Source organism: Alosa sapidissima, chromosome 24, assembly GCF_018492685.1.
Source record: "Alosa sapidissima isolate fAloSap1 chromosome 24, fAloSap1.pri, whole genome shotgun sequence".
Taxonomy (NCBI): domain Eukaryota; kingdom Metazoa; phylum Chordata; class Actinopteri; order Clupeiformes; family Clupeidae; genus Alosa; species Alosa sapidissima.
The window spans coordinates 15,301,163-15,433,897 of record NC_055980.1 but is presented as its reverse complement, the minus strand read 5'-3'; the positions used below and the strand labels follow the sequence as shown (position 1 = coordinate 15,433,897).

At 44.3% G+C, this 132,735-nt stretch overlaps 11 protein-coding genes, 1 long non-coding RNA gene and 1 other non-coding gene across 16 annotated transcripts in view; 5 read left to right on the top strand and 8 right to left on the bottom strand.

Moving 5' to 3' along the window:
• Positions 1-6,993, top strand: part of adkb (adenosine kinase b) — a 134,719-nt gene extending 127,726 nt beyond the window's left edge. The window contains exons 8-9 of the mRNA XM_042083925.1: positions 4,816-4,984; positions 6,038-6,993. Coding sequence (XP_041939859.1) covers positions 4,816-4,984; positions 6,038-6,162 — 294 coding nt within the window. The 3' untranslated portion in view covers positions 6,163-6,993. The remainder of the gene's footprint in view (positions 1-4,815; positions 4,985-6,037) is intronic.
• Positions 6,994-11,089: 4,096 nt separating this feature from the next.
• Positions 11,090-41,965, top strand: LOC121699784 (histone acetyltransferase KAT6B-like). The gene is given in 25 exon segments (XM_042082202.1): positions 11,090-11,233; positions 12,676-13,578; positions 19,769-19,877; positions 22,616-22,731; positions 23,307-23,388; positions 23,828-23,957; positions 24,259-24,304; positions 24,306-24,368; positions 24,370-24,492; positions 24,679-24,775; positions 24,841-24,851; positions 24,915-25,130; positions 25,133-25,384; positions 25,386-25,436; positions 25,438-25,511; positions 27,249-27,360; positions 28,755-28,870; positions 29,048-29,189; positions 29,673-29,834; positions 30,325-30,418; positions 32,548-32,779; positions 33,099-33,258; positions 34,465-34,752; positions 36,221-36,536; positions 36,941-41,965. Coding segments are annotated over 24 exon segments (7,188 nt in total). The 5' UTR covers positions 11,090-11,233; positions 12,676-12,936; the 3' UTR covers positions 40,495-41,965.
• A 94-nt stretch (positions 41,966-42,059) lies between these two features.
• On the bottom strand, positions 42,060-44,654 carry LOC121699777 (dual specificity phosphatase 29-like). Its single transcript, XM_042082195.1, has 4 exons — positions 44,455-44,654; positions 43,788-43,958; positions 43,146-43,369; positions 42,060-42,930 (listed from the first exon to the last, which is right to left on the bottom strand). Exons 2-4 carry the CDS (start codon positions 43,952-43,954, stop codon positions 42,665-42,667), a joined length of 657 nt encoding a protein of 218 aa, XP_041938129.1. The 5' UTR covers positions 43,955-43,958; positions 44,455-44,654; the 3' UTR covers positions 42,060-42,664.
• A 2,131-nt stretch (positions 44,655-46,785) lies between these two features.
• On the bottom strand, positions 46,786-48,589 carry LOC121699781 (dual specificity protein phosphatase 13-like). The gene is made up of 3 exons (XM_042082200.1): positions 48,343-48,589; positions 47,185-47,402; positions 46,786-47,007 (listed from the first exon to the last, which is right to left on the bottom strand). Exons 1-3 carry the CDS (start codon positions 48,483-48,485, stop codon positions 46,802-46,804), a joined length of 567 nt encoding a protein of 188 aa, XP_041938134.1. The 5' UTR covers positions 48,486-48,589; the 3' UTR covers positions 46,786-46,801.
• Positions 47,321-51,213, bottom strand: LOC121699778 (dual specificity phosphatase 29-like). 2 transcript variants are annotated; one of them, XM_042082196.1, is made up of 4 exons: positions 51,059-51,213; positions 50,389-50,609; positions 49,504-49,707; positions 47,321-47,402 (listed from the first exon to the last, which is right to left on the bottom strand). In XM_042082196.1, the coding sequence occupies exons 1-4, from the start codon at positions 51,211-51,213 to the stop codon at positions 47,359-47,361; spliced, it is 624 nt and encodes a 207-aa protein (XP_041938130.1). In that variant the 3' UTR covers positions 47,321-47,358. The 2 variants fall into 2 exon arrangements, with proteins under 2 accessions (XP_041938130.1, XP_041938131.1); XM_042082197.1 differs by lacking the exon at positions 47,321-47,402 and having other exon boundaries at positions 49,238-49,707.
• A 3,408-nt stretch (positions 51,214-54,621) lies between these two features.
• Positions 54,622-57,856, bottom strand: LOC121699783 (dual specificity protein phosphatase 13-like). Its single transcript, XM_042082201.1, has 3 exons — positions 57,165-57,856; positions 56,512-56,729; positions 54,622-55,462 (listed from the first exon to the last, which is right to left on the bottom strand). Exons 1-3 carry the CDS (start codon positions 57,290-57,292, stop codon positions 55,251-55,253), a joined length of 558 nt encoding a protein of 185 aa, XP_041938135.1. The 5' UTR covers positions 57,293-57,856; the 3' UTR covers positions 54,622-55,250.
• Positions 57,857-58,003: 147 nt separating this feature from the next.
• On the bottom strand, positions 58,004-59,682 carry LOC121699779 (dual specificity protein phosphatase 13-like). Its single transcript, XM_042082198.1, has 3 exons — positions 59,414-59,682; positions 58,915-59,132; positions 58,004-58,424 (listed from the first exon to the last, which is right to left on the bottom strand). Exons 1-3 carry the CDS (start codon positions 59,554-59,556, stop codon positions 58,198-58,200), a joined length of 588 nt encoding a protein of 195 aa, XP_041938132.1. The 5' UTR covers positions 59,557-59,682; the 3' UTR covers positions 58,004-58,197.
• A 277-nt stretch (positions 59,683-59,959) lies between these two features.
• LOC121699771 (sphingomyelin synthase-related protein 1-like) lies at positions 59,960-72,981 on the top strand. 2 transcript variants are annotated; one of them, XM_042082188.1, is made up of 6 exons: positions 59,960-60,154; positions 62,721-63,314; positions 64,167-64,262; positions 65,912-66,029; positions 67,491-67,641; positions 70,705-72,981. In XM_042082188.1, the coding sequence occupies exons 1-6, from the start codon at positions 60,144-60,146 to the stop codon at positions 71,007-71,009; spliced, it is 1,275 nt and encodes a 424-aa protein (XP_041938122.1). In that variant the 5' UTR covers positions 59,960-60,143; the 3' UTR covers positions 71,010-72,981. The 2 variants fall into 2 exon arrangements, with proteins under 2 accessions (XP_041938122.1, XP_041938123.1); XM_042082189.1 differs by lacking the exon at positions 59,960-60,154 and adding an exon at positions 61,157-61,798.
• A 942-nt stretch (positions 72,982-73,923) lies between these two features.
• On the top strand, positions 73,924-78,944 carry LOC121699774 (voltage-dependent anion-selective channel protein 2). Its single transcript, XM_042082190.1, has 9 exons — positions 73,924-74,074; positions 75,360-75,438; positions 75,813-75,862; positions 75,980-76,132; positions 76,249-76,301; positions 76,643-76,870; positions 76,971-77,121; positions 77,328-77,385; positions 77,892-78,944. The coding sequence occupies exons 2-9, from the start codon at positions 75,372-75,374 to the stop codon at positions 77,981-77,983; spliced, it is 852 nt and encodes a 283-aa protein (XP_041938124.1). The 5' UTR covers positions 73,924-74,074; positions 75,360-75,371; the 3' UTR covers positions 77,984-78,944.
• A 930-nt stretch (positions 78,945-79,874) lies between these two features.
• LOC121699775 (catechol O-methyltransferase domain-containing protein 1-like) lies at positions 79,875-84,320 on the bottom strand. Of its 2 annotated transcripts, none has more exons than XM_042082193.1 (7): positions 84,070-84,320; positions 83,062-83,192; positions 82,663-82,768; positions 82,333-82,451; positions 80,616-80,670; positions 80,399-80,532; positions 79,875-80,203 (listed from the first exon to the last, which is right to left on the bottom strand). In XM_042082193.1, the coding sequence occupies exons 2-7, from the start codon at positions 83,164-83,166 to the stop codon at positions 80,051-80,053; spliced, it is 672 nt and encodes a 223-aa protein (XP_041938127.1). In that variant the 5' UTR covers positions 83,167-83,192; positions 84,070-84,320; the 3' UTR covers positions 79,875-80,050. The 2 variants fall into 2 exon arrangements, with proteins under 2 accessions (XP_041938127.1, XP_041938125.1); XM_042082191.1 differs by lacking the exon at positions 84,070-84,320 and adding an exon at positions 83,355-83,505.
• Positions 80,882-81,072, bottom strand: LOC121700790. Its single transcript, XR_006027286.1, has one exon. It is a non-coding gene; the product is annotated as a U2 spliceosomal RNA (small nuclear RNA).
• On the top strand, positions 84,239-101,929 carry LOC121699786. Its single transcript, XR_006027030.1, has 3 exons — positions 84,239-84,325; positions 89,511-89,662; positions 101,808-101,929. It is a non-coding gene; the product is annotated as an uncharacterized LOC121699786 (long non-coding RNA).
• Positions 101,930-122,103: 20,174 nt separating this feature from the next.
• Positions 122,104-124,823, bottom strand: LOC121699768 (zinc finger protein 503-like). The gene is made up of 2 exons (XM_042082185.1): positions 124,306-124,823; positions 122,104-123,955 (listed from the first exon to the last, which is right to left on the bottom strand). The coding sequence occupies exons 1-2, from the start codon at positions 124,558-124,560 to the stop codon at positions 122,534-122,536; spliced, it is 1,677 nt and encodes a 558-aa protein (XP_041938119.1). The 5' UTR covers positions 124,561-124,823; the 3' UTR covers positions 122,104-122,533.
• Positions 124,824-132,735: the final 7,912 nt, after the last annotated feature.

Below are 132,735 nucleotides of genomic sequence, written 5' to 3'. Positions count from 1 at the left end.
CCCATGCTCTTCACCTATCAGGAATGACTATTATTAACATGATTTAGGAGTTGCCCATTTAAAGCAGTCTCCCCTCAAACATGTCATGTTCCATAATTGAGTCTATTACGAATCTATTATTGTCTCAAAGAAGCAGAAGTATTCAAATAAAACTCAACGTCATGATTGAATTAGCGCTCAATGGCAGAGTAGTGCTTGTCCGTAATTCTTTGTTTGCTGTCTTGCTTGATGACATTCCTTTGAGGCCTTTAGTCGTTTAGCGCTGTTCGAGCTAAAGCATTTAGAGTTTTAAATTATTTGATTGAATAGCTCCCACTGACACGACTGTCCCCAGATGATGCATGGCAACCGGTGGTTGCCGATTGCTCGAAACTCGGAAGCTTTGAAAAGTTCACATTTTGGGACACAAGTCTCAGACCTAATTAAATGTTAATTAATGTGAAGGTATCGTGATCCCCCACAGTGACAGCAAATTTGTTTACGCAGAATTCTTGCACCTTCGAGGCCTATGTAGCTTGACATCATTCTTACGCTTGCCTCTTCAGTGCAAGACTTGTGTTCTTCTTTTTCAAACATCATTATTTAAACAGTCAAATAATATCATCAAATGCTTCCAGTGTCACACCCTGAGGTCAACAAGAAACTGAGAATTATTTCTCATGGGACTGTCACTAATAAACCCTTTGCATAAAGTACATGTTTTGCATTAAATAGTTTTTTCTTCCCAAGTCAACTTGTTAAATGGATGAGAAGAATAAACTCGCCCAAGTCCTTCAGAGAAAATTTTTAGGAGCCTTTCCACTTGAGCGCGATGACTCAGTGTGAAAATTAACCCGACCCTGCATATAAAGTAAACCCTACCCTAATCAGCTCAGAGAGGAACAAATGGTCCTCCATAGAGGTGTTTACAGAGACGACCACAAGCCAGTAACAGTACACAGCAGCTCACACAACAGAAATCACAAATTTTCACACACACACACACACACACAGTGCTTTGGCAGTGCTCTGCTTATTGCTAGTATGCTGCTTTTAAATGCCTTTGCCAGCCGAGACTTGTGTTTCCCATTAATGCGTTACTGAAGTACTATGTTTCTATTTCTATTATTATCCTGCTCATTTTAGCCACTCTTGCTATTTTTGCCAGACTTGCTCATTACGTGAGTCTATAATGTAGACTCTACTCCCTTCCTGTAATGTGCTGTAAGTGAGTACATAAAATAATTCAGAGCTAGCAATCTCTTTGGAAGTTTTTCTCATTGATTACTACAGTGGTACCCGCCTTCGAATGTGTAGTTGCCAATTACAGCACCTAAGGGAGTCCCAGAGAAGTAGGTATCAGGTTGTCAAGAGGACATCTACTTTTATCGACTTGAAGTAGAGTAACAGTATTAGCAGCCATTTTGCACCCTGGGAACAAAACATGTTTTTTTTTTCCCCTTTACTAATGTATGAACTTTGAACTTTATGAACTTTGTGTTTTCAGTGAACTCTAACAATTTTTGTCTGTTAGTTTGTGAATGATATTAGCCAGGTCGTAGACACATAAATAAATACGTTTTTTTTTTTTTTTCGAGGAGACACGAGGACGCTGTCACCAGGCGCTGCGAGAACGCTGACTCAAACAAATCGTCAGCAAGCAAGCCGTTCTCTGTCACGCATCTCAAATTAGCGGAGCTCTCAGTAATTGCTGAGTGCAGGACTTGAATAACTAATGGCCAGTGAAACTAGCGGAGAGCACTAGGCCCGAGCGCTCGTCGTGAAAGCATGTGCTACCGGCCATCATGCCATTCTCACATGGCCAGCCCCTTAAACTGATTTCTCTCCCATTTTCTCTAAAGTACTGCTGATAAATGGCTGCATGACTCAGATCAGACGAGATATTCTACCCATAGTTCAGCCTGCCGAGCGCGGAGCTCCAGTAATGACGCCAAGGCCATGGGTTTGAAAATCACCACAAGTGAAAGCACTGATGATATGCATGCTCTTCCCTTTCTCTCGGGAAAAGAAATGAGAATAATCCCAGCTACAAAAAAAGAACCCTGGAGACCAAATGAGTAAATTCAGTGACATCTCTGAGAGGTTTTTTGTTTTTGTTTTGTTATTAGCCATTGAGGTGTGTTTTTGTTGAGTGGGTGTATCGCTGATAAGTGATGTGAGTAACTGTCTCCCTGTCATCCTCTGGAATGCTTTGTGCTGCAGTGTGTAAGTGACTCACTGGTAGCTGAAGGCCAGCCCAGGGCCTGAGAGACAGTCGCGCCCACCAGCACAGGAGGTGAGTTGTCTGAGGGAGAAGCAGCTGTTCGGAGCAGTCTTGGCCCTAAGTACCAGTGACTCTGGAAGGCAGGGGTAGATATCCAGGAATGAGTTGCCTTCCAGTTCATGTCTGGCGCTTTGGTATGATGGCAGCATCCTTTAGCAAGAAAGTTTCACAAACCACATCTCGTCCCAAAAGTCATCTCAGCTGCACCTTAATGGGGTGTCCTTCTAAGGCCCAGAGTATATTGTGTTTTGCTGTCGCTCCATTTTCTATCCATCTCTAGACCCTACCCTGTGCAGTTGGTGAATCATCTTAGCAAGCTGTGGCCAATATTTCCTTTTCGAGACATTCTATCTGCTGATAACTGTTGTGCAAGCGATGCAGTCACAGGTCTATTTTTAACATTTCTTGGTGTGCCCTTTGTCTGGTCTACATTGCACACATACCACATCTTTACGGTAAACCAATACTGTGGTATATATTCATTTAAGACAGTTTCAAAATAGGATGTCAAAAAGTCAACATAATGTGGTTGCCAGCTCCAAACTATTGTTGTCGTTTGTTGCATGTAGGATTTGCCATTAGTGACATCAACGGGGAGGTGGGTTTGAATACTTAATTTGTAGCATTAATTAAGCGAAGATGTTATGCCACTAATTAGCAGCTCCCAAAAGGAGCCAAGTCTGTTGTAATTAATTATCAACCTGACAATCAGCAGCTTTGTTAACAGGAAAATGTTCCTTTTGAGGAACTTTGCAGGGGAAAAAAAGATATCGAGAAATCGAACGCCTGTCATATAGGTTTAGGTGTGTTTGTAGACTACATGTCTTATCTGTCTGAGGTTTTGTTGGGATGTAGCCGGTTGAAAAAATGGGCTATTGTTTTTTTTGTTTGTTTTTTTTTTTTCAAATGGCCCTCAAGCACAAACCAATGTGTTCAGAAATGTGTCCCCTCTCGTTGTGTTTTTAAAGGCTAATTAAGTTAGATGTCTGTCATGGTGTTAGCACTTTGTTTTGGAGACTTGAAGCAGTCACCCCGCCTCCATCTTTCTAACCAGAACACTCATTAGCCACACGTTCCTGTTTTGTGTGACCGTCAAACAATGCGTTGATGGAAATTGTTTACAATGTTTGTTTATTATCACCCCCCTCCACCCTCACTCTTATTGTGTTTTTTTTAAGTTTCTGATTTTATCGGAATGTCGTAGTGATTTTTGTTTGTTTGTTTGTTTGTTTCAAGTGTCACTCATGTCTCGCTTTGCCCCCCCCCCCCCCCCCCCCCAAATCTCAAATGGTGTCGCCCGTCTTAAGTGAATCTGGCAGCTCCAGCCTCCGAAGCGTTTCAACATTCTCAGTGTTGTGTCTGCTTTTTTTCTCCCTCTCTCTCTCTCTTCTTCGTCTTTTTTTTCTTCTCCTCCTCCTCCTCCTCCTCCTCCTCCCCTCCTTTTCCTCTTCCTTTCTTCGAGCCATCGAGGATTAGCCCGCTCTCAAGTGCTTGTCTGTCACGAGAAGAAACAAAATCCCTTGGCAGGCTGATAAATTCCAGTCCTCTCACATCTCCTTAGATGTCTGCGTCACTGCCGCATCTGCAAACATGTCCGTTATTATTTTAAGAGGCTCTGAGAAAGGGACGTGTGGGGGGGGGGGGGGGGGGTGGGGCGAGAGGCAGAGATGGTGCGAGAAGTGGTGGGGGGGGGGTAAATGTAGCTTGCCAGATGTTTTGGGGGGGTGGTAGGATTTGTTCTCACCTCTCTTGATACAATATAAGAGTCTACACTAGAAGAGTCAAGGTTTGCTTGTGTCCACTCGAGCCTAAGTCCTGACGGCTTCTCCATGCCACTGGCGAATCATCTGCCGCTGATCTGTAGTGACATGACACGAGGCTTTATCACGTTTGCTGTTGGCTTTTCCCAGTCTTCCAAACATCCACCGACCTGTCTCTTGTCCTCTTCCCCCTCCCTCTCTCCCTCTCTCTCTCTCCCTCTCTCCCTCTCTCCCTCCCTTGCACCATCACCACCATCAAACTTGTCAACCTCTGCTCTGCTCTTTTCATCTGGGTGTCAGACTTTGTCTGGCAGGCCCCTTTCTGAAGGCTCATTGTTGCTGACAAGAGACGCGCTTGTTTGAAGATCTTGTGTGCGTTGGGGTAGTTTGATTTCAAGAAGCTTGACATTACTGTGAGATATCCTCCAGGCTCCTGGCAGAGCAAATGATTTGAGTCCAAGAGAGTGATGAAATGATCCACACCGTGTTACATTCCCCCGACGAACACATGCAACGCCGTAATGTTGCAATGCTAAACACGTTTACGTGGACCGCCATGGACCGCTGAGAGAAAATGTGCTGTTAAAGAATGTAAAAATGCAACGCCGTTTTTCGGTGCCAAATCTGTGAAGCAAAACCAACTGAAGTAAAGCTCCTGCCAGCATGTTTTTTTTTCCTTACAGGGTTTCATGCTACAGTGTGTCATGTCTGATATACTTGCCATGTTTCACTGTCTTAGCCCACTTTTACCCTAACAAGCAACATCCTCTCTCTCTCTCTCTCTCTCTCTCTCTCTCTCTCTCTCTCTCTCTCTCTTTCTCTTTCTCTCTCTCTCTATCACTTCTTCGCCTCTTCTTCATTTCTGTTCTCCCAGGTGATAATGTGACGAATTTCCCAGTGCTAGACATTGATCAGAATGACATTGTGGACACTAACGGGGCTGGAGATGCTTTTGTTGGAGGTATACGTACATGTCCGATCGGCACACATCTAATTACTTCACCACTCTCGTAAACAAATATCAAAATAAATCCTGCAAGGTATCAAACTATGTAAAAACGTAGGCAAAAAGGAAGTCACTGAAAATACTTACAAATATGTTTGTAGTAAAATGTAATGGAAATCAAGGAGTTGAAGCCACTACACTGAGTTTATCTAGATTATGAATTATATAGTGAAATAGGTAATTGTTAAGTATTTATATTATATGTTTTATTTATATATTTTACATATTTATTAAGATTTGGTTTCATTGTAGGATTTGTTGTTGTCAATTGGCTGTACATAGCCAATTTCATGGCCTCCTCTTCAACCTGACTATAAATAGTTTATAATTTGACTTTCCGCACAACCTGTGAAAGCAAGGTGGCATTCTTCCTGTTCGAAGGAAAGACAGCCAAGTGCCTCACTCGAAACAAGCATGTTATTTTACAGTTCCTTCTCACTGAATCCAGAGTAGCTGAAAGGGGTGTAGGTAGGCTCTATATATTTCACACCTACACACACCCAAAGCTACTGCGAAGACAGCTACTGTTTCCTGCTGTGAAATGTTGATCCTTGGTGCCACAGTAGAAGACACCTAGTACTGTCTTCTGTTGTCACCAGCCAACTGAATTCTGGATTTCATATGTAGCTGTACTACATATAAGTATCTAAAATGGATCTGATAAATAATATGTATATTGAATGTATACAATGTATTAGGTTGCATTAATATGAAATGTATTAGATTGTTATTGTGTTGATGTGGAATTGTTCCTTGACGATTCATTTATTACAGATTTATTACCAAAGGGATTTATGAAATTGTCCTCTTTAGACTGTAGTGTGGTTTGACAGCCTACACCTGGAGGCTCTGTTGTGGTTTGACTTAGACCATTATCACACCCTGTGACGTCCCCAACATAGAGCCATCACGCACACGGCTTCAGAGGGGAACTCCTCTCCCTGGGACATGCATGACGTGAGCTGTTTGCTGACTGGCCTTCTTCCTGCTTCCCTTTTCCCCGTCCAGGTTTCCTGTCGGAACTGGTCCTGGAGAAGCCCCTGGAGCAGTGCATCCGGGCCGGCCACTACGCCGCCAACGTCATCATCCGGCGTGCGGGGTGCACCTTCCCAGACAAGCCCGACTTCCAATAACCTCCACAACCTCACGCCTCTTCCTCCTCCTCTTCATCTTCCTCTTCCCCTAAACACTGTGTATTTCCATATCCTCTGCCTCTCTCTCTTTTTTGATCTCTGCCTGTCCACGCATTCACTATAAAGTGCACTATTAAAAACCATATAGTAGTTATTCACTATATTGTGCACTGCATGACGCTATGTGCACTCTAAAGTAAACAACTAATGAGGTTGCTATTCACTTTAAAGTGCACTATGTAGTGAGTGAGTGGATATTCTGAACATAGACTCTTTTTGTTTTGTATTTTTTCAGCCTCTGTAATGTTGCCTGCATCTCAGACTCTTAATGTGCCTCTATGTTTTTGTTTACACTTTCTATTCCTTGGCAGGGCTCCACAGATATAGCAAATGTGTATGTCTGATGCATCACACTAAAATTAATTCCTCCGTGTGTGAGAAGCAGCCTGAACTTGAACTGTAGCTGTCCAAAACAGCATCACAGTAGTCTTTTTTTTTTTACACACAAATAGCAATCTCCTTTGTATTTAATACTGAAATGAAAGAAAATATGTAAAGAAAATCCAGTATTTGGAATGCAAACATAGAATAGCAGTCAAATGTAAGTGTAATTGAGGTCATAGATTTCATATTTCAGGCTAAGGAACAAGAATAGACATATTTGGCAATTATTGTTGTGAAGCTCAGGTTGTATCTGTAAACACACAATCCAATATGTAAAAGAAAAGGTACACGCTTGTTGTTTGTTGAAGGTCAAGATCTGTCTGTATACTCTATAACACGGCCAAGCGTCAACGTAATGCAATCAGACAAGACAAATAAATAGAAGAAGAGAAAAAAATGATTGAGAATGATTTTGAATGTGAACCACATGTGCTGTTTGCTTTGTTAATCTATTTCCATTTAGTCTGGGGTATTCTAAAGGGTTGTTGGGTGCATGGCTGTGTGGGTAGGGAGGGAGGAACATGCAGGGTAACAAGCTAATCAATCCTGTGCCTGATCACACACACATAAATACACACACACACACACACAGATTGCTTAACCAGCAGAATGGAGAAAGCAGTGGAGTGGTGGGAATTGGGGACTGGAATGGGGGGGGGGGGGCTGCCAGAGGCATCTGGGGGGGGGTGTGTCTCCTCAGCCATCTCAGCTGGGCGCAGTGAGGCGCTCACTCCTGGATGTGGATTGCATGCCTGCAGGAGGTCCTTCTCTCCCCGTTATGGGATTAGTGGGCTCGCTCATATGTGGGGGACCGCTAAAAGGGACCTGAAAATGAGCCTTATCCCAGCTGTGTTATGCATGTGTGTCATGCATGGGTTTCCAAGTGTGTGTGTGTGTGTGTGTGTGTGTGTGGTTGGGCTTTGGTGGGTGGATAGGGTGTATGTCTGGGAGAGTTCAGAGGAGCCCCACCTCAGCCCATCTCAGCCCCACCTCATCTCATCCAGGGGGACTGAAGACAAGCATGTACTGTAGATCCAAACACACACACACACTACCCTTGATATTTGATGGCTAGCCTGATCGTGTGTAACATGTGCCTGCCTGGCAGTGTTGAATGTGTCGGGGCTTACATGTTGTTAGGATGATTTTGTCAGACAGGCCTTTATGTGTTGACAGAGTGTGAGGTGGAATGATTTCCTCTGATGCCAAGTATGTCATGCCCCTGCCTGTATTGCATTTACTGTTAAAAGATGGAAAAAATCAATGATTGATGACTGGTATCATAAGTGCACCAATGTAACAAATCCTCACCACATTATGTGGTGGCATTGCATAGGGTGTGTTGAGATGAGAAGGTAACACATTAAGGTTCAGCAGCTGATAGCCTACTGGCAGTGGCACTTGTTTTTGGGCAGTGTGAGAAGTTGCAGCCAAATTGTCATTCAGCAAATGGGTAGGATTTTTTTCAAAGCTTTTTTTTGTGTGTGTGGCGTCTTTTCCCCAAGTTGCACATGGCTACGTTTTGAAAGGGTGCAGATTTCTGATTGGACAAGATCACACTCGGTGGCAGCTGGTTCATTTTCTACTCAAGGTGACAGATGGCTAAACACAAACACAAAAAAAGCTGGGAGCGTGATCAGGCAATGTGAAAGTCTGCCTGTTTGCAGTCAAAAATATCCATCATCGTATTCTCTAAATGATGTTTACTCTTAATTCAAGACATTTTAAATTAATCTGTCTTTTTGCCTACAACATTCATCGTTTGTTTTGCTGTGTGTGGTGGAGGCCATTGTCAAGAACGATAGCCTAAACGTTCTAACCCTTCATGAGATGCTCGCCCTGACGGATTCATTTTGAACAGATGTGAAAGAATACAAACAACCAGTCACGACGAAGCTCTATTTTTCTCCGTGTGGCTGATGACGAGCTCCTGTTTGGACGTGGGATTTGATGTGAGAAGAGGAGACGCGGGTTGCGGTGTCGTCCCCCCCCCCCCCCGCAGATGGGCAGACGCGTTTCCGAGCACCAGTGTGGCATTTGGCAGAGAGTGAGCTGGGGGGGATGGGCGCACCATGCGATGGCACATGCTTTAGTTCAAATTATCCCCCAGACCCTCGAAGCCATGGAGGACCTGCTGGGGCCTTACTGACATTCATTATATGTGGACACAGATGTCTTTTGTCACTCCTGACATGAATCCTAACTACATCTGATCAGCCTAGGCTTATGACACTTTCTTTGTCAGTCAATCATATTGATATCATTCGTGCTTTGAGCTCATCTAAACAAATGAGCAGTGGTTTAACATAATTTATGTTAACAATCTGAAAATACAAATTATCTATGTGAGCCTAATTATAATTTAGATGTAATAATTTGTTAAAATAAGATACATGAACTCTTGAAATATATGCCAGCCTAGGCATCAATTTCCATCTCCTGTGCGCCCTAATGTAAATCCAGAATCTCGCTCTGGTTCCGCTGTATGTTTGATTAATGGATGTCACTAGGTGTCCTCATAATCTTCAAATGAAAATCTTCCATAAATGCATTTTGTCAGTGGTGTGGTGATGCATGACAATTGCTAATATTTGTTGTCATTCGCATGCCACTCAGTGCTACCATGATGGCAACATACTGTCACGGCTATAGCTGCTGTTCACATGACAACAGCGAAGTCAACAACTTCAAACAAGACACTTATATTTACTACCCTTCTGAGCTACTGATTATTTGTAATGGTGGTGTGTTACAACCTGACATAAATAGTAAACAGATCCATACGAGAAGAGCAACTCGCTTAATAAGATATCCCCTGGTGCACTATCATCCCATCCAGCTGGACGCCACACGGTGAAGATAATTGGATACATCAACAGAGGAAGTTTTTATTTCCCTGTAGAAAGACAGCGATATGGGGAATCAAACCTCGCAAGCTATGGATAATGTGGTTTATGGCCGTATTAGATGTTATTGACATGTCATTATCATGCATTACAGTTTGTCTTCTGCATGTCAATAATACCAGATCGCAACAGTAAAAAAAACAAAAAAACTGATGTAGGCTATTTTCCTGTGATCACCATATGAACGCACACAGGGCGACGATCCGCTACAATAAACCGGGGATGTCTACAGTGAGGAAGGGGGAGGGTACCACTTTGTCACAGACTGCTATGTAGATTAACCTTTCAATTAGTTATTATCAGGTCCGCTCTGCCACCGCGAGAATTGCTACGTGTGTTCAAATAGGCTAGTGTTTTGGGAACCTGTGTGGATTAATACTTTGATGCTTACATTTTGGGGTCTTTCAATCATCGTGTTAATGACGAGAGGTCTCGAGGAGAGAAAACTTGAAAAGGTAACTACCAGCAAAATGTTCGCGTTGCTTCTCCACCATTTGCAAGGTTACATTTCGCCTACACCATTGCTTGTCACTTGGGTTGTGTTTGTTCACGCAGGCTACCGGTCGCTCGGGATTCGTTCTCGTGGTACAAATGATGCCATTTATGTTGATAAATTAACCAAAGATTGAAATTAATCTGCTGATGGATAGCTAACGAGTGTATCATGCATCAGCACTCAAGGTGGAGCAATGAGATTTTAACGTAGACTGCTTGCGATATTGAATGGATAGGCTATGGATTTTCTTTTTCTCCCGAAGGTTTTATTTTCCCAGTGGACATATTTAATTTGATAAATAATAAATAACCCAAACCCATGTGGCTTATTTGCAAGACAGGCTACGAGAAAGCTCCTTACGTCAAGTGCTTGTACTTGTTTGGGGGTGAGTAGGATATTTAATCACTGTGAAAGCACAATATTGTTAAAGATCTTAAGTCGACAGCATGTCGGACGGAAAATGACTCGCTAGCACAGCTAAAAGAAACGCGCGTCTTTTAACCCGAGTGTGAATTACATTTTATGTAGGCTACAGTCAACGAGCTAATGCAGCGACAAATAGTTTCACCACGCAGGACAGTAATAACGCGTTCCTGTTATCTCACTGCTGCTACATTAGTTGACAGTGTTATAGATTTTAATGGTATCCAATTCGTCTCTAGAATGTAACAAATCACTCTCAAGTGCAACTGATTGTTTCATCCAGTGTTCGAAAGGTGGGCTTGTCTACAATTTGTTGTTTGGAAAGGAAAATTGCCATGCACTTCACCATCTTTGATTGGTATCAGTGATTAAGGTACGTTGGTTGGCCTCTAAAAGTCACCCTACGCTAGGCTTTCTTGTCCTGTCAAAATATGATTAGCGCACAAAGTAAACGAGTGTGTCATCTCCATTACATGAGTTGGCACCTTAAGAGGCGGGTCAATTGTAGGTAGTGGCAAATTATGTAGCCAACACACGCCCCTTTTGGTTACGCGTATATGTAATGATTGACATGTACTTTATCAAACCAGAAATCTGATCTTGTCTTTACAACCAATATTAAAGTTGCTAGGGAGGGCACATTAGTGTGTAGGTAAGGTTTAATGAGACTCCATTGGATTGTAATCAGTGTCATGTCGGATTCATGTAAACTACAACATTGTAACAAAATGGCGACTGTTTTAGGCAACATCAGCAGCAGGCACCAGCAGTGCTCTTCGCAACCTCACTACTAAATTTCAAGGTTGGTGTTTTGACTTTTCGTTCATCACTCTTGTACAAATATTTCAGCAGTGCATTTCCCCGTGAAATAAAGTACGTTAGCATCTCAGTCGCTGCCACTAATTCTAAGCGTCGCTTAACGTTAGCACGCAAATAGCAGCTGGCTATGTAGCCTTGTAGCTCGCTAGCTAGCTGGCTAATCTGCATTTTGACAAGTCTGGTTGGCTCTGTTGCGGCAACATTACCCGACTACATAGTTAGCAAGGTACTTTGTTTTGCAGCAAGTTGCAAACTTGTTATGGGGTTGTCAATAATAGAACTTGCACGATTGCGTTGTATGACATCAGTGTCAACTGCGTATACAACTGGTAATTTAAGATTTGTCAATTTAGCTGCTGTTGGCTACCTAGCAAGACACTTAGCCGAATATGTAGCAACATTGGCTTGGCAAATACAGGATAGCATGCAAGGCTAATATAGCTTGACATACTTTGCATGTGGATAAAAAATACTGTAAAGAACTTGAATATGTTTTACGCAAATATGACGACCTGTGCCAGTGATGTTCGTAGAAAAATAGTGATGTCACCCAATGCTTTTTCTTGGCTCCAATGGCACTTCTCCATCTGGCTAACGAATTAGCTTGTTAGCTTCCTGGGAAGCTAGGATAGCATAGAAGCATTGTCGTGTTATTTTAGCCTGCTAGTTAGCGAGATTATATGCCTTGCCAGGTCGAGAAGATAGTATGACAGTGCCTGAAACCATATTTTATTTAAACATTAACATTGTACACGTTATCTCTCAGCCGCGGTCCAACTTTGACCCTGGTACTGCAGTGACGAGTGGAGGTTGATGTCACCATTTGGTAGTTGAGGGTTCCGAGAGAAGTCACACGTATAAAATGTGTCACCTGCTGGTTGTTCCCTGCACTTCTCTGAAGAGAAAGTGAGTTGGGAATTGATTTTATTCAGGCAAAACAAACCCTATCTGGCTTTTTCAATTGTAATTAGGGCAAATAACGTTACTCGTAATATGAACGAAATCCTTTTTTATTACTAGTAGTGTTTTTTTGTTGCTGGAAAAACAATTTGACATTGGAATTGATACACTTCCTTAAGTCTACATTTCCGGATTCTAGGTGTTCTGTCAAGTTTGATGTGCATCAGAGGGTAGATAAGGTCTTAATATGTCGTTTTTGTCAACATCAGATCTTTCTCAGTTTGCAGTTAATTTTGTAGGTTGGAAATGGGCAAGTTATGTGTGCATAATGTAGGATAAAGTCTGTCCTGTATTTTATTGTTCTGTCCATATCCCCAGACTGTAATTGTTTTTTTTAATGTAGAGCTTATTAAGAACACACTGTAGTGTTTGCCATAACTGCATCTGTCTAGTGGTGTGTGTGTGCTAGTGGTGATTTTTTTTGTTTGTTTTTGTTTTGTTTTGTTTGTTTGTTTCCTCTTGTAGGTGTCCCAGTGGAATTACAAAATGTGTCTGTACACCAGCTCTTTGGTTGATGAGCATTCTGTCTATTGAGGAATTATCTCTGAATCGTTATTCGTCTCCGTCACCATACCTGGGAATTACATAAACATGTCTTGATGTTGCTCTGCATCACTCATCACTTGCATTGTCCTGAGGATGTTTTAACAGTCTCACGTCGTGGAGAAAGAGGACGGAATTAGGCCTATTTATGGATCGCTTTTTCCTACGCCATACTGCGCAACCATGGTAAAACTCGCCAACCCTCTGTACACGGAGTGGATTTTAGAGGCAATTCAGAAGATCAAACGGCAAAAGCAGCGGCCTTCCGAGGAGCGGATTTGCCACGCCGTTGCCACCTTGCACGGCTTGGACAAGAAGACCGTTCTCGAGCAGTTGGAATTAGGTGTTCACGATGGCGCCGTGCTCAAGGTTACCAACAAGGGCAGTGCCTCGTATAAAGACCCGGGTCATCCTGGACGTATGGCCTCTGTCAACCACGGGTCAGCCCAGACTGCACCCCTGCAGACCACCAACAATAAAGGATCTACCTTGAGCTCTGGAGACCTGCGGCACATCGACTGGAATAAGGTCCTTCGGCGGGCCATTGAGGGCTTGGATGACTCGCATGGCTCCTCACTGAAGAACATCGAGCGCTACCTGAGGAACCAGGAGGACTTGGTCCACGTCATCGCCAACCCTGCCTTCCAGCAGCGACTCCGACTGGCCGCCAAGCGGGCTGTGAGCAGCGGGCGCCTCCTGAAGAACGGGCCGCGTTACCGGCTCAGCAGCGCCAGTGACGCCGGGAGGGGAGCCGGCATCCGCGGGGCCTGTGCCTCTGGGTCACCCACGCCGACCATCACCCTGCTACCGCACGAGAGAGATCAGGTACATCAATCATGTGCATAGTTTTAATTTCACAACCAATGTCTTTTTGGTAGTACTTTAGCTATTCCCACCCTGTTGTCTGTTTTCATGATTTTGTGGTGTTATTATGGGACCATCTGATACTTTCTGGAACTTATGCCAAGCACACAAGGCCTACAAGGCCTAAGAGATTGCTGTGCACGAAGGCTCTTCAGTTTCCGTTGTATAGTTTTAGAGACTTAAGTCGGTACATAAAATGTGCATGAATATGAACTTGGATTGACCTCCCACAAGTAGAGCAATCCGCACACAACCCAGTCCATTTCATGCAACATCTGAGGTGGTAGCCAGCCCAGCCCAACCCTGCCACTGCCAGTTATTTGTTCTCGATTACCTAGAGACAGGGCCAACCACAAGAAATGTTGTGGTTTCTGCTTGTAAACATAGCCCAGGGCCAAGAGTTCCCTCCCTGCATGGGTTGTGTGTGAGTGTGATAAGATTCCCCCCTGAAGTCACAGTGATGCATTGTAGAGACTTGTCTGTAAACAGATGGAGATGCACTAGCTCTATTTAGACAACTACTGCTAAGTTTTGCAGTAGGCATTTAGCTGTTATGCTGCTTGTTTTTCATTGCATACGTTGATAGTTTTTGTTGTCGTTTTAAGCGTCAACAACTCCAAATGAGTGTTGCTGTTGTAAAAAGGCTGATGTTTTCTGTGATATCTGTTTTGTTGTGGTGAACTAATTGAATGGTGTGATTTTTGAGTGACCTGAATATAGACCAATCTCCATTCCCAAAATGCATGCATCTTACAAGAAGTTCTATTCCATGACATGGCCCAGTAGCCTTATGAGTCAGCAACACCACTTATCTCTGTTACATCTGCAAACTCTGCTTCATGAATATCACTTCAACCCCCAAAAAAGCCCCATGAGCTGAGCACTAGCCGAAGTGTTGTGTCTGTGGTTAGAGAAGATGTACTGTGCTTGACAGACATAACCCAACCAGCATCCTGTTGCTGAGACCAGATGAGTCAGTCTGTTTTTTTCTGCCTGTCATATTGTAGCGTGGTGCTGGTGGTATTGAGAGAATATAGTTGACCAAATGCTGTATTTGAGTGGACTTGAGCCAAAAGGCACACGATTGCATATAAAAGCCCAAGTTTTCCACCTTTTGATGTTCACTTTTGATGCTTTTACATAACTTCCACAGATATGGAGGAGTCATGTGACCGATTTTAGGCTTCTGAGGGAAAATATCCTACTCGCAGAGAATGTGGATATTTCTGTCTTCCAGCCTTGTTTATTGCATGTAACTGCCACTTTGGTTGTCTTTTCTTCCTCTGCTTTTCGTAGTTAGTCCTCCCTTCCCTTTCACAGTTATGACACACAGAGTCAGATGAGGTTAACTGCAATCTTATGGCCCAGGCCCTTTGCTTGTTTGTGAAGACTCCTGCGGTTTCATCCGAGCCAGAACTGGACTGGACTTTTTTTTTTTTTTTCTCCCTTTCTTTTGCGCCGGTGCCAGAAGTGCCACCCTGCGTCTGATAAAATGAAAAACGATCCAACCTTGAAGGAGTGAGTCTCTGGCCACAAGAAGCCTCTCCGTTCCAGGGCTCTCTCGCTTGGATGGAACAAAGGGGGAAGGAATGAGATGTTGTTCAGCAGCACTTATGTAACCCTCGGAGAGCACAGCAGAGCACAGACTCTGTGCTCAGCCCAGTCCACCTTTTTTGGATCCAGCTGCACCCACCCACCCACCCCCTCTTTCTCCTCCTCCTCCTCTTCTTTCTTCTCCTCCTCCCTCTTTCTTAAAGAAAGCAGGCCTAGTCATTAGACCACAGCATAGCCAAAAAAACATTATGTAGGACCAGGTAGGGTTTTTAAAAAAAAATGTTTTATTAGGTGTCCCTTTTCATCTTATAGGCTTCACTACAAACTGGAGGCCCTAGCCCACCCCATAAAGCCATGTGTTGGCATGGGAGAGCATACCATCAGCCAGTCCCAAGAATGTTAGTTCCCTGGCAACCAGCCAAGACATGTCCACTTGACGCAAGTCCCACCAGCTCACAAAAGTTTGGTGGCCAGTCAAGTCGGCAAGGCAAAGGAGGAGGGGGGGGGGGGGGGGGTTAGGCAACCCTAATTGCATGTTGTGTTGGCCGCCCCCCTCCCTTTCTGGCTTGCTTGGGTCACCCATTCCAGCCGTGCTGTGTCTGGGAAATCATCTGGTGTGCTTTCTTTCTTTTCTTTCTTTCTTTCTTTCTTTCTTTCCTTCCTTTCTTCTGTCTCACTGTCAAGGTACACAGGTCGTTTATCTTGTGTCATAAGAGAGATGAGAGAATGAGAAACACATGGTGTAGAGAGAGCGAGGTTTTAATGAAAGAGTGGAGGCTCCTGCAGCCCCACCAGTCTTGTCTTCAGCCCTTTACAGTAGGCCCTCTGACCTAGTTACTTTATTTGACAAAAGGGACAGCTGAGAAAAGGAGGGACCTGATTGTCTGTGTGTGTGTGAGTCTGCAGGGAAAATGAAGAGGGAAACATTTTGTTTGCGTAATGGCTCTTCGGATGGCATGTTGATTGCTCTTTTCTGACATTTTGGTGGGTTGGTTTTTTTTCTTGTTTCCTCGCTTGGAAAGCGTGCATATTTCCACGTCAGGTGTGACCGAGCCCGAAGACCATTTCTAATTTACTGCTTGGAAGAATAAGGGGGAATCTTTATTACTGGGATTAAGAGACGTAGGACAAATGAGGCCGTCTAGTTAAATATTTAGGACTAATTGGCCTTGAGGCTCATGGTGGATAAAGTGAGCCCAACAGGAAACCCTAATATCCGGGAGTCCCACCCCCGAAACACATACACACACACTCTCGCTCTCGCTCTCTCTCGCTCTCTCTCTCTCTCTCTCTCGCTCCCTCTCCCTCTCTCTCGCTCTGCTCCCTCAATCACTTGACTTTCTTAATAAAAGTAATTCTAATTGCTTGGCTAGCTTAGGTTGGATTGTGAGTGATAAGCTGATTTCAAATTGCCCCAGAGGAAACAAATGCCCTTTTAATTTATTTTCCCAATTGATCGTTGCAGTTTTTAATTGGAGAACTTAGGTAGCTAATTGTTAACCAGGCAAATCTCTAACCAGGGTGTTTTTTTGTTTTGTTTTTTGCTTTACCCCACACGTTAAGTTTTGCAACCAAGAATTTGCTCATTTGCTAAGAAAATACCAAGGTGTCTTCAGTAAGCCTACTTTTATGTCTTCAATAAGCCTACTTTTTATGTCTTATTGGGGACTATCTATACTGTCTATAAGGTCTTATAATGAGGCACAGGTAGTCTAATCTGACATGATTTTTGCACAGCCTCACCAGACTGCATATTGTATAGCGAATGACTAAATGTTCCTAATATGCTGCATCCATATATTGAAATGATCATCATGTGATGAGCTCGTCAGATGCTTTTTGAATGATCTTGTTTGACGCCACGGACATACACTTTCACAATGGCCAAGTATATAATTGGTGCCTGATATCACCCTCAAGCCTATGCCACTCTTGTGGTTACCTTGGAAACGTCCAAACAAAGGCAGGGAACATCATCTCGTTGGAGAGCGGTGTGTCCATAGAGCCCTTGAGTCGGGTGCTGTTTACTTGGTCTCGTCCGACAAAAGGGTTGTTTGGTGGCCATAATTGGTCAGAGAATGAGACGTCTGCATTGTAAAGGGCACTGAACTGAACTGATCTAACCTGGCTGAAGAACCTTTGCTGGGTGAGAATGGCACTGATTCTCTGTCCACTTAGTTGCCATGGGATCCTAAGCATGGCTTTTATTTGTAGAAACCCTTAAATGGACGCTGATAATGAACACCGATCCTGTTTTGAATTGTGTGTGATTACAAAGTGAAGCAATTGCCCAACCCTTGTAAGCTGGTTAATGGAGAGGCTCACTGAAAGCATTTTCACCATTTGCACAATGGTCTTGGTTATTCAGAAAGAGTGCTGTTTTTCCCCCGTGTCTGCTACTTGATCATGGAGAGTTCAGGTGGGCTCCTCATGGAAGCTCTTCAGACCAGTTTGTTTTTTAGGTGGGGAAAGAGTCAGTGGCGGCTCCTACTGCTTAAAACATTGTGTCATATTTTTGTCCTGCTTGTGCAGAAAAATGACCGCAGTCGGGCTACACCGGGTGGGCAATTGAAGCGCTCCGTTCGTGAAGCGTAAAACACATTTTTAGAAGACTGGTCTAATTTTTTAGAATATACGTTCCTCTGTCACGTCTGGGTAGCCAGTTCCATTGATGATGGTGGAGGCTAATTGTTGCAGCAGACGCTCCACAAATAGACACTTCAATTATGTGCCTGGTGTAGCCTGCCTGTTAAGCATGCAAACACACACATTTTAATATGAAGCACATCAAAATGCATGTATAGTATTTGCAAACCTTGAGACACACACACTGTTAGTCTGAATGCCAGGATGTCTGTCTGGCATCAGGTTCAGGCCAGCAGTAGATCATCTTTTGAAATTTCACCCTGTGTTTTGGTGCCAGTGGGGTTGTCTTTGTTGTTGTTGTTGTTATTATTATTATTATTATTATTATTATTATTATTATTATTATTATTATGGCACACTTGCTTCTGCTTTGACTTGTTTATGGCTATTGTAGCGTGAGGTGTTTATTGTTTTACCTATCCTTGCCCCCTGTCTGTGTCTTCTCAAGCCATGGTTTTGGGACGAGTCCCAGAGGTTCTGGATCACAGTCCAGAAGTGGCACCTACTTAAGCAATCCTGAATGTTTGTCCTGTGGTCTAGTTGTTTCCGAAAACCCGGTGCTGGATGGAGGTCCGACAAACTCCGCGGGTCCGTGCCGCGCCATCGTCTCGGTGTTGTGGACGTTAGAGTATCCGTGGCAGCGACGGCTATTGGCAGCTTGGCTCTTGCGCAGCGCCGAGTCCTTCTCGCGCTATTGATGAGGAGTGTTAGAAAATGGAGTGGACATTGATTGGGGGGCCCTTAACCTGCTTCCTCATGCGACGGCGATCGATCGGGCCGAGGCAATGGGCCGGGCGAAGGGAGGGGAGGAGGGCGGGCAGCGGATTCCGGCTGAATTACGGTTTAGCAATCACTTGACGCTGCGCTGACTGCCGGCCCTCTCGCTACCTTCACTGCTCTTGCTACAGCAGCAAGGCCTCTTTGGCTCTCGCCCAGAGCCGTTGGAAAGGCTAGCCAGAGTCAGTGGAGTGCTCCACCAGCTCAAGCGGTGGCAAACGCCCCTGTAAGGCCAACGCAGTGGACCGCAGCATCTACAGCGCAGCCTAGTTAGCTTCCTGAAAGGCAGAGAGTTTGAGAGAAACTGTGAGAGTGCAAGAGAAAGAGGAAGTGAGACACTGTTGGCTCCTCCTCTGACAACAGCACTGCAGACATCTCGCGTCAAGCTTTATTTGTTTATTCATTTATTTATAGAGCCTTCTGGAAAAATAATTCCTTAAAAATGTTGTTTACTCTTTTCAGTCTTTTTATTTTTTCTTTTCTTTTTTTTCCCCTCCTACGGTGAAATAGGCCAAAGACTTATTCTTGTTGGGAGATACAGGGCATGCCACTATTCTCACACGCTAATTAGGAATAGGCCTAACGTGACTTGAAACAATGGTTTGCTTGGTGAAATGTTGCTTTTATTATTATTATAAGTAATTTGATTACAGGCCTGTTAATCCCTTCAGACTGTTGTGTAAGCTGTTGAGTATTATTAAGCCCTTAAACTGTGATTATGGCATCCTTCCTCCTGATTTGCCGGATAAAATGGAGTGTTATTGTAGCGCACAGGGCATCTTTCAGACTTAATTTAATTGGTGCTTCACTGTGGAGAAATGTCTGATTGCTCTGGGTATCTTGAGGAATCTTGTCGGTTAAGTGCCTAACATATTTGCTTATTGCATGCATAAATTGTTATTGACACGGTCATGTAAGAGAATTTGGCTCGAAAGCAGGCTGACCCGAAACATTTTATTGTTGCCGGCAGTAGCAATAAGGCTGATTGCAGACAGCTCAAGGCTGTAATTTAAGGTTAATCGTGTGTGTGTGTGTGTGTGTGTGTGTGTGTGTCATTCTACCTCACATAACCCATATTGCAGTTTAAGTAACGCTTGTTCCTTGAGATTGACTGACTGTTTTTTTTTCTCTATCTCTCTCTGTCTGTCTGTCTGTCCTTCCTCTTTCTCCACAGACTCGGGCTGACCCCATTCCCATCTGCAGCTTCTGTCTGGGAACGAAGGAGACCAACCGGGACAAGCGGCCGGAGGACCTCCTGTCCTGTGCAGACTGTGGAAGCAGTGGTAAGCCTCCTCTGGGTGCAAGGTAGTGTAGGTGGTAGTGTAGTGGTTAAGGAGCTGGGCTAGCGTGCAGTAGCCTGAAAGTTGTCGGTTCAATTCCCGGCATCCACCGTTGTGCCCTTGAGCAAGGCACTTAACCCCAAGTTGCTCTGGGGACAATGTGATCCCTTGTAATATAACTGACATATGTAAGTCACTTTGGTCAAAAAGTGTCTGCTAAATGTAATGTAATGTAATGTAATGTAATGTAATGCAAGGGGGGGTGGCTGCTGGATTGATTGTGGGCGTTTCTAGGCACCTTGGGTGGTGCCAAGGACAATTAGGCTAACGATTAGCACGCTAGCAGCCTTGTGGGACAAAGAGATGCTTGGATATGGTGCACCTGAATAGATCACTAAATAGATGTGCCTGAGAGGTTCAGTGTCATCTTTCTTAAGTGTCACTCAGTCATATCCCATCTCTCTCTCTCTCTCTCTCTCTCTCTCTCTCTCTCTCTCTCCTTTTTTGTTTTTCCTGTTATGATATCTACTGGGTACCCCACGTCGGACCCATTTGAACATGGTTGGATTTGAGGTTATTGTACGGCTGACGAGCAGCTCGCCTAATGGCGGCTCTGACTACAAAACACCTTTTGCTTCTACAATGACAAACAGTGAGACAGTCCAAGGTTGGCGGCCGTGTTCAGTTTGTAGCGCAAGCGCGATACGAGAGGTCAAAGAGATCGTCCATTTGCTGAAGCGTGTTGGTGGCATTCTCTCTTCCTTCCTTTTTTTTTTTTTTTTTTTGTTCCAGACCAAATTATCCACCTCACCATAAAATCACCTCTTTTAAAGGAGTCATTTGTGTGGAACAATTATTTTAAATGTCAGGAGGAATCGTTCCTCGCGGTGACATTTTTATTGCTCGTGATTTTGACTAAGTGGCGTTCGAGTTGGTTTTCATTAGAGCAGGGTGGTGTGTACTGTGTGTGTGTGTGTGTGTGTCTGTGTGTGCTAGAACACTGTAAAACAGCTGTGGTTGTGTTACCACTCCGAGCGAGAAGGTGTGTGGGTGGGTGGGTGTGTCTGAGGGAGCTGTTACATGATTTCCATTGCTCTTCCGCCATTATACAGTTTACATTGCTACCATTTGTGCCTCATTAAGATCAAATTATCCATGATTAGTCTCAAGTGTGTGATCATACTGTGGTTTCGACATGAGTTTGAATGCACCAGAGGGTTACGCTAGACTTTCTTTTGGACGGACAACATGTAAAACGGTAATATTCCAGAATACTGGACATGCAGAAAATCAGCAGGACATATGCTTTAAACAACCATAATTGCACATAGAAAAGGCACTAAGTCACAAACTATATATTTCCACAATGCAGTTTATTAAGCATCATCAGCACCAACAGTTTGTTTAGAATTAGCTTTGCACAAGCAGCGGAGAAGCCTACTCTCATTAAGTCGCGCAAACCTCTGTGCACACATTGCAGACAGACTGTAGCCTACATAATGCTACACAAGCGCAGTAGTGGAGAGTCGCGGGAGTCAGGAGAATTCCCAGTGGATCGATTCGATAACGTTTTTCTGTCCACATAAGTGAGCTTAAAAACCGGCACAATATCAATTCGTTTGTATATGTTCATTACTGTGCAATCACAGCCCCTTTCCTCTCATTCCCAGCGGCCCCTCCCCACAGATCTAGTAGCCTAATAACGAAGCAACAGCTTAGACGAATGGACATGCAGGTTGACCTGAGAGTGGATACAGACCCTTACTGAAAGTTTTAGATGGGTGGTCGTGACATCTTTTTAGTTGCCCTGGATCCCCCCCCCCCCAAATAGGAATGGTCCCAATAAATGACTTGAAACCATGCTTAATAAATTAGCAAACACAACTGCAACTCCTGCTTACTCACCACGCGATTTCATAGAATGAAAGCCTATTCCACTTCTTGTTGTCGTGGTAGCATATTGTAGGCCTATATGTTGTGCAATATAAGCCTATTTAATGTTAGGCTATTTAATGTTAGGCTATTTAATATTAATTAATTAATAAACGGAACATTTTCCACCATACGTTCTGTCTGTTTAGATTTTTTTTCTGCCTGACAACTACATGTGAAACTGGCTAATTACTAGCTGTAGCCGGCTAATGTAAACTGTGGATGTATGTCTGTGTGTGCACGAGACCGAGAAGCACAGGGTTGGGGAGGGAGGGATGGGACTAGATCTCGTTGATTAGACTCCTGTTTAATATTTAACCTTTAGTTGGTGCATAGAGGAAGGGATATGACTTCCTCTGGGTCTGTGTTTCATGTACGCAAGGCACATTTATTTATACAGCAATTTTGTGCACAGTGGCAATTCCAGAAGTTTCTCCGTGAGAATGAAACGGCAGAGAGCAGAACGGTTGGAAAGAAGCAGAGCCATGCTGTACAACCACGAAAAAGCAAATAGTGATTTAAATGTTCAATCAACAAGAAGGAAAATTTGAGATGGAAGTTCTCAGTTTGATGTGTTGAAGTGTAACAAGCTGAAGTGTTACGACGAGAAAGCTCTGACAGGACTGCTGCAGTAGTGTACCATCAGATAATAATAGAAACCCACAGCGTGTCTGACAGGTTCTTGAGGCTAAGTTCATGCTAAATTGTTTGAGGCTAAGTGTATCAGGTTGCATCTTTTCAGTGTTGCGGTGAACTGCAATTATTAAGACACACACACCCCCCCCCCCCTCTTTTTTGTATCCTCAAAGGCCACCCTTCATGTCTGAAGTTCTCGCCTGAGCTGACGGCTAACGTGAAGGCCCTACGGTGGCAGTGTATCGAGTGCAAGACGTGCAGTTCATGTCGAATACAGGGCAAAAATGCGGTAAGTCGACACCTGTCTAGATGCTCCCCTTCTTTCCTCTCTTCCTGAAGTCTCACGTTTTTGTTTTTTTTTGTTATGTGATGAAACAAGCCCTCTCGGGAGAATCCACATAGGGCTGTCTAAAAGATTGATACCTCAAACACATCTTGGTCTTTTATAGACTTCTACTACACGCCTTTATAAGTCCAGTGCATTTACTAGTGCTTGGTGCATTATGTTGCACAAACAACATTTGTTAACGGGCTGTTTTGAGCTTGTCATGTTGTTGTCGCATCGGGAGTTTTCCAGCTGTATGGAATGTAACAGTTGTCTCACAGCTTCTCTCTCAACACCTGTTCTTTCAGGCTGCCTTATTGGAGCGATTCCTGCAAAGCCCTCTCTTTTTAAAACGGATATTCCCCACAGGATCTCTCTCTCTCTCTCTCTCTCTCTCTCTCTCTCTCTCTCTCTCTCTCTCTCTCTCTCTCTCTCTCTCTCTCTCTCGCGCTCTCGCTCTCGCTCTCTCTCGCGCGCGCACACAGGCACACAGGCACACACACACACAACCCATAACCTTTCCCCGTTTCCTTTTTCAGGACGAGATGCTCTTCTGCGATTCCTGCGATCGGGGTTTCCACATGGAGTGCTGCGACCCTCCAATCTCTAGAATGCCAAAAGGTAAGGCGGCCAGAAAGCCCTCCCCCAACCCACGAACCTTAACTCACCCTTTCATTCCCCTCGACACTTCAGTGGCTTGCATCCCTGTCATCGGTTTAAACTCTTCCCCTTTATCTTTCGCCTCCTGGGCCTGTCAGTCACCAAGACGATTCAGTGATGTCTTATTAGATGTTTTTTGTGTGTGTGTGTGTGTGTCGAATGATTCCTTTCCCCGCTTCACTCCCGCGGGACCTCCCACTATCTCCGGATTACAGCGCAGAGGCCCAGAGCGATGCTCACAATACCAATGTGTCATAAATGACGGATTCAGTAAATCCACATGCATTATGGGAACGATGTGTATTAGAGCTTTAGGGGAGAGGGTGGAGGAATCGACTGGGTTTTCTTTCTTGTTTACATGTTTTTTTTGTTTTGTTGTTTTTTGTGTGTGTGTGTCCAGGAACGTGGGTCTGTCAGGTGTGCAGGCCGAGGGGAGGCAGCAGGATGCTGCTGCACCGAAAAGCCGATCAGATCCGACGGCGGTACGCAAAGCCCGTAGGCCGGCCGCGGAAGAAATTCAAGCAAAGAATGTGAGTATGCTGCCAGCTATTTATGAAGCATGACTTCTGTAGAACAGACTTAAAAATGTCTTGTGAAACAAAACCTTTTGATTTCTTTTGAAATAAATGCTTCCTCAGTTCCAGTGAAAACTGGTGACTCAACACTAAGATAGTTGATATTGTGATGGTGTCATGGACTGAATCCGCTGAAAGACAAAATGCTAATGTAGTATTTTGAAGTCGGTTTCATCAGAGCTTGTGAAGTTGATTCATGTAGGCAGGGTAGTGCCTCCAGGTGTTTCCTTAAATGACATCCTGTCTCCCCTTGCAGGTCTGTTACCGGGGGCGATGGCTCTGAGATTGCGCTGGCAGGAAGGGGGGTCACCTGGTAGGGGTCAAAAGATCACCTTCTGTACCACACCCTCATCTGCTCATGCCGCCATCCGTGAAGGACACCCGAGGCAGACCGGCCACTGTAGACGCCCGCTGGGCAGCCACTGGCTCCCGCGTCACCTCCCCTCCTCCCCTCTCCTCCTCCTCCTCCTTCTCCTCCTCTTCCTCCTCCGCCTCTACTTCCTTTTCCTCCTCTGCCTCCTCCACCGCCCCCCTCACTTCGTCTCCGTTCACGATCACCCAGACCACCACCACCTCCTCCTCCTCCTCCTCCTCCTCCTCTTCCTCCTCCTCCTCCTCCTCCTCGTCCACCTCTGCGGCTGCCACTGCTGCTGCTGGGCATGCCCCCCTGCACAAGAGACCCCGTGGCCTCATCGACGGCCTCACCAAGTTTTTCACTCCCTCCCCCCGGGGCCGGAGGTCGCGGTCCGACCTGGACGGTCCTGCGCACCACAGTCACGCGGGGCGACCGCGTAAGAGCGTCCCATCCTCCCACCCCCATCATAGCCCTTACTCCGAGTCCCTTCTCGAGTTCGGCGCTCTGTCGTCCCAAGCTGCGGCGGCGGCGACGGCAGCAGACGGCACTCGCTGCAGGACGACTGGCTTCCCCGGCGCCCCCGAGTGCCAGAGCCCGACTCCATTGCTGCCCGCAGCTGCCACCGCTGCCTCTTCTTGCCCCCCGTCTCAGCCCCCCGACCCCGCACCCGGGCCCCCGGCTCCCCGCAGAGCTCGTCCAGCCAGTCGAGCGCCCCGTCCATGGGCAGCCTCTCGGGCAGCAGTCAGCTCAAGGGCCTGTTTGACGGACTCTCCCCCACATCTTCACCGCTCAGGGACAATCGCGCAAAAAGGGACTCCCGTGCTACGCCGAGCCCCGGCGCGCGCACCGTAAGGCCCAGACCAACTCTGTGTCCCGCCCCCCACTCCCACTCCCACTCCCAGAACCCCAACCCCCCCAGGCTCTAGGACCGAGGCCAAGCACCGTAAAGAGCAGACCTGCCTCCCACCCCTTGCCCCGTGTCCGGCCCTTTAAGGTGGTCAGCCATTTTCGACGTAGCGCCTTCCTGAAAAAAACACCGTTTGCTAGGCAGGTTAAAATATAAAGTGTCCGCTCTGAAGGGGGGGCCCCTCGCCGGCAAAGGGCAGCATGACCAGCGGACGAGTTAAACCCGAGAGCCTCGATGGTAAGCAACGGCCCGCCAAAAATCCCCACCCCACCCCCCACCCCCCACCTTCTCCCTCCTCCCCAGCTATACTGCCCAGAACTGCTGCGTGGCGTCCAGCAAAGAATAACAACATAACCCCTCTTCGGCTTGTCGCTGGCTTGCGCTCGCTCTCTCTCTCTCACTCACTCACTCACTCACACACGCGCTCGCTCGCTCGCTCTCATAACCCTCTCTGTGCTCAGTATAGAGAAAACTACTGTTACTTGTTTTTGTTATTCGCTTTTATCCGCTTTCATTTTACTTTTTTTACTCCACATGCAGCCGAGTGTGTGTTTATGACTAATCCTCCACCTCTGAGTTTGATTTCTTGTTTCTTTTTTTTCCTTTTGATCTTGACTCTTCGGACGTTCTTTTTCCGATGATCTGTTCTTTTTTTTTTTTTTGGTTTCGTAGTGGCTGTAGAAAATCTGCCGCTCTCCTCCTCCTCCTTCCTTCCTTCCTTCCTTCCTCTTTTTCTTCTCCTTTCTTCCTTTCTCTTCTCTGGAAATGCATGGCTCCCATACCTCCTTCTCACGCTGTGCTAGCGTGCTACATCAGCCCATCGCTAGCGCCATTGTCTAACCGCAAGCGCATCCCATAATAACCTGTGCTGCTGAGTCATAGCCATTACCCATCCTCCACATCCCATCCTCTAGCCTCACCCACCCTCAAAGCTCTCTGCTCATCCGCACCCCAGCTGCCTGCCTCGACGTTTCACAGGTTTAATGTGATTAACAGCCCCTAATTGGGCATCTAATGAGAGGGAATTGGCCCTGGCTTTCCGCTGTTAAGTGGAATGTCTAGGGGGCCACAACTCCCCCATCTCTGTGGGTTCTTAAGAGACCTGGTTCTCGCTGCTTTGTTTTTTTTTTTTTTTTTTCCTTCTTCCCTCCTCTAGGAGGAAGTAGTGGGCTTGTAGTGCTAATGTAATTTAAACTCTTAACTCTCCATCATGTGTATACACACACACACACACACACACACACACACACACACACACACAGACTCGCTCAGTGTGTTTTTAATGTTTTCATAAACCGAACGATTGCTTTCATGTAAATGCTTTCATCCCTATTTCCGTAGTATATTTGTTGTTTTGAAAGCTTATCTCGTCTTCTGATGTGTGTTTACTTACTAAGAGGACATTGTATACACTTACTAATGCAGATATTTCTAAACATCATAATATTATTAACAACTTCTGATCTTAAGAACATCAGTGGCAGTTTGCACTTCACCGTGTCAGCACATTTTGAGCATCGCTGTCATTGAACAGAAGCTCTAGCTTTGTATACTTCCAAATGGAAATCCTTGTTATTTAAAGAATAAGAAGTTCTTTAAAGAATGAATTGCAATCATTGCAAATGTATTTTCCTTATAAGTAATTGTATGATTTAATGAAAGGGGGTGGGATTTAAACAAGTGTAAACTTCTTCCCACTCCTTTTCAAATATGTTAAGAAAAAAACATAACTTGTTTTGTTGCGGTCTTGTTGACGCATGTTTCTTGCATATTTGAAATGAATAATTGATCGATCAATCAATCAAAGCCAATAAGGCACAAAAGGTCTCATACCCTCTGGATAAAATGTGTCTGAGCACCTGAAGTGATGGGACAGCACAGGATGCAAGGGGTGTATTTTGGATGTGTTGAGGAGTGGCTCCAGCACTCACCTGGTTCCTGTTGTGAAAACTGTGGCAGGTGCAGAGCAGAGCGCCCTTCGGAGACCAGGGCGAGAGCGGCAGCCGCAGCCACTGCCGCCGGTGGCCGTGGCCAGAGAGCACGTGACTGAGGAGGACGTGGAGATCTTCAGGCGGGTCCAGGAGATCTCCGCACAGGTGAGGCGCAGTGGCCGGACGCATGTGAACGGTGTGGGTGGGACAACGCTATCGGTCTGTAAATGTGAAGAGGAGCATCGGAAAACACAGACTTCAGAAAGTAAAAGTCCTACCACACATGTTTATTCCAATCTTTCACTAAACCATCTGATTCTAGTTTCTGTATAAATAAAGTGACTAGACTAGTCAGCACAACTCCTAAGCCATACAGATCAGGGATGCGTTTCCCAAAACCATAGTTGCTAACCTGTTAACAACTTTGTTGGTTGCAATGCAGTTTCCCATAGTCAGCACAACTCCTAAGCCATACAGATCAGGGATGCGTTTCCCAAAACCATAGTTGCTAACCTGTTAACAACTTTGTTGGTTGCAATGCAGTTTCCCATAGTCAGCACAACTCCTAAGCCATACAGATCAGGGATGCGTTTCCCAAAACCATAGTTGCTAACCTGTTAACAACTTTGTTGGTTGCAATGGGAAACTGCATTGCCAACCAACTAAGTTGCTAGCTTAGGGTAGGCGCCCCAGGTAGTGAAATCACCTGTATTAAATCTACAGGTCGAACCAATATGTGGACTTTTTTTACTTTCTGAAGCTGGAGATTTCCCTCTCTGGTGAAGAGGGTAGTTTGGGCAGCAAACTGGCCCAGGGTCAACCATTACATTTTCCTTCCTGCTGGCACGTCAGGTCGTCAGGTAGTGGAATTCGGTGGCTCATCCAAATTCTTCTGAGGGCACTGTGTCCCACTTCTTTGACCCACATGTTACAGTGAGAGAAAGTACGCATTGGTCGTTAGTGTTGGCAGTATTCAGCACTATGTGTCACCGTTTGGGATCGCAAACAGTTTGGACTCATTTATAAATTTCAGCTAGGTTGTTTCACACAAAGAGTCCTTGTAACAGTTACTGTTGACGCTTATATGAGTTGTCTATTCCAAAAGTAACTGTTTGTCAATGTGTACGTGTAGAGTTTTCTATTTTCAAAGCTCAACTACAATGTCTTCTTTAGAAATATTTGTTTTGACAGTGTGTTTAGTTGGTAAAATAAAGCTCCTCTAATCCTACAAACTCTTATGACCTCTGCCCGGTAATTAAAGATATTTAATATGTACTTGATTTTAATGGGGGAGTTTCTATGGATTTCTGCAAGAATATGAAAATTAAAAACCTTTTAATGCGGAGAAATAAATGAATTTCCATTGTGGAAGTGGGCTGCTGGCTGCGCTCCATTCACGCAGTGGCCTGCCAGTGCTCATGGGCCTGTTTTATGAGTGAATTATAAACCCGTGGAAGTATCTTTCCCATGGATAATTTGGAGATGCCATCTGTGGGCTTCCTGAGTCTCTTCCAGACTGATGTCTTTTTATTGCTGCGTCTGTGTGTGTGTGTCTACAGAGAACGGGAAGTATGAACAGCACCGACTCCTCGTGCCGTAGCCCTGCGGTCATCGAGTTTGGAAAGTACGACATTCAAACGTGGTACTCCTCACCTTATCCACCTGAATACTCCCGGTATGAACGTGTTTACGGCTCCGAATAATACACGCTCATTCAGATCCTACTGAGAAGCGCTGTTTCTCATTGCTGTTTATGATATTTAATAATCGTTGCCCTTAGTAGCACTCGGCTGGTGTTGATCTCTGCTATTTTTGCACTCCTTTCTGGGGTTTGTTTTTGCATTCTTTGCAGGTTACACAAGCTCTACCTATGTGAGTTCTGTCTGAAGTACATGCGGAGCAAGAACATCCTGCAGCGGCACGTCAAGAAGTGCATCTGGGTCCACCCGCCCGCCAATGAGATCTACCGCAAGGCTGACCTCTCAGTGTTCGAGGTCCGTTCGAGCTCCCGTCAGAACAAGACCATCTTTCATCTCTCTCTATCTAGCTACTCTCTCTCGCTCTCTCTCTCTCTCTCTCTCTCTCGCTCGCTCGCTCGCTCGCTCGCTCGCTCGCTCGCTCGCTCTCTCTCTCTAGCTCTCTCTCTCTCTCGCTCTCTCTCTCTCTCTCTCTCTCTCTCTCTCTCTCTCTCTCTCTCTCTCTCTCTCTCTCTCTCTCTCTCTCTCTCTCTCTCTCTCTCTCTCTCGCTCGCTTTTTTCTTTCTTTCTCTCTCTCTTTCTTTTTCCTCTTTCTTCTTTCTCTCTTATAATGGACTCGGCAGAGGGCCCTCTCCGTTTGCCCAGAATATGGCTGGGATCACTTTTCTCTGGTTTGCTGTGTGTTTAGATATGAATCTTTCCCATTTTTATATAGTTATTTTTTTTTTTTTTCATGATCTTTTTTCCCCCCTCTTTTATTCATTTTTTCCTCCTGACCAGGTTGATGGCAACGTGAGCAAGATCTATTGCCAAAACCTCTGCCTGCTCGCCAAGCTTTTCCTGGACCACAAGACGCTATATTACGATGTGGAGCCTTTTCTCTTCTACGTTCTCACAAAAAATGATGAAAAAGGCTGTCATCTCGTTGGCTATTTCTCAAAGGTACGAGTGTAGAACAACACCCCCACACATACATACACACACATGCACGCACACACACACGCACACATACGCACACCCGCACAAGTCAGTGGAAAGATAGCTGATGTTAATAAATTGTGCGGCGAGGGTTTTATGAAGTTGTTGGATGGTATTGGTCTTTGATATCTGCAATCTTGGCGCGTGGCACTGAGACTTCCCGGCACTTTCTGCTGCATGATTAAACTGTGTCTCCTCGCGGTCCGTGCCATTGTAAACTTTTCACCGATTAAAATCAAAACAAATGTGAGGGATATGTCATCTGTGAGTGCTCGTGTGTCTGCCTGCCTGTGTGTCTGCCTGCCTGCCTGACAATCTGTCCTTCTCTTCAAACAAGAGAAACATAGTGTGTGTGTGTGTGTGTGTGCGCACGAGACAAGGACGGTGGCAGGTGCAATATATTGCCAGCTTCAGCAGAGCTTTGACACTCTTGATCTGTTTCTCCTTCCCACAGGAAAAGCTTTGCCAGCAGAAGTACAATGTCTCCTGCATAATGATCATGCCCCAGTACCAAAGGCAGGGCTTCGGCCGCTTCCTCATTGATTTCAGTAAGTTGCTTAATGCCTTTGAGAACTTGATATCGTCCTCCCACCTCCCACCCAGCCTACGCACCCCCCCACCCCTTTCATGCTTTTAGTGCGGTCACACGATTTATTAAAGGCCCTTTAAATCTCTTCTGTGGTTGGGTGATTAAACGCGTTAAGCCAATGACATGCGCCTTCCTTGTTTTTCACACGGAACGCAGATGTCGAGCGCATGCAAATGTGGTTAATTGTTGAAGGCCATTGTTTCCGCACCGCACACTGGGCGGGTTCCCCGGGTTCTAATTGTCCAGGATTTCTTTTCTCCGCCGTGTCATTCCGCACCATTGAGGGGGAGAATGGAACCACAGAATGCAGTCGTGATGACACGAGCTTTTTTTTTTGTGTTTCTTGGTTATTTCTTGATGTCTTTTGTTAGCTGTGGCACTGTACTTCTCCTGAGAGAGTGTGTGTGTGTGTGTGTGTGTGTGTGTGTGTGTGTGTGTGTGTGTGTGTGTGTGTGTGTGTGTGTGTGTGTGTGTACTTTTCGGAGCTGTAATGAAACTTCAGGCATTTGGGCCTGTTCAGAGACACACAGAAGGAAGCCCCCTCTCCACCATGGAGAGATGCAGAAAGAAGAAGAAAGCAACTCTTAAAAGGAGTGAGGGAGGGATCATCAGAGATATTGAAAGGCAGAGATTAGCGGAGATGAGCACTGCGAGTGGGAGCTTGAGGAGGGGGACCACAGTGAAGTTGAGCTCTCTGGATTACACCGCTCTCATCGGACTGTGGTGGGTGGAAGCCGCTTGTCGTCTTCTAGTTCGGCTTTGCCCGCGCGTGTACTTGTAGGCAGCAAGTAGCTCTGCTACACGGTGGCTTACCTTCATGGAGAAGTGTCAACAATGGGACTAGAGTCGCTGTTCTGTGGGTGTGTGTGTGTGAGTACTACTGACGAAGAATTTGAATGTTCTGTTAAACATTCGACATTTGAACATGCTTTGTCGTGTGCGGTGTGACCTTGGTAGTGTCGTGCCTCGCCCTGCTGAGCAGAAACCCACCAGGTTGCTGCTACACAATTACGGCTGATTTATTTGTACATATAAAGCTAATGATTTAGTCCGTGATTACACATCAAAGATGACCCAGAGCGATCTCTCTCTCTCTCTCTCTCTCTCTCTCTCTCTCTCTCTCTCTCTCTCTCTCTCTCTCTCTCTCTCTCTCTCTCTCTCTCTCTCTCGCTCTCGCTCTCTTTGCATGGATGATCCCCTGTGTGGTTTGTTCCTCTCTGCCGATTGAGTAAACAGCGGCCTAATTACAGAAGAGAGAGAGTAAAAAAAAAAAAAAAAGACGCTTGGGCTGTTTGGCGGCTTTTGTTTTGATTAGATTCGCTTGCGTGGCTCCCTCTCACTCAGTTATTCGAGCGCTGCCGCCACCACTGCACATTTAAAAGATGTTTAATTAATTTCACACTGCCGGTAATGGATGACCCTTGACTGGCCTGTGAGGAGACAAATTACTGATAGCTTCTCCTGATTATTATTATTATTATTATTATTATTATTATTATTATTATTATTATTATTATTATTAACAACATGTGGGCACTGCAACTCATTATCTCAGAGGCACAGACTCTTCAGAGCGATGCCGTCCAGCTGTTTCGCTGTTCATCCCACAGCTTCTCTTTCTTCTTTCTTTTTTTTTCTATCGCTCCCTTCCTCTTGCCCCCCCCACATACACTCCGTTGCCCTTGCCAGTATGTATCATACCATCCGACAGAGGCTGAAGGAGAGGAAACAGATTACCTCTTATCCTCACCCCCCCCCCTCCCTCCCCCGCCCAGAACCACCCTTTGAAGGTGAAAATGGAATGCTTTCAGGAGGCCGATTCATGTCACTCTGCGAATATATTCAAATATATTTTTCCTTGTAGAGGATTTCTTAATGCATTGTAAAAAATGGCAGATCTAGTCTGCTTACACCATGTCTGTGTCTATGTGTGTACATATATTCATGATTTGGCCCTATCTTTCTCCCCCTCCCTTTCTATCTCTTATCCATTCACCTTTCTCTCTCACTCTCTTTTGTTTTCTTTCTTTCATTTCTTTCTTTCTTTCTTTCTCTTCCATCATTCTCTCACTCCTCCTTCTCGTCCAGGTTACCTTCTCTCGCGGCGGGAAGGACAGGCAGGCTCCCCGGAGAAGCCGCTATCAGATCTGGGCCGCCTGTCCTACGTGGCCTACTGGCGCAGCGTGCTGCTGGAGCAGCTGGCCGCGTTGGCTGACCGATGCCTCAGCGTCAAGGGCCTGAGTCGCGCCACGGGCATGTGCCCGCACGACATTGCTGCCACGCTACAGCAGCTCAACATGATCGACAGGCGCCACGGCAGGTGTGTGTGTGTGTGTGTGTGTGTAGGAGGGTCGGCTCACCGGGTCGGGCAAGTCTATCAGCAATCTTATCCGCTAGCGAAGAAGTGTCGTGACCCAGACAAGAAAGACTAATGTTTTTCTATAGGAATGTGTTGAATGCACTCCCTTCAACCCTCCCTTGCCCTTATACAAACACCACCATATATACTTTGGATTGCACCTAAAAGAGGGAAAGGAATATTGTGTATTGCAAATGGTGATTGCTGAGAGATGTGGTGCTGTTGTACAGTTGAATTGTAGCCATTGAGTAGATGAAACCTTATGATCCGATTTGTCCAGGTTTGTGATTGTACGGCGAGATGACCTAATCCATGAACACATGGAGCGACTGAGAGCTTGCCCACGGGTCAATGAGGTCGACCCCGCCTACCTGCGTTGGTCGCCCACGGTTACAGTGAACGCCGTGCTGTCAGAGGAAGAACGTGAGGCAGAGATGGATGTACGTATGCAACAGACACACACACACACACACACACACACACACACAAACACACACCCTGTGAAGTATGTGTATAGCATGTATTAACCAGGAATAAAAAAAACAGACACCGAGTCTTTGTAATTACACACACAGGAACAGGCCTGCTCAACTCCAAAAAATAAAATCCCTCTTTGGTTGCGAGTTGGAAAAAGACAACATTGAAAACTGCTACATGTAGCTCTCGATTAGTCTTTACTGCACTATGTCTTAAACGTATGTGTTTCGGCCCTAGGCCATCATCACACAGAGTAATCACACACACACACCCCCCACCCCCACACACACACACACACACACAAACACACTCACATTTTGATGTCTTCGTGTGCGCACTTGGTCTTAACCCACAAAACACTCCTGAGTCACCTCACAAAACGCTTCATGAGACCAACCGCAGCACCGACATCAAAGTACTTCCTTACGTTGGAAAACGCCTGCAAACGGAGCCACATGCCGCCGCCGCGTTGCCCGTTTTTATAGACTCTCTTGCCCCATTACCTTTATGAGCGGGCGTACAACATTCCCTGCTAATTGCATTTATCCTCATATTAAACACCACGCGTCAACACCTGCTTTTAAATCACAACGTCCCGAAAAAACTAATCCTTTTTGCATAGAGCACGGCTATTATGGAATTCTTGTTTTTTCTTCCCACTTGTTTTGTCGTTGATGCAAAGTGTTGTTTAGTTTGATTAGTTTGAGACCATTAGAGGTTTAGGCGTGTGGCGCTGTTGGTAAATGTCTAATGATGTGCAAAATTGCTCGCATCCGCTCGCGCATCATAATTAGTCCTAAATCTTCCATGAAACACGATCTTCCCATGGTTGTTTAACACGACTCCCTCGCTATGACAAGCATCTAATCAAGACTCGGCAATCTCCCCTGGTTAGGGGAAACATTTATTAAAAAGGCTCATCTGAATATTTATGCATGTAGGAATCATTGCCACACACACACATATATACACACACACACACGCCCCTCTCTCTCTGTGCCTCTCTCTCCGTGCCTCTCTCTCTCTCTCTCTGTCTGTCTGTCTGTCTCTGTCTGTCTGTCTGTCTGTCTGTCTGTCTCACCCTCTCAAAGGGATTTGCTCATCGAGTTCTTTTTCCCAACATTTGCTCTCCGTCTTCACCCCCCCCCCCCCCCCCCTCTCGCTAACAGGCGGAGCGGCTGACTGCTCGAGCCAGCTGCTGGGAGAAGGAGGAGAGGGACGTCTTCGGCGGCCACAGCCATGTCGGCCGCCGGCCTCTGGCCAAAGTGCGCTGCAAAAACCCGCACCGGTCCTCCGCTCACCGCTCGTCCACACACGACAGCGAGGATGACGACAGTGATGATTACGAGGATGAAGACGACGATGATGATGACGATGAGGTGGAGGAGGATGAAGAGTATGATAGTTCTCCACCCATCCTTACCAAGGCGCAGGCCATGTTTGGGGGCAAGAGGAAGGTGAGGCTCCATCGAAGCTCTAAATATTCTAAAGAGTCTGAATTTAAGGGATCTAAGCTTGGGTGAAACCGTTTCCTCAGGCACGGACAAGCAACGTTTTCTGGTGGGGAATTTAACATTTAGCATGTTAAGCGCAAGTGGACCCCCATGTACTTTTAAGAAAGCCCAGGTGTAATTTCAGTAGAGCAAACTAACATGTCCGGATGTCTTAGCATAACAAGACCGATGTAATGTAAGCTTTTTACACTAATGATTGTTTTGTGAGCAATCACTGTAAATGGGTCAATTTACACTCTATTTCGTTGTCCATTTCCATTTGTCACAGTTTAGAGCTGCTATTATTGTTGATGTGAAATTGACCTCTCAAAGCCTTAAGTAGAAAATCCATTTGACTCGAGGCTTGAGGAGGTTAAATGGATATACTTATTTAACTGATGCTTTAACCAGTAAATGGTCTTTTCATGGCATGTTTTTATTTAAACGTGTCTTTGTGGTTGCCATCATCGCTGTTTGCGCTTCTCTGTTAGCTGAGATTTTGCTTGACTGCGTTAAGCAAATAGCAGTCACCTCTCTTTACCCTCCAATTTTGGGTTCCTGCAGCCGCTCCCTCCTCCAAGCTTCCCGGTAGCCTTAAATCAACACTGTTGGTCTTCTGCATTTATTAATGGCATTCAGTCTGCGCTAGACCAAATATTTGTGTGTGCATGTGTGTGTGCGCATGTGTGTGCGTGTGTGCACGCGCGTGTGTGTTTTGCGTGCGCGCGCGCGTGTGTGTGTGTGTGTGCGAATGTGTGTGTATGTGATGTATTTTGACTTGAGAGTTTACATCTCCTTCAGAGTAGTCACAACAGTTTTGTCTGGGAACTGGAACACTGCCATCTAGTGCCTGTGGCGGTATAGCATGTTGTGATGGTGATGTTCCTTTAGCAAGTGATTGTTTCCTTTAAGGTTATGCCGTATATTGTTGTCGTCGTGTATTGTTTTGAAAAGATTATAAAAGTGTAACTGCAAAAATAAGCAAAAGCATTTCATGTGTTTAGTCAAACTCATGATGAGAGAGAGAGAGTGTGTGTGTGTGTGTGTGTGTGTGTTGATGGCTTCGTGTAGAACGGCTTGCGGTTTTGGTTGTGCTTCATTTGTGGCTTTCAAAAAGGAGGCAGGAGTCTGCTGAGAGGAAGAGTTGCCCAAGCACTGTGGTTAGCTTCAAGCGCTTTTGCTATTTTTCTGTGTATCCTTCGTCTTTTTTTTTTTTCAACTTCTCTGACTTTTCAAGAGTTTTAGGGCTTGGTAATGAGGCCACAGCTTGAACCCTCAATTTGAACTCTCGCTAAGTATCATTTTTGGGGTTTTCTAAAGCATTTCACAGAGAGAGCTAAGGGTACAATTACAGTGTCATGTTTGCTTGTCACTCTGTGCTAAGCAACAGCTCACCGATTCATACAATTTATTTATTTTTTATTTTTTTTAGAAACCCATTGCCCTCAAGAAGAAGCGTGGCCGCAAGCGCAAACGCATCAACAGCAGCGTCACCACGGAGACCATCTCCGAGACGACGGAGGTCCTGAACGAGCCCTTCGAGAACTCAGAGGACGAGAGGCCCATGCCGCTCTTGGAGCGCTCGGCGCGGTTAGGAGACATGAGCGAAGAAGAAGAGGAGGAGGAGGAGGAGGTGAAGCTACACCGCAGAGACGAAGAGATGGAGACTCTCATCGTACGTCCGGCCAAGAGACGCAGGGGTCGGCCGAGGCTGGTGAAGAGTGAGGAGCGCGACAATCGGAATGAAGGCAATTTGACCTTCTTTTTTTTCCATGTTCTGAAATATTATACTGAGGCTTGTTCTTTTCCTTTCTTTCGCCCTGCTGACTGAGCCAAAATTGCTAAGCCCTCACAGCAGACTTCCATTGTCTGACAGTAATAGGGTTCTGGTTCATTTCGAGTACGCTCTTTCTCCTGTGTCACAATAGGGGTTTTACAGTGGGAGAGTTAAAAAAAAAAAAGAAGATGGGCAAACCATAATTGAATATCCTGTCGGCCATTTTCCTGGAAGAGAGACTTGTTAGAATGACTTTTGTGTAAACTTGGAGAGTAAGGCTTAAAGTTCAGAATTTTGCATGCAAGCCATGGGGCCGCAATATAGCCATGTCTGAGTGAATTAACGAGGGCTGTCTTCTCTCATTCTTTCTTGCAGGTTCTGATGTCCCAAAGAAAGTGGGGAACCCCCGCCCGGTCAAGCGCAAGAAGGGCTGGCCGAAAGGCGTCAAGCGTGGCCCCCCGAAGTGGCGGCTGAAGAAGGAGTGTAAGATGGGCTTCAAGCTCAACCTCTACACTCCACCTGAGACACCCCTGGAGGCGGACCACCACATCCCCGCTGAGGACCCCCGGGTTGGGGGTGGAGTCGCTGGGGGCCATGACCTGCTGGAGCCCCCGACCATCACGGAGGAGGCCAGCGAGACCGGCATGGGCCCGGGGTCAGTGGGGACTGACACGGAGGCGGGCAGGGTGCGCTCGGAGCCCCAGAGCCCGGACCGGCCCCTTGTCAGTCAGCCAGGATCACCGGAGGAATCGCCGGACCAGGAGGACGAGCTCCAGCAGTCTGTGGCTTCACCAGAGCAAGAGCAGGAGGATGAAGAGAATGACATGGAGGATGATGATGATGAGGAAGAGGAGGATGATGAAGATGACGAAGAAGAAGAGGAGGAGGAGGTGGTGGCAGAACGGATAGATGTGTCCGCCCGGGTTACAGCAGAGCGAGGAGTAGAGGAGGAGGAGGAGGAGGAAGAGGATGATCGTGAGGATGAGGAGGATAATGAGGAAGAGGAGCAGCAGCCCAGTCGTGTGGAGGAGCAGGATCGGGACGCCGATGACGAAGACGACAGTCACAACGACTCCGCTTTGGTGGAGAAAGAACAGGTACCGGCCGAGGAGAGCAGTCCGAAGGAGTCCGCAGACTACGCTCAAGATTTTTTAGCTCCCAGCGAGCAGAGCAGCCCAGTCCCTCCTCCCGAGGAACCAGTCGTTCCCACCAGCACGGCAGCCTCCCCCTGCAGCAGTCCTGGTATTCCAGAGCCAGATGAGCCAGCAATATCCAACTTTGAGCCACCTGCGGAATCTGAACCAGATGACGAAGAAGAGGAGGAGGAGGAGGAAGAGTTGGCGAGCCAGCCAGGTTGTAATGCACCTCAGCTTGAGGAACTCGAGCGGCCCCCGCCTAGTCCCCCGATGCAGGAGAATCCCCCCTCCGTCTGCCCGGAGACAGACTCGGAGACGGCGCAGGCGGTGCAGTCACTGACCCAGGAGGCCGATCGTCAGGAGGAGAGCGGATTGTACGCCGACTGCGTGGAGACACAGGAAGCCTGCCACACGCTGCAGACGTACGCGCAGCTGGAGCGCAGCGGAGGTGGTGGCGGCGGCAGCAGCCCTGCACCTGCCTCGGCTCACGCCGCGGCGCTGGACGACTACTCGCAGTCGGAGCGCAGCAGCCCCATGTCCTCCGTCCCTTCCTCCCACCCCAGCCAATCGGTGCGCTCCGCTTGCAGCCCTGCCATCACCATCCTGGAAACTGCCAGCTACACCCAGATAAGTCCCGAGCAACAGGGAGGTGGAGGCGGCAACGCTGGTGGTGGTACCATATCTGTCCCCTCCCTGGCTATGGAAACTAGCCCCATGATGGACCTGCCGTCGGTGTCGGACCACTCGCAGCAGGTGGTGGACAGCGGCTTCAGCGACCTGGGCAGCATCGAGAGCACCACGGAGAACTACGAGAACCCCAGCAGTTACGACTCGTCGCTGGGCGGGGGAGCAGGGGCCGCGGGAGGAGGAGGCGGCCCAACGTCCGGTCCGGGGGGCCCGAACCAGAGCAGCTGTTCGTACGGTGGCCTGGGGCCTAACGGTAGCTGTGCAGTGAGCCAGCAGATGGCTGGCCTCATGCAGCAGCAGCAGCAGCAGCAGCCCGGCAGCACCCTGAGCTCGCCACAGCACTGCATCAGCAGCGTGAAGTCGCCGCAGGGCTGCGTGGTGGTGGTGGAGCGGCCGCCCAGTAACAGCCAGCACGGCCCGCACCACGCAGGACACCCCCAGCACGGCCCGCACGCTGGGCAACATCCGCAGCACGGCCACGGGGGACCGCTCGGGCACGGGCATGGCCAGCACACTTCGCACAGTCACCTTAGCCAACATGGACAGCTCCACCCATCGCACCCTCAGCACCCGCACCACCCACAACACGTGGTTCACAACCCACATGCCCCACATCCGCACCCGTCTCAGACCCAACACGGCCAACATGGCTCCCACGGTCAGCACCCCCAGCTTGTCCAGCATGGTCAGCACGGTCCACAGCAACAGCAGCAGCAGCAAGTGCTCCATGCTCCACACCCGACGCAGACCCAGCACGGTGGGGTGCACGGACAGCAACACATGCCGACGCGGGGGGCGGCTCAACACGGTCAGCTCGCTCACCACCACCACCACACTCATGGGTCGCCCCAGACTCCGCACCGGCAGCACGCCGCGGCTGCTGCCGCTCTGAGCCAGCACGCTCAGCAGCACTCCTCCGCCCAGCACGCGGCGGCAGCGGCAGCAGCCGCCCACGCCCAACGTGCCCAACACGGCCCCGTGCTTAGCCATGGGCACGTGCACGGGCACAGCCACGGGCAGCACAGTCTCCATCACCACCCCCAGCAGCAGTGCGGCCTGTCCTCCAGCTTCTCCAGCCCCATGCAGCTGGCCGAGATGTCCGGGGACTCCGGGGGCCCCCACCCGCCTCGCCCCAGCCTGAGCCTGTACGAGCGCATGGCCGCGCCCGGCGAGTACAGCGCCCCCTATGGACAGCCGTCGGCCACGTTCAGCCTGGCCAAGCTGCAGCAGCTCACTAACACGTTGATGGAGCACCCGTTCAGCCACGCCACGGCGCCTCCGCACCCCATCGGCTCCTATGCAAGCAGCGGCCCCACGCTCTCCTCGCAGCTCGGGCACGGTCACGGGCACGGCGCTCCCCCGAGTAGCGGCGGGCCCCCTCAGCCCCAGGCGCCCCCCACGCCCAACCTCACCCCGCCTCCCATAATGCTCCAGCGAAACATGGCCGCCGCTGCTGCAGCAGCGGCAGCTGGCATGGGCCTTCCGTCATCGCAGAGGATCCAGACGCAGGTGGGCGGCGGGGGCAGCAGTGGTGGTAGCGGTGGCGCTTCTGCATCCTCCTCTGCTAAGAGTCACGCAAGCGCCCGGTCAAAGTCTACCCCGTTGGCACACCCCCCTCACCCGGCTTCGCACCACCATGCACCCCCCCACGCTCATGCCCATGCGCACGCCCACCCTCACCCCCATGCCCACCCCCATCACCACCACCAGCAGCAACAGCAGGTGTCTGTGCCCATGCAGGCGCCTAGCGGTACGCTGACGGCCATGCCGCGGCACGTCAACATGGGCATGAACATTGCCGCCTACAACTCCATGAACTCCATGAACGTATCGACGCTCAACAGCATGAACAGCTACCGCGTGAGCCAGCCCATGATGAACAGCGGTTACCACAGCAACCACGCCTACATGAACCAGTCGCCGCAGTACCCTATGCAGATGGGCATGATGGGTGGTCAGCCCTACCCGCAGCAGACAATGCAGGCCCCGCCGCCGCCACATGGCAACGTGATGTACTCTGCCGCGGCGGCCGCTGCCGGTCACCACGGTTACATGACCACGGGCATAGCCAAACAGTCTCTCAAAGGATCTTTCATGAGGCGGTAGCTGAAGCCTACTCAGACACACACATACGCACGCACGCACGCACACACACATGCAGAGACAGACATACAGACACACACACGTCCATATGGTCTTGAGATGCACTGCTTTTGCCTTTCTGTTTGTCTCTGAGTCGTTACCCGTTGAAGTTACTGAAAAACCAGCACTTGGCAGGAATGCAAAAATTTCAAATCAACAGTAAATAAATAAATAAATAAAAAAAAATTAAGATTAAACAGAGAAAGTTATTTTTGACATTAGAAAAGCATTTGTGCTATTATTTCTTTCTTCTGAAAAGAAATTGGAAGCCTTACTTAATAAAAAGCTAATAATGGTAATAAAAATAAAAAAAAATTAATAGCCTTCTGGGGGGGGATTGGGACTTGAGGGGGCTGGTGTTGGCCAGTTTCGACCCCCGTCCCATCCCCTCAGGGGCACAACCGTCTCATAGCAGCTTCCTAGAAGCCATGAAATGTGCCTGCTGCGGACGGAGCGATCGGACATCATGGCCTTTTCCAGCCGACCTGTCAAACAGTGCTGAAAAGTCCGTTTGTACCATAATCTTTTTGCCTTTGTACATTTAAATTATTCAGACTTATTTTGCAAAGTGACGATTAGCATGCTACAGAGTCTATGTTAGTGACAGTGCATTCAAAGTAGTACTGTACGAGTGTCGTGCTTAATAGCAAGCCATTTTTAAAATGTTGGGCCTTCACGAGGTTTCCCTGGTCCGGGGAAAGAAGATGACAAATTATATTTTGTTAATTCTGATACTGTACAAAAAAGAAAATGCCCCTGTAAACTTGGTCCTTGTTTTTTTGTTTTGTTTTCGTTCTTGCTTTTTTTTGTGTTTGAAAGGTTTTATTGATATGTACTGTATGTATAATTCTGAACTCTTTTTGTAACAAATTTCTTCACGGCAGCTTTCTGTTTTATAATGCAGACTGATGTGTCAGAGTAATAAAAAACACATATATTTCAGAGTTTGTACCCAGTTCAATTCCAAAACATTTCGAAATGTAGACAGATCTCACGAAACGAAAGTAAATGAATATAATATAGAGACCTAATTTAGTCCAAAGTTGATATTTTACAAAAAAATGCCTTGGAATTTACACTTTCATTCCATGTGTAGATTTGTTTTCTATCTTTATAAAATAATGTTGGATTTCTATTTTACATAAATGTGGTGTAGAGCCTGTGAATAGACCAAACGGAAGCTAACAGACAACTGCATGTAAAAAGCGACTTGTATTTGTGTTGTTTAGATCACTCTTTTTGTAGCCTTTGTACCAATACAGAGTGACTGGTACCATGGCAACGGAGACAGAGGGTCGGGGTGGGCAATCCTGGTTATATGTACAGATAACGACGCAACGACAAGTCATGTATTTATGAGTTATCACTTAGTCAGTCGAATAAAAAGCAAAATGCTGTACATTTTAGCGTAAAATAAATTATGATCAACCATGCACTTCCCCTTCTCTTCTGTTTTTCCATTTTCTTCTTCCCTTCTATAGATTTGGTGGTATATGTGTGCTGCCTGAGCTTTTTGATTAGCTCATATGGTTAATGGATTTGCATCATCTCACATGGAGTCCAGATTGCCTTTGCTTATTGATGCAAACAGAGTGAAAAAACACAGAGAGTGATGAAAGCATCTTCAGTTTCTCCTGCCCGTATTGCCCATTTTGCTGTGTTTTCTGGCAGGCTTTTTAGATCATGCTGTTCTTGGGTTGTATTTCAATGATTTTTTGGTGTCTCACACTATCTGCCAGATCCTGGATGTAATCAGCGTTAATCGGCCACTAAGCCCTAAACGCTTCCATTTTTGGTCAGATAGCGAGGTCCTTATTAGAATCCATTTGACTACTTGCATGAAAGCTGCTGCCCACATGCACAGAGTGAATCACTGCTTAATGGTGTCGGTTTGTGTGGGTAAGAAAGCCCAGCAGAAGTGGGTGGTAGCAAAGATCAAAATCTTGTTTGTGTCCAGGGAAAAAAAGGGACCTCTTTCAGCTGCCTCAGCTTGTAATGACAGTGAATATTTATCCCACTACTTTTGAAGGGAAAAAAACTGCCCATCAACTTGTCATCACTTCTATTACAGAGGTGATTTTCTGTTTTATTTTTCCAGATGGGATTTGGAAAAACTGCCCCCCCCCTCGCCCCCTTAAGTTTTCTGCTCATCACTCTTGACAGTCTTGGGAGATTCCTTGGGGTCCGTCTTCCCTTCCTCCCCTCCTTTCCGCTGCTCGTGGAGATGCATGTCCAGCTCGCGGAGCTGTTTCAGGAAACCCCAGTTGGGAATGATGCGTCTGTAACTCTTCACCCTGTCAATGGCGTCCACCACAGTCATGTTCATGTAGATCATGAGGTACGCCAGGAAGAGTGTGGCTGACCGACTTCTTCCCATAACGCAATGTACCAGAAGCTTGTCTGTAAAACAAAATGAGACTTAAGAAGATGCAGTCAGTCAATGAAGTATCCTTGAGTTCATAGCACTAGGTAGATGTTGATCACTTACAGTAGGCTAAAAATGCAAGGTGTTTGATATGATCGATCTATCAATTGATGATGGATCATTAACAAGTCTTGTCAATTTTTAAAGTAACTTTCCCCTCAATAAGAAGACAAATTGGTCGTCAACATACTCTCTGGATTGCTTAGGACACGGTCGATATACTCTGCTGCAGGGTAGAAGTACACACTCAGGTCAAAAGATGGTATGTCCTCTGCTACTATCCCATAATAGTCTATGTTCATGCCGCTGTAGTAGTCTGCGCCCGTGTCCACGCTGTTCCACGTGCCCTCAGCAGCGTTCAATATGTGGGTGATGCCCTTCTTCTGCAAGCCGTGGCGATCCCTCGCTGTTTCCCTGTAACCAAAAAGAAATGCAGCCAAACAGGTACTGACTTCACATGGAGGCCAGGTGGGCCCAAAGGTTCTTGGTTCTCCTGAACAATTTCCTGATTGATGGTAGACAAGATGAATATGATTTAAAGCCCTCAAGGAATTCCTCAGCATCACTTCAGAATTTTCAACATTTTTTTGTCAATCAGGACAAGGAGTGTTTCTATTCTTACTTGACCCTATTTCTTCTCCTATTTCTTCTCAGAGTCATGAATCAGAGAGATGACCTGAGATGGAAATTTTCTTCCTCCCTGTGTGTGTGTCCACACTGTGTCTGAATCGTTTTACACGCTATTAAAAACTGACATGATTTTTTTATGCGCCGTCATCTCATCCTCCCGCACCCCCGCTAGACAGGCAGCCAGTGAAGCAGTCAGACTTACTCATCCCCGATGTAGACGTTGGGCCAGACTTCATTGACGTGCGTGTAGGCGACGCTGCCATGGGTCAGGTGCTTCTCCAGCTCGTAGCCTCCGGGAGTCTCGTACTCCTCCTCCACCTCCGGCGTGGGCGCGGGCGGCTTCGGAAGCTTGATCTTCTTGCCAGGCATTGAGCTGCGAGTGAGAGAAGTCATGAGGCTGTCTTTCCTCACCGAAGACTGTTCCCAGCAAAGTCATCTCTGGTTCAACTCTGCTCTCTCATTGGGTTCTTTTGAGTAGAACGGCAATGGTATTTTCCTACTTGTGTGCTGTTCAGTTTACTCCTAGGATTGCTATTGCTAACGTGTGTGAAGTGGAGCTGTAGGCCACTTGTGAAGGTGAAGGTCATGCCCTCCATGATGCTTTTAACCCTTTACCCCCCTCTCCACTGTATCTGTTAGTAACACTGCAGCACAGAGGCATTGCAAAATATCTTTCTAACAGAGGCCAGCATCCTGAATTTAGTGCAAGCAAGACTATGGGCCTTTCCATAATTGCATCGAAAGCATATACATTAAATGTATTGAAACCATTTTCCCCAGTACCAATCACATTAATCAGACCGTAAAGAACGTTTGTCCTTCATGTGGTCCAGTTAGGCTTTCTATTTGTCTCTCAGAGAATGACTTACCAGTGGTCAGTCCTCCTATTTTCCCTCTGACTGTCATCTAATATGTGCAGATCAAAGTTGTTTTTGTGTCGCCCCCAGTTCTAACTGTTCTTTGGGTTGTTTTTTGGAAACGGAGAACCCGCGGAGGCAGGACCATATGACAGGCGCACTGACAGGCGTTGAGCCTGGGTGGTATTTTTAGTCTTGTTCCACTTTCCCCTGGCGGGTAGGCACTTAGCACGATCCCGACTGAGAATCTAAACACCGAGCTGGAAACTTAAAACTACTGCTGGCACTGAACTTTGCTCACCCCTGTCTGTGTGGAGATGGTATTGCTTTCGACCATGTTTCTCTTTAGAACCTATATGGTAGAAATATATGCAGAAGTACACTCATCTTTCAGCACCACAAGACTGTTTTTCATTCAATCGCAGTATGCCTTTCGACCGAGAATTTGGCCTGTATTTTACAGTTGTGTTCCTGTCATATTTCAGTGCAAGATTCCCAGCACTGATACAAAATCAGCAGCTAACAAGAACTGGCTGATGGGGTGGCTGTTCATGAAGGCACTTCAGCTTTTGTTTGTCTTCTGTAAGAGGCTTTTAACAAGATCCATCATGTCCCGTGAAGAAAAAAGCCATCTTCCATCACTTTATTCCTTTTCAAATTGTCCCCCTTTAAGTCAGGATTGAAAGGGAAGGTACACCCCTATTGTGAAGCCACAGAGAGCTACCAATTTTACTCCGATGCATGAAATCATAATCTCATTTTATCAAGCTGGTATTACACTCTCTGAGCTTTTAAAGTTCCCCCTTATGTGAGCCATAGAAGTGCAAATGCTGTGATGATTATCTGCTTCTGTCTCGAGACTGAAAGAGCATGCATCGTTTCAGTTGGCAGACGCAGGGTTCAAAACGATCAGCTCTCTCCTCTCCCCTCCCCTCCTTTCCTCACCGTTCCCCCTTCGTTCGTATCTTTCACCCCAGTCGTCATTCAGCCTGGTGGAGTAATCATTAAAATTGATATTCAAATCCTTTTATTGTGGCAGCTTCACGTCTGCGTTTGGGCTCAGGAGAACAGCACTGCGGCGAAGCGAGATGGCTTCATCTTGTTATTTCATCTTGTCTTTTCAAAGGATGACCTGATTCTGCACAAAGGCACACTCTGTGCACCGCATTTGATTTTAATTTTGAAAAATAAAAAATGAAACAAACAACACGAGAAAGAGGAAGACGAGCATTTGTAGAATAAATTAATACTCCATTAATAACTCTCTGTGATCTCTTCGAGAGTGCAACTGCGTGTGAGTGCGTGTTATCAACCTGTCAGCAGTCAGAAACACTCATTAAGGAGGAGATAATGGATCCGTTTAGTGCTGTCGCAACTCTCAAAGGTGGGGAATAAACAAACGCTAAGTTTAATGTGGGGAGATGTTCTTCAAACTAACAACAAAACACAAAGTAACAATGACGGTGAATCAAACACCCTCATTTTATCTTCACAAAAAACATCTTCTCTTTGGTTCTAAACCAAACCTCTTGAAAGGTCTATAAAGCTTTTCACATAGCAAATACACACAAAACAAAAAGAAAACAGATCCAGGATGGTGCATTAAAATATGGAGGCACATGAATATTAATTGATTTTGAATTATCTATATCTAGTTATATAAAGTGTATTCACAACAGATCTTTGTATGTTTTAAAATGTTGATATATGTATAGATAGATAGATAGATAGATAGATAGATACACACACACACACACACACACACACACACACACACACACACACACACACACACACACACATACATACATACATACATACATACACACATACACACATACTTTATTTATCCCCAAGGGGAAATTCAAGGTCTCCGTAGCATACAGACATCACACACACGTTCACTAACAGCAGAAAAAAGTAATTAAAAGTGTATATACTACAAAAAACACAACTAAGCAATAAGGACAGTAGAAGATAAAGAATATACTAAAATTCAAATTATACTAAATAACACTTAATCTAATGTATGACTGTGTATATATATTATATTATCTAATGTGTGTGTATGTATGTATATATATATATATATATATATATATATGTGTGTGTGTGTGTGTGTGTGTGTGTGTGTGTGTGTGTGTGTGTGTGTGTGTGTGTGTGTGTGTGTGTGTATGTGTATGTGTATGTATATATATGTGTATGTATATATATATATGTATGTGTATGTATATATATATATGTATATATATATATATGTTATTATATTATATTATCTAATGTATGTGTGTGTATGTATGTATGTATGTGTATATATATATATATATATTATATTATATTTAAATGTGGTTCAAAGCCATCATTTCTCTGTGCTCCTCTCCAGAGTTAGGGTCATGTCCAGGTAACAGAGCTGGCTGAGGAAGCCGGCGTTCGGGAGGATGTTCCTGTGTTTGCGGACGACCTTTGCTGCTTCGGCCAGCGACAGCCTCTCCTGGATCATGAGGTAGGCCAAGACCAGCGCCGCCGAACGACTGATCCCTCGAGCACAGTGCACAAACACTTTACCTACAGAGCACAGCGGTGTGTTGAGTAAGTATAGTACAAACAGGACATGTTAAAGGTTTTTTTTGGTGAAGTGCTCTATGCTTCATAAAACTCCTGCCTAGACACTCCTTGATCATACTTGAACGTACATGATGGGGAAAACCCTCAACAACTAAAAATATTCACTTTCAATCTTACCCCCTTGTGAGAGGCCACTGTGTATGAAATCTGCCGTTGGGTAGAAGTAAGGGCTGAGGTCAAAGTCTTTACTGTCGGGCGCCTCCACTCCATGGTACTGTATACAGGTGTCCATGTAAAAGCCTGGTCCAGTGTCGATATGCGCCGGGCCATCTGCTGAATTCACAACGTGGGTCACACCCAGACTCCGCAGCAAGGCTTTATCCTGAGCAGTGTGCCTGAAGAGACCAATAGTAAAATACACATACACATACAGGCTCTGATTTCTGTCTGTTGTGATTCTGTACCCATAGCATGCTGAATAGCACACCGTGCAATTCACTTATCTCCCTCCAGTGGCAGACTGATTTACACTTATGGAGCAGTTCAATTCTCATCATGGATTCATAGGATCCCATCATGGATTTGCCATAATGGATATCACATTATGCTCCAAATTGCCATATCCCATTATGGATTCGCCAAGCCAGAATCCGATCCACGGAGGCCCAGATTATCGTGGAGTAACTGCCAGTTTCCTGTGGATATTGTTTGTCTTAATGTGGTAATTGGACTTCCTCTGCCATCTTGGCTTGCCTGCTCGTGCACCTGTTAGTGCTTCTGCGAGGAGTCCCCACACATCTTGATTATTGTTGTAATCAATGGGGGTCGTAATGAACATGACGGTCCCAGATGCCCGGAGATGAATGAAACGGTGATCAGACTCAACCACACATCACCGAACTGGAAGGACCTGTTTGGAGATCTGTTGAACTGCTATTTATTTAGTTATTGCCTGTTGTGAACTGTCTCAGAGATATATTATGTTATACCACTCCACTGGACTTTTTGCAAATTGCTCCACACAGTTCTCTAGCTTGCTGTCTTGCCTTCTTAACACGACTCTAGGGAAACCACAGATTACTTCAGGAGCACAGAGGCAAGCGGTCTCATTTGATTGGCTGTTGAGCACAAATATCAACCTTTGCCAAATTGCAGACTGCACCTTTAACTGATCATGGGACCAGAAATCCATCTGGACATGTGATTAGTTTGTCTAACAGTAATAAGTTGTGTTGAAGTGGCCATTTTGCTGTGTTTGATCAATGTATAACCAATGGTGTGTGTGTGGTGCCTTGAAAGAGTTATTTTGCTGGCGAAGCAGTAATTTATACATACGCATCCCCGATGTAGACTCTAGGCCAGACTTCATTGAAGGGGCCAGTTGGTCGTCTTTTCTTCAAGAGGAGACTCAACAGCTCTGAGATGCTTGGAGGTGTGTATTGCAGCTCGCCAGTCTTTGGGCCATTGGCCTTGTTCATTCTTATCAGAGAAAATCTTTTGTCAAAAATAACAGGAAGATATAACGGCTGGGTGGACTGGGTGTCCTCAGTTATCTTGCAGATATCTGCAAGAGCTCTGTCTTGGTGACAGTTTCCTGTTCTATTGTCTCTTTTTGACAGCTACTGTTGGCTCACATTAAATAACAATGAGTCATTACAGCACTGTTTAAAAGGTTAAGTTAGAGTGAATGCTAATTTGAGATTGTCTTTATCTGACAGGAAATTCTGCAAAATAGATAATATGACCTGTTTCTTCAAATCCCACACTGAACATACCTTATTTATTTTTCAAAAGATTTATTCCTCCCTCTCCTTCACCACCTCCTCCTCCTCCTCCTCCTCCTCCTCCTCCTCCTCCTCCTCCTCAACACAAATGTCTACCTCCTATGGACGTGAGTTGCTGCTTCCGTGGCGTGTTTTTATTTCTGGACAGCGTTTGCCTCTTTGGCAGGAAGCTAATTATAAACCAGCGAGCGAGACACAGGAGGGGTTCCAATCTGTCGCACACAGCTGAGAATCTGGTCAGAGCTGGCTTTCAGAGGAGCAACGCTGGCGGCGGTGGCCAAGTTGCTTTTCCGCGTGCACTCTAAGAAGCCCCCCAATGCAGATGTGTTTGTCTTCAGTGTGAACTCTCACACAATCATTTATCAACGGAGTGCCAAAATTTCCATTAGCTCCAATGTAGCTGTTAACACGACAATATAGTATAAACAAAAAAAGACAATGTAGTATAAACAAAAAAGACTTCATATACTGTACATTCACGTATATAAACTGACAGTGACCACAATAGGCCCTGAAGAGACGGTGATATCACAAGACTGAGAGTTCAAATATGGTCACAAATACAGTAAAACACACCACTTTTGGGCTTCGGATGCAGACTATTGGACACAAGCTGTTGTTGCAAAGACTGTTTCATGAAGCGTCTGCAGTTCATTAAATGCCCTCCTGGCCTGTCCGGTCCCTTCCCAGCATGCTCTAGTCCACTACACGCCGTTTCCTGTTCTCCTCTGGCTGTACAGCTCTTTGTCCAGTTGCCGGAGCTGCTCCAGGAAGCCGTGGTTGGGGCAAATGTTCCGGTTCTCGGCCACGGCCTTGATGGCGTCGGGCAGGGACTTGTTCTCATGGATCATCAAGTAGGCCAGCACCAGTGTGGAGGAGCGACTCAGGCCCATGGCACAGTGGACAAACACCTTACCTGTCCATACACGGACACAGAGAGGGGGGGAGGTGTAGGTGTTAAAGTTGATGTATGGACCCTTTCAACAAGGTAAACAAAAACAATGCTTGAACGTTCTATTTGGGCCCCAATCTACTTCCTCTACATTAAGATAACATATGGAATGTTCAAAAGGAAGTCTTGTGGGGCCAACTATGATGCTGATAATGGAACTCTCTTGAAAGGGTCCATACACATAATCCAGTAAACACAGACTTTGAATGATGGTGCTCCATATTCTGGACCCTACTGTAAACTTCAAACTCAAACAGGAGCTATCGGTCATGATTGACAATCAGTTATGGGATACATGTACGAACTTTAACCATGTACAGTCATATACAGTTTTACAAGTGGAGAGAAAGAACAGTGACTAATTTGAAAAGAAATCTATTATGAAATGTGGTCAGTGTGATTAAGTTTACTACATTGCTATCAATCAATTCTTAAAAGCAAAACAGCACTGTAGTCATTATTACAATGTACAGTGCTCAAATTACTCAAATTATCCTATTTTTTATTATTTGTAATAAAAATGAACTGAGTTCCATTTTATTGGGTCCGTGCACTGTAGATATGCACGTGTGATATATAGATTTAAACTCCAGATGATGTCAGTAGGAGGTCAAGTGTCAAAGGTCATGACCCCACAAAACCTACCTCCTGGTGTGTCCATGGCACTCTTGATGAACTTAGCGGCCGTGTAGAAGAAGGGGCTGAGGTCAAACGAGGGCATGTCAAAGGCCTCCACGCCGTGGTACGTGATCTTGGTGTCCCTGTAGAAGCTGGCCCCCGTGTTGACGTTGTACTTGCCGTGCGCTGCGTTCAGCACATGAGAAATGTTGTGGCCCTGCAGCTGTCGCTTGTCCTTGGCTGCATACCTGGTGTGCAAACAGCAAATTAATTGGCAAAAAGGCTGTGAGCTCTGGCCAAAAGCTTATTAAAAGTGTTTGTTCAAATTTTAGTCATGCCTAAAATGCATGCATACACAGGTCGTATCATCTGATAATGTATGTACACAGTTTATTACACAAATGATCCTGTTATAAATATAATTTATATCATTTTATGTGTATAATTTTTCTGACTGAAATTTTCCACACATAGATTTACTGTAGCTGTTAGTGTCAATGGCACCACCTGCTTGTTCAGAGAAGTAATGCTTGCTTTTTATGTCGTCAAGAGAGCCACCAAAGTGTTGTACCAAGTAAAACCAAAAAACAACCACCTTTTTCTTTCAGGTAAACATTTATCCCAGGATCTCTGAATGAGTCTGCTGAATTGTGAGATGCCGGTCATGCAGAGTGAATGTCACATGCACTTCTCTTACATGTCTCCGATGTAAATCCTGGGCACGACTTCATCCATGTGGGCACTGGTGCCCTTCTTCACCCACATCAGTCTCTGGAGGTCAGAGGCGGAGGGCGTCTCGTAGCCATTCTCCCCGCCATTGGTGCCTGCTGAGGGGCCAGCACCTCTGGGCATCTCTGCCTGAGTTCCACACCGCACCAGACCATTTTGAACACAGATTTGAGATATAAAAGCCATTTATGTGACATAACAGCAGACAGGTGTGCTGAAGTCTCTATACAGTATTGATTTTATGGGTGATTTTTTTATAATGACTGCTGAGAGTTTTGCTCCTCTTGTAGATCAATCACTCTTTTTTTTTCCCCCCTTGATGCATGGAGGTCTCTTTGAAAGTACTTCTTTGAGAGGAAGTTATCATTTCAATCTCATAGAGACTCTCAACAATGAGGTTTTAATGAAACATTCACAGTATCTTGTTAGAAACGATCCCTTATTCATTGCAGATCTGTCGCAATGAGGGATACCGTTTTCATAGCCTTCTATTCAGTGGTAGCACATTAGGATGCTTATTGAAAAGAATGTTATTTTATCATGTAATCACTACATTGTATGACTGCTGCTTATGTTACAGAATATACAACAAAATTCTCAATAGAACTTGGTGTTTCCCGACACAGGAATGCCTATTTTATGTTTTATGTTATGTGTAACTGTAATAACATTGTACTTGTCTACACACTTACAATGCATGTAATAAGCACTTTATACCTGCTGATCATAATTTTCACAATGATATTTGTATTCATTGCTCCACAGTGTGCAGCAAGGCAGGGGATTTAACAAACAATATTTCATGTGTCTCACCATCACCTACTTACTGAAGCTCCTGCTGTGAATTGTATTATGTTTCAGATGTCACAAGAGAATGGGACTGTTTTCTTCAGGAGGCTCCCCCTTTCAAAACAATCACAGTGGAGCACACACACACACACGTACAAAACCCACATTATCACAAGGGGGAAAAACAAACCCACTTTTTATTACATTTGACAGATACATTTTTTGGCAACATGTTGACACTGTGGAGATGCACGGGTTAGTTGTCCTGTGAAAAACAAATGCATGCAGACACACACACACACACACACACAACCGCTCTCTCAAAACCTGCCATAATGGGAGCTCGCTTATGCTCTGAAATTAGACATTGTCCCCATTTTTAGAAAAGGACACGACTGTGAGTGGCTGCTCTGTACTGCTCAAACCTCAAAGTCACTGGCTGTGGTCGAAGCTGAGAGGGTCTGCTCAGCCTGTGAGGTTAAATGCATTGTTAGTTCCGAAATGGGAACAGGGTTTCGAAACCCAAGCTGTCCGTTAGCGTAATGACCTCTGCTAAATTTGGTGCAGCTTACCCAGGCGTCTCTCACTAGCCTGTGCTTGATGGATTTATCTATCTTGGCGTGTAAATCCCCCTATGGCTGTGAGGCTGTATGAAGTATAATACAAAATGAACACACACTTGGGGGAAAAAATGGAAATAGATCAAACTGAATCTGCTGCCTGTGTCAGCTACACAGGTTCATGTGTAAGGTTGTACACAGTTTTTCTACAAGGACATCTCGTAACATACACACACTCTCTCTCTCTCTCTTTCTCTATCATACACATTCTCTCTCTCTTTCTCTATCTCGCGCACACACACACACACACAGAGAGAGAGACCTGTACACACTCTTTCCTGTGTGTGCCATAAAAATATTGTGTTGTAGCAGAAAACTCAGGACCCTTCCTGCGACATATATACACACGCACACACGCGCACACACACACACACACTGATATACACACACAGGACTGTTCCTGCGACACATATACACACGCACACACACACACTGATATACACACACAGGACTGTTCCTGCGGGACCACATGCAGAGCTGTTGCACTTGTCACACTTTCATCTCCCTCAGGCTAAGCTGCTTTCCTACTTCATTTCTCTCTTTCTCCCTCTCTCTTTTTTCTCTTCCTCCCTTTCTTTCTCTCTCTCTCTCTCTCTCTTCCTCCCTCTCTCCCCCTGCTTCTCTAACTTTCTCCTGTTTCATGTCTCTGGCTCCCCCTCTGTTCTGTTGTTTGTCTTTGATCCTTTTCATGCTACTGAACAAGTATACAAGGTTTTTAGGGTGTCAAATTTCACATAAAAGTAAAACTGTAATCAATTATGTGTATATACTATTAATTGTTTTACGACCATTAACTAAAGCATTCATCATTAATAAAACATTAACTAATTGCTCTTTGATTAATTGTTTGTTAATGACATTATAAATGAATTGGAATGTAAAACATAATTCATTAGTATTCATTCAAATCATAGCAACACCGCTTGCAGCTTCTCATTATTTAAGTTGATCAAGAGGATTCTGCGTTAGCTAAAGGTCATCTACATACGTTAATTTAATCAAGAGTAATATTCTGCATACACATTAACACTGTTTTATATAAGAGGCATGAAAGTTGAGGAGAGTTTGATTCAACCTAGTACAGAGTTTTTAAATCTCATAAACAGACCTCAAACATCATTCATATAGTCTTGTAAATGTATGGAAACTCCATTAAGTCATAAATATGTCATCTATATATATGGGTGATGACGTGGGAGTGAAACCTCACTGCCTACACAGTAACAAAAGAGCAATAGAATATAGAGAGGACTCTACCTTTTGACTCTCATTTATTCCTAACAACAACAACAACAACACACTTAACACCACAGTGGCAATGAATAATTAGCGATTCATTCATTGCACTGATTGCCCTTTAAAGAGTTAACACTTTAAGATAGAGAATAGTTAAGCAAGTCCCAGGCACACTCTCACTTGCCTTAAATGTGGCGGCTTGTCAAGATCTCTCATTTAGTGGAGCTACGGTTTGACAGGAGAAAGTTCTGTGCAGGCGCCGCTGGGAACGTTCTGCCCTGCAGCTTTCTCTATTTTAACGTCTGAATCACTGCTCAAAATTGTTCTGGCAACATCTTTCGCATTCCCCCCAGGTTATGTGAGCTGGCAGAGAGAACACCGCAGCAAGAACAGGCCTCACCAGCAAGCGTTTATCACTTTCTTATTGGAGTGAAAGAAATAATATCCACCCTTTTTTTTTTTAAAGAAAAAAAAATCTCGTTAGGCAAAGAAATGATTCCCCCCCTCCCCTTCCTCCACTTTCTCTCTACTCATCTTCACTTACTCTCCAATCTGCCCCCTCGTATGCCGCAGATGTCTCAAAATAGCCGACCTCATTCTTGTCGAGCCAAGTTTAAAAATAAGACAGATCATTTTAAATATGCACAGATTCTGTCCACCTTCTGCCCACATCACTACTGTGTGAGCTGTATTTATCATTAAGACGACATCACCAACCTAGGCCTAATTATCCTACATGCATGTTTAAAGAAAATGTCACATTGCCATCACTTGATTGAGCTGCTGGTTGTCAACATTCTTTACTGCATACTATAATGATGCTATTGCATATTACACAACACTGCCATTTGCAATTTATATGTTGTTTAAAGAAACCAAATGAATGTTTTGATTGAAAGTCCATGTTTATTACAGACTCTGTCTCTTCAAATGGGCTTTGGTCCTCTTGGTTACATAGGTAATGTTGCCTTAGTGATTTTGGAGACGTAAAATAACATTACAGCTGAACTTAAGACTAAAGACTAGGGAGTTGTGACCTTGACTTTCACCCTATTTGTGTGTGTGTGTGTGTGTGTGTGTGTGTGTGTGGTGTGTGAAGCCAGACACATTTTTACATTTGTCAAAGTGTTTGTTCCCTGAGCACAGAGCATCTTTTGCAACTTCTTCCAACAGCTGCAATACCACAGAAACACCCCCAAAGGTTCCTCCATAGGGAGCAACCCTTTTGCACTGCAGTAACTCTATCTGTCTTTTCAAAAGGAAAACAATTATTAAAAGAGATGAGAAACAGAAACCTAATCACTTCTACTACAACAACAATAAAGAATCAACAGAAATCTTTCACAGTAAAATTATGGGCATATTGAAAACCACTCAGACTTTCTCCTACCACCATGTTACTAGTTGTCACCATGACTTCAATGCACTCCAGCTTGGGTATTAAAAAAAAAAAAACAGACATAAAGGTCATATATTTCCTGTAAAGTCCAGTGGGCAGCTCTCAGCCGACCGCCATCACAGGAGCACGCAGGTCTTTTTTTTGCGGTTGAGCTGCAGGTCCAGATCCAGTAGCAGGGCCAGGAAGTTCCTGTTGGGGTAGATGGCCCTCTTCTTGACCACTTTCTGGAGAGCCCTGCGTAGGGGCAGATGGTGATAGAGCATGAGGTATGCCAGCACTAGGGTGGAGGACCGGCTCAATCCCATGATGCAGTGCACCAGAACTTTGGCTGTGGGAGAGAGAAGGCCCAGATATGTGTATAAGCATGTACAATCATCAACATGTGAATTGGTTAGACATGTAAATTAAAACACTTTAGATCTTTGACATTGCCACTGTTTTTCAAAGGTCTAAAATAAACAAACATAATTGCTTGATCATAGAGATTGCTCATTAAATTAAGAAAATGCTATTATAGCTATTTGAGTTGGATCTACAGTATGACAGCACACAGTATGCTCTCAGAGGTGGGACAGAGGAGAATAGAGGACACTGAGTGGTGAGAGGAACGAGGAGCAGAGGTGAGGAGAGTGTTGTGGGATTGTCCGGCCAAGGAACAGGGATTACAAAGAAAGGGAGAGCAGACTTGAGACAGGAGCGAAAGGAAAAAGTCAGAAAAGAAGGACACGCAATTGTTTGGGAGAATTTAGCGTGAGCCTAAGTGAGGAAGAGAAGGGAAAAGAGGGAAAATCAGGGGCCAAGGATTAGTCCCCTTCATCTTATTAATAACATACATGACTGCCCACTTCACAAAAGCACGGCCCGTTATTCCCTCTGCTTCTGGGATAAAAATAGCCTGAACAATTCATTGCCTTTGTTCATGTAAGGTCTCCTTGCAGACAAGTCCTGGCTGGCAAATTAATCCAGCGGCCGCCTTGCAGTCCTTTTAGCAGAAGCCACACTTCAGAGGCCCCATGGACGGACGTTATAAATTACACTTTTAAGAGGTAAGACACCTAATTCTAAGCCTCCTGTGTGAATGGAATGACAATGGCTTTGATAGCACGGGCTAAAAATGTCCCGGACAGACAGGAGAGTCGGAAGAAACTGGATGACAGTGCAACTTTCAAGTTCAAGTGCTTTCCTGCCTGCACAAAAGAGAACGTCTGGTTCCAGAGCTGAAACTCTTTGTGCAGACGGTTTTCGGAGACAGAGAGTGTTAAATGAGCTTGAGGGCAGCTGTCTGTGGTTAGGCTTTTGGTGAAATGTGTTGTTGGCAAGTTACCTTGTGTTTAGTTGCTGGGGTAAAGGCACCAGTTAATACTTATTGCGCCTTACCATCGGGTGTTTTTAGAGCTTTGTGAATGAAATCAGCAGCTGGTCGGAAGTATTCGTCCAAGTCAAAGTGAGTGGAGTCCTCTGCTGGAATACCACAATACACAAAGTTGTTGCCATAATATCTTTGGTCTCCAATACTGCCCCTTTTGGAGTGGGCAGCATTTAACACATGTGTGATGCCTAAATTCTGTAAGGCAGTCTTGTTTTGGGCAATGGATCTGTTAAGACAGGAGACAGAATGAAGACTGTGTTAAACTAAATTATGAAACAAATGAAGGGGAACAAGAAATATTTTCCCATACCTCTGAACGAGAATTCAAAACTCCAGTGGTCCATGTGTTTTTGTTCAAAATTTAAAATGTCAAGCTGAAATAATTAATCTTTCAACTCAAGGAAAGTCTCTTGCTATGGAACATTAAGACTTTCCAATTCCAAGCCAGATATTACGCATCCATTCTCAACAAGCCACAGACTAAGTTTATTCATGCACATTTTTAGATTTACAGTATGTTTCACATACACACACACACACACACACACACACACACACTCTTTCTCTCTCACTCACTCACTCACTCACTCACACACACACACACACACACACACAGAGAGAGAGAGAGAGAGAGAGAGAGAGTCAAAAAGAGAAAACTTACACATTTCCTATGTACAAGTTTGGCCACACTTCATCAATCTGATGCAGATCCAGCTTGCAAGAATCTAGAAGTTTCTCCAGGTCTTTCACAGTGAGATATTCCTTTTTGTGGTCCTTCTGAGCTACCATTTTGGCGCCCAATAGCCCGCCAAACCAGTGAAGCTTCTCCGTTTATTCTATCACAGCCGCCTCTGTCATATCTTCTCGCTCAGGCTGACAGCTAACAGGTGTTAGTTTACGCTCACTGGAGGGATACCCAATTTAGTGTCTTGTCCAGCGTCCAGTGTATACTCTTTCCCATTGACAGGGCGCAATGACGGACTAGCCGTCCCCCTGCCCGTGGCTCCAACACCCCACTGGGCACTCAGTGTGACTAATTGTTGGATGGTGGGAGTCACTCAATGCGAACGTGTAAATACTTATTAAGATTTACGAAAGATTACATTAAGAACGTTATATCTTTTAGATAAACAGAGCCTGATGCTTGGTCCCGGCAGCCCTCCGTTTGAAGGAGCGGTTGACAGCTGGGAGGTTTTATATCTCTGTGAAATACATGACACAATATGTCCTTTCAAAGGACAGAACTTGTCACCTCTGCTGTGAGCGTGATGACTGTATCCCTGGAGTGTCACTGGTATGTCACTGTGGTGCTTTGATCCTGATCTCTTGCCCTGTGCATTGGTGGAGTATGTCTGTCACTGTATAGCTCAGAAATAGCTCAGAAATAGCCAAGCTTTGACTGTATAATTCCTATGATATGACCACAAGCTGTGATACAACAACATAAAAATAGTTACACCATAAAATGTGACCAATATGCAAAAGATTTCCATGTGTTGTGAACAGTCTAAAAGTTGATGTTAATAGCAAATCTACAAACATGTTACATTTAGGCTTACAACCTTGTAGGCTATGGAGAAAACACTGTTTTTACTAGTCACAGAAGCTGCACTGTGTGTTTTCCATAAACACAAACTGAGTGTTCTTTTGGCGCAAGCCACTGGATGTACATTACTTTGGCCTATAGGGCTGATTCATTCCGGTTTGGTGTGACTGAAAATCTTATTGTCATTGTTGCTCGCAAAGTGCATATCCAGAGTCCTGAGCTGCTTGAGGAATCCTCTGTTGGGGAAAATCCACCTGCTTTCCATGACTTTCCTGATGGCATCCACCAGCGTGAAATGGTGATGGATCATTAGGTAGGCCAGAACCAGGGAGGCCGATCTGCTGACCCCCACAGCACAGTGGACAATGACCCTAGCTGGACAGAGGAGAACATAAATGGGGTTGGATTGACTGACTGAGATACGTTGAAGCACAGAAACTATATCTGATGTCTGAGCTAAAATATTGGTGACTTTCAAAACATTATTTAAAAGATAAAAAAAAACACATCCTGTCATGTAAACACATGCGTGTGATGTGTTTGTTTGTTGATTGGATTGGTTTATTGGTCCATTATTAAAATTCATATTTTAATTCTGTCTTATTCTAAATAAGTGTAATGATATGTAATTTCTTGATGGAAAATGGTTAATTAGATCTGCAAGAGCACACTTTTATTTACAGTATCTTGTATGTGGATAACTAACTGTAAATTGGCCTCATGTGCACTTAGACTGTACTAATGAAACTGGATCTCTGGAGAGGCGTACATGCTGGGTAATGATAATATCAGAGCAGAGTAGAGCACATGTTTTTAATAGGCAGTGTTTTAATAGCTTAACTAATGTGGGAACAGGGAACTGTACCTCCGGGTGAGTTCAGTGCCTGGTGAATATAATCAGCAGAGGACTGAAAATAGCGTGAAAGATTAAAGGATGGTGAGTCGTCAGCGGGAACCCCGTGGTACTCCATGGTCGACCCGTAAAATTGGTGACTCCCCTGAGAGTACATCTTCCCATGGGCAGCATTCAGAACATGGGTGATGCCCAGCTTCCATAAGCCATAGCGGTCATTGGCGATGGACCTGTCAATAATGACGTTATGACAAAATTACTTTTTTGAAGGGGGGTGGCAGAGAGGGAAAGAGATCATTGGAAGTTAGCAAAGATCCTTAATATACATCAACCGTCTCTGAAGTTAGTATAGAGTAACAGGGAATCAGTGAAGACATAGGCCTACCATAGAAGAATATACATGTGAAATCTACAAAGACAGACTGACCAAACTCTTATGGCCACAGGTAAAACTGTGATTTCATTTCATTCTCTGGCATAAAATGGTTTAAGGTCATATGACATCACTTACATGTCCCCAATGAATAAATTAGGCCAAACTTCATCCACATGATTTCCCGTCCTTCTTCCAGAGTAAAAAATTCGTTCTAGTTCTTTTACAGATGGAGTCTTAGCTGATGTACAGAATTTGTCTTGAACAGTATCCACAGACATTATTATTCTAGAGCTTTCTGGCTTGGTTTAGAAGCCTATCCTTTCCATTTTCTTCATAGTCGCTGGTTTGTCGTAATGGCAGTGGTAGCCTACATTTCATCTAGATAGTGACAGGACCAGGTGCTACTTGGTAGCACTCATGAAAGCTGAATCAAGTGTGTGTGTGTGTGTGTGAGAGAGAGAGAGGGGGGGGGGGGGGCAGGTTTTAAAAAATAAACAACTGTTTGAATTTTGTCACTTTTTAAATTAGGGAAAATCTTATTACAACCAGTGTAATATTATATAACATGACTGAAATTAAATGATTAATTCCCTTGTGCTTGACTGTGGCGCAAGTCCACGCAAAACCACAAGAGGTCAGTGTCTTTATAATCATATGCTTGTTATGTGCCAGAGCGTCCCCATGAAGCGCTCTCTCCCTGTTCGGTGGAGTCGGTGCCTGTTTACAACTGTTCACAGTCAACACTAATGTGCGTCGTTAAAGGCTAGTCAGCTATCAGGGGCGCCATGATTTACTTTAAACGTGTACCACAGAAATTCTGGACAGACTCAAAAAGACCTACGGCTTGCGACTTCCAGTCCTCCGAATGAGACAAAGGTGAGCACTCTCTCTGTTAGTTTTTCTGCATTCAACAAATTGACAATAGGCTACCCTTATTAGACATTCTCTGCTACGATTCACCACTTGCTAGCTGGCTAACTAGTGCGCTAGCAGAGAACTAGCAAGCTAGCTAGCTGCTACCTGACTGGTCTAGAATGTGAGTAGTGAAAGGACGCTTTTGTAGTCGTCGGCTAACAAGAATAAGGATCCCTAGTGCCCAAAGAATCCAAAATAAGAATCCCTTGTCAACACAATACAGAGAGACGTTTGAGTTCATGCAGACAAATGACTCTGTGTTTGAAATGTGTTGTGTCATTAAATATATTCCATTTGAAGTTGTCCGTTAGCATTTAAAGGCATTTAGCATGTAAACTCACGTTTGCGGCTAAAAAGGATACCGTTAGCTATTGTACAGCTGCCTACTGACCTAGGTTGTCTGTCAGCCCTGGCGTTAATGTTAGCCACACATCTTAGTTGAGCTTTTATTTACGTATTCCCTACGACAACCCTATAATCCAAGCATGGGTCCAGCGCATTCATTGCGCTTAAGGTTAGCGTGTAACTTTTGGTGTCGTGTTAGTTCAGATTTGTGCAATGGACTAAAATCAACGCTGATGTCTGACAGGGACCTGAAGCTAAATTTCTAAAACGTTATCTTTGTTATCTCTGATAACAAAGTCAAGAACAATTTTCACAACATGAATACGTATTCAGTCAGCCTGAATAGACACCATTTAAACATTTCTGTCAATGTAACCTCACTGTGTCCTCCAAACAGTAGAATGGGTCCTTCTGGAGGGTAACAGGGATATGTAAAGGTTACATTGTTATTTTTTTGTAACTGGTGAACTGGGGTTTGTGGTTAATTTTCCGTACATATCCGCAGAATGTTGATAGTTGTCTGGTTATCTTGGTTATCTTGGTCAGCTGTCTACGTTTTTCCTTGTGGTGAGCTCTTTGGGCGGTAGCCTATATTGCGTTGAGCTGGGCTGGGTGTTTCAACCATAAGCTATATTTTGGTCATTTACCAAGGCGTGTCCTCTGACCAACTGGCAGCTGATACTGATTATAAAGGTCCCAAATGCCAAGACCAATGACGAGAAATGAGAGCATTCAGAGAGTTCTGTTTCTCAGAAAGCCTCACTTGTTGGACACATAATGAAGAGTCACTGACTGGATGACAAGGCAACATGAATCAGAGGAGAAAGTTCCTCAGTCGAATCATTTGGGCGAACTTTCGCAATCCTGGGTTAACTTTTGTGCAATTCCTTGTCTAGTCTTGTTTCCTCAAGGGCATTGTCACAAGATTGCAGCCATAACCGTGACCGTTTTCGACTTGTTATTTTTCAGCTTTTTTTAAAAAAAAATTTAACCAGGGGACACTGTCTTAAAGGTCGTTGCACTTATTTCATCAGAAATGGAACTACTTGCACACATGAACCAGAGCATGGGTGTGTTAGGCAATGTATTGCGAAGTGTTTTTCATAAAAAGCAGCTCTGAGGAAAAGCTTTATCCATAAGTTAACTTCACAGCTCCGTGAGACTGTCGATTACATAGCTCCCACTGGCTTATTGGGCACGTGCATTGAGCTAACTGCCCTGTCAAACTGTCTCGTCGGCCCTGGGCACAACTCTCTAAAGGTAGGTTTGTGACAGCTTTATCTTTGTCAACATAGCTCTGTCTATGTTTCAGAAAGTGTCAGTGACGTGTTGAGGGAATAAGGGAAGTATATTTCTGGCAGAGCCTAGAAACCAGGCTGTGAGGCTTGCATAATTATAGAAAGTAAGCAGGTTAATATTACTAAGTTCTTAGTGCATCTAGGACACAGTGTATGGTGGCTCTCAGACTTGCTTCAAACGAATTACCCCACTTGACAAACTGCCAGAATCTGTACTTTAAGAATCATAGTTTTGCTACAGCACTGTGATTAAAGCTTTCTCATATGGATAAAGGACTGGGCCCTCTAGACAAATGACTGTCTGGCCAAACACTCGTAAGATATTTAGCTACTACTTAAACCTTAGAGGTTTTGACATCAGATTAGGAAACCCTGTTTTGTTTACTGTTCATCAAACAACTGTCGTAGGAGGTTAGAGCTTGAAAGTAAGTGACTGTTTAATTTTCCTTCCTAGGAATGATCACCTTGATCAGACATTCAAGTAATAAGAGGGCATGGATAACACCCATAATGCGAAAGCTGATTATTTCGGTGCTGTATGTACTGTATATATAGGCTTATATAATATTGGTCACTGTAAATAGAGATGAGTCAACCTGATAAGCAACATTAACATCCTTGTTGGTGCTGTTATATTTGCATGTTACACAGTCATTTGGCAAACAACTTCCCATTGTCCCTGCCTTGTCAGTAGCTGTGTCTTCAGGTCATTGAACTCCCTGTATTGTCAGTGTCTTTCACTTCCAGTGGACCGTCCACAGTGAATAACTGTTTATGTTGCTGCCATTGTCTGTCCTCCAGCGGAACTCCAGCAGTGAATTACTGCCCACATTGATCACTGTCTCTGTCTTCCTTCTCCTCCTCCTCCTCTCCCCTCCCTGCAGTCGGAGCGAAGGTGACATGGCCGGCTCGCAGCCAAGCATTCGCCGCTGGACGACGAAGCATGTGGCGCGATGGCTGCGCGAGGAGGGCTTCTGCGACTACGTGGACCTGCTGTGCAACAAGCACAGGCTGGACGGCCTGAGCCTGCTGACGCTGAGCGAGTACGACCTGCGCTCGCCGCCATTGGAGCTGCAGGTGCTCGGCGACATCAAGCGGCTCATGGTGTCGCTGCGGCGCCTGCAGAAGCAGCACGCCGATGTGCTCGAGGAGCTGGGCCTCAGCTTCGACGGACACTCACCACTGGGCAGCGGTGGTGGCGACTGGCTTTGTAACGGCGATGCAGGGCGTGACTACGAAGGCTCGTCGGGCAATGGCGGTGGGGGGTCGGACCATCAGTACCACCAGTGTCACCAGTACAGCAACGGGAAGCACAAACAGCAGATGAGGCGGCTGGACCCCGAGTACTGGAAGACGATCATGAGCTCGGTCTACGTGATGTTCGTGTTCGGGTTCACCTCCTTCGTCATGGTGATCGTGCACGAGCGTGTGCCCGACATGCGCACCTACCCTCCCCTCCCTGACATCTTCCTGGACAGGTGAGGGATGACTGGAACTGACACACCTGTGTTAGTCTGCAAGTCTGCACTTGTCCTTCGTGAGTGTTGCCACAACTCTCGGCTGGTGCGGTTAACGTGCCATGACGACACGCCTGCCCTGCCCTGCACGTGGGAGTGGGACATGCAGTGAACTTGTCGACCCCATTATTGTGTCTTTTGTAGCAGCTCTGTCAGTGAGTCTGCACTGATGGTCAGCAGCACTGTCGAAATAATGTCATGTCATCATGCACAAGCACTCTTTCGGTCTTTTGTTGACTCTAAACCTGCTACTTCTGATGACCCCAGCAATTGCTATGAGGTTGTGGTTAAAGAAAAAAAAAAAATCAGTTTATTCAATGCTTCCCGTTTTTCCCTACCATTGATTATTGTTGGCTCAGAAGGAGGGTTCTTGGCTCTGTGCTGCATGCCTGTGGTGTTTTGCATATGCACTCCCTGTATCCCTGTAATGCGATACTCATTTTCATGTTATTACTGCCCCCCCCCCCCCCCCCCCCCCAAAAAAAGTGGCTTTTTGTCTGCGTTTTGAACCCTGAACCCCATTCATTTAATATGAATGAACCAGAATGAGCCAATGACTTGAGCTAAGGCCATAAGACCACAACTGGTGGTGTGTCTTCCATCAGTCATCATAGCTATGGTGATGATGGGTGATGCCTGCCACGTCACCTTGTGTAACATATTGACGCAGTGATGACCGTGATCAAGGTCAGGCTGAAGTACTGATGAGCATCAAAAAAATCGTGTAAACATCTGGTCTTAAGAGGATTAAAGGCCTTGCACTCTCTCTCTCTCTCTCTCTCTCTCTCTCTCTCTATGTCCCTGACTTCCTAGCATGCCGAGAATCCCGTGGGCCTTTGCCATGGCGGAGGCGTGTGGGGTGATCCTGTGCGGCATTTGGCTGTTGGTTCTGCTATTGCATAAGCACAGGTAGGCCTCTCTAATACTGTGCTGCACCAGCACTATTTTATCCCTATACGCAGCGGACGCTAGGAGGTGCCTCAACCGTAAAGATATTCACTAGACCCTAACAAGGAAACCTCTGATCTTGGAGTCACAAATGACATGGCATATGAGCTGAACGAGGAGAGATTATTATTTCTGTGGGAGATCAAATGGTGCTGAAATGTGTATATGAGAAGCCTTTCGATCTTACTTAGTTTTGATTTGGTGTTTTGTGCTCTCTGGTGTCTTTCGCCAGTATTGTGAAAACAGTCTGTTTAGTGTTTACCACACAAACTTGGGAGCCTCGCAAAGTATTATAAGTATGACTCATTGTTTCTCCTAGTGTACATGGGAGATTCCACATGTAGGCCTGTACTCTATGCAGTACTCTACATCGGCCTGTACTCTATGCACTGTATCAATTCATATCAATAAAGAATGCAGGGACTTAATGGTTTTGAACAACATAGCGCTGTGTAAAGCTTGTGTAATGTGTCTAATGACTCTTAATGGAGAACTGCCCATCTATCTAGCATCGTAGAGCAGCAGTTAAGGGGCAGGTTGATGTCATCATGTAGACCCGGAGAGAGTAAGGAAGTACAGTACCGCCCCCGTTAGTTTCCATAGCTGATGCAATGGTAGCTATTTCAGCTCAGGAAGTACCAAATTGACTGCTGACATCTTGTTTAACTTCCGCTTAGAGATATGCTAAAATTTTCAGTTAAAATCATGTCACCTACCTATATATTACACAATATGACAACATTCATTGCAATTTTATTGTTTCTCATTTTTCCTATATGCAATATTAATACAATCAAGTATGGGCCAACGACATGACTGAATACACTGGGCACATCACTGAAGTGTTGCGTCTGCTCATTAGCTTCTACTGAAATCAATGGAACTGTCTACATCAGACGTGATAGGATAGCGGCACGTACGTTCGAAAAAATTGCACCAGTCTTCCAAAACAATTTGCGCTATGTGAACGGAGAGCTTCAGTTGTGGACCTGGTGTAGCCCAGGTGTAAGCCTTAACATGCATCTCAGCAGCCCAGTCTCCTTTATTGCTATCCTAATGTTATCAACATGCACACCACGTTAGGAGGCTACACACTACACTAAACCCTGCCTATGCCCTTGTGCCCTGAGCTGACAGTTTTCAAACCGGTAACGTCCACCAATCAACAACACACTATCTCGGAGTGCCCGTTGTGCGTATGTTACGTGGTACCTAATTGGCTTTTTGGGTTGAGAAGTGATCCCCCCCCCCCCCCCCCCACAGGATGACATTTTTAAAGTATTCAATAGATGCTAACTGTTGCTTATGCTAACACAAATCCTGACTTTCTGGTCAGTTTGTGGTCGGTTGGCCTCCACTGGTTTGCATGTGCCACATACTTGTACAAGCAGATCTCACGATTGCTGCAGTGGGCTTTATATCTGTTTAAACGATGTTGTTGGTGGTATTTTCCTTTTCCAGGTCTATACCGGTGGTTTGTAACTTTGTATTTGCCACATAACTTAAGAGATAGAAAATGTCACCATCACCACAGTGAGCTCTATATCTGTCGCGAGGGTTTGTAAAGGAGGCCAGTTGGCCGGTGATGATGATGGCATTTCCTTTTCTAGGTCTATCCTGTTGAGACGACTCTGCAGTCTGATGGGAACGGTGTTCATGCTGCGCTGCATCACCATGTTTGTCACCTCCCTCTCTGTGCCAGGACAACATCTACAGTGCTCAGGAAAGGTAAGCCGCCTCAGGCCAGAGCCGAACTTTGTTCATCTTTATATGTTTATGTTTATTGTTATAGCTTTTGTCCAACGCGACTCACAGTGACCTCAGTAAACATTGCATTAACATTGAAATGAACTATTTAAAATGAAGTCAATATCAGTACTAGAACTATACATTTTGACAGAATACTAACAATAACCATAAACATACAAACTGTGACTGTAAGAATTAACGGTAATTAGATGCAATTGTTAGATAGGCATTGTTGTATAGATGCACTGTACTGAACATACAAACTCTAGGCCAACGTATTCTCTAGCCTTTATCTGTCTGATGTCTATGGCCCCTTTAGCCTGATGGACAGGCATGACTTATGATCGTGTCTTATGATTGTATCTAAATTGTTGCTGCAGTTGCTGCAGCCAACAGATATAGCAGTCAGGCAGCTATAGTGCTGCATTCTGGGGGCATGATGTTAAAGATGCCCCCAGAGTGTAGCATTGTAGCTGCCTGGCTGCTATAGCTGTTGGCTGCAGCAACTCGAGCTAGGCAGCACCGTTTTTTTGTTTTGCTTTATTTCATACCGCCAGCACTCAGTGACCTCGACAAACAGAAATCTATGTGAAAACTCCCTGGAATTCAGGGTCATTGACATTTCTGAAAAACTCCTCTTGAAGGCAAGGGTTGAAGGAGGCCTGTAACTGTTTCTGAAAGTTAGGGGTTAGTCTTAGTGGAAAAGCCTTTAGGTGTAGCTTTGGTAGCATTTGTCCTCAATTTCTAGATCTCTTAGCTAACTATGTGAGCTATAGTCACATTTATTTATTTTTGTATTTAATTTGTTTATTTAAATGGACAGTGCACATTAATTGACATTTTTTGTTTACACTCAAAATGTAAATGTGCCAATGTGTGAGTTAGCAAGAAAAGCTCATTTTTATTTGTAGTCCCTTAGCAGATCAACAAAGCATCACATTACATTAATAAAAAAAGAAAATATGTTCCTGTCGGGAACACAAACGGTCCCAGACCTAAGGTGAATAACTCTTGGCAAGTGTTGGGATATGAGGAGAGTTTACTGGAGTTTGTTTTTGATTCCATAGACACCCTTAGCTCTGTGCTCAGTCAGGACACAGCTCTGGTGGTGCTGAATAGGTCTGTGCAGGATTAATGTCTTGGGCCTTGGGCCTGTGCCCAGAACCTGCCCCGGCAGATCTTTAAGTGACTGCTCTGACCATATACCAGTTGAACATGTATATTTATATATCATAGACACAAACATTTGGTACATCTATCATCATCTATAAATGTTGCCCTCGATAATACCTCCCGGCTCCCATCTTCCTAGCACTAGTCTTGTGTCAAGATAATTATGGTGCGGTTTCATTGCGGATTTATAGTCCTATAAGTTCTCTCCCCCACCCCCCGTGTGCATTGCCTGTGGACTCACATTTGCCTCTTTTTGTCTGTGCTTAGATTTACGGTGACATGTGGGCCAAGCTGCATCGTGCCGTGGCCATCTGGAGTGGGTTTGGGATGACCCTCACAGGCGTTCACACATGCGGAGACTACATGTTCAGCGGCCATACTGTGGTTCTCACCATGCTCAACTTCTTTGTCACTGAATGTGAGTGGGTCAAGTCTTTTGACCAATGCTGCTACAAAACAAAAATCACAATGTGTTTTATGATTTTTTTTTTTCTACATTTATGATTTTATGTGCATGTTTATCATGCTATATTAATGATGTCAATGTTAGATTTGACACCAAATTGCATATGCTTGCTTCAAATCTAGTCTAGTCCCTAATATGATGTGATGTTTCAGACTTTCGGAGTAATGAAGTCCTTTAAGTAATACCAAAGTCCTTTTAGGCAAGTCCCTTCACTTGGCGGCCATTTGACAACACTTTTTGGACCCTCGTCGGGCATCCATTTCGGCAGAAATGCGTGTGCGCAAGGCTTCACGACACCAATCTTGCTCCAGCGACGAGATCACAACACATGATTGGCACGAATGTCTTCACAATACACCATATGATTGGCTCAATGTATTCACATGTCGACGTTATGTCGAGGAAGGGGTGGGATATGTGTAGACAACGGCCATATTGGTGTGACAAACTAGCCCCATGCATTTCGATGGAGTATTTTTTGAGTGCTGTGTCTCCACATTAGAAAGTCTCTGGTAATACTTAAAAAACAACAAAATTATAGATACATCATCATAGGGCCCCAATGTAAAAGATGGACAAAGTATTAGGTCTAACTAAAGGTAATTGTATAACGAGGCAAAAAAATATATTGTAACGATTTGATAGCAACACACACAGTTGTCCAATCAAAAGGTTTATTAGCTGAGAATGAGAGCAGGGACATAGACCAAGAACACAATACAAACAGGGCAGGTCAAGTAGACACACACACTACACATACAGGGGAGGACGCAGCCCCCCACACAAAAAGGATCACACACGAGGGAGAACTAAAAGGGGAACATGTTACAATAAAGACGCTAACTTTACACTTATAACTTAAGAGATATAAAGACATAAACCCCCCCAAATGTTCGCTCTCGTATCCCAGCATGCCCTGCGTGGGAGAACGCTACGCAATGTCTTGTGCGCCGACGTTACATAGCACCCCCAACAAGCCATTGCCGTCCTCTGCAATGCCCACGAGGTAGCCACATGCTAACGTCGGCGCGCGTCCCCCGCCACTCAGTTCAGTGCGACAGTACCGCCAACTCACGTGGGGTGCACGCCGCAGGAGCTCACTCAACGGGGCGCCACGCTGCTAGCAATCCAGTACGGGCGTGCTAGCAGCCACTTGGCCGTCCCCGCTCGTCACCAGCTCCCTCTCAGCAGCCGCCCTCAGGCTGCACTTTCCGCGGCGTGTCACCGCGGCACTCCTCCTCTCCTGGCGGGGCCCTAGGTGGCCTTTTCAACCGTCGACACTGTACCAAGCACCGGGGTTCGAGGGGGGGTCAGATGAAGCTGCACCAACGCCACTCCGCTCCGTCGTTTCACCGACCAGGACAGACAGGCACCGACTGTGCAGCAACCGGACCACGCTGAGCTCGCCCGCTGCAGCTACCGTCTTCGGCGTCCCTCCTCGTGTTGCCTCCTAGCAGAGCCGTCCTGCTCTGCTCCCGGCCCGTTCCACACCCTCGTGGCCTCAGCGAAGGCACGACCCCCGAGATGGCCATGCTATCGAACTCCACACAACGAACTTTTTTTAAGGCGCCGGCCAACAGGCCAACTAGAACGGGCGCCCACACAGCACGGTGCCTCTCGCACGCACCCAAAACTTTTAAAGTTCATTGTTCAGAGGGCCTTTCCTTCAAAGCTGCCCCACCGTCGTGAGTTCGCTGCCCCCAACGTCTCTGCCAACCGTCCGCCGTCCAGGAACCTCTTCCTCGCCGCTCTCCCTCAGCTCTGCTCACGCGTCGCGGCTCGCAGTGGAGTCAGCGCCCAGGCCAGCGTCGTCTTCTCCGCGAACGCTTCTTCAGGCCCCTCTTCCGACAAGATCTCCTCCCATGGCTGCAGGCAGGTCCAGACGATAGCACCTATCCTCCGTCGGCAGTAGCGATAGAAGGTCCCGAGCTTTTTAGCAGCCCTTACAAGGACTCTCTTTAGCAGCCCTTACAAGGACTCTCTCTGGATCCTCTTGCGTGGGCCTCCACCCAGTGGTATGGTCTTCCATTCCTAGCTTCTCTCGCTGGGTGGAGGCCATGTTCGAAAGTCGCTTCTGACACCAATGTAACGATTTGATAGCGACACACACAGTTGTCCAATCAAAAGGTTTATTAGCTGAGAATGAGAGCAGGGACACAGACCAAGAACACAATACAAACAGGGCAGGTCAAGTAGACAAACACACTACACATACAGGGGAGGACGCAGCCCCCCACACAAAAAGGATCACACACGAGGGAGAACTAAAAGGGGAACAATACAGACAATAAAGACGCTAACTTTACACTTATAACTTAGGAGATATAAAGACATAAACCTCCCAAATGTTCGCTCTCGTATCCCAGCATGCCCTGCATGGGAGAACGCGACGCAATGTCTTGTGCGCCGACGTTACATAATTATATAACATAATTAATAACTCCACCTATTAGCGTCGGTCCCGTGTTCCCGCAGTCTTGCGTGTATGTGTCACTTAATATCCATTTCTATACAAACCAAGACGGCGGACTCCTAAAGAAACGCTACCACCCACACCATAGGTGTATCTAAATTAGCTATGTACCAAAAATTACACTTTATCGTTACTCGAAGAGCTGTAAACAGTGTTGTAAGGCTGCGTGTACATAACTGCTTGGAGCTCCAGTGGAATTTTAATTTCATGACGAGAATTCTCGGTCTAACCGTTCATGTGCCGTTGAAACGGTGTAAATAGGCGACCCATCAGGCCAGCACTATAACTCTGAGCGTGGCAAACAAAATTTCAGGCAGTAAATGCTCCCGTTAAGAACCAAACCAGATTTTGGTCAAATCTACACACCTATGGCTACTGAAAAATGTAAGGTTCATTTAACAAATGTTATTTTGAAGTGTTAAAAAACATCGTTGTTTTAGAATTTCTGAACAAAAGTGGTGATAATTGGGGGTGTGACGATAGCATATATATTAGCATATTGAATACAATGAGCAAGGTTTTGTTTGTTTCTCTGATAACAGACACCCCAAGAAACTGGAATTTCATCCACACCCTCTCCTGGGTCCTCAACCTGTTTGGCATCTTCTTCATTCTGGCGGCGCATGAACACTACTCCATCGACGTCTTCATCGCCTTCTACATCACAACCAGACTGTTCCTGTACTACCACACGCTGGCCAACACACGTGCCTACCAGCAGAGCCGTCGCGCCCGCATCTGGTTCCCCATGTTCTCCTTCTTCGAATGCAACGTCAACGGGCCTGTGCCCAATGAGTATTGCTGGCCCTTCACCAAGCCCACTTTCATGAGGAGCTTAATCGGGTAAACCAGGGTGCTGGTGTAGCTCCCTCTGGTACAAAAGCTGCTGGGAACGGGGTGAGAGAGAGAAAGGGAGAGTTTGTTTTTGTTTGTTTGTTTGTGTGTGTGTGTGTGTGTGTGTGTGTGTGTGTGTGTATATATGTGTGTGTGAGCGAAAGAGAGACTGAGGGCCTTCAGAAGGCCATGTGCTGAGATTTGAGGTGGCATGTTGGCGTGTCAAGATGCCATTTTGTTTGCAATATCTTTTTTTTTTATATTTATAGTTTTTTTTTTTGTTTGTTTTGGGAGAGACAGTGTCTTTGTTGGTGTTTTTGTTTTTAGTATTATAACTACAATTTGTTTCGGCACGTAGCCCAACCCTGCCATATTTCCTTCTGCGCACCACTCCGTGGCTTAGCAGTTGGAGTGGTTCCCCCTGCTGCGCTGGGCCTGGTAAAAGGGATTAAGCAGAATCTGTCGGCTCCTGGGAGCTCGAAAAACTTCATTCATTTCCCAAACCCTCGCACAAGGATTTTAGGAACAAAAAGAGAAGGAAAAAAGCCACACTTTTTGAAATAGAATACAACTCAAACAGGAGAAACAGAACTTAATTTGCCATTAGACCGATGAAACATGCTAAAAAAAACTTTGAATGGTGACTCAGAAAAGCCTTAGGATATTAAACATAAAACAAGGTTTCCATGGTGAGATTGTTTATGGTCAGTCTATCATGCATGGCCATTTTATTGTGTCAACATTTCCTCAGTAAACCATAAAACAGTATTATATGTACAGAAATAAGTGGAATGTTTTGTGTTATAAAGATTCCCAAGATATGATACATTCCTAAAACCCTGACATAACATTTCATACACTAGATACACTAATTTTGGAGGACTTATGAAACGATATCAGCTATGGTCAATTACTAACCATGTGTCTCATTTTTCCATTCAAAGAAATATTTCATTTATAAGGTGAAGTAAGTTTTGCTTCTTATTTGCCAAGAGTTTAAACTTGTGCACAGAGCTTTTGCATTCCTTAACAAACTGCTGATACTATTTGAGTGGTCCTTGACTGCATTTGCTATATATAAAAAAAAAAAAAAACAGTTTGTTGTAGACTTTTTTGAAATGGATGCGGTGTTTGTAAAGCAGAATGTCAGGTTTCCTTATACTTGTGCTGTTGTTGTTCTGCCTTGCTATTGCTGTCAACATCATTGTTTTTTTTTAAGGATCTGAATACTGTACCAATGATGAAGCCTATTGACGCCAAAATATGGGGAGAATATGGTGGACAAACTTGTCTTAATGATCATCCTGTTTGCCAATAATGTTTAGATGTTGTATATTGTGTACACAAGGTTTATTGGGTAATGCTTTTTGAAGTGTTTTTTTTTTTTGCGATTGAATTTGCTGCGTCGTAGTTTCACGTTTAAAAGGTAGGGGTTGGTGTACCTTTTTTTGTTTACAATTTACAGGTGCAATTTGCAGCATGACGAGAGCCATGTATCCCTGTTAAAAAAAATGAAAATACTGCAGCAATGTTTGTCCTTCCCAGATTCTTGGAAACTGTTTTGTCTTAATTTATTGGTGTGTATGTCAAAGGATAAAGGGTATTTGTTTTCTACATTTCAACATTATTTCAGAAGGTAAAAACTAACACTGGAATAACTGCAAAAGTAAGTGGAGAATTGTGTATACAGAAGAAGCCACATAACCACTTAAATGGTAAATTATGTCTCCTATAGTAATCTAATCTGCACATCAAATTTTCAACTTGTTACAGGTCTGGCCATACATGACTATGTGTTTGGATTTGTTAAAATACCATGGCTGAATTTAATTATGTAGGCTCTTCTTTTGAGATGGTTTTGATCTACCTTATCATGTGAGTAGCAATAATTTGATTAACCCCTGCTAGTTCTTAGAACGTTGAATAGGCCTGTTGAATATTTCTGTATATTAAACGGTCTGTCACTATTAAAACAGTTTACAGTTCATATTGTGCGTGCATGCTTCCAGGTGCAATTTTGTCCATTCTGGTCCCCTGATCAAACCAAAATCCCCATTCGTCAAGCTGCAACCCAGATGACACGTGCAATCATCTACATGACCGTGCGCTGGATTACAGAGGATTCTGGCAATCGGCTCAGGACTGTCCTAACGTTACATTTTTTAAAATGTCCCCCAGTAGACTATCCATGTCTCCAGTTTTCTGCATTCTGTGGGGATTCCCTCACGGCGAGGAAAACATTCACTGACTTGTTAATGGCAGCCAGTTTAGCGTCAATTTTGGCTAAGTTACAGTGCAACAACTGAGGCTGAAGTTGAAGTGGTGACTTTGTTGCACTGTTGAATAATTGGCATTGCGAATGCAAGTCAGACGAGGAAGTTTCGTACACATCCTCTGACCTAAAAGTCAATTCTGTTCAAATCTTATCAATATGATTGAAGTGTTGTAATCTACTAGATCTACCATAACAGACCGGTTATCCAAAGAGCTAGAATGCTATCGATAGCGAGAAGATAGCCAAAGTCGTGAAATAAATAAATAATACAGGATATTTGCATGTATTGTTAGCTGAATATTCTTGCTTTCAATGTCAAACGTTACTAAACATTTATAAAGAATAATAGCAATGGCGTTTTCCGAAAACTGCCGGTAGCCGCAACGACTATCACTGATGTAGGCTACCCAATATTTACATTATGGTTACCTTGACGATAGTTTTCACAGATGGCGTTAGCAAATGCCGAAAAAGAAAGAAATGTAACTATTGTGAAAGTCTTCATAATGTATGCGTTTGTAAGATAATAATTTCAAATGAATAGTACGTATGTTTATGCAAGACGACAAAACACCACCTTTGCACTACATTTCACCATCTTCAAATGTTAGTGGTCATTTCAATTAGGCATATTAAGGACAGCTATAAATCAAGGGTCCTAAACGTGCTATGAGCATTCGCCTTGCTGGTGCAGTGTCTCCTTCACATCGCCCTCCAGCTGGAGTGAAGTACTGTGGCACTGCAGCCTCAGTAACAGCCAGGAAATCAATACCCTCTTGACATTAGCTGCCTCCTCTGTTCAGGTAAGGCGATTATCGCTGAAAAATTACATGGGACAAATTGTTAATAGTTGTTACAACCCCGCTTTGTATGCCAATGTAGCCAGCTTGGTTGTACAACTTGTGAAATACTAATAGAACATGGCGTGCCCTCCTGAGTTGGGTTGGTAACGTTAGCCAGGGCTAAAGCTAGCTAGTATTGCTTAACTAGCGAGCAGTCCAGCAGCTGCTTGGTGGGATCCGACTGCACCAGTTTAGGGATGCGAAACTTGAGCTGGTAACGTTAGCAGACTAGCTGTGTAACTATCTGTACCAACCATTGCACCACATAGTGTGAAAGTTAGCTTTGGCATGACGTGCCGAACGACAGTAGGCTTCCGTGCCGGTAACCAAATGTCGTGACTTTTACGCCCAGGTAGCCTTAGCATTGTAGCTATGTTGCCAGGTTGTGTCCAATAACGAAAGTGTTTGACCTCTCTAAATTAGCACGCTGGCGTGATATTTGGTTAGAGGGTGATGGGTAAGTTGGCTGGAGGATGGCTAGCTCGCAGAAGTGTACTGCATATGCGTACAATGATTAACGCTTGTTAAAGTCATCACTTGTCAGAGGCCGTGTCATAAGAGAAATAAGGTAATTTGAAAACCAACCCTTTTGGTTTTACTTTCGATTGTAGAGTTGACGGATCAGTACAATAGTGGCTATTTGATTGCGTGCTGAGTCAAGTAAACCCAAGGCAAGTTAACCAACTTAGCTAGGGGACTCTAATATGCTTAACCAGTCCAGCGTCCAACTCGTCCACTGGAGAATAAGCCTCACGTTTGGAGCCTGCTGCACTTGCTCTAGGGGTCTGAATGCAGTCGACCTGTATGGAGACGTGACATCTCTAGCGTATGCCAAAGTTGTGACTCCCTGAGACGCAGAGTGGACTTCTTCCATTCCTTCAATCGTACGTTTTCGTTGGTTGAACCTGTAACGTCAGTCAATTGCATCACTTCAGTCATCGTCGGCTGGACAGATCATTAAATGTCAGTGATCTGGCTGCAAATAGTATTTATGGTAACCGTCATGCATATGGTTGGTCAGATGACTAGCCTATCTATTGGTAACTGAACCAACTGAACTGAGCTTACAATACCAGGAGGCTGCTGGAGGTTGTGTTGGTACATGAAGTGACATAAGGAGGCGGTGGAGGTTGCATTTGCTTTTTAATTGTATTTTTAGTCAATAATTACATGCACTGGGGAGCTATTTCTGTGGATGCTGAAGAGACTGTGTACAGGTGTGCTCATGTTCAGGTCTCTGTTGCAGATAAAAAAAAAAATGGCTGTTCCTCCCGGATATGGTGATCTTGGCAAATCTGCCAAGGACATCTTCAACAAAGGATATGGTATGCCATTGAAAGAATCTTTGTTTCCATGAGGCACCATAAATGTCAAAGTAATGACATATGGAGGTGTCACTGTAACCAATAATATAGCTAGTTAGTATGTGTTTTGGGTGTTGATCTCCCATTGGTGAGTGGGTGGGGATTGCATAGTTTTGTAATACAGTAGTTTTCCAGAGTTTGTTCTTACCACTAATTTTGCTTCTGCAGATTAGAAGGGTGGGGTTCATACAGACAAGAGCAAGCTGTATGATTTATGAACATGAATTATACATGTAGTAATGTCAGTAGAGTTGTTGATTTAGAAAATATGTTATCTCTTTGAAGTGGCATGTACACTTCATTGCACCATAAACATGACTCCTTTTGTCCTACAGGGTTTGGCATAGTCAAGCTTGATGTGAAGACCAAGTCCGCAAACGGAGTGGTATGTTTGTGATCTAGTTGCCTATCTAGATAAGAGGATAAAGCATGTTGAAACACCTGATGGAGGATATATTAATCAATATCTGTAGCTGATCTTCATGTATGCATCCACCCTCAGGAATTCAAAACTTCAGGCTCATCGAACACTGACACCAGCAAAGTCAATGGTAACCTGGAGACCAAGTACAAGTGGTCAGAATATGGCCTGACCTTTACGGAGAAGTGGAACACAGACAACACTCTGGGAACAGAGATCACTGTTGAAGACCAGGTAGAGTGAGAGGATGGGTCCACCATCATGGTTTACAGTACTGTATGTGTTTTTACGTTTGTTGAATTTGTTGAATACCGGTATATTCACTGCACCTTTTTTTTTGTGTGAAACAGATTACCAAAGGACTTAAGCTTACTTTCGACACAACTTTCTCACCAAATACTGGGTAAGACTTTGTTAGCTTATGACCATTGATCTAACATAGATATATTCACTGAGAAAAAGGGCTATGAAAATGTTATCTACAATGTTCTAACCACATGCAAGCACATTTCCACCACCCGCATATCAGATTTTTATATTTTTTTGACTGGTCCCATGTTTACCCTGGCAGATCACAGCCATAACCGAGTACAATGTCATAAGCTGATAGGCATAATGTATTAACTACTTCTAACTATTAGGGCTGACATTTAGGACCTTTTAGAGCATGTGTGCAGTTTATTTTGTCTTGTCAAATATATTTATTTTTCCCCCTTGTGTTCCTTTTTAAATTGGTTTTGTCAGAAAGAAGAGCGGAAAGGTGAAGACGGCCTACAAACGTGAGTACGTCAACCTCGGCTGCGATGTTGACTTCGACTTTGCTGGACCTACAATCCACGGAGCCGCAGTTGTGGGCTACGAGGGCTGGCTCGCTGGCTACCAGATGAGCTTCGACACGGCCAAGTCCAAGATGACCCAGAACAACTTTGCGGTTGGCTACAAGACTGGTGACTTCCAGCTGCACACCAACGTGTAAGCCCACTTCCCATTAAAGGTCCCGAAGTTAACCTGCAGGTTTCTATCTAGTGTCTAGTGGAAGCTGACTTGCCACGTTTGGATGTTTCCTTGGTAGGAATGACGGATCCGAGTTTGGTGGCTCCATCTACCAGAAGGTCAGTGACAAGCTGGAGACATCCGTCAATCTGGCCTGGACTGCAGGAAACAACAGCACTCGCTTTGGTATAGCTGCCAAGTACCAGCTGGATTCCAGTGCCTCTCTAAGTGTGAGTATGTTTTCTGGTTAGTTGGATTTGGGTCCATTAGAACGGATATGGATTTTTCTGAAATCCATATTACAACCTGTAAGGGGGCGTTCACAATGACGCGCTTTTTTCACCCTCAGACTGAGAATATTTCATAGGGAAACGGGGACCATAGTATTCTTGTTTGTTGGTGACTAATTTGGGTTTGTGTATTTGTTACTTTGCAGGCTAAGGTGAATAACGCAAGCCTGGTTGGCGTTGGCTATACCCAGACACTTAGGCCAGGTATGTACATTGCCTGTCAATCACCTGTGTGCCAAGAGTGGGGAAAAATGTATCTCAATATATTTTTTTTTTATCCACAATATATTGATAGTGGCTTCAATTAACTTTATTGTATATTTTTAAAAAATATTTATTTTTTACTATTTTGGCACATATCTACTCTGGTAACTTTGCGTTAACTCTGAAGTTCACAAGACGGCACAATACCTCATTCTTTGGTTGCGTCACGCCAATAAAGGGCAGAGTAAGTCAGTCTAGCTGCTGAGTCAGCTAGTTCTGGAAATCCAATACGGGGAACAATACATTTCAGTTCACTGAAGGAAATCGCAGCACTTTCCTTATTGTAAAATGTAAAGAATCCTAATATTGTATTTTGTCTCAAATATCATGTTATCGTATCATTGCCTCTGTGGCAATTCCTACCCGTGTGTGTGCTTGCATGATAATTAATTATTCCTTTTCATGTGGTCCTACCCCATTAACATTACACACATGCTACGTTCCAGGTGTGAAGCTCACCATGTCCGCCCTGATGGACGGGAAAAACATCAATGCAGGTGGTCACAAGCTGGGCCTGGGGCTGGAGCTGGAGGCATAACATCCAGTTCGCCTCTCACTTAGAAAGGAATTATGGGAAGAATTTGGCCTTATGTATTTCTGGCTTAACCAGCAGGGGCGGTCTCTCAAAGGGAAGAAAAAAAAAAAATGAAACTATATATTCACACCTTCCATACCACAGTGATATGATGGATACCTGACAGCTACAGTACTCACTTTATTTTTTTTTTTTTTTTTTTCCCTGAAATCTTCCATCATGTTCACTCCCTGTTATTTATTTGCTGTATTGTCCACCTCTCTTCTATACACTTGAGTTGCCATGACAATGAAATACATCTATTTCTAAAAGACAAACTTGGAACATGTTCTGCATGTTTGGCTGTTTTTTTTTTTCCTTTATTTTGTTTGTTTGTTTTGGTTCTGCGGGTTCATTTGGGTGGTCTGAAAGAGAATGGCCTCCTGATCTTACTTGAGTGTTTTTCTTTTAAGTAAATGTTCTCTGAATGTAGAATTATAAACCTCAGCTGCTCTGCACTCTTCAGAATCACCTTAATCTTCAGATTTGCTGTTTCCCCCCAAAACAGCATTTGCACACGTGTTAGCATTATCGTTTGCCGGTCCTTAAGACTGGCTCTTAACATAGATGCTATTGGACTGCAATACACTTAAAAGCCCTGCAGTCTTGTCAGACTGGGCTCAGCTTTATTTATCTCATTTCAAGTAGATGTAGCTTTGGTCAGATCCACCTGTTTTTGGTTCTCATCTTCAGTTAGAAACTGTAATGAAATCACGAATAATGCCAAAATGGATTTCTCTCAGTGTGATCAATTAAGAGCTATCCACATTGAATTACTGAGTAAATCCACCATACCCATTCCTCTTCTGCTCCCCCCCCCCCCCATTCCACTGCAGTGTAAATGGCCGACAAGGACGTTGCTTGGAAACCATGCAGTCCCTCCCATTGTGTATGTCAACCTTTACAATAAAGTCTTTAAACTTGACACCTTGGTGCACATGCTGTGATGTACAAATTGTTCTTGGCCAGTTAGTGGATCAATTGTGTAGAAATGTAAAATAATCATTTAACCTATTGGGTTGCAGAACAAAAGGAACAACTTGACACTTTTCCTCTGTTTTCAGAATATTGTATTAGGGAGGGGGTTTTGGTAACTTTGGTAATGCAGGCAGTAGTAGTGTAGTGGTTAAAGGAGAATTCCGGTGTGATTTTGACCTAAAGTGTGTTGAAACATGGTACCGAGTGTGAACGTATGTCTCATAGCTCACCTCTGCTTGTCCCCTGCACTCAAATCTGGCACTAGTTAGCCAATGCTGCCAACACAGTGTTTCGTTGTGGTGCCTCGGGCATCGGCCTAGCCATGCAAATAATTCACTGTTTTACACCATTTACGAGGCTCAAAGTAGCTCCATACTTCATTGGTAGACTTGACATTTAAAACAAGACATGGAGAACTTTGAAAAAGCACTGGTAGTTTATTTACAAGACGATTTATACAGACAGTACCTTAAGGAATTTTACCGTTCGACGCCATCTTGAATTTAGTCACGATAAGTCAAGCGACGAGTACGAACGAACAGGTATGATGAGGGATCAGATTCCAAAAATAATTCAGTGGAAATGCATGGATTCAGTTGCTTCCAGTAGCAGCAACTGGAATCCATGCATTTTTACGGAATTATTTTTGGAATCTGTTTCATCATGTTTCAACACACTTTAGGTCAAAATCACACCAGAATTATCCTTTAAGGAGCTTGGTTAGTGTGCAGTAGACTGAAAAGTTGTGGGTTCAATTCCCAGCTATCACTGTTGTGCCCTTGAGAAAGGCACTTAACTCCAAGTTTCTCTGGGGTCAATCTAATCCCTTAAAATATAGTTGATATTCCTATGTAAAAATACACTGCAGTAACAGTACCCTTTATGCATCACGTATAATTCATAAATTCAACTGAACCCTGCAACAATTGTCACAATAGAAATCTTGATACACCTTGTACATCCTTACTTTCACTGTAAACAACGTTACAAAAACACAAAACCGTCTGACTGCCTGTAGCCATGGCAGTGTGGTCATGCCCTCCCCACGGTGGCTTAAATCTTAAAGGCCAGACTAAGTCCATCTCCCACTGTGAGCAAGCTGACGTTGACCCGCACGTCCCTGTGGAGCTTCTTGTTCAACTTGTCGAGGCTCTTGGTGTCCAGGTCATCCTCTGCAGGGTTGACGACCTTACCGCTCCAAAGCATCTTGGGAAAGAAGCACGCACAGCAAAAATGAGGATCACCAATCTCCAAAGAGACAGAACATGACAATGTCACAATGGACCAGAGGTAAGTATATATGGAACAGACAGTGACACCATCACCACCCCAATGCTCTCTTTACCAGACAACTGTCGATAGCAGTGAGGATGTAGCCATAATGTCTGATCCCCCACTTACGTTATCAAGGGCGATGATGCCACCTTTTCTCAGGAGCTGAAGAGATTTCTCGTAGTAGTTGTCATAGTTGACCTTATCCGCATCAATAAAGACAAAGTCATATGTCTCTCCTTCTCCAGCTGCTAGTAAATCATCTATAGAGGAAACGATTGTAAATAATACTACTAATTTGTTAAAGAGTGTAATTGTGATACGAATTGATTTTAATCAGCATTACCAAGGGTTTTCAAAGCAGGTTGTAACCGCAGGTCCACTTTATGTTCAACTCCAGCCTGTGGGGATTCCCAATCCGTGAATTAGTGAAACACACTGCACACAGTGAACACACAGTGAGGTGAAGCACACACTAATCCCGGCGCAGTGAGCTGCCTGCAACAACAGCGGCGCTCGGGGAGCAGTGCCTTGCTCAAGAGCACTTAGGCCATGGCCTACTGGTCGGGGTTCGAACCGGCAACCCTCCGGTTACAAGTCCGAAGCGCTAACCAGTAGGCCACCGTTCCCGGAGTCACAGCAACACCGGGTCGATGCGTGGAGCGGACGGAGCAAGCCCCTCTTCCGTCTCCCTGTTCCAAAAATCTGATTAATATATAGTCCTCGGGTAGAGGACGTATCAGATATTAAACTGATAAGAACAGATACTACACTTGATCTTAGCCAAAAGGCCGAGAAGCGATTACTAGCGAGATTACTGTGTTAGTAATTAGATAGACATTAGATTCAGTGAGTAATCCACTTAAAGGAATAGAATGGTTGCCAAACATATATCTAGATATGGTAAATGGTGGATTGATTAAAGCCTAAGGGATATACATTTTTATGTCTCCATTGATGTTCTATAATCGTATTACTCTTTTTCTACAAGGTGCCTCTTAAAATGCCTGATCCAAACATGACAAATAAAATTGAATACTGATTTGTTTCCTTGACATATTTCAGCTGTGTTATTGGTCATATAAACACCATTTAAACCTACATCTTGCATATGAAACGTTTATGACTACATATGAAACAACAGCTACAAATGGAGCAATAAGCACACTGGCATACCAGATTAATATGCTTGTTTTATGATAGAATGGTATCATAAAACATCTTGGTCTTATGGTAGATGAAACTCAGACAGTGCCACCAGTGCTTTCAATAATAATGAGGTTTTACAACACGGTAATTTAATTTCACTTTTAACACTGACGCCGAGAAAAGGAAAGGAACAAAGGCACACTGTTTGGGAAAAGTTTTTTTTTTTTAAAGTAAATGTGGCAACTACAGTAGCTAAAAACACATGGGTTTGTGCGTTGCCAACTGACACAGAGTATGCATTTTTCACACCATGCTATAGTGTACATGCATGTGTGTAACAAATCCATTAAGTTCAGCGAGTGGATTAATGGTTAACCTGAAAGACCAAGGTGTAATTCAGTTTACCCCAAGCAAGGGCAAACTTGATTTTTGATTGATTGTTGACAATTCTGTCCACATGCATGAGTCATGCTTACTAAAACTCAACGGTTACCTGTGGTTATGCATTCCACTGCAAAATGAATACAGCAAAGGACAACATCGTAACTTTGTGTAGACTTTCACAAGCAATTATTATTACATTCTGAAAGCTTCCCATTCACACAATCCTTTAATGGCAAACTATGGCACCTACAGTATGTCCCAAGACACAGGATATACATGACAATTCATTATCAACTGAGCACTTTCATGAAAGCCACTTGTATCATACAATATATGTGCTGCAGCAGATTTGTTTAATATATAAAAATGTTAATAAAACGGTTGTGGTAAAATACAATTAAATTAGTATGGAAGCATACCTTCCATTTTCTGACTTATACTTTAAATATGAAAAGTATACATTTTTATGTAAATGATTCTTTTGACAGGTTAAGAGGATAATGTCCATGCCCGTGCTGATTGGTTCTTACCTCTTTCCAGAAGGGCTTGCCAATGTTGGTAAACTCCTCATTGACATCGCAGGCCACCAGACGGCCATCCTCAGGTAGGGCCAGGGCAATGCTCAGGGCATTATAGCCCGTGTACACACCTTCAATCATTTAGTGTGAAACAACAGATACCACACACTTATGACTTGCAACTCTAATCTCCAAAATCATCATAATAAGCTTGCATATCATATTCACACATGATTAGTGACATTGTTCAGTGAAATGGTTCGTTGCAATGTGTTTTATATGTGAATGACATGAACTGAAAGGTGGAAATATTGTTTAGGGAATAGCCTACACTGTACTTACCAATCTCAATGGCTTTTTTAGCTTTGATTAACCTTGCCATGTTCGCCATTAACTGTGACTGCTCACAAGCCACCATGATGTAGTTTAAGGAGTGATCCATCGTCTTCTGCAATGTGTATGGTGCAAAGGGAAAGCTTAACAAGGTGTGTATTTTATGCATCTCTACATTCATCTTCATGTAGTCAGAAAGCTGTGACATTCCATGGATAATTGAAAGTAGTTATAAGCATTGAAAGTAGTAATAGTTTCATTTACAAAGCTAAAATGAATATAATATAACCTTAACACTACATAGGCATACTCATAGAACTCTATAGGCTAATTCAATGTATAAGGTTGCTTATATATAGATGTATAAGGTTTTTAGCTTGTCATAGCTTGGTACAAGTTCAGGCCTACCAATCTCAGCTTTTTCAAGACAGGGTGCTCCCTCAGGGAATTATTGAGCACATATTGCATCAAAGGGTTGTCCTTTGCTCCGACGTGGCTCTTGAAAATATCCATACTGCTGAATTTGGGTCTTCTTTTGCCTTTGAAACAAGAATGAGTTATTAGCACGCCATTAAACAGTCCAGCATGTCTGACACATTTGCTTCAGGTAAATTAATAGGTTCAGCTAAATCTTGTTGATATGACGTTGACGTGAGTCTACCAAAACTTCAAATGTTGAGGGACTAATTTATCTCTCTTACCAACATAATAACCTGCAACAAAGACAACTCCGAGTGCGGCGGAGCCGATCAAAGCTTCTTTACTGACATTTTGAAGTGACATTGTTACCGGTTAGCAGTCATTCACCAAGGACTCGATACAACTTAGCCTACTTCATCTGAAGCATGTTTCCTACTACGTTACCGTCAACGTAAGTGGTTGTAACCGTAAAAAAAAAAAATACCTGAAAAGCAGCGACTCTCCACATCGGGGCGCTTATATTAGATGCAATATGGTAAACGCTGAGGGGTAGGCTACAGTGTTGCTGTTTGTCACATGATTGCTCGTGCTGTGCATGTAGCTGCGGCTTTGCAACCTCAATGTGTGCAGTTTACCCAAAACATAGGCGAACATTTATGTGATTTTAACTTGCTCCCTTCATTTTGTCTTTAACCCCACGGTTCAGATCATTGTAGTTTGAGTAAGCAATCCGGTGAAGCCAGATGTTAGTAGGCTAACTGAGATTTATTACAATGTCGCAAGCTGTAGCCTAGGTTATCATTAGCATCTGAGAAATTATGATTAGGCTATTCTGATATTTCTAAGACGACATAGGCGTGTGACTTCCACGACGCAGGCTATTTTATTAATCACAATTAGTTTGCTATGTCCATGTGGCATAATCGAACGAACTCCATTCATTAAAAATGCTGTAGGCCTAGTATTAAAAGGTAGCCTAGTAGATAATGCACTCACCTAACTGGACTTTATCGCTCAAGATGCTGGACCGTTAGCCTCTGTGAATTGTGGCTGTGCAACAAACAGTGGATTCGGTTAAAATGGCCCCTATTGTGGGAGGTGGAGCTGAAATTTAACGCGTGACTAACCGATTTTGAATGTCAGGACTGTGTGGGCTGTTGTCCAAGTTAAGTTCATGTTGAGAGTCTTTGAAATATATTCAGCAAACCCTCCTGAGTGTCCATCTATCTCTCCATCCATTCAGTTTAGGCTGGTAAGTCATTCCAATAGCCTAAATTACAGAAAACATAAACAGCCTAATGCCGCCATCCTTTTAGCTTAATAATTTATCACACTTTAACACATGTCCCAATTCTAATGCAGTTTGCTTTGTCATCATGATGTATCATAATGTATTCTCATAACAGTGCCCTCTGCAGTCTATTAGGAGAATGGTCATTTGAAATGGGCGGCTTTGCATTTGCATTTTCATGCTGTGGATATCAGGATTTAATTCTTTCAGCATGATGTTTGAGGTTGGGTGAACCGCCAATGAGCTTCAGTTATAAGACAGTAAAGACAACACGTGAGATTTTGGTATATGGCATATTTTAACAGCCTACAGTATATCTTAACATTGTCCAATGAAATGTGTTAACTCTTAATCAGTAGCCTACTTGAGTGACAATTACGCTATTTGTATTGAGCAGCTGCAAAGGAGAGCCATGAAGTCCATTTCAGTATGATGTGCTATATGGGCATTTGCAGATGGGCAGCCGTATTGTCAGTGAAATCACACAGAAATAAAGCCATAGCCTAACTCAAAAGCTGTTGCAAAGATTTTGACCAGGAACATGGTAAATCATTTCATTTCTCTGAAAAGGCTTCCGAATGGTTATTGTTGACCACAATGCACGTGATTTGATTTTATGGCATGGAATAACAGATGGTATGTGGTGTTTTGCACGATAACACCAAAATAGTATTAACTAAAGGTTATTTGAGCCTCTATTAAGTAAATTGTGCCTACCCCCCAACCTCCCTCACTCTGGGCTGGACACATCATGTGATCTTCAGGCAAGGCATGTGAGCACATGGGAGATGGAGGACATCAAACACCATAGCATGTAATGCTCTTCAACACGCAACATCACACCAGTTAATCTAATTATGATAAACTATCAACTCTAATCTGCCAAAACACACATGAGCATAAGTTCAAGATCAGCGAGCATTATGTCCTTACAAGGCAGTATGAAAGGGGGGGGGGGGGGGGGGTGTCTGAGATCTTTGTATCTTGTTGAATTCAGCTGCAACGCCTTTGATATTATGGGACCGTTCGTTATTTATAAACGGGGTCACCGGAGGAAAATAGGGGAGAGTCATGTCTTTTTATTCTTTGTTGAGGGGAGGGTCACCTATTTTTTTTTTGTCTAGGAGGGGGGGTCACCCATCTTTTGTATTAATGAAAACAGCAAAAAATCAAAGTGGCTTGTTTGATTGTTGATTTCTGTCGCCATATAACGTTCTCTATCTGTCAACATTGAACAATGAAAATAAGGGAGATTTCTCACGCAAAATACGGAAAACTTCCGTCCCCGCTTCAATCAAAAGTTGCATGACCCTCCCCTGCCTGCATGAAAATTTTCAACGACCCTCCAACAGTCTTTTCAAAAAAGACCATGACCCTCCCCGGCCCATCAACAATACCTTCCGCCCACGCTGTAGAGCGCTATGAATCCACATCGACTTACGTTCGAAACGAATCGTTCGAAACTCACCCTCTGCTTTCTGATCTTACAGATCACACTTCACCAAGATGGTGGCCATTTCAGTAGATTTACTCACTAACATTGTTGTGGAAACACAATAAGCATGGAAACTAAATGCACACTTCCTGCAACTGCATTAGCCTACTTGAAATAATTTACTCCTCTAGTAAGTATTCACATGAAATAAAACAATAAAACATTGAGACCATTCAACAAAGCACACTGGGTAATAACAAATTCAACACATGAACTTGTTGCTATGGACTCGTCTCTAGGCTTCCTCAGTCATTGTAAAGCTGCTGAAGCTGAACATTATCCAAAACTCATTTTTTTAGACGAGCGTCAATTTGGGAGCTTGCTACACCACTTCCTTCTCAAATGGCTTAAAAGGCCGTTTGCACAATTTCAGAAATAATCACAGGGACCGAAGAATAACTAACATGCCAACTTTTCCCGGGTTTATCATTTTAACGTTTCCCCGCTGTCTTGCCGCTTTAATATTTTCCCGTAGAATATCCCATATTACTGTAATACTCTCATAACATTAGTCCTGCATTCTGGCCTGTCTCTGTGTTGTCCTGTTGTTACCCCTAGCCCTTCCAGTGAAACAGATGTATTCAAATCATCGTTTTGCTTGCTTGAATGCGAACTCAGAGTGATGTTAACCTAGGCCTATTTAAGTTAACAACGTGGTTGTCGTGAGAGCACGATTCATTAGCGCTTGCAGTGTTCGGCCGTAGGCTATGCCTACGTGCGCACCTGCCAGGCTACTCAGCTAGACAAAGAATTCCCTCTGTATATTCACTCCAAGTTGGCCTACCATAACTTACCAAATACAGTGTAGACCATAAACTGGCTATTTATATGACCAAATGTATTTGTTCAACTTTATTAAGCAGAATTACGCACTGCTACTTGGAACGTAACACATTTTTGTTGGCAGGAGAGAGAATGATAGCGATTAACAAATTGCACTTGTTGCTGGTTACCAATAAATAGGGCCTACTATATATTTTTTTGCAAACAACAAAAACAGAAAGGATGGAGACAGCAAAGCTAGAGATGGGCAGGAACAAGGTCAATTGGTAGAAATGCTTGTCAAAACGTTAGGAGCTGGATGTGTGGATGAATGAAGCACAATTATGCTTTATAAGCATGCACACTGTTTAAAGTTAGGCTAGGCTACACCGTAAACTACAAGTAAGGGACCGTTCGTTATTTATAAACGGGGTCATCGGAGGAATATAGGGGAGGGTCATGTCTTTTTATTCTTTGTTGAGGGGAGGGTCACCTCATTTTTTTTTGTCTAGGAGGGGTGGTCACCCATCTTTTGTATTAATGAAAACAGCAAAAAATCAAAGTGGCTTGTTTGATTGTTGAATTCTGTCGCCATATAACGTTCTCTATCTGTCAACATTGAACAATGAAAATAAGGGAGATTTCTCACGCAAAATACGGAAAACATCCGTCCCCGTTAACGTTGGAAGGGTTGGAGCAACAAAGTAGCCTACTTTATTCACGCTTAACAGCCTATATCCATTTGGTCAACTTTATCCAGCCCTAAAAAAGCTAACTTTGGTTTACTTGTAGTTTACGGTGTAGCCTAGCCTAACTTTAAACAGTGTGCATGCTTATAAAGCATATGTGCTTCATTCATCCACACATCCAGCTCCTAACGTTTTGACAAGCATTTCCAATTGACCTTGTTCCTGCCCATCTCTAGCTTTGCTGTCTCCATCCTTTCTGTTTTTGTTGTTTGCAAAAAAATATATAGTAGGCCCTATTTATTGGTAACCAGCAACAAGTGCAATTTGTTAATCGCTGTCATTCTCTCTCCTGCCAACAAAAATGTGTTACGTTCCTAGTAGCAGTGCGTAATTCTGCTTCATAAAGCAGAATACAGAATACAAATACATTGGTCATATAAATAGCCAGTTTATGGTCTACAGTGTAGGCTAGAGTTGGTAAGTTATGGTAGGCCAACTTGGAGTGAATATACAGGGGGATTTCTTTGGCTCTTAGCCTGGCAGGTGCGCACGTAGACATAGCCTACGGCCGAACACTGCAAGCGCCAATGAATCGTGCTCTCACAACAACCACGTTGTTAACTTAAATAGGCCTACTGTAGGTTAACATCACTCTGAGTTCGCATTCAAGCAAGCAAAACGATGATTTGAATACATTTGTTTCTCTGGAAGGGCAAGGGGTAACAACAGGACAACACAGAGACAGGCCAGAATGCAGGACTAATGTTATGAGAGCATTACAGTAATATGGGATATTCTACGGGAAAATATTAAAACGACAAGACAGCGGGGAAAAGTTAAAATGATAGGCCTAAACCCGGAAAAAGTTGGCATGTTAGGTATTTTTCGGTCCCTGTGATTATTTGTGAAATTGTGCAAACGGTCTTTTCAAGTCATTTGAGAAGGAAGGAGTGTAGCAAGCTCCCAAATTGACGCTCGTCTGAGAAATTGAGTTTTGGATAATGTTCAGCTTTGGGAAGCCAAAGCCTAGAGGAAGGAAGCCTAGAGACGAGTCCATAGCAACAAGTTCATGTGTTAATAGGCTAATGCAGTTGCAGGAAGTGTGCATTTAGTTTCCATGCTTATTGTGTTTCCACAATAATGTTAGTGAGTAAATCTACTGAAATGGCCACCATCTTGGTGAAGTGTGATGTGTAAGATCAGAAAGCAGAGGGTGAGTTAAGAACGATTGTGTAAGTCGATGTGGTTTCATAGCGTTCTATAGCGTGGGCGGGAGGTATTGATGATTGGCCGGGGAAGGTCATGGTCTTTTTTGAAATGACTGCTGGAGGGTCGTTGAAAGTTTTCATGCAGGCATGGGAGGGTCATGCAACTTCTGATTGAAGCACTCAAAATCCCTCCGGTTACCCCGTTTATAAATAACGAACGGTCCCTAAGTAAGCCAATAGACTGTGAAAATCTTTATGTTGCACTATAGCTGTAGTAACCTGTCTTTTACAAATGAAAGTAATATTTACACATCTATAACATAATTCTGTCATGATTGTGCTGCCATTGTGCTTCAGACTTTTTAGTTTAAAAGTTGTTAGTTTTATCATATTGGCTTTGTCATATTGTATTTTTTCTGGAACAATTGGATTCCATTGCAGTTTGAAGTCAAGGATTCTTTTTGCTCTATGTAGCAGAATTGCCAGAGAAATACTTTTTCTTCATTTAAGGGTCATGTCCAACCTGTAAGTACCCACAGATGGCCACTAGAGGACAGAAAAGACTTTATTAGGAAACCCTTCCACTTATTTAGGAAGCATGCCAGTGGCACTGCAATGTCACTCTGCTGCTGTTCTTGCTTTAGTGTCCTCAGGGAAGGAGTCTTTTCTTCAGACCTGACAATTTGTCATCATGCCATGAATAAAGTGTATCAAAATAAAGGTCCAATATTAGATTTAATGAGGTAGCAGTTTAAATGAGTGTTTTCTTCTTTTTTAAAACAAGCTCCATGACCCACCCAGAATGGTTCTGTGACCCACTTTTGGGTCCCGACCCACCAGTTAAGAAACACTGGTCAAGTGAGTCCACCCTATATGCTCCTGACTGTGTGCTGCACTAAGGGTACCTTAGGTTTGGTCCTGACTCCTGGTGTCAGTCTGGTTCCTGAACTGCTGTTTGCTGAACAGTGTTTTTTACATATGTTTTTTATTAGGTATCTGCATGTTGAGGATCCAGGGTCTTGATGGATTATAAGCCACCGCAAGAGTTCCTACTTCTGACAGGCCCTCAAAAAGCTTTTGTAACATACTGTACAGTTCTCTTCCTTTACCCAACTTTGGACACAAAGAAGCCGTTATTACCAAGGTAAACATTATCAACATTATGTCCCACATCAGTCCATTATAACATGTACATTTCAAATATGCTCTGTTGTGCTCTCATGTTAGCTGCCACACTGTGTCGTCTCTACACATCCTGCAGCTTATTATGAGTTTACAGTTTATTAACAGTTTATTACAACCCTGCTGACACTTAAAAGCTACAATGACATGCACCGTAATAGAGCCAAGATGACAAATGTGTTTCCTGTATCATCCGTCAAACGAAGATTTAGATCTGTCCGTCTTCTTTCTGACTTCCACAAGGGAGAGATACAACCCATTAGCGTTTTCATAGTCTCTCATCAAGCAGACAGCTGGACTTTGGCAGCAGACTACCTTTCACTTTGACTGGCAGCTGAGTGGGCGATTTTCTCTGAGTCACAAAAGCTCGGGGAGACAGGCCGATCTAGCAGCCCTCCTCAGGCCTTTGTGAAAGGCACATTCTCCTGTCGACAAGATGAAAGTGTTTTTTTTTCTCTTTCTTCAAAGATGGTCCCCACTGAGAACATTCTTATATCTTAGGGGACTGACTATTTTTACACTTAGGATATTCTCATCCAAACGGGCTCCCAAAACCAAATGTATGTATAATGTCTACCGTATGCATACTGGATACATCCATGGCTGCATGTTGTACAGAGATGCGAGAGACTTTTATGTTGGGTTGTGCATGTCTCTGTCAGAGATGCCATTACAGTCCAAAAGCCTCTGCGCACTGAAAAAGGATTTATTTAATTTCACCAACATCCCATGTGTGACAGCCTTCATGTTTGAATCAGTCACAACTGTCGTTCCTATCCTGTCTACTTTTTGGGGAGCATAAAATAAAATCATTACCATTCAACTACGCCCCCCCCCCCCCCCACACACACCCCCCCCATTCGACTAATAGATGTGTGAATAATACATGGCAACCATTTACATAATTCATAATTAAATCACAACTTGATGTGGTGGAATTTATTAATTGTGAAAACGCATGTCCCGCCATCCTAATACACTAATTTATTCCTTCATCTTCTATTGGCACATTGCGCGTTCAGCTGTGGCCCAGTGTTGGCTCCGGTCCTGTCGTCACATTATACATTAATACATTGTTACAACTAATGATCCCTTATTCGCCCTGAAAGGCCAGTCTCGCCGTGATAGCAACAATATGCATTTGCCTTGAGAATTTAATGGGGGATTGTCCCAGATTAGAGTTGTCACATGTGCTGGGGTAATTGCATTTGAATGCTCTTAAGATTAGAACTAATGCATTGCAGAGGGCACTGCACTGCGGGGCTGTCGGAGTCACAGGCCCCTACCCACCCCATCCGCCCCCCACTTACCCCCCAGCCCTCCACTGGCTTGGCATGGCTCACAGGGCTTTCATTATAGATGGCCTCCACTCTCGCTCTCTCTGTCTGGCCCGGGTCATGATGGCAAGTCCAGTTCAGTTAGGTCTGCTCAGATTAACTAAACAATTGAAGGCATCTCTCTCTCTCTTTCTCTCTCTCTCTCTCTCTTTCTCTCTCACACACATACACACACACACATTTACTATTAATGAACTCTTGTGGTTGCCCCTTCAACATTTTCATTTTATGTGCTGAATCCATACAGGCAATGACACTGACACTGTTTGCCAGAGAGCCGTACATTACAATGAAAGCATACACCCCCTTATCAGTGCATGTGCCGATGTTCTGGCAGTTGAACCCATGACTGTGGTGATCTCATGAACAAGCTCTGTGTCAGCTGAGGTACAAGAACATTGTCTTGACTGTGTTGTGTGTTTTTTCAGCAACTGATTAAGCTCTGTAAGCCTGAGGACTACACAGCTAGTGTGTAGTCCTAAGTGTGTTTCCCTGTGAAGGCATATGGAGCTTTCAACAATCAGGAGAAATATTTAGATGGGGCTTCATAGTGACCCATAGTGTGTGTGTTCATTATGGCTCTCGTTAATACCTCACTAGGGCCTCCTGGCCCTGACTCGCCCCTCCGAGGGGTATCTGTCATTAGACAAACAAAGGCTTCCCTTTCACTAATGGCTTCTCGGGCCTTATGAGAAATCGGCAGTGATCTATTGATCCGGTGTCGCCTCCTTCCTGGGTGACTTATGCCTCCCCTGATGGCCATTACCGCGTATACCGCGGCCTTATCAGTGGAAGCAGGGGGCCGGTCGTCACGGCGACCATAAATCCCCGGGCAGGCTGCTGTCAGTGTAGCTCATGCGGCGGATGGACGCTGCCTCGCTCGCCTGCCGGAGTCCTTCTGGTGACCTCCAGCGCTCACGTGGCTCTGGCGCCACGGTAACGACCTCTACACAGGTGTGAGGCACGAGTTGGATGGGCTGGTAGGGGGATGAGAAGAGATAGTTGTGGGGGGGGTGGGGGTAGGAGTGGAGGGGGCAAATTGGCCTGCTGGTCTCTTCTTTAACAGAAGATCAAAATGGAGGGCAGCCCCCCTGTGCTGTAAACTAGCCTCCGAGATGATGACACACTGTTCTCCCGCCATTCTACTCTGCCGTGCACCAACCCCTTAAATCAATTCACCGTTTCTGTCTCCTCCTTTCAATTAAGTCTCCCTGGGCTCTTAGACAAAGCGTAATAAAGCTGTAAATCGTCTAGCCCCCCTCGCAGAATCTATGGATGTTCTGTCCCAGAACTGCTGTTCAAAGTGCCATAAAGCATCCAGTAAGTCGGCGATAAAGATTAACAATTCTTTAACTTCCCACAAGGCCCTACATTTCATTCAGTGAGACCTCAATTTAGTGATGACTAGCTGTGTTTGCCCTCGTTCTATTGATTACTTTTTGTGGTGTCTTCATTTGGAGACCCACCCTTTTGAACTCACTCTGCTGTGTGTGTAGGCCCAAGGATATGTCCCAGTAAGTCCTTATTAAATATGTTACCCTTTCTGAAGAAGTACACAAGAAGTACACAACACAAGTTAAATATTTCCCTAATAAACAGGAAAAAACAACTTCCTCTCAGATACATCCTTTTGGTGAACAATACGACCAATTGACTTCTTGTCCACAAAGCAATTACGATCACTTGAAGTATTGCTGTATGCGTTAAGGAGTGTGTCACAAACCCCCATCAATAAAAACAGAAAGCACCCCATTAACTCTGTGATTTCACGACATTGCTGCTTCACAACCTGATAATTCGTTTATCGCCTTGCCCTTAACCCATAAGCATCAGTGACATTATATTACCCCCTCGCCCCTGACTAAGATTACTTTGTGAGTTATTTGTCTGGGCGTGGGTGAAACACTAGAGCTGAATTATACTGGAGAAGGCGACGTGGAGCGGGACAAGAGACCTTTACTTGTGAATGCATGAGTGCGTGAGCTCAGCACGAGACTCTAGCCTTAAGCCATAATGATTAAATGTCAAGTAGAAGACAGTCGTTCTTGCCCGAGCCCAAAACCGCTTGCCACTTCGTACAGACATCCAAAACGAGAGGCAATGCAATGCCATTCTAAACAGAGGATGTGTGCTGTTATTACACGGCTCATTAAACAGACCTTTTAAGGCACTGGTTACGCATCAGTTAATAGACAGATATATTTAAAAATGCCTATGCTCATGTTAAATCAGAGGCCCAAGCGTGTTTATGTTAAATAAGTTCTCGTTGGAGAGAATGATGGATTGATTCTGTCTTGCAGATTGTGCTATTTTTCCTGAGAGATTTGGGTAGCGAGAGTCTATGTCACTAGATGGCGCCAGATAGACAAACGGCAAGAAAGGGGCCCAGGGAAAGAAAACACACACAGTATCATCCCTTACAATTGGGATCTGGTTCATCAGCCATTGTTGTTGTCATTGTGTCAGCATTTGCAGAAGTTAAGGGGATGTTTCCATACCACCACCATTACATGTCCATACATTAAAGTCCCTCTGCCCTTTCAGGAGTGTCGTGTCGTATGTCCGAGTCAAACACGTGCCCTTTTACTTGACCCCTCAGGAAGATCTAGTGCGCCAGCTGTGCTCTTCGACTCGGAGGGATTCCTGTTGCCGTGCTGCTGTCAGGCCAGTTATTTGGGGCCTGCACTGTAAATCTCTTCCAATTGGGCCATCAGGCCACCAGAATGATCTACACGCGATGCCATTCTCAGAGAGTCGTTAAGTTATTATAAGTTGTTTTAACGACTCACGTGGATGACTTAGTCCTCACATACACAGGCTATGCGGAACCAGACATCATATGATGATGAATTAATAGTAATGGGAATAGTAATGTCAGAGGGATGCTTTGTGTCTTAACTCAACAAAACTAGTCAGGAACATTCTTCAGTGCTGTGTCAGGTGTGGTATGAAGGACAGGTCATATTGGATGATAAATGAATAACCCTTCAGAAAACCAGAAGAGATGTTTTGTATCTTAACTCAACACAAATACGCACAAAAAAATGTGTCAAGGCATGTGGAATGCAAGGGATGGCTAAAATGTGCTAAAATATGTTAAAAGTTGTTCCCAGTGTGGGCGGAGAGTGGTGTATGCGGCGTCCATCTTGTGCAGCTTTGCCCTTTTATCTGACAGAGAGACTGCGTGTACCCACAGCGGAGGAATTTATGAGCAGCTGGCTGGGTGGGTGAGCTGGGCACAGCTTGTAAAACAAATTTCTGCATGCTCAAAGGTTTTTACGGCCCTCTGTCCGTGACAGACCGCCGCAATACATCACTGCTGAGAGCAGCGCGAGAGACACTTCCTCTACTATGTTTAACTCTGCCGGGTTTAATTCCGGGGTCGTCCATCTCGCCAAAGTGACGTGCTGGAATTCCACACATGGCCATCCATGTGCAGAGGAGGAAGGCCAAGATGAGACCGTGATTTCTTGGTTAATATCTCTCCTCTTTCTCTCCTTTCTCTCCCTCTCTCTCTCTCTCTCTCTCTCTCTCTCTCTCTCTCTCTCTCTCTCTCTCCTGGACTCTGGCTCTCACTTTGAGTCATCTCCTTCTGCAGTGTGTCTTGAAATGAGGATTCTATGTCTTTTCGGAATGACTTGGATTGTTTCCAGTGCGGGAACATGGAGTAATATCTATTTTCCCATGTTATTGGACTGGTTTGTCAGGGGGGACTGAGGAGTTTGAATCTTATCCTTAAACGCACACTGGATTTAGCTGTAAGAGTCAGATCATGATGCGACGTCTATGCTTTTTAAGGTTTTTGGCAAAAATAGAAAGAGAGAGATTAATTTATGAAATAGAGTCGGACAGACAATGTTTGAAAGTTGAATCACTTTGAAATCCTAGGCCAAATAATTAATCGTGTGGTGCCCCGTTTGAACTGACATTTTAATTTCCACCATAAAGCAGTGGTCTGGATTTAGCAAGTCGCCAGGTCCTATAAAAATGACTTATCTGCAATGATTGTTTGATACCTTGCTGATCATGCAAAAAATGTTCCCCTTACCTTCCCTACGCTCTTCCTTGGATTTATACCCTGTCAATTAAATTGTGGGCACAGTATCCTGTCCCAGGCCCGGTGATCTATCATTGTGTCCCAGATCAGAAATTCATTATACTTGTGGGGTAGGGTGGGGTGGTCTGGGACCTGGAACTTTTAGAAAATGCTGCAGAGGCCATTACTTTTAAAGATGACTGTCATCATTTGTCCAGAGAAACGTCCTTGGCTTGCATCACATGTAATTGTATATAGAGGCCGGTGGACATCAATTCTCTCGCCAAGTGACTGGCGCTATTCATTTCTGCAGACAGGCCCCGAGCGCTCGCGTCAAATTAGAATCCTAAGCTGCTGCGAAGTGCATCCATTTTGTGGTTGTCAAGCCGAAACCTGAGACGCGAGTTAGCTATTAGCCTTCTGAAACAAGGCGGTGCTTCTCACCTTTTTGACTGGCAACGCCAGGTTTTACACCTAGAAATGAATAAATAGATATATCTGTCAGATGGAATTATGGGAGCCCTTCTCCGTGTTACTGGCTGTGCTGAGCAGAGCCTATAAATGCTGAGCGTCTCTGTCATGCGGCGGAGAAGGCAACGAGTAGCCGAATAATTTGTAGCTGGTGGTTTCAAAGTGCCAGGCATGGCATCAAATCAGGAAGCACGTGTCCGTCAAATCCAAATCCCTATTGTTCCTCCCTCTCATGGGGCAGTTTGAAATGTTAACCACCCGGTGAAAGAAAAAGGAAATTTCCGATCGTCTGGCGGAGGCCTAGTGGCTTTTTGGTGTTGTTTGTTGTCTTGTAGGCCACTCTTCCCTAATTCAGATCAACAGCCTTTAATCCACGCGACTGCTCCACTTAGCCAAACCGACCACATCCCCTCTCTCAATAGATCAATAAACCCCTAAACATAACAACAAATGCCATCTCACGACTAGCAAGTGTATTGCTTTAGAAAATACAGCTGGTTGGTTTTCCTCGTGTAAATTTGGCTTGAGCGTTTTATAGTGCTTCCCTATACCCCCCACCCCCCTTTTAAAAGCACAGATCAATGATCTGATTTCCTCCCCCCCACGCTGTCAGTCACGGGAGATTAGCCGATGTAAATGTCAATCTCCACTGCCTTGTTCACATGCTTGTAAAAAGACAAATTTGGCTCACCCCTCTCCCCACATTGATTTGCTCTACTAATCAGAAACCCACTCGGGCCATTATTTCAAAGGAGGGGTTGGGGGGTGTGGGGAGGGTAGCGATTTGTTATGGTGGCTGTGAGAGTGTGGGAAAAAAAACACATCACATTTCAGGTAATATTTCAGGCGCTTTAACTGGTTGACTGGTAATGTGCTGACACCTCAAATGTTGGATACGCCAAGGAGAGATTGTTTGGGGGAGCAAATAAACGCTTTATAGGAGATGGATGATAGGAACGAAGGAGTATGTCTTGCTAATTCGCTCGTTAGGAATGGCTTTTGCAGTCATTACATTGACTGTCCTATATACCTCTCGCTTTAGTGTTTATTTCTCTGCATTCGGGGCAAGTCTGTTCTCATTTGCACAACAGCGCCGGCTCGTAAAAAGTCTTGTTTGTTACTTGGGAGATTGTGCTCAGAAAGTCTTGTTTGGCTTGGGCTGTGTTAAGTGCATTGGGCTTGTGCTAATGTGTATATCGCACAGGCCATTACCGAACTGAAACTCTTTCATTAAATTGAACTATGTCATCCTATACTGTATAGCCAGGCCTTTGGGAGTGCTGTGTTATGAACATCCATCTTCCTGGGCAGGGGAGAGAGAGATAGAGAGAGAGAAAGGGAGAGAGAGCATGGGAGAAAGTGTGTGTGTGTGTTTGTGTGTGTGTGTGTGTGTGAGTGTGTGTGCTTGTGTGTGTGTGCGCACGAGAGGAGTGGGGATTTCATTGACCACAGCCCCACGCCTGGGTGAAGTAGTAGTTCATTTATCCAGCAAATGTGTTGCATTGATCCTCCGAGGGGAAAATGAGGAACAACATATTTTCCGAGCTGACATCATTAAGCTGTTAATAATTCAGATCTAGTTGCTGCGCTAATAAATATACTGATGGGAGATAAGTGGCTGAGGCTGATGAATGCAATTAGAGTCGGCCAGCACTCACGGGAAGAGAGAATCATTTAAAACCAAAGAGTCTCACTTCTGCTTATCTGGGCGGGACATTGTGCGCAAGCACACACACATGCAGAAACACAAGCAAGATGTGTACACACACAAACACACACACACACACACACGCATACACACACATACACACACATACACACACACACACACATACATGCATACACACACACACACACACACACATACATGCATACACACACACACACACACACACACACACATACATGCATTTATACACACACATACACACACACACACACACACACACACACATACATGCATACATACACACACATACACACACACACACACACACACACATACATGCATACACACACATATACACACACACACACACACACACACACACACAAACACACACACACACACTACAACATGGGTATACACACACAGGCATCCGCACACTCACACAAACTCATGTATTCTCATAAACAAGCACACACACACACACACACACACTACACGCACATACTCTCTTCCCACCAATGGACAGCATATTGACTTTTCCACTGAAGAGACAGCCAGGTAGATGATGCTCATTAAGAATTCTCATTAGGCATTTTGTTACATGGGCAGCAAGGAGACCAACAATGTATCAGCTCCACGGAGCATGACTGGCCATTACAGGAGGAGTTAAGGCTAAGGGGGAAAAAAAATCCAATCTGGAAGCTGAAATGCCCGTAATTAATCTTATTGGCCACTGTGAATTGTCCACCTCCACACTTTCGTCTTGATTTTTGTGTTGCACTGCTTTTGTTCCCCTGCTAGTCATTTGAGTTTTGCACTGTACAAATGTGTTGAGACTGCACATCTAATGTTTCTCTGTGTGTATGAGTGCAACCACATTCAAACCCTTGGCTTTGTCATTCGTAATCCAACTGTTGTTCGGTGGCATGCTATCCAAGTGGTTGCCAGAAACACACACACACACACATAGATTATCAGGGTCTGGATTTTCCAGGCTAGTGTATGAGTGCAACCACATTCAAACCCTTGGCTTTGTCATTTGTAATCCAACTGTTGTTCGGTTGCATGCTATCCAAGTGGTTGCCTGTAAATTATGAATGAGGTTTCAATGAGGTTCTTGAGCTTTTAGTCACCAGTGAAATGCCTTGTTGGTACACAGTAGGCATATACAGTCTGTCACTTGTAGTTATGAGACTAATATGGGCTTTTTTGTCATTCTTAATATTTCAGTATGATCCCATTATTTGTGAGAATGGACTATTTTGCACAGAAATTATGAAATGATTAATCTGATTTTATGTTATCCATAATCTTAAGGTCATGGTTATTAATTATTTGTTAGGTGAACTGCTTTCACACTGGGAGCAATCACTACACATATAATGTTTATTTTACATTTTAGACAGCAACAACAAACAAAATCAGACTTCAACATCAAAATGAACTGGTCACCATTCATCAGCCCACTAAAAAACGTCTTTTGAGTATTTCACGTTCACAACAGGAAGAGAGGGGGTGGCTACTGGCAAAATTTATCACGACCAACCTGCTCATGTCTCTTGTACACCTTTAATCCTGAAATCACCCTGGTTGGCAAGTTCCTAGGCCTAGAATGCCAAAATCCAAATAAATATATTGACTTTGTGAGACAGTTGGCAGTTGCACACACTCCTTCTGGATCTGAGGAGACACTCTAAGGTCAGTTCCAAGAAACACCTATCTGCAGTTCCCTCACAAACCCATTACTCAACGTGAAGTTGCTTGGACGTCGTCAGATTAACACCTCATAAACGTGTTTAGGTGCTGTGGAGTTACCTAGTGACTTTCACATGGGTGTTGCCAGTGACTTTGACATGGACGTTCCATATGATTTGGAGAGAGGTTGTTGCTGTAGGATGTACTCCACCTACCCTAAGTGACTTAACAAATGTGTTGGATGGTGGTGGAGGATACCGAGGTGATTTACTCCATCTGTGAGTCTCTCCTGAGTTTCTTCACTCTTTGAGTCGGCGCCTGTGGCTCCGTTCATATCTGAGTCACGGCGTAATGCCTCCACAGGGTCTGGAGGGACGATCAGAAATCGGAGCCACTCTCATCCTGGCTCCCCGGGTCGGTCGGTCGGCCGGTCCGACGGCCTGTAAGGCTATTTCCATGCCTGCCCTAAATAAGCTATGAAGTGTGCTTAACCTTTGGCAGTGCAGTGCAGAGCATCATAAACTGTTAAGTGCTCAGATGAGAGCTCAGGAGAGAGGCTGTGAGTGAGCTACTCTAGTTTGCATGGGAATTGTAAAATTTTGAATTCTGTGGAATGGTAGACTTATTTGTTGAGTTAATTTTGAAGTGTTTTTAAAACTGAAACAACACAAACAGAAACAGAAATAACAGCTTAAAAATGCTCCTATGATATTATTTTACCAACCCTAAGTCAAGTCAAGTCAAGACAAGTTATTTAAATTGTTTACAAAAATTGTCAAAACAAAACCCTTTCTATCATCTACCAGCCTCTTTCTCTAAGATCAAATGTCATGAATCCGGTAATCTTTCCCATGAATAATTACTGTATTATTTCACCAAGGATCTTGACATGTTAATGTTAATGTTAATGTTAATATAAATGTTACTGTTGCAAAACTATCACAAATGTGAGATCCACCCTGGTGAACCTTAACACCACCACCTCGAGTATCAGACCTCTCCACCATCCTGTGTCTGACATTTGTGCCAGGCACTTGAGGACGTGCCTAGCGTAGAGGCGATAAGAGGCGATTAAGTCGTTCCTCCTGTAGAACAACAGAGGAGTGATCACATGCAGAGCGCCGCCGGTCCGCCCTCGCTGGCTACCCTCTTTTTATCCAGACCGCTCAAGTGGCTCTGACAGCTGGGGGCAGACAAGCGAGGCAAATGCCAGGTCACGGACACACTCGCACGCCCCCACCATCACACTCGTTTCCCACACCCTGGTTCTGCTGTGCCACTGAAAGAGGGTGTCAGGAACCCCTTTACCCATATATGGACGGGGTGGGTGGGTGAGGAGGAGTGGGCGGTGTTGGGTTCAAAGGCGTTACTGTCGGCGGAGAGCGTCCCTCTCTCTCCTGGTCACCCTGAAGCCCCCTGAGTGGCCGAGGTGAATAATTGATGACAAACGATGTTGACACGGCTGCTCTCGTGGCACAGTCTGATGAACGCTCTAATAGGCCCCCGGCTTAGGCAGGTTTGGGTGTCTGCCAGAAAACACTTAAAAGAAATGGCCCCCACTATGTGACACAGCACAGCACCCACAACAACACCCACCACTGGGAACCATGGAAACGGCCAGTACAGGAACTCTCATAACCCGCATTGCCACTCTTTTACTCCTCATCATGTTTGTTATGATGGAGCCTCTTTCAATTTGTGGAACATTTGGCCTTAGTATGTGTTGTGTCGTGTTGTGTTAACATGTCGTTGTTTGTTGTGAAGCGGCATTTAGAGCATACTGTTCTACTTCATTATGTTTGTTATGATGGAGCCTCTATCAGTATAGACCGTTTCAATCTGTTCCAGGAGGGTTTCCAGTTGATACGTTCTAAACCAATGCAGATACTTTGAAATGAAAATGAATTGGACTTTAGACCATATTTGTTCGTCCCCAAGTTACCATTAGTTCTGTGCCGCCGGAATTGCCTTAGGAACGCACCTGTTTGTTTATGCAGTTGAAAGGGTCTATATTGAATGTATGTTGTTATGTATAGTATGTGTTGTATTGTGTTGTGTTAACATGCAGATGTTTGTTGTGAAGCGGCATTCAGGGCAGTGAGAACCTGATCCTGGGCTCAATATGTGGCATTAAGAAAAGAAACATAGGCTCCTCCGGGGTTTAGCGGCAGAGTGCCAACCACTTACGCAACGAAATGTGAGATCCACTCTTTTTTTCCCCTTATGTGTCTCTTTGTGTTTGTCTGAATGTGTTTGTGTGTATGTGTACTCGCTCTAATTTCTCCAACTCTTCAAAATGAGAGTCTCACAAGCTGTGAGTGTGCTCGGTGGGTGGGTGGGTATTGGTAGGAGTTTGGGGTGGGGGGGGGGGGAGTAACTCTGGCGATTAATGTTCTCGCCTCCATAATATCGGAGAGGAGTGCACTGACAGGTCTGAACTGGATCACGTATCGCGCCTCTCTCTCGCTCTCTCTCTCTCGCTCTCTCTCTCTCGCTCGCTGCCACCTGATGAATTATTTCTGGAGGCCGGGTCCGCTGTCAGCCTGTATCAGTGACATGCTGACAACAATGTAATTGTGGTGAGAGAGAGAGAGAGAGGGAGGGGACGGGGGTGGGGGTGGGTGTGGGGTGGGGGGTGTCCCGTTTCTCTTGTCCTGTCGGTCTCCCTGCCCGTAATGGCTACATGACGGCCACTCCTTTTTGGGGAATAGAAAAAAGAAAACATGACAAAAAATGAAAATGGACACCTCAGACACCTTCAGAGATGTGTGTGTGTGTGTGTGTGTGTGTGTCTGGCTGCAGGTGTCTGTCTGTAGGCGCAAAGCGGCTTCATTTTCACCTCTTAGGAGTTTCATTTACCGTTACATTAATCACAGAACTAATTTGTCTTCGTCCTCAGACTTGTCTTCCTGCCTAAGGAGGACTCACTGCAAGCTCAAGTTCTCGAGGACCATACAAGGCGAGCAGCTGTATCATTCCTCAACGGTAAACAGGGCACTCCAATCAACTTGCCGACCTGTGGACGAGCTGTGGAGGATATTTTTGTCCCTCCTTTTGACACAAATTACACAACATTTTTTGTACAAATCACTATAATTTTTTGAGCCTACTGTACCAACCAATCAAAGATGCCACTCGCCTCACTAAATCTCGCTTCAATCGAGAGAGAGAGACAGGGAGAGAGAGAGAGAGAGAGAGAGATAGAAAGGGAGAGAGAGAGAGAGAGAGAGAGATAGAAAGGGAGAGAGAGAGAGAGAGAGAGAGAGAGAGAGAGAGAGAGAGAGAGAGAGAGAGAGAGAGATAGAAAGGGAGAGAGAGAGAGATAGAAAGGGAGAGAGAGAGAGAGAGAGAGAGAGAGAGCCCCTGTACACCAACACCACGTAGGGGCTCCCCCGTTTTTTCCTCCATTTTCAAAGACTGTTTAATCTTCCTCTGGAGTATTTGCTGTCACATCATGTCGGAGGCGCTCCTTGTTTTCGACAGCGCATTGTCTTTTGATGGGTCATAAAAGGCCTGGTCTGACGGATGATGTCCGCAGGCACGTCTCTTTGTAGTGCAACGTGATGAGTGAGTGAGTGCAAGTAGGATGGTGGTTGGTGTGTGTGTGTATGTGGGGGGGGGGGGGGGGTCGTAGACACCAGGAGAATGTGAGATGTTATGCAGACCGTACTGCATGGCAGGATTCATTTCAGTGAGTGCAACACATTTCACCATGTGAAAATTGTGGCTGTGTATTTTGATTCTGGGTGATGCATTATTGAATGCGTGACAAATGGGTTTTGCTGACATTTTGGTATGTTACTGTAGGCCTTTTAAAAGCTTTAATGAAGATTTTTTCAACTGTCTACCTGAGCTGTTGCCCCGCACATATGTGCTAAGTCATGGGGTCTCAAACTCAAATGAGCTGGGGGCCACTTCTGCACTTCTGCCAATGTCATCTGACTGAAGGGCCAAGTCAGTGTTAAAGAATAATACAAAAAAGAACAGCCATTTTCTAAAATGCAATGTTTTTTCAAATACTGTATTTTCAAACACAAAACTACAAACAGAAAGTTCAAGTCTTTTTTAAAATCTTTATCTTAGACACCTGTGCTAGAAACCTTAGCTTTTAAATAAAATAATGATAAAATAAATATTAATACAAATTATAAAAACAAACAAAAAAGCATAAAAACATGTAGGCCTATGTGTGTGTTTCACACCAAATACAAATATTTTCCTCTCATAACTTTTTTAAACCTGGCAAACTAGGCGTCAGGGTTAAGAAAGCAACACCATTGGATTTGTATATCAACATTTCAAAAGGCCATGGCTTGAAAATGTAAACATCTTTGAGTATAAACAAAAGTTTATGAAGGGGGTAAATTTACCTATCTAATTTGCCACTGGATGGCAAGCAACCTCAAATTACGCACCTTTCAGTAAATACTGGATGAACATATTTGAGCAGGTTTACTTTCTTTTTTGTCATATTACCCACATAACAAATTAACAGGAAAACACCTAAGATGTATACCAACAATAGTAAACTATTACTAGCCTATAACCACAAGGCCTACAATAAAGTATCCTGGTCAAATCAGTTCCTATCGCGGGTGACTTTGTAGTTCTTCAGAGCCCTATTTCTACTAGCCCTGCTGTCTGTACCACGTCCATTACGGACATCATCACGATTACCACTGTAACCTCCAAGCTATGTTGGGCAGAGGGTTGAAATAAGCATGGTAGAGTATGCTTAGTGGACACCGTCCCATACACGCAAAGACGCACCTCCATTCACAGACGCACCGTGACTATCACTGTCAATAGACGATCGATCATAATCTCCAAAAGGATTCTCCTTCAGAATCAGAGTGGGTGAATAACATAGCCTACCCAAGACTTCATCACACGTGAACGTTTTTCAACATTTGGTGTAGGCCTTTTTCTGCTTCAATTTGTGCAAAACTATGGCCTGCATCGCTTCCGCGTCATTACAAATGCACGTCTTCGTGTTTCTCGCGTGTAGCAATACAAGTATTTCCTGAAAACTTTGAGCAGCGATTTTGGGTTTGAATCAAGCTCTGGATGTCTAGGAAATATTGGAGGAGAGTACAAATTTGTCCGTACTTGGATCTATCATCTATTTTAATCAGTAGCGTGGTTTGTCGCAATTAAAAATACCCACAAGGGCCGGATTTCATTATTATTTTGACATAGGTTGTGGGCCGGAATTGGGCCGGACGCGGGCCGGATTTGGCCCGCGGGCCGGGAGTTTGAGACCCCTGTGCTAAGTAATGATCAGGGAAGTACAACATGACAGGTGATCCATCAAGTCACTGAAATGAAACACACGCCTTACAAAGAAAAGCCCTAAAAACTTGGAATCCTCCCCTCTTTTGTATCACTGTTCCCTTCTAGACCTCTCCACCGCCATCTCTACCTCAGACACTTTCCGAGGAGTGAAAAGCAGCGCTAACGCTAACACACTCCTGTAAGAAGCTCTGTCAGGGTGAATGATTGCCAGTGTAATGAAACTTCCCCTCTACCCATCGTCGAGCCGCCGTGAGCCAGTTCCTGACAGCCGCAACTCAAGCTCAGGACGATAATGATGATGATATACCATTACAGGAACAGAGAGAGAGAGAGAGAGAGAGAGAGAGAGGATAAGAGAGGGAGAGGAGTTGGCCTCATACACTGCTTTGTGTAAAGACATATTCCTTTGTACCTGTGCTCTAAGCGTACCTGAATGTGTTGATTTATGGCATTAGGTGGCTATAAAGCCCTTTGCCCTCAGAAAAGGTTGACAGAATGTAATAGTAGAAAGGTAATATACTTTCCATACACTTTTGAAAGATAATATTTTTTATGTTCAGTGTATATTGGAGTAATATTGCCTCTGGTTATTGGGAACAGCAGTAAAGGGACTTTATGATGTCCAGTTCATTCGTGCACCTTGTGAGATCAATAATGATTAAGTTCTCCCAGGCAACAGTGAACGTTTTTGTATTTATACCAAACAGTGATTTGGAAGAACAGGATGGAGTCAGGGGGGGTGGAAGTTTCCAGATGTCTGTTCAGGTCTTCTGAGGTGGAGAAGAAAAGCAGACATTTGAATGGCTGTCTCAGCATGGGCTATTTTACCCTTGTGTTGAACGCATGACACACTCTTTTGCATGAGATGTTGTTTTGCAGGCTAGATTGGAAACAACCCTGTTTCTTTTATGAATGAGCCAAAGGATACTGGATCAGAAGGGTTTCACAGCACAGGCGTCATTTGTGATGGGAGCGCCAGGGACATGTCCCCACCACTTTTTTTAAATTTTGTACCCACCCCCGTTTTTAAAAACAGGGCTTTTATTGCCTTTATTGTGATAGGCTCGTGAAAACACTGACAGGAAGTGAGTGTGAGAGAGAGAGATGGGGTAGAATCGGAAAAATGACCCGGGTCAGACTCAAATCTGGATCCCCGTGGGCACTTGGACCCGAATATGGTTCGGGTGCTGTAGTCAGTTACCCTATACCTGTCAACCCTTCCGTTTTTTCTGGGTTGCTCACATATTTTAACTTTTTTCCAGTTGTCTTCCTGTTTCAATATTTTCCCATAAAATATCCCATATTTTAATACTCTCATAACATAAGCTCTACAATCGAGTCTGATCAGTCTCTGTACTGTTGTCCTGTTGCTACCCCTTCCAGTCAAACAGATGTTTTGCTTGCTTCAAGGTGACCTTAGTTATGCATAGCGGTCACTACAGTGGACAGCTGTTTAAAAGTAATTTTTTTACTAAATGCAATTTGTTTCTATGGTGGAATTCCATATCAGTTGTTAGAATGCTCTCTGCTGCCCCCCTTCATTTATTTAGTGGTAGGTTGTTAGAACTACAAGTAAACCTCCTCTGAATCCAAGATGGCCGACAGACAGCCACACCGGTCGGCCCCTGCTGGAATATCTTATCAATCCTTCTATACCAGAAGAACCCTAGAGGTAAAAAAATATGATGATATGCAGGAATATCTAAGGAACAATATAATTCTTTTAGTTTTGAAAATTTTATTTCAAATAAGTCATAAATTGCGATTAACGATGTGTCCAATATAGTGGACGCCATGCATTTCTAAGATTATTTCCAATACAAGTCATGTGGTTTATTAATCTTTTATTATGATTTATCTTGGTTATCTTATCTTGAAATTCAGTTCATTTTTGGTGTATTTATGTTAGTTTAAAAAATCTGTCAATTTGTGTGCAGATTAGATGTAGTTCGTGTTAGTAAAAAAATTAATTTGATCATATTTTTAGACCTATAGACTATAGAATGGTCCAGGAAATTCCCTCCGACTCCAGTGATGATGATTATAGCGACGACAGTGATGATGAGTGGCTGCCAGAGAACAATAGAGATGTAGGAAATGAGGATGATGAAGGAGATGCAGAGAGTCAGGATGCAGAGAGTCAGGATGCTGACAGTCAGGATGATGAGGGCCAAGATGATGAGGGACAGGATACAGACGAAGGTCAGCATGGTGAGGGAGGTGTGGAAAATGTCCGCATGGTACCTGCCCAGAGAAATGTTCGCAAGGCATCTCAAGCCCGTGAATATGTCTGGAAACTCTAAGACAACGACTTTGATGGAGACTTGCCACCTTTTCTAGGAGACTGGAGACTGAATGTTGAGGGAAGGGAACCAGTCGATTTTTTCAAGTATCTGTTTCCCATAGCTCTCATTGATGAGATGATGAAGTGCACAACACCAACATGTATGCTCTGCAGAAAGGGAAAGAAAATCTGGCAGTGACAAGTGACAAGAAATGCAAATTTTTCTAGGGATCAACGTGATCATGGGGTACATTCGATATCCTAGGGCACGAATGTACTGGTCCAGTGAGGATGGTCTTCGTCTAGGAATAATTGCAGATGCCATGTCTGTAAACAGATTTGAGCAAATTCTGAGTTATCTCCACTTTGTGGATAACTATACTTACCAGCCAGAAAACACGGATAGGCTCTTCAAAGTAAGACCAGTGCTAAGTACACTTCAAAAAACATTCCTGGCGGCAGCAGACCCTGAAGAATTCCACTCAATTGATGAGCAAATGATTCCCTTCAAAGGCCTACTGTCGATCAAGCAATACATACCAAAAAAGCCCAAGCCCTGGGGAGTGAAAGTGTGGGTGAGGGCAGGGTCCTCAGGTTATGTGTATAGATTTGAAGTGTACCAGGGCTCAGCAAATAGGGGTCACAGCAGTGGTTTGGGAATGGCTGGAGATGTAGTGATGTGCCTTTGTGATGACATAAAACACAAGAACCACAACGTCATTTCTTTTCCAGCATTCCTCTCCTTGAAGCCTTGAAAGACCTTTTATGGCACAGGAACATGCAGAGCAAACAGAGTGAAAGGAACAAGTCAAAAACTCAAGAGTGAAAAACAACTGAAACAAGAGGGCAGAGGAGCTTGCTCTGTTGTCAGCACAAATGGAAACATCACTATCACACGTTGGCTTGACAGTTCAGTCCTCCACCTGGCGTCAACCTGTGCTGGTCAGTCCCCTGAAGACACGGCCAAAAGATGGCTGAAGAAAGAAAAAACAATGATCAGCGTCCAAAGACCCTTCTCAGTGGCCCTTTACAATCAACACATGGGTGGGGTGGATCTTGTTGACCAGTGTGTGGCAATGTATCCCCACAGATGTAGAAACTAGCGATGGTACATCCGAGTGTTTTTTCATTTTCTGGATGTGACCGTTGTTAATGCATGGCGCCTCTACCTAATGTCTGGATTGGAAAAGATGAATCTCCTGATCTTCAAAGCTTCTGTGGCCCGTGCACTGATAAATGCTGGGTCCCTCCAGCAAAACAGAAGAGGGAGATCCAGTGGGACCCCACCTCCAGCAAAGCGCAGAACAGTGACTAAAGTACCCAGTGAGGTCAGGTTCAGCACAGGAAATCATTGGCCCAAGCTCACCCAGGTCAAAAATGCAAACAGATGCCACGATGCTGCATGTACACGGAAGACCAAATACATCTGCATGCAGTGCCGTGTGGCACTCTGCCCTGGATGCTTTGCCAATTTTCATATAGCCTAGGATTGATGAACTGAGCATACACTGAGGCTCATTTGAAAAGAAAAATGTTTGGAGAAGCGGAGACTTTTTGGAGATATAGATATTAAGTGATGCAGAGACTGACTGTTCTTGTTGCTGAAAACATAATGCATGTTTAATGACCTGGTTTACCAGTCCTGCATCCTTGAAGAAGTATGGAGTATGTTTGATCCTTTTAGAGATGTTTTGAAAGCTTAGATGGAAGCTTTACAGTTGCGAGTGCTGTTTGCTCTCTTATTTTGGCCTAAATAATAGGTCTATAGAACGTTGAAGTGTGTGAAAGTATAGTTAAATGCTTTTCAAAGCATAAAATGAAATAACTGTTCATGGATTTACGATAAAATTCAATTTGATTCATTCTTCCATTAAGTTTATTCTGTTTATGTTGAGTGTTTAAGCGCATGTAGTCCAGTGTAGTGGACATGTCTGTAACTTTCTGAAAGAATCATATTTTTTTTAAAAAAAGTGAATTTTTCATGCTCTAAGAAGAGTAAAAACACATTAAAAAAAAATTTACTCAGGCTTTTTGCAGGGAGTTTGGACCCAAACGCATGACAAACACCACGAACATGGAATGAAAAGGAGCTTTACTTCAATGAAACAGGATACAAACCAAACTGCGTGTAGAACACGAAAAAGACCGACAAGGAACAGAGGGAACATGAGGACTAAATACACTGGGGAACGAGACACAGGTAAAGACACTGAAACAATAATCATGGAGTTGAAACTCAAATCATGCAAGGGGCGGAGACCATAGACAGTAAAAGAAATGGACGAACAGACCCCATAGACTTCGACCGAGACAAGTGAAGTTATTTGGAAGCACTTTTCCGGTGATTCCGGAGTGTACTGCGTAGCCTCAAACTGAGCTTGACAACGTAGCTGGGACATGAGCAACCAGTCTGAAACTCTTCTGGTAGCTGCGCAGAGAGAAATCAGAATCAAGTATAACAGATACCAGCTAGCTTAGCTGTGCGTGGGGAACATTGGTAAACCTCACTCCCCGACACTTCAAGAGTGCGGCTGGCATGAAAGCTAGTAGCCTGGGCTTTTAGCTTCTCCCTTTTCCCTTCGCCTCCATGTCCACCAACAATTCCCCCGATTGCCTGCAAGCTTCTCCTGACTGCACGGTAATTTCTCTACTGCACGACAGAAAGTTGCGTGGTCATGACATCATCGTTAGCATATTTTTTACAAAAACGGCTGCTACTGGGCCATAACGTGAGATACAAGGTAATGGAGGTATTCATACATTGTTGTTGTTTCTTTAGAAATGAACAATGGACAAATAAGAGTCTTTAAACGCTTCAGATGTAAAGTTATTCGCTTTCAAAGTAACGCCAAAATGAATGGGGCTCAATGGAATGCTAGTGTAACAGAGGCGGAGACGGAGCTAGCATGCTTGTGGTGCATGTAAATCCTCATACCCCTAACCTTAAGAATGCTTCTAACCACTGAGCTGGAAGCCTGGGCTTTTAGCTCAGTGGTTAGAGTGTTCAACTCCCATGCCGGTGTGTGTTGAGGTGGCGGGTTCGAGGGCCGTGAGCGGCGGACCTCTGTTACACTAGCAGTAGGTGATGGCTTGTTAGCCTATGGAATTTCCCATAGGCTGTACACTTTCCACTTTCTGGATGTTCGCTTACCCCCTTGGCAGAGACAGGGAAAATCAGGAACAGGAAGCACATGACACAGGATACAGGAAGTAAACATAGGATCACATGGCACAATAGACTCTGAAGTTTGCCTACAAAAAAGCTAACATCTTTGCCAGTATAAGGAGATCTGGTATCTGTCGATTTGTCCTATTTCCTATTTTCCCATTTTGAATTATCACACCTGTTACACTCTCACGGGGACGACGAAATTGGAAATGCAAACGTTTTGCTCTACACACTTTTGTCCTCTGCCTTCAAAATACCCATGTTATATTCCCATAGGAAAAAATGATAAATACCAGATCTCAAAGATGGCAGCTTTTTAATAGGCGAACTTCAGAGGTCTAAAGGGTAAACAAAGGAGACACAAAGGAATGCAGAAAACAAAGTGTAGACAGGGGAAACAGAACAAGACTCTTACAGTAATCAATGTTACGTTAGACTTAACTTCACACCTTGTTTAGTTTGTGCAGCAGTTTTGTAGTCTGAATTCTTGCTGTCAGTAGAGGGATAGCAACAAAAAGAAGAATGGGTTACACTTTACTTGACAGTATCGACATAAGAGTGACATGACACTGTCATAAACAAGTCATGAAAGTCATGAAAGTGTCATAAACAAGTCATAAACATAACGCTTCTGTTATTAAGTGACAGAAGTGACATTTTTGTCATGACAAGTTAGGGTTAGGGTTGGGGTTAGGGTTAGGGTTAGGGTTCATGTGTCATGACAGTGTCATGTGTTCATAACAGTGTCATGTCGATACTGTCAAGTAAAGTGTTACCGAAGAATGTTGAAATTTTCCAGTATTTTGGGTGAGAAAGTTGAAACAATGAAACAATGCAAAATTGTGTCTAGAGCTCCAACATTGTCGAGGCTGGCCCTGGAACACTTGCAGTAATTGGGTTATTTCATTACAAGGCTTATAGATGTGTGGCTAATGTTGTGAAATAAATCTCTCTTTTGTGAAGTGCTTAGAGTTTGATGTTAGGGCCTCATCTTTGGGTATGTGGGCATAAACTTGGCAAAGTATTGAGTGGTTATATGTTTTTCCATATATGGCTCCCCATGTGATTTTATATAAATGTGGATAGCCCGCACTGGACTCGAACACAGGAATGCTAATAATTATGCTAAGACCCTTGGGTTTGCCACGTTTCCAGCACATCTTTTAGAGTTTCGGGGATGGTTTCTCACTGAAGTGTTTTGTATCTTCTCGGCACTAATTGGTTTTTCCCCTAAATGTTTTTAACATGTTTTAACATTACAGTTTTACTACACTACACATTCTCAATAACCTTTGGAGTTTGATGCATTTGTATTCAGGCTACTCATTATCATAATAGCAGAGGCAGATGTGGAAGTCAGGTAGTCTGGTAGGATCATGTAAAATTCCATCTCCTGATAGGGCCCCGGCATTTATCATACCAAAATGACACCCATAGGTTTACAGGGACCTTGGAGAGAGAGAAAGAAAGAAAGAAAGAAAGAGAGAGAGCAAGAGAGAGAGAGCACACCGAGTGTTTAGTTTGTCTGCAATTACAGTAGGCTCACCTCAGCCACAGGCGAGTGTGCAGGCAATTCATCTCCGTCGCTCCCTGGACTTGTCTCGTTGTCTGATCCTTGGATTGTAATCACCAAAAGCATTTGGCAGGTTACACAGGTGAGCCCAAGCTTCACACACACACAGAGAGCGAGAGAGAGAGAGAGAACCATCACACTGTAGTTTTTCAGTGTAGTTTCTCTTTCTCTCTCACTCCTGCCTCCCCCTAAAAATATCTGCCGTCCTACGAGTTCAGAAGCACTTCAGCTTCGTTGCGAGAGTGAACCCAACTGTGTTTTTGGTTGTTGTTGTTCCCATCTGTTCTCCATTTTCTGATAAGTGCAAGTTGATGGTGGGAGACATGTCATGGGCAGGAGACAGCAGCAGAGGAAGGAGGGGGAAAAAAGAACCATGAGCTCCACATTTGAGCAGTGGCATTAATGTGGTGGGGATGGATTCTGTCGCTTAAGCGATTGCATGCTGATGACTAAGGCTAGTGTCAGCTGTATCTGCTGTAAACAGCCAGTGATTTATGGGTGGCAAAGACCAGTTGAGAGATGGGAGGGTTGAGGGAGAAACATTTTTGGCCGCAGCAGTGACCCTTGTATCTCTTTTTTTCTCTCTCTCTCTCTCTCTTGCTCTCTTTCTCTCCCTTTGTTCCTCCCCATGCCAAGCATCTTTGCATGGCAATTAGTTGTGTCCTCATTTGGTGTGCAGTTCCAGTGGGTGAGGCCGAGTCGTCCATCATCTTCAGGGCCACTAATTACGCCGCTCAAGTGCAGGTGGATCTCGTAACACTGCCAACGGGCACCCCTTGGCACGCTATTTATTGCTCTTCCAGCGAACACAAAAAATAAGGTGAATGATACTTCCTCGGAAGAGTGTGTCTCCCCCCCACACCCTCTTTCTTTCTACCTCTCAAAGTCCAAGTTGTTTTATTAGCATGACTGTTTGGATACAGATAGTGTTAAGAGTAACAGAGTAATATAACAAGACCATTAAAGACAATAAAACGGCAATGTATGTTAGTATAAACTGTAACAGGCTCTCTCTCTATACTTCGGGCCGTGTGTCCCGTCGAATGCCCTTTTGTTGTAGGTTCATAAGTTGAGACGTCTTCATTTTCAGTTACGAGGGGTGGAAGAAGAGGAGTGGAGGGGGGGGGGGGGTTTCGTTTTTCACGAGGGCAGTTCAGAAGAAGCAGGTGCCGAAAACAGATTGGTGATTAACACATCATTACGTCGTATGGTGCGATTAGGGTGTGTTAATACCACAGCAGATTGGAGAGAGATCTCGGGTATCTCTTAAAGATAAATGAACATGGTGCTAAAAGTAGCGCTGGAGGGGTTAGAGAGAGTGAGAGAGAGAGAGAGAGAGACACACACAAATGTGAACACTCTAACTCCTAGGTCAGTCATGTGGCAATGGAGTTGTGTCCAAGACGAGTGAAAGCCCGAGAAAAATCCTGAATGAGAAATTACAGCACGGACAAAATGGCCGTAAGAAACCATTCACTTTCCCGGAGAAGAGTGCTGCTAAAATGGTCGGCTCTTGACTTATCTCAGCCATCACTTAACCTCCATCACCGAAACATTATCACAGACAGAGCATAAAATATTCATTCCGAGCCCAGCCGAGTGCTGCGACGCGGTATTATTCATAGCAACAAAGTATCGAGCGCGCGCCTAGATGCGTGTAATGTTTAACGTCTGGCTGTCATCTTTGAGGCGGAGCTCGGCCTGTCACGGAGCGCCCTGTCATCGCCACCGAGTCGACGTCCAACATCATGGTCTCGCCCGCGGCTCTCCCTCCACTGTCATCTGTCCATTTGTGGCTCACTCTCAGATGCCGCACAGAGTGTCTCAGGGGTTTGTTTTTTAATGTCCTTTTTCGCACGGTCAGAAATGCACCCCGAAAGCTCATCACCACCCTAATGGTCAAAAGCACTGTGGCACTATTTTTCGAGAAGTCTGGGGTTTGTCATTTCTTTTCCCCCCCGGTACTTAAAGAGAGGACTAATTGTCAAGGTTACGTCTGGTCGGGATGATTGATGTGCGTCCGAAGCTTTTCTGTCACGTCTGTCAGGTGGCAAGAATGTTTAATGTTCTCATTACTGGTTGTGTTGTTGTGTATATTTCTCTGTCAGCGCGCAGGACCCATCTGAGACGCCAGCCTCACTTCAAAGGCCTGTAGGTCATCCGTCTTTCTCGCGACGCTGCCGAATGTTCAGCCTCAGCTGAGTGCTGGTGATTTGTTATGACTTGAGCGCCAGCTGACAGACAAGTCCTCTATAAAGCCCACAAACACACACACACACACACACACTCTCTCACTCACTCACATACAAAAAATAAGAAGAGGAGAAAGAGGAGGAGCTGGATGCGATAGAAGGGAGAAAGAAGGCCTGGCTGACTGACTTCTCTGTCTGTCGCTTGGTGAAAACATCACTACTCCCCTAATGGCTTGTAACTGTCAGGGGAGTCCGGCACCTGACATGTTGTGTCGGCCGTTAATTTGCAAAGTGGGTGACAGACTGAAGGTCTTTTTAGTTCCTATAGAGGTCAACTCGGCGCTGGTGCCAAAGAGGTCCTCCAGACTGCCTCAATGCTCTCAAGAGCAAGATCACTGGTAGACTATATTTAAAAAGCCGAGGATGGTCACGGCTTCATAGCCGCTAGAACTATGTCGCGCCGCGGGAAAACCGGATAAACATTTTGTGAATGAGTAAGCACACCGATGCCACATCTGCTCTGTAAACAAGGACGAGAAAAGAGAGGGGAACAAAAAGCGAGTGACATTTAGGAAAAGAGAGGGAGAGTGAAGGGTGGAATCTTGTTGCTCTTTCCAGACAGTGACAAGATTAATAGCGCTCGTCTGATCTAATTTTGGAAAGTGAAAAACATTTGTCACGACGCTAAGTGATATATGGATCAGACGGGGCCGGTGCTGAGTGCCGGGGAAAGACAGGAGAGAGCCTCTCTCATTCCCCACCATGGAGCTTCGTGCTATTCTGATAATATAATCAGCTGCTGGTTCTGATTTAGCTTTTTAACCCTTCGCACACCTCCGCCCCGATCCACCTCACTTCATTCTGGCCGTTGTTATAAAGAATACTGGCCTGCTCGGTCGGGACTGTGGACATGAATGTCACACCATTGACAGCCCCGTGACATGAAACATATTTCTCCGTGCGAGGTCCACTCTGCATTTTTCATTTGTTGTATCGCCGCCAGAAATCCCTTCTGCTTGTCTCTCCCGCTGCTTTTCATCAATGTCAGGGATCTAAGTCAAATGTTTTTGCAAAAGGAGGAAAATGGCAAGTCGCGCTCACAGTTATTTTTCCTCCTCTGCTTTGGCTCGCACTGCTTGCGGGACCTCCATCTTGGAAATACTGTGTAAACACGGTGGCACGCTGAGTGTGTGTCGGTTCCAACCAAAACGGAGAGGAATTTTTCGCCGAACGCTGCATGTAGTTTTCACCCGAGAGGGGCTTTGCATTGTTCAGTGACATGCTGACACTAAAGCAATTAGAGGCTGTCACCTTGGGCAAGGTATGCAGACTTCACTGTAACTTTATTACGTTTTTAGCCAGACGACTGGTGACAGCCAACGTGGCAGCACTTCAAATAAATTCAGCCGGTAAACATTTTCGAGGAAACACTTTTCAAAACGTATTTTCTATTTCTTTTTTTTGAACATAGACAGTTCAATTGATGATGAAAACATACTTTAGAAAGCTTGCCTTTGCCACTTCTTACAACTGCCATTGCTGTTCTGTACATTTTTGAAAAAGAGGTGGTGTAAGCTATTTCAGGGAAAATAAGCACGCTCTTGGCAGTTCTACGAAGTTCTCTGGCTTGAATATGTCGGGCCCTAATTTTAAATCAGCAGCCAAGGAACTTGGACTCCAACCCCCACTTGCATTGGAAGCATAGACCGAATAAGAACACAATGCCAGTGTTCCATACATTTGTATTCTCTCAAATTAGACACTGTGTTTGCTGCCTTTGGAGCCTCCATTCATCTTCCTCACCATCTGGGTATCTGCACTTTCTACAGCTCTGACTGTAAGAGTTTCCACATGCTACCATTATGCAGGAAGAGAGAAAGAGAAAGAGAGAGAAAGAGAGGAGAAAGTTCAGGTTATCAAGGGAAAAAAGGGAGAGAAGGGGAGGGGAAGATTTCATGGCACCTCAGTCGGTCTGCATGCAGCTAATTAGCCGACTACACAAAACAAGGCCACAAGTCATTAATCACACCAACCGCAAGCAGTCAATTCCATGTAAGCAAGTCATTTAGAGACAAAAAAAGTTTGCTTTCAATGGCGGGCTTCAAAACTAACCCCACACTCCCCTTCATGGCTGGCGGACTGTTAATTATAGGCTCTGTCTCCTGTTGACAGACAAGGGACCACTGTTTAACTCACAGTTGCTCTATCCCTAGGATTTGTTGATGACTGATTGTGGAGTCCACCCTGTTTTTTCCCCCTTCGCCCTGTCCTTCTCTACCATGCTTTAAAGTGGATTTGCAAATTTGTTTAGTGTTTTTTTTGGACACATGTGAAGTCACACAAAGGCTATGTATGAATGCATGTAAAGCAACGCAGACACATGCCCACATAGCTATATCAGACTTTCTCAACCACAAATTCATCAGTACACAAATTCTTCCCTAACCCCAACCCACATCTCTCTGTCTCTCTCTCTCTCTCTCTCTCTTTCTCTCTCTCTCTTTCTCTCTGTCTGTCTCTCTCCAGTGATTAAAGGACAAAAGCAATCACACCAGAGACTGGAGGCCCTGCAATTAACAACACATCAGTCCACAGTGTGGCCCATCCGTCTCCCGCGTTAGCCATTGTGCTGGACAGGCACGCCGAGAGAGATATGAATATGAGGGTGTCGGCGGCAGCGGCGGCGGCGGCGGGAGAAATATGGCCGCCGACTGGTGAAGCAGCTGCTGCGGTAACTTACTCCTCATTTGTCTCTGCTGATGAATCAAAATCACTTCACACCGAAGTTATAAAAATGTATGAGTGCCCGAGATGCATGAGTGGGCCATTAATCTCTCAGTAAAGCAGAATAAATGTTACATGCGCCAAACCTACAGGGGTGGGGGTGGGGGTCTTCTTCCTTCGCCTTAAGTTTTTTGTGGAGGAATGATGTATTGATAAAAAGCAGACTTCCTCTGAGCTGTTATTTGAAAGGTATTATGTCTGATTGCATTTTAAGTACAGCAGGGTTCTGGTTTCGTGGGCAAAGAGGAGGAAAAGTCATATACCAGCATAACCTTGTAATCTGGACTAATGACAAGTCGATGCGTCTTTAATTGTTCATAATAACCAGCTTTGAGAACAGAAATGAGAAGAAATGACTGAACTATGAGAGATGATTTGTGGCCGTTCCTTAACCCTTAAAGGTGTAGGTTTTTGAACATTCTAAGTTCCGCAACAATTGAAGGTTCTAAAATTCTATGTTGAATTCAATGAACCCAGATATTCTTTAGAATGTTAATTTCCCAAAAGGCTTAAATGCCTTTTGTCCTCGGACTCAGTCACTCAGTTTGTACACTAAATAAAGACAGTATTATCTTGTTCAGTCTAGTCGTGTTTGTGAAGGCATTGTGTTTCTTAAACCTCCTAACTTGGCATATGCAAATGTGACGAACCTTTTGCGTGACTGGAGGGAGAATTAGGCTGAATAAAATCAAGAAAAATATATTGAACCCTACTTGACACAGTAACATAGCAAGCTATAACTCCTCATCAAGTTCGCACCTTAGTAGGCCTATAAAACAAACCTGCTGCTCCAACATGCCAGGACAAACATCTGCTGCCGAGTTCTCTGGACAAACCTACACAAGACTATTGTTCAATTACTGAAATCTTAGACAGTGTTCTGCTTTGCACGTTCCCAGGCCAAACCTCAAAGCCCGTTTTTGTTATAACAGAGTTTCCTCTAGGTACAGTGCCTCTCTATGTTGTTCAGTTGCCATGCACTATTGCTACAAAGCTGGTGAATTTTTCTACTTCTCCCGAAGGCTTTTCAATGGACAGTCGAAATGCTGTATCTTGAATGGGTTACACTGACTTGACGTTCTCCTCAAACACTTGCTTGGACTCGGACCCTTTCGTTTACTTCAGTTGTCAGAGAAAAAAAGGGGGGGGGGGGGGGCAACGTAGCAGTGATTAATATGGGGGGATGTTTGAAAAAAAGTCAAGCTTTTCGGCAACCAAAACAAACCAGTGGTCCTCGGCGTGATTGAACACACACTTCGCAGTTGATTGAACATGCGAAAAGTCATTTATTTTCCCTCTGGCTCGGTAAACAGTGATGCGAGTCCCCTTTTCCAGCAGGGAGCTTGCGCGCGCGCACACACACACACACACACACACACAAAACTTGAGAGCCCCTGAATTCTCCAGCGGACCAACTGAGGAAAAATGATGACATTCATTTATATAAGTGTGACGAGGGCCCTCATCAGTCAAGCGCTCGGTGGGAAGTTTCTAACAGACTGGGCCTGTAGCTTCCTACAGATCTGCTTTGCTCATCTTGCTCTCATCTCGCTCTCTCTCTCTCTCTGTCTCTCTTTCTGTCTCTCTATCTGTGCTAGTGTCTGCTAAGGAGCTGTTCACATCAGCTGTTGTTTGTTGTTTACAGTGGGTTGTGGTCTTAAACTTTGAGCTGTGTTGTTTTGAGAGGGAGTCCATCCCCAGTGGCTACGTGCACTTTAACATGAAGGTATAATTTACACACACACACACACACACACACACACACACACACACACACACACACACACACACACACACAGTCCAATCTGAGAAGTGTTCTACCCTGAAACGTGACATAGCCGCGGCCTGACTCACGGGCGGTGTTTATGACATCCACTGCCGTCGAGCGTAACAGCTCCCAGATGCTAAGACACATGGCTAACAGCTGCCGCCGCCAGAGAGATGGGCATGGCATGGCTCGGTCATCGTCGGCCATCTTTCCTCGTGTAAGCAGATGTCTTGCTCTGGTCATGCTACTACGCTGAAAACACAGCCACTATACACAGAACTAGCCAAGGCTAGAGATAACCCCCCCCTTTATATTCAAGTTCAAAGCACAGCAGGGGGGCAGGTTGTGGAGGGGGGGGGTGTTCTCGCAAACCTGAAGTACCCATTGGATGTGAGTCTTTTCAGAGGAGTGGGTCTCTGTCGAGAGGTGGGGTGGATATATGGTGCAGGGTGTGATTGATAGAGTATGACTTTACATTATGTATGGGGGGGTAAGGTGGGCCTCAGGTCCATTTGGAAGGTGTAAGGCTGGCCGTGGTTGACCCTGGCAAGGCTGTCCAGGAACTCATCAGCATTAAATCACAATGACGGATCTGAAACTCAGGCGAGATGACCATAGGCAGTTGGATACAAAGGACCATAGCAGGGCACCCTTTATCTGATGCTTGATTAGGATGTTGTTGTTGCCTGTAAAGCACTCTGTGATATGTGTAGAGCACTATAAATAAAGCGTACTTACTTACTTAGGGTAACTTACTTACTTATTATAGTATTATAGATAATACTATATGTATGGATTATTTGTAGATAATAATAATACGGCTAATTTTGAAAATCATAGTTATTGATATGTTGAGGTGTTTGGTGCAGAATCTAATTACTAAGTACATTGGATAAGTCAGACAACTACATACAATTTGTGTGAATTACAAGGTTGACTGTGTAGGCTACTTTGTACAGAGCATATCATTTACAGCTCATAGTATGGAAAGTTGTTGTAAACAAAACCAGCTTCATAATCTTGAAAGTGTACTGTGTTACAGCTATAGTGTCTTGAAATTTAGAAATGTACAATTTGTTACATTACTCTTTATTTTAAATTTTTTTTTTTTTTTATAAAACAGGAAGGCCTGTTTATCTGACTGCATATTTGATTGGGTTGCAACACAAACCCACCTGGTAATTCATGTATGTTTGTAAATCATTGAAATGGTTACTGCATTTGTTTATAATCCTGATAAATAACATGAATTCATATCAAGTGTTTAAGATAGTACAGCCACGTCTGAAGTTATGAACAGGGGAAGGGATCCTCAGATCCCATCTTTGTACACTAGTGTGATCCTTACAGTCATGTAGATCAGGAGGCGCCCCTTGGTATGGTCTTGGCGTCCTTTTAAACTGCAGCCTTATTACTGTGAATCGTCGACGACAGGGCCCATTACCATACAACCAGGGAGCTCTGGCTGGGATTAATCTGTCAAACGGGGATGGCTTCGTTTTGATGAATACGACATGTGACCATTAATGATGTTGATTTTATCTTTGGGGATTAATGTGATTTACTTTGCATGGGTAATGCCGTCGCGGGACCTCAGATGCAGTGGGGTTCATAGGGAGCTGATTAAACGAGTAGGGCTCCCATGCGTCGTTTCATGTTGTCGGGTTTTTACGGCTTCATTATCGCAATCACACAATCTGTAGAAATGTCTCGCGTCCCTTGTCACCATAAATCACTGTTTAGGTCAGTGCTGCAGACGTATGCCAGTGAGCTGACTTGTTTTGTGCTAATGGACTATGGATATTTTTATGCGCCTCCTGTGAAAACTATACTTGCGCGTTTGGAGATAAAGTCAAAATCTGCCTACGCGCCAGCCCCTAATTCTGAAAAATCCATGAGTTAGGAGGTGAAAGCTTTTTGTGCATGTATCTTTTTTCATGTAGACGGCTACAGTGGTAGACTAGTGGTCTACTTTTATTTGAACACATTACGAACATTAACTAATAGTATAGGCCCAGGTTTATATAGAGTATAGGCTACTGAAGTGCTAAATACATTTTTCTTTAATGCAGTACATTTAGATATATCACCTGATTAGCCTATGGAAGCACACAAACACACACACCTGATTGTGTAGTTTTGACAACAGAGAAACAGAATTTGCCGATCAAACACTTACTCATGTGACCTTGGTACGGTTTCAACTTTTCCATGACATCCATTAAAAACAGAGACACAGAAACAGTCACAACTAATTTGTCATTTGTTTTCCATTTACAATAAAACAAATTCAGTGTAAATTTAATTTAGGCTATTCCAGTAAAAGTAAGAATAATGGTAGAATGTTTTCCCGCAAAAAAGGGTGAGATTGTATTTCAATGCATGGCAAAATACACCGTGTTACCATGCTGCAATGTCCTGCAACTTTCCAATGTTGCGCGTCGGATCTGAAGTTTTCCCATTTTAATATTGACATGCCTTTCTTAATTTCTTGAAATATTGTCTCATGTGGGACATGGTTTTCAGTCGTTTTAGGCTTGTTGGATTACAAATATCAAGTTTCTCTTCAGATTAAAAAAGATGACTTAATTGTAAAGTCATAGTTGTTAATAGAACCAAAACATGACAACAAAATAGTTAGCAGCTCTATCATATCAAAATACTGATGGTCATTGTGAGACTCAGACTTTGTAACAGTCAAAGTTAGAGAACGGCGCAACCAATATTTGAGAGAGCAAATTTGTTTGCGCACTCCGCACTCTAAGGCCATGTTGTCCTGCACTGCACAGATTAAAAGGGGTGTGTGAATGTGAGGACTTTACTGCCATCACGGAAAAAAATGCACGATTATTTATTCCTTCATAGACTAATCTCAGCAGGACCTCAATCGCAGGGTTATGAGGTTCCATTAATCATCTGAAGGCCAGCTTACGGGTCAAGCCCAAGGTTATGACATTAGCAGACACCACACTTTTCACTCAACACGTCGTCCCTCCTCCCTAACACAGATGAATATTACCATAGAAATACAGCTAGGATTCGGCGATTGGATTGTAAATGGAAGACAGATCACTCCCTAGGCGCATCCCTGCCTTGCAGCTGTGGAGTCGGCCTATACCAGCAACGTATTGTCATCAGCGCAGTCCATTTCAAAATAAACCTTTCGATAGTGTTTTGTTTTTACTTCGTTATGTTTTACTTGACTTCTTTTGTAAAACAAAAATCACATTTAAATTAATTTCAATGAACTGAGTTCGAAAGAGCATGTGGAGGCCTAGCTTACAAGTTGGACTGGCAGAGTTCTTTCTCCGTCAGTGGTTCTCTTTGTGCGAACTGCTCTGTTTTTGCAGCAGGCCATCGCGTAGGTCTACTTTCATAACCTATTAAACATTAACTCTATAGAAAATTGACGTCTTAAATTAGATTGTGAAAATGTGTTGTCTGTAGCATAGCCTCTTTTCAGAGACTATTCGACATATGGCCAGGCCAGAAACAAGGACAAATACAATCCTCGAAAACATGCGGACAGTTCTTTTCACTGGCCCATCCAAAATGGAAAAACTCTCCAGGTTTGGTTTTACAGTTTGTTTTAGACTAGCCCTCTTAATCTGGTGAGGCCAACAGAATAACAGCACATCAAGAAAGAGCCTGGGCTTAAAACGTAATATTACATGTCGACCAGTTATTAGGCTATGCCATCCAGATGATAAACAAAACTATTAGGTCTGTGCTCCTTCATACGTATGAAACTCGCTTAATATTGAAAAATTAAGCCAACTTTTTTATTTGTAGGCTATACATACAGTTGAGTCACAGGTGTACTTTTTCTTCAATTATCATGGGAGAAAATATATTGCGTTTCAAACTTGGGAATAACACGAATATAATAGGCTAAAGAAGACAAAAACACGCAAGGCCCCTTTTCACAGACAACTGCCATGTCAATAATGCATGCTAATGCAGACATTATGGGACAGGCCTGACAGTCGAGAACCCACTGACAATCTCTGTTTGGAATAATGAGATTCTCGGTCCCTAAATATTAAGAGGATTTCAGTTCCAATTCGATACCAAGACCCATATAATTTATAAAATACCCTGATGAAATAAGGGTAGTTTATAATATTCAATTACATTTAATGACACGTTTAATATGTGTAAAATAGCCTTGCAATTTCTCCAAGCTCTCCTAAAGCACTATTTTTTGACTCGTTCCAATATGTGTAATTTAAAATAAATTGAGACTGAATTTGATTTTAGGCTATCTTGAATATACGACATGCATCTTGCATAGACCTGCATTAGTTATAAACGGTTGCTACAAAAGATTAAAACAAAAGCAATAGCCCTAAAACATGGTGCAATTTAAGAGATCATTGTCAGATTTTAAAAACATTGAGTCTCTTCCAGATTGGGGTTCATCATTTTATTTTCTGTATCGCTTGAAGCTAACGTAAATAAATAGTGGCCCGTCGACCATATGCCGACGTGGACATTCAATATAGAAAATCTTTAGGCATATAATTCAAATCTTTTTATAAACTTTGAACATGACAGTCTCTATTGATATCCAAGGCCTGGAGCTGTAGTTAGTCTTTGCCCGTACAATGCATAAGGGGAGTAATAAGGACCAGTGGCCGCGGGCACAGGTACAGGTGCCCCGTTCGGCAGCGGGCTCTTAGAATACGGGTGGTAACGACTGCTGAGTCCGAGTGCGTGATGCGGGGTCCTGAGTGCCAGCGCTCCCGGGCCTCCGGGAGCCCCCGTCGGGGGTATGTGCATATGACATGCCATTGCCGCTGCCGCAGCACTGGCCAGAGACGAAGAGCTTGGATATCCTGAGATCAATTTCTCAGTCCCGGCGAAGGCAGTGTGAGTCCGCAAGTGATTGAGAAGTTCTTCGGAGCTGGAAAACCGTTTGTCACAGGGTCCATTCGCCGAGACCCAATTACAAACATGTGGCTGGGGGTCGTTGGGCAGTATAAAACCGTAGGGATATAATGGGTGTCCAGCAAACGATGGTGGCGTGGAATGAACGCCGTGGAGGGGATGTGAAGGGTACATGAGAGGGTATCCAGACTTCAAAGCTGCAGCAGCGGCTGACTCGTGTGAGTTGGCCCCGGCGCCGGATAAATGGCTTGCGCAATGGTAACTCAGACAGTACGGATCTCTACACAAACTGGCGGACATTATTGATGGGGGAGAAGCCCCGGCCAGAGGACTGGACGCAGCTTTGCTGCACGCCGCAGCGAACTGCGCGTTCAGCAGCTGACTCCCCGACTTTGTTGGGTCTAGGGAAACCCCCGGAGGCAAAAAGTGCTGCGGGTAACCCGCATAGGCCCCCGCTAGACTTCCAGGGTATGACATACCCGCAGGCGGGAGGGGGAACACGGTGTGACCCGGTCTGTAAGGGGACACGGGAGCTACTAGTCCGGATCCAAGAGCAGACGAGGCAGACGAAACAGAGGTTGTGTCAGATGTGACGGGCTTTGACCCAATTGTAGTCTCCGGTTGTTGGTTTACTTCCCCGTTAGCACCACTACCACTTATCCTATTGTGATTCGCACCACCGTTCCCAGAGCCCTCGGAAATGCCATTCTTGTTACTATCAGAATCCTTTTTGTCCTCCCTGTCCGACGATTTACACTCCGACGGGAGAGGAGAGACAGAGGTACAGGAATTCGGACTCCCTGTTCTAGGAGTAAACGGCTGGCAGGTGGCGCTAGGCACACGGAAACCTGTTTTATCTCCAGCTGAAGCACCCGACGACGAGTCCTTCTTCTCCGTGGATTTAGAGTATGGCTTGAAGCTTGATTTATCTTCAGCTCCAATATCACTCATTTTCAGCGGACCGGATTTGGAATCTTTGTCGTTAGATCCATTTGTTACAGACGACAGCTTGGACGAGGACGGTGGATCTGGTTTACCAATCTGAGAGCATGTTTGTGCTAAAAGAGCCAGGGGACTTTTCTTGGCGTCCAGCTGCAAAAAATAATAAAACACAATATGTTGTCATTCCACTTGTTCAGAAAGGGCGCATTAGATGCTTTCATTTGTTGAATTATGTCAACGTCAATATTTTGGTTGTACTATTACTGTGCGCTCCGCATTGCGCATAACATAACGTGCGCTCAAAGCAGTTAAACACATCATGGTATTTTTTTGTGAAGTTTACATAAACAGCTAGTTATAAACATCATAGGCTATACACGGTCCATTATATCTATAGAAACATTAGGACTATGCATTCGCCCAAGGCACACATAGGTTACAGGCTCGAAGTGCGTAGTTGAGTGTTACGCATATTTGCCCTTCTGTATTAAAAATCTTACCTCAATAGGACTCACGGGAGTAGATGGTAAAGGTTGCAGATACTCAGGATGCAAGATGTGTCCAGCCCGTGCCGTCAGCATTTTCAGAATTTTGATGGGGACTCGATTCGCCTGCCGTTGAGGGTCCGACGGAGACACAGGATGCACGAATGGTTTATTTGTTTTCGAAGAGACGTTTCTCGCTCTATCGAAGCTCTCCCAGATGGGGTTGGTTGAACAATTTCTCAGTACAGAAACCGGAGGCGATGTAATCATGACCCAACTGTCATTTAGACGAAAGGAAACGCATTTGTTGTGAAAGAAAAGGAAAATAATTAAAAAGTTAACAACACGTATATTTCCTGAATGGAAAACTGCCAAACGACGTTAAAAACAACTTGTGTCCTCAAATACAACGTTTAAAATCCACACCAAGTCATGTTACGCAGATGTACAGTTGAGACTACATCATATCGCTCTGCGACTCTTGCAGCAGGTCCGTAAGCAAGTAATCGTGTCTCGAGATGTTGTAGAATGACTCGCGTTCTTCAGAGACGCGCAGCGTTCGTCCCGAGATTAAAGGCTTTACCGCCTTCCAATCAAAATGAACCTCGAGGTGATTGGAGGGTCAAGGGGATGTGACGTTCCCTTTTGATATGGGCGTAAGTTTTGAGGCTGTTTTTCCTGTTAGTGGGAGGAGATTCCTTTTGAGCTTTAGGTTTGTGGACGGTTTACGTGATGCTGACTCCTAGACTTTCTTATTGAAAACATTATTGCACAACAGCGCAGAGTACCTAGCTGTAGGCTATGCACTGGACCAGTAAACCAATGTACAACCACCAAGCACTTAGCCAAATAACAACAGACTGCCCTTTTTAGTCATTTAAGGGTTAGTTATATTCTAAGATTGCTATGATATTTGAGTGATTTGATAGACACAGTAACCATGTCTTAAATAAGGCTACTTATTTGATATTATTTGATGATATTGTTCCTACACACCGAAGACTCACGTACACCATCGTGGAGGTACTTTAGCTCAGTGTTAAATTCAACTGAATATTAGAAAGCAGAAAATTCAAGGAGATATTAAAATCAGTTTGACATTCGACTTGTGCCATAATGAAAGCAAAGAATGCGTAATCGTTTGGGTCGTTTCTCATGCAATTGCCAAGGTCAGTAGATCGTTAAAAGGTTTCAGATCAACATTCGCCTTTTCGTCCATAAAGTGCAATGCTGATCAGAGAAAAGTTAACATATGCAAGAGATTTCTTTTGATTGATAACGGGGTTGCTGTTTTCGGCAAGGCCTGTCGGAACCTGACACCACGTTTGAGTTATTAGGGCACGGAAGGGCGACCATAAATTTCCTACGTCAGGCAAAAACTCCCTTTATTGTCTACATGATGGATAGCCTCGTGTACTAGACACCAAATACTCCGCATTATCCCTTAATGGGAACACATTTTTTTCGTTGCCATATTTCATGACATTTAAATAGAAAGTTTAAAATGCCTATCCATATTTCACCGTACTGACATGTTTATGACTAGGTCCCTGTATGCAAATACAATTATTTACAGCACTGATGCTTATCTCTGAAGGCTTTTCAGTGTGATGTATTTTGGCATCAGTGATGACTCTGTTAAAATGACAGATGAAAAATAATCTTTCACCACTTTGTTGCGTGAAGGTTTATGGTAAAGGTATTGACGTTTAAAAATGCACAAACTTACTCATGGAGTTGGCATATAATATGATTATCACCACTAAATTACTTAAAGAGCAAAGGTTAAACCAACCACTGGTAAAAAAGACTTTTAGGACCGTAGGCTACATAGTTTTGCACACACATCGCTTAAAGCCATACCCTTTACTGTAATCCGTGTTACCACATAATGCAAGACTTCTGAGTAGGCTTCTGTATAATGACTTAGTTAAGCATTTAAAAAACCCTTTGGTATCTCTGTTAGTCAACTCTTAGGAACGCCGTCGCCACCACCACGCACTCCTCACACACCAGTAGTTCTATGCTGTAATAATCAGGCGGAGACTGAAACAGCAACTCTGTTTATTACTGCCCCATCCATTCATTATCCTTAAGAGTGACAGGGCATGATGCTCAAATTCCGCTCGTGTTATCTATTTTTCCCCGTGCTTGGCTGGTAGCCATTTTGACTCTATCTCTCTCTGTGTGACTGAACTGATTTCAGCAATTGCTCATTGAACATGTGGAGGTATATGAATCAATAATACATTTATATTAATATGCAACCACTTCATATCCATTATGACTGGGGCTTGTCTCATCCACCAAACTGGAAGAGCCTCATCTTTCACAATGGGTTTAATTGAAAATGGGGATGCTGTGAGTCAGGGCTTGCTCTGACAGCCATTATCATTATGGCAAGTCATGTTTTGGATGTGACCCTCACAAGTGTAATTCACAGAAAGTCACCTACTCCAGTCAAAGAAGAAATATGTTTTTCTTAAGTGTATTCTGTGGTGCTTCAATAACATATTTGCTTTGAAGGACACCAGCCTCATATTTGTTTACATTTGTTACACACTAACCTTGAATGTGTGGTTAAATAACTTTTATCTTACCTTATTACCTATAGCATATTTCAGCAAGATGGGGGCTATTTGTATTTGTCACAGGACTATAAAACTGATGTTGGTGATCTCAGTAGTTTTTTGGTATATCCACTTATACCAAATGAAGAATATAACACATCAAGTACTGTTGAATGAAGACCGTTGTCAGTGGATCTTGAATGTTATAACAGGCTCAGGTCATCACTGCACTGATAGGAACGATGTCAACCAATAAATGGGATGGTAATGTCTAGCAAATGGAGAGAATGATTTGTCTGACGAGCATGGAAGAATCGCCTGTCTCCAATACGAGCTGTCATTTTGGGCTGGAAGACAAGCCTCCTGCATCTGACACCTATACGCATGGAGGACTAAAGGCAGCGTGGTTCTTTGATTTCATACCTCATTTCTTACCTGCTAAGTTCCGGCCTATCCTAAGCAAGCTGCACCTAATTTTTTCTTTCAAGATTCCCCAAATTTGTGTTGTCTTTTGCACATCCCTGATTGCAAGGGGTAATGGGGGGAATAAGTGGTTATGGGGGCAGCCGTGGCCTACTGGTTAGCGCTTCGAACTTGTTACCGGAGGGTTGCCGGTTCGAACCCCGACCAGTAGGCACGGCTGAAGTGCCCTTGAGCAAGGGCACTGCTCCCCGAGCGCCGCTGTTGTTGCAGGCAGCTCACTGCGCCGGGATTAGTGTGTGCTTCACCTCACTGTGTGCTCACTGTGTGCTGAGTGTGTTTCACTAATTCACGGATTGGGATAAATGCAGAGACCAAATTTCCCTCACGGGATCAAAAGAGTATATATACTTATACTTATACTTATACTTGTAATAATCTTACTAAATAAACGTTGAAGAAGATCTGCCTCAATGTTGCTATTTCAGTAGAATTTCCACTTCCAACCCAGATTTTCAGAGGCCCTGGATTGTGAAGGTCCGACATAATTGATTCCCTTTTGCACCCACCGCTGCTGTCACATCAACAGTGCTTAAGTACTGTTGGCTGGAGCCAGGCTTGAGTGTGCTCCCATCAGGAAATTAACAGCCTCGCCTAAATGGTGTCTTAAGTCATGACTGCATGAAATTACCTTTTCTCTTGCCCAATAATTTTAACGTACACAGTGCGGCTAGAGGGTTCTGCTCATTCTTTTGGTCAGTGACTCAAGAGTTAGCTTTCACTTGACCACTTCTTGGTTGTACTAGACTACTCCCTCTTCCCCATTCATGTAATTGTTGCACATTTTGTAAGTGAAATGTGTGTTTTTTTTTTTAGAATAAATGTATGAAGAATTGAATGATTGTAATACAACAAAGACATGGATTCTAATGAAGCAGTGATGTGTAAGAGTCATTACATTTGGGGAAATTTCTCAGCTGGTATTCATCTATTTGAACACCACCACTATTAATACATGTACAGCGATATGATACATTCACAAAATACATATATTCTGTCTGACTCTTTCTCTCTCTCACTCTTTCTCTCTCTCTCTCTCTCACACACGCACAGAGAAAGAGAGAGAGAGGTTCTTTGAAGCAGCTCTGCTCTGACATTTGAACACATTAAAAGTCATGTGTTCTACCAGCGCTCCATGCAAGAAGCTTTTCCATGTTTACCTTGTACAGGACTCATCCATTTGATCTCCCTGGCTGGAAGGTCAAGTGTTGCTCGTTGCTCTGCATAACGCAGTCAGTCATCATTAATTATGGAGGGCTTGGTAGCCTCCAACCTGAATATACAATGCAGAGAAGGGCAGTCTTCAGGTTAAGTTTCAATCCAGACATTTACAAGGATACAAGGATACAAGGATACAAGGAAGTTTATTGTCACATGCATATAGTTACTGGAAGTAAGAAATGCAGTGAAATTATGTCTGGTGTCAGCCTATTTGTGCATTAATGGGGGGGGGGGGGGTAAAAAGTGCAGTAGAAGAGGGGTTTAGTAGATTAAGTGGCAAGGGCTGCATAAAAAAGGTGGGGGAGGATTGGGATTGGGTGGGGGGCACCAACAAGGAGCACCCAAGAGCAACAGGGGAAAGGAAAAACTCCCTTACCAAGGAAGAAACCTTGGGCAGATCCACGGCTCAAGGGGCTAACCCAACTGCCAGGGGTCTTGGTGTGTGTGTTGGGGGGATGACAGGGGAGATGGGATAGTGTGCTGTGTATGTGGGGAGAGGGCAGTGTGCAATATGGCTACGACACTAGGTTTAGGGTAAGATGGTAATTATCCAAGACACCTACTGATGGGGGGCACATAGATATTTAATGCAGACACTCTCTAATAAATGTTAAATGGTATGTTAAACTGATGCTCAGGTGATACTTATATACTTCTAGTAAATGTATAGCTTCCGAAGATGAAAGCATTGACTCTCTTTAGAGACTAGATAAATAAATTGTATTGCTTCACGAGAAGGCACTGCTAATCGCTAATTCATTAAACCTTAATAATTGCAGCAATGATTTCAAAGGTCTCTCAAGCCCCAAATAAATACCCCAAATGCAAACAACACAATGCCAGGGAATACCCAGATGGCATCAAACTCTGGAGTTGAGCTGGCATGGATCTGAGCTAGATGGGGGCCGGATGAGGGCCAAGACTGGGCCAGACGTTTTCCAGAGTCGGAAGCCATCTGGAAGTGATCGTAAATAAAGACTCTCCAATTCCCTGGATGCTCTGGATTCCTTAGCCCTGATTATATCTGTTCCGGTAATATAAATGCAATTGCTATTTTAATGTTTGTTTTTTAGCAGCGATGATGAGGATGCCAAGTTTGATTATGTTGTAAGTGGGTCATCCTCCTCGTGCTGGTGTGTAATTAATCCAACCAAGATGAATGGATTGTCATGTTTGTTTTCGCTGTGTAGACAGGGAATATCGCACGAGTGTCTAATCTTAAGTGGGTCTGAACGACGCGCGGGGAATGGCTGTTAACTCTGTGATACAGTTGATGTAATAAGTCTTTTTAACTAATTCCCCAGCATCTCTGGTGCCTGAAGAAGGTCAGGAGGAGAGAATGCTGTAGCAGCCACATAAATACAATCAATACAATGATGAATGGTCCCAGATAGACCATTTCTGGCCACTCAATATAGCCCTGTCAGATAGGATGCTTATAATGTATCCTTGCTGGATGAACCATAAATTCAGTCCCATCAGAGTGAATGCGCTCGCTGTCAGAACAGTACATGGATGCATGTAATTACTACTTAAAGGTGTGTTTCGAACTTCCCTTTCAACCTCTGCGGCGCTATCTGACAGACAAAATGGCTCTGATCGTTTTGATGGCATGTTAATTCAACCCGGTGACAGACATTGCCTTTTAGTGTAGGAATTAGACTGCAGGCTTGCGAGACGTCTCTTGGCAGAAATGACAGCGGCTCTGACTGATTTATGCTTCACTCAAGGAGAAAAATTCCTGAGCCGAGCTGTGAGGCAGGGCTGGAAACAGTGTCAGAAAGTATTACTCGTAATACGCGGGTGCACGGTGGAGAGTATTTCTGATATCTCACCCTTGAAGCCATCCAGCCGCATGTGGTGTAGATTTAGGCCGACAGCTTTGATATAATTTGCGGAAAAGTTAAATATTTAACCGTTTTCATGCTCGCGCAGAGGAAAAAAAAAGAAGTAAATTCGAAAGGTGTGGCTTGATTGCAAAGTGGCAAGAAAAGTTAAGTTGCAAACCTGAGCAATCCTGGGTGTCTCATCAATTAGGAAAATCTGTGGATGGAGACGTCTTCTGCAGAAACATAAAGCCAGGAGATTAGACTGTCGACCACTTGCCACCAGGTGAGCATTGGGACGTAGCTCCCTGCAGTCATGCTGCTCAGTCGAATTGACTTCCCCCACCCTCAGGTTGCCACTGGAACCAATACCTGGTACATTTGGGGCAGCACGCCTTGACAGCTGCCATATTATTGACTTAAGAACTCTCTGGAAACTTCAGATAGCCTCAAAGGCCCATCATATTTCCTAATAGTCTTACACAGTGATAGTTTGGACTGAAATCCCCCAGAAGTAATGACACTAGGATATGTTATTGGTTTAAAAGTAAGGCAAGGAAGACCTGTGGCTGTTCTCAAGGGGCTTTTAAAGATACATGCTTGAATTAAACCTGGATGTTCTGCCTTATGTACACCTTGGTTTGCTGAAACAGATGACACCACCATGACACCACCATCATATCACAACTTAAGCACTGAAGCATCAACATTGTGTGTATAACCAGTATGTGCATCCATGCCACTTATTCGTAAACTGTTACATATTTAAATAATACGGTGTCTTGTAATCAGAGAAATCACATATGTACACACAAACATAAGCCCTTCAAGGCACATACCGTACATTCATCCATAAATATAAGATGTCATGCACAAATGCCAGCAATGCTTGAACGGCACTTCAACCACAGTAACCTGAGGGAAAACATACGTACACACACACACACACACACACTCCCTTTGATCCATATACATCCATCTGACCTATAGACAACACTCATAGTGGTTACAGTGTGCGTGTGCAGACTTATATGCAAGGCTGGGTATGCACATTGATAAAGGGGGGAGGGGGGGGGGGGATAAATGTCTGTAGGAGTGACTAGTTTCATCGCTATCTCCCTGAAAGAATGTTCTTACTACATTTCACCGCCTGGATTATGGATTACCTGGAAGGAGGCTTCCATCAGGATTTGGTGATGAAAGGGAGGGTATGGGGGGGGGGGAGGCGTTCAGCATACAGACAGCACTGGAGGCGGCTTCTGAGGAGCGCTGCCGAATTGTGTTGGTGTGTTTGGCACATGTGTGTGATCTGCCTGGCATAAGAGACTCTAACATGGATAGTGGCCTGCCCACTCCTCTGAGTGTGTGTTAATGTGTTTTAGTTCTACACGCTAGAGCTGCTGTAGAGAGGTGTGCCAAGACACTCAACGAAACATAACATTGTAGTTTGAATGTCACAGCTTGAGTCAAAATGGCATCCATTTCGTTGCGTTCTAAAAACCACTTTGATTGAATTATGTGAATGAGCTGTGTTTGAAAGTACTGAATGAGAGACTGCAGCAAATCTGTATTACCGACTTGTAAAAAAGGTGAATGTCCCTACAGATGAAAAATGTCTATCCCTTTTATGGTGTTGAAGATGACGATGTGAGTATACTCTTATGATCACTGATCAGCATGTTCATTGTTTTAACAATTATTCACTTTGAGATAATTATACTTCAATGTATTAGGGTGTGTCAAAGAAAAATGAAAACGCTTTTTTAGTCCAAACCACAAGGTATGGAAATGTATTCATTTTGCATATCGCCAACTTAAATCAAGTGCACTGCTTTGCAATTTAAATGGCCCCTTTAGCTGTCAAAATGAGATGTTCCGGACTAGATGAGGGAGAACAAAGAGGACAAAGTGAGAGGCCTGGGTACAGTAAGACGTTAAATAAAACCTGTCATTGCTGTCAGCCGATATCCATATCCAAAGCACATTATGGTATTACCGGCCAGCTTGCTACTGAACTCCTATCTGTCTCTTCTGATTCATACCAGGCTTGACGGTGCCTTTTAAGTCCGAGAGCGTGTGCGCTCTTTTACGGGTCGGATCCCGTTAATTGACGAATGAGTGACACTGACGTTCACTGCTGGCAGTGATAGCGTGTGGCGTTTGAAGGGAGAGCACTGTTGTTTCAGACGTCCTCCTATTGACAGGAAACAGGAGGCGAGTCAGTCTTCGGCGAAACGAGAAGTGACAAGAACCGGGAGAGTTGTCGTCGTCATCCGCTGGCGAGCGCGATCTTTCGGGATTCGTTGTGGCCCCACAGATAGCAAAATCTTTGTCTTCCTTTAAAACGT

Bases quoted from the DNA above. Each gene is read 5' to 3' on its own strand.
- LOC121699777 (XM_042082195.1), bottom strand. From the start codon at position 43,954: ATGCCTGGCAAGAAGATCAAGCTTCCGAAGCCGCCCGCGCCCACGCCG. The intron at 43,370-43,787 runs GTAAGTCTGACT...TTTTGGTTACAG, and splicing joins AACGTCTACATCGGGGATGA to GGAAACAGCGAGGGATCGCC. The intron at 42,931-43,145 runs GTATGTTGACGA...TTTGTTTTACAG, and splicing joins TGTCCTAAGCAATCCAGAGA to ACAAGCTTCTGGTACATTGC.
- LOC121699781 (XM_042082200.1), bottom strand. From the start codon at position 48,485: ATGAACAAGGCCAATGGCCCAAAGACTGGCGAGCTGCAATACACACCT. The intron at 47,403-48,342 runs GTATGTATAAAT...TGGTCTCTTCAG, and splicing joins AGAGTCTACATCGGGGATGC to GCACACTGCTCAGGATAAAG. The intron at 47,008-47,184 runs GTAAGATTGAAA...TGTGCTCTGTAG, and splicing joins CAGTGGCCTCTCACAAGGGG to GTAAAGTGTTTGTGCACTGT.
- LOC121699778 (XM_042082196.1), bottom strand. From the start codon at position 51,213: ATGCCCAGAGGTGCTGGCCCCTCAGCAGGCACCAATGGCGGGGAGAAT. The intron at 50,610-51,058 runs GTAAGAGAAGTG...TTTGCACACCAG, and splicing joins AGGATTTACATCGGAGACAT to GTATGCAGCCAAGGACAAGC. The intron at 47,403-49,503 runs GCGTGTAGTGGA...TGGTCTCTTCAG, and splicing joins CCAGAGGAGAACAGGAAACG to GCACACTGCTCAGGATAAAG.
- LOC121699783 (XM_042082201.1), bottom strand. From the start codon at position 57,292: ATGGTAGCTCAGAAGGACCACAAAAAGGAATATCTCACTGTGAAAGAC. The intron at 56,730-57,164 runs GTAAGTTTTCTC...CTGTCTTAACAG, and splicing joins AACTTGTACATAGGAAATGT to ATCCATTGCCCAAAACAAGA. The intron at 55,463-56,511 runs GTAAGGCGCAAT...TCTCTCCCACAG, and splicing joins AGCTCTAAAAACACCCGATG to CCAAAGTTCTGGTGCACTGC.
- LOC121699779 (XM_042082198.1), bottom strand. From the start codon at position 59,556: ATGTCTGTGGATACTGTTCAAGACAAATTCTGTACATCAGCTAAGACT. The intron at 59,133-59,413 runs GTAAGTGATGTC...CATTATTGACAG, and splicing joins AATTTATTCATTGGGGACAT to GTCCATCGCCAATGACCGCT. The intron at 58,425-58,914 runs GTACAGTTCCCT...TCCTCTGTCCAG, and splicing joins GGCACTGAACTCACCCGGAG to CTAGGGTCATTGTCCACTGT.
- LOC121699771 (XM_042082188.1), top strand. The intron at 64,263-65,911 runs GTAGGCCTCTCT...TTCCTTTTCTAG, and splicing joins CTGCTATTGCATAAGCACAG to GTCTATCCTGTTGAGACGAC. The intron at 67,642-70,704 runs GTGAGTGGGTCA...CTCTGATAACAG, and splicing joins CAACTTCTTTGTCACTGAAT to ACACCCCAAGAAACTGGAAT.
- LOC121699774 (XM_042082190.1), top strand. From the start codon at position 75,372: ATGGCTGTTCCTCCCGGATATGGTGATCTTGGCAAATCTGCCAAGGAC. The intron at 76,871-76,970 runs GTAAGCCCACTT...TTTCCTTGGTAG, and splicing joins TTCCAGCTGCACACCAACGT to GAATGACGGATCCGAGTTTG. The intron at 77,122-77,327 runs GTGAGTATGTTT...GTTACTTTGCAG, and splicing joins ATTCCAGTGCCTCTCTAAGT to GCTAAGGTGAATAACGCAAG.
- LOC121699775 (XM_042082191.1), bottom strand. From the start codon at position 83,436: ATGTCACTTCAAAATGTCAGTAAAGAAGCTTTGATCGGCTCCGCCGCA. The intron at 82,769-83,061 runs GTAGGCCTGAAC...TACACATTGCAG, and splicing joins TCTTGAAAAAGCTGAGATTG to AAGACGATGGATCACTCCTT. The intron at 82,452-82,662 runs GTAAGTACAGTG...AAATGATTGAAG, and splicing joins TAAAAAAGCCATTGAGATTG to GTGTGTACACGGGCTATAAT.
- LOC121699768 (XM_042082185.1), bottom strand. From the start codon at position 124,560: ATGATTACATCGCCTCCGGTTTCTGTACTGAGAAATTGTTCAACCAAC. The intron at 123,956-124,305 runs GTAAGATTTTTA...TATTTTTTGCAG, and splicing joins CTCCCGTGAGTCCTATTGAG to CTGGACGCCAAGAAAAGTCC.